Below are 114,728 nucleotides of genomic sequence, written 5' to 3'. Positions count from 1 at the left end.
AAACCGCACTGTAATCAATTGGACAACCCGCAGATATGCCTACAGGTATTTAAACTAACTTTTATTGGTATTAAGGAGTCCCATATTTAATTAATGCATTCAGCCAAAAAACTAATTTTTGGATAAATATATAATTTTCTAATTTATAATGTTTTATTTTCTGCTTATACATTTATGTACTACAGAAATATTTACAACTTAAGAAGTGACATATTTTGTCTGATCCATCTGGGCTTCATTACATTATCCCAAGTATTTTGTATGGAAAATGAAGCCCAATTAATTTAAGGGCCAATATAGTCTCAGGCAGGTAGTCAGTGGGCAAGTCAAATACTATAACAATTTTTTGTTCTGAAAACACTATTTTTCAGTTGTTACTAGCAAGCTAAAATGTTCAGGGAAGACATTCTAAATAAAGTTGCTATTTTTACTGTTAAGAACTCTACAGTGAGACATTTAGGTAAGCCTTTCCTTTGCCCCATCAGTTTTTCCTTTAGAGGCAAATTGTCCTTATTGGATTTTGATCTGCTATAAATAATCTTTTTGTAGCAATTTGAGTTAACTGGGAGATGATGAGTTCCAATTTAACACAAAGCCAACTGGGTGACCTTGGGCCAGTCACACACACAACCCTGGGAAGGCAGTAATGGCAAACCATTCTGAATAATCTTCTCAAGGAAAATTGGTGGCACTAGACCAAGCAGTAGCCAGGAGTAAATGCTGACTAATAAATAAACAATCCACTGGCAGAAGTGCTGGCTTTAGTTTTTAAAGGTTACCATTCCGTGCATCATTGGTAGAAAGTTAAATATCTCTGGATATATGGAAGGATTTAATACTAAATAGCTTGCACAGGTTTGCACAATCTCATGCATGTCTTGGAGTAGGCATGAAAACACTTCAACCATTAAAAAGAAAGAGCTGGCTCTTAGAGAATCAGAAGTGGTAAAATTGCACTTTTATCCAGGACTGCAGTTAATCATGCCCTTCCAAGTTATATGTTATTAATGTTCTTCCCTTTTCTCTTTCTTCCCTATTTCCAGTCAGCTAATTTTCAATACTGATTTGGAGATAGATCTCTTTTAAATGCATTGCTATTTATATTTCTACTAAATTTGGGGAACTCAAATTTACAGCTAATTTGCTATTGTGCAAGGATGTGGTATTTCATTTATGTTAGTGTTTACACAGAAATATTATACAAATGAAATCTGATGATATCATTTATCTAACTAAAATATCTCCTTATCTCCAGGGAGAAAATTTTCTTCTGGAATCAAGCTAGTTGCCTAGACCTGGAGGAAAGTAAAGAGAGGAAAAGAAAACAGTACCTCCTCCTTCACAGTTTGTCTATTCTTGTTTTGTTTTGTAAAACAGGAGAACCATAACCATAAGAAATGCTTATTTTGATAATAACAACAAACATTACAAAAGATATGCTTACTGTGCTTCCTCTACAACAGGAGTGTCAAACTCATCATGGCTGCATCATGTGACATATCGGGACTTCCCCCCCTTGCTAAACTAGGCGTGGGCGTGGCCAGAGCGTGATGCATCCGGCCTGTGGGCCGGGAGTTTGACAGCCCTGTTCTACAAGAACATCTCTAAGCTGTTTTACTGGATTTTTAAGCTGTGTATCTTTAAAAAAATCTGTACTTAACTTACTATATCCTATCTCAAGACTTAAAATGGACACCTAACATCAAAAACATCATCAAAAAAGCACAGCAAAGAATATTCTTTCTGTGCCAACTTAGAAAGCTCAAACTGCCCAAGGAGCTGCTGATCCAGTTCTACAAAGGAATTAATTATTGAGTCTGTTATCTGCACCTCTATAACTGTCTGGTTTGGCTCTGCAACCCAACAGAACAGACAGAGATTTCAGAGGATAATTAGGACTGCAGAAAAAAACAATTACTACCCACCTGCCTTCACTTGAGGACCTTATACTGCACGAGTCAAAAAGAGGGATGCAAAAATATTTATAGACCCCTCACATTCTGGACATAAACTGTTTCAACTCCTACCCTCAAAATGATGCTATAGAGCACTGCATACCAGAACAACTAGACACAAGGAGTTTTTTCCTAAACACCATCCCTCTGCTAAACAAATTCCCTCAACACTGTCCAACTATTTACAAAGTCTGCACTACTATTACTATTAATCTTTTCATCACTCCTTATCGCCCCTTTCCCTCCCACTTGTGACTGCATGACTGTAACTTTGTTGCTTGTATCCTTACAATTTATATTGCTTATTTGCTTATTTGTACCCTATGACTATCATTAAGTGTTGTACCTTTTGATTCTTGATGAATGTGTCTTTTCTTTTATGTACACTGAGAGCATATGCACTAAAGGCAAATTCCTTGTATATCCAGTCACATTTGGCCAATAAAGAATTCTGTTCTTCTGTTCTTCTATTCTATAGCACATCATTCATCTGATGAAGCTGAATGTCATACTGAAAACATGCCAAAATAAATTAGTCTAGACTTTAGACAATAAATGTTTATTAGGAGGATACCTATCAGTACTGACATCCACCCAAAGAAAAGAGTGTGTCCACTGGTTTCCTCAAATAGAAATAATTATATACTGGTACTTTATATGTCATTGGCTACAACACCCTATAACAAAATTTCAAAATTGCATTACCATTTCTTGGGAGAAAATATGAATAGATATATTTGTGAAAAATTAGGTGATCTTTGCTGAAGCTAGTCTTTGGTGGAAATATGGCAGTCAGTGTACATCATGGGATGATGCAAAATGTTCTAGGCAAATAGCATGATTTGCAGAAGGCCGTATTTTTCAGGGCAAACCAACAATTACCACATGCAAATTTGTCTTCTGGAAAAACAAAATCTACCAACTCCCTATTCTTGGAAACAAGGAATGGGGGGGGGGGACTGCTCTGAACTTCCCAATGTGAAGCTAACATATGAGCATGTGCTCCACACAAAGATGTGATAATTTAGGAAATTGAGGGGCAGAGAATAGACTCTGTGAAGTATTAATAAGGAGATAGAAAGTAACCCTGTGATAAAGTACAGTACAGAGCAGAGTACAGAGTACAGTATAGTACAGTACAGAGAAGAGCAACCAGGATGATTTGGGGACTGTAGGCTAAAACATACAACGAATGGTTGCAGGAACTGGGCTTGGCTGGTCTAGTGAAGTGAAGGACCAGGTGAGACATGATAGCGGTCTTCCAATATTTGAGGGGCTGCCACAGAGAGGAATTCCCTCAACACAAAGAATGGCCTTAGCTAAGAAAACAATGTTTTCCTGAAGTTAAAATTGGGCCTTGACACCTATATTAAAATGCTAATAATGAAGTCTAAATTTTCAGATAACAACACAGAACAAGAGGGGAAAAATAGAATTCAGTGTAAAAAAAACTCACAATATTAAGGTAACTGCAGCATCATGAAAGTTTGAATAAATCTTTTTAATTCAGTAGGACTTAAACCATAAGACTACGTATGTGAAACAGAACTGGAAATCAGGCTAGATTCTAGCCTCTACTTCTTGGTGCTTTAGTTAAACCACTCTTAGCACTTACAGATTCATGTATTGTGCTAAGCTATAATTTGCTTAAGCATGCTTAGCTGACCCAATTACTATTCCATCAATTACAAGTCATAATTGTGGGTTTACACAAGCCCATGCCATTATGGCTTAATATAATGAATGATAGAGGAACCCTGCCACTATGATGATTCTTACTTTAATTGCTGTCAGAAGGACTACAATTGGAAAATATGCATGAAAGGCTTTTATTTGATTTTTTAAAGTCTTAATTTAGGTAAGAGAGTCCCTTATGAGACCGGTAAGCCTGTGAGTCTGTACTCAGTTGTTGAAACGATTCCGAGGCAGAAATCTTAAATACAGCAAGAAAAGGAAACAAGACCTGTTTACACAGATTATCAATTAGGACTGAGCAAAACCTTTAGGGATTACACTGAAAACTCAGCAGCACCATTGCCCTTAGTGGCGTGGTATCGAAGATCCTCGCTTCTTGACTGAATTACAGAGAAACTGCAATGGGATGCAATGGAGAACCAGCCGTGCGCGGGAACAAACCGCGCCAAACGATTTGACAATGCTTAGCTGTAATTTGCGCTGACAAATTTCTTCCTGCTTTCTATCAGAAATACAGGAGTCTCCAACCTTGGTAACTTTAAGCCTTGTAGACTTCAACTCCCAGAGTTGAAGCCGGAGCAAAGCTGGCTGAGGAACTCTGGGAGTTGAAGTCCACAAGGCTTAAAGTTGCCAAGGTTGGAGACACCTGGCGGCGTAACTGACACAGAAAAAGGAGTGGCGGGGGGGGGGGGACGTCAACCAACGACCCGGTTGCCGCGGCGAGAGGTTCCGCCTCCTTGGAAGGGGGCGTATCCACCGGGAACGCCGTATCCATGGTGACACAGCTGGATGCAGTATGTCGGACCTTGGATCGGAAGAGATCGAAGAGGAGGCAGAAAATGATTTAGGGGTCAGTGGGGGTTGTGGGGATGGGATGGGGGGGGGGGGAGATAGATGAAGAGAAGGGACGGGGCTGTCTATAAATGACAAGGAGGTATGACTGAGTCAGAAGTTGCAAACGCGAGGCTCTTCCATGGAAACGGCTTCTTTGAACTGGACATCTTTTCAGCTGATAATTGTTCAGGATGGATTTTTTTCTACTAGGTTCGTGCTTATTTTTTTATGATAGGAACGTTTGGAAAAGGCAAATACAAGTCATCATAAATAATGAATGAAGCTTATTATAAACCAATGCAGAAACAATTAAAACTCAGAAATTGGGGTGGCAATAAGTTGCCAAAATATTATATTAAACCACAGAAGATTCAATGAAACAAATTCTTTTTTAAAAGGTGGTATTACAATAAAAGAAAGTTGATTATTTTTTCTTTTTTCTTTTTAAGATTCAAATAAGGAAGCCGATATGTATACTTCACATTGCTTTTAAATTGGAAAGAGAACTGTATTCTACCTGCAGAACACATTAACTGCATGCTTGAAGGTCTTGGATTAGAACAGAGAACAGAAGAGAGAATAGAGTAGAGAATAAATAGAGAATAGAATAGAAAATAGACTAGACAGTTGGACGGAGCTTTGGGGGTCTTCTAGCCCCACCCCCTATTCAGACAGGAAACCCTATACAATTACAGACAAACAGTTGTCTAATCTCTTCTTTAAAACTTCCAGGATTGGAACATTCACAACTTCTGGGGGCAAATTGTTCCACTGATTAATTATTCTGACTGTTCAGTTCCTGGCAATAGGAACGATATCTACTTGAAAACCCTGGAAATTTCCAGAGGAATAATATTGTTTTTGGTAGCAAAAGACAGTGTGATCTTGCAAGATCTTAAAAATGCCAACACTGTTTCAGTGTAATAATCGTGTCGTACTGAACATTGTAGTCTCATAACAATGTAGTATTGAGCCAATGGTCTGACTCACAGTAAAGCAACTTCGTGTATTCCTATGAAACATTTTAATTCTCTCAGCGTATTAATGTTTAGTATAGCTAAGCATTAGCTAAGTAATGATTTTGGTGATCCTATAGTAGCTAGAATATTGGACTATGATCAAGGAGATGGGAATTCAGCTCCCCATTTGTTAATGAAGCTCACTTTGCTCAAATCAGTATCTCTCTGCTTCTTCTGTCTGCAAGGTAGCTCTTAACTGATAACATGAAGAAGCCTTCATGGCTGAGCAATGGAATGTCATATAGTATGGTCATTATTGTTACTTACCTAGGAATATGAAGGTGGACGTAATGAGGCTGGTGAACGGCATGGACATGGGAAAGCCAGATTACCCAATGGAGATACCTATGAGGGAGAATATGCAAATGGTAAAAGAAATGGAAAGGTAAGATTTAGTTAGAAATAATTTGTTCATTATATACGCTAATGAAAAAATTTAACTGCATTTTCTTAGCCAAAATAGAACAGGAGATAAGGACCAATAGCTTCAGGAAAACTCACAGTTTGCTTGTTTATTTATTATTTACTTATTTATTTACTTACTAAATTTGTATACCCTTCTGACTCCCAATGATTATGTTTGCAGACAGGCAAAATACTTTTAGAAGGGGAGTCCCTTAATTGCAGAGCTGGGGGGAGCCAAAAAGTCTTGATGGTAGTCAAGGGTAGTCACATGATTGAAGCTCTGCCCTTTTGTGCACAAGATGTGAATAAAGCTTTGATCACTCTATCATCTTGGGGTTTTGTTTACTTCCCCTGTAGATAAAAGAAATACAGAGTTGGAAGTAACCTTGCAGGTCTTCTAGTTCAACCCCTCTACCCAAGCAAGAAACTCTGTAGCACTTCAGATAAAGGGTTGTCCAAGATCCTATAGACAGAAGAATCCCAAAATCAAATAAGATCTGAGCATGCTCAGTAAGCTTAGAATGCAACTGAAACACCCCCCCCCCCAAAAAAAAGAGATGGGATACAATGGCATGAATGGGGCGGTCTGTTGTATAATATTTTACTGTATGTCTCACTTATTTTGTGTTAGGCCATTTTTCAAGTATAAGCATTGCAATAAAGCATTTCTGCAATGTATATGTTTCAGGGGCTATACAGATTTAAAAATGGTGCAAGGTACATTGGAGAATACTTTGAAAATAAAAAACATGGCAATGGGACCTTTATTTATCCAGATGGATCTAAATATGAAGGTACTTATATTTTTGTCATTCAAATAGTGCCATATCATAGATAGAAAATTATTGAAGATGTAGCTAATAATGTTAAATCGAAGGAAATATGCCTAAGTATAATTAACATGCATGTGAAAATAGATTTCTTTATGATTTAGTTTGCACATTCCCTAAAGCCAGAATATATTTTGTTTGTCAATAATGTGATAAAGGGGTGGAGAAAAGGAACAGGGATGTTCTAGAACAGTGGTTGCCAACCAGTGGGCCGGGGACCACTGGTGGTCTGTGAGAAAATTTTGGCGGTCCGCAGAGAAATGTCACCCCCAAAGCACCCCCCAAAGAAATTAATCCAGACTGCACAGGAACATAAGGCTACGCTGCCCACATGGCCTGCAGGAACACAAAGCTTGCGTCACTTGCATTGCAAACAACACGAGGTAGTGAGAGGAGGGGGGAAAGGGTGGAGCGGGTGAACTTGCCCCATGTACCTCATGTGCCTTGCCTAGCTATTGGGCTGGTTCTTTCCGTTTCTTTCTTTTTTTGCCTTTGGCTGCACACAAGGAAAGCAGCAAAAGTCTTTCTTTCTCTCCCCCAAGCTCCACCAGAAATGAGTCTTTGGGACCCTGCAAAGCATCCTGCTCCAAGAGGCTGCACCATTCTGGCAGAGTTTGGGGAAGAGAAAGAAAGACTTCTGCTGCTTCTGCTGCTTTCCTTGCATGAAGCCGAAAGTCTCTCTTTCTCTTTCTTTCTTTCCTTCCGAGAATGGAGCTGGAAACGGTATCCAAATAAAGAATGATCGATCGGTATGAAAATGGTGTGAGGGAATTTTCCTGCAGACTTTTGGGGGGATTTTCCCAGGGTCTCTGCTGCTTCTGCTTTTTCTGCAGAGACCCTGGGAAAATCCCCCCAAAATTCCAGGATGACCAAAGGGCCAGGCCTGTGACTACTGCAGCTCTGGAATGTGGGACCGACTTTCCCACCATCAGCAAGCCACTGTCAGTCAAAATTCATATTAGTGGTCCGTGAGATTTAAACTTATGAGTTTGGTGGTCCCTGAGATCCAAAAGATTAGCGACCCCTGTTCTAGAAAGCTACACAATTTTCTTCTCTATATTACGACAATTTTGAAAGTTACAATAAATAACTACAATTTAAATAATTTGTGCTTATTTTTAATACATAAACATTTCTGTATGGACATTTGTTTATAAAGGGTTTTGGTTTTTTTTTACAATTTCTTAATTGTTTTACTCCCTGGCTCATATATGTGTTTCTTATGTCAATGTTGATATTCTGTTAGACAGTTTCAGTGTTTTCTCTTTTTGACTTGCTTTTAGACTAAAGAATAGAAAGTTGAGAAAACAACTTTTTTCTCAGTTTAGAATTAGGATTAAAACTCAATGAGATTTGCCCAATATTGGGCCACATCGACCACATTTTCTCTCACCAGCATGAGGTCTTCCCCTGTACATGTTGAAGGACATTGTATGCACCATAACATATATGAGGTGGATTGTTCTTTTCCACATTCACACAGAGTATCTTCTATAGGAAGACCCATTTTCTTAAACGGCTTATCAATCTCTTTATGTAATTCTCTGAGAGACAGCCACTGTACTAAAGTAAGAATCTAGAAATACTTTTGAATAAAAAAGAGCCAAATTACAGATGACAATCATCACCTGTTCTGCTCTTAAATGCAAGATATTTTAGAAACAGTTACCCTGGGTGTCCCAATCCATATTCTGATCTCAACAATGGGGTGAAGTTGCAGAGACAGGGCCTTAGTGGTTTATGAATATTATTTTTTGCTTTAGTGGTAAATGTACATTAGCTCTCAGCAGATTAGATCCACTCATCTATTATCATCTGCATGTCAAAATGATTTATTAATTAATTGTTTAGAAACTAAACATAGTGTTTTTAAATAAAAGATTTAACTAGCAGTTTGGGTATCCTGGGTGTCTCAGAAATCGAAAATGCTGCTGGTCAAAACAATGTTATTAAGAGATGTTGCAACTGTAAATATTGCCATATCTGATAGATGAAATTTGTATCTTGGTACAGTGTATGTTCAAAAGTCATCCATACCATCTATCAATTGATCCAAAGTCAATATCCCCACTTTCATCCATTTTTTCCATATTGCCTTCCTTCCCTCAATTTTTAATGTTAGATTTACCCATGAAGTCAATTTAGCATAGAAAAAGGATCACATCTTTTTTTTAAAGATACTACATTCCATGGCTTTCTAACTGATGTCATTGTAGCTAGGGGAACTAGAGTTCTATTGTATTTGGAGCCTAGAATGTAACCTTACATTAAGATAGAGTTTGCTCACCTGGTTGGCCGTCCTATCTGGTCTGCCTCACAAGAGTGACATTAATCTTGCAAGTCTGAAAGCACAGTTCTTCCCTGTCTCTTTTACAACCCAAGAAACTAGGGAGGATCCCTTTCTGAACCCCTGACCCCACTTATCCTGTTGCAGGCTAAGTTGTCTTTTATCCGACTGTTTCCTTAGCAGCATGCCTTTTTTTCTGTATCCCACATACCATTACAACTTCTGAGATTGATAAGAGACATTTTATGGGGGAGAGGGCCAGATAAAAAGTTTGATATACAAACTAATTAATACTCTGTCATTACTTTCTTATATCATTTCTATAGGATTTGTTTAGTTCAGTGTGACCTGGCTCTCTCAATCATGATAATACAATTTGGATTGTTTTTATTACTGCATAATTTCTGTGCACATTTCTTTAAAGGAATATAGATATTCAAATTAAAGACAACACTATGGTTTATAAAGCCTATTCATTGCAGGAGACTGGGTGGATGACCAAAGACATGGAAATGGAGTTTATTCTTATATAAATGGAGACACATACACTGGAGAGTGGTTCAATAATTATAGGTTTGCTTCTTCTAGTTTCACGTTTCTGTTTTACTTCTTATAAATAATAAGTGTAGCTCTGTGTTCTCCTCCACAAATGTTAAGTTAAAGTTTCTATCATCTTTTGAGATTTTGGCTGTATAATTAGTTTGTTTATTGTGAGACTAATAGATTGCAGTAGATTAAAATGTTCTCAGTGATTTCCTAGCTAGTATGGGTTGTGCATTTTCTACAGCCCCAATAATGTTAATAGAGGGACCATTGACCTATTCATTGTTTTTTTTTCCTGAGCAACTGATGACATAGAAATCTCATTTAACAACAACAAAAAGTCTTAATTCTAACCAAAATATTTTCATTATTAGTTATCTTCTTTTCTTTTACTATCTCCTAGTGTTGAAAATGATTAGATTTGATTATGATTATAGTTTTTACTATTTTACACCATTAGCCATCCAGAGAATAGTGTTATTGTACAGTCACATAAAGATAATAAAGGAAGAGTCTTTTTAGCTGAAAATCAATATACATTACCAGCTGTAGCAACCCAGTGATTTGCATTCTTTGTGAAAATATATCTGTATCTGTATAACACATACAGATTTCAATGCAGGTAATTTAATTTAAACCAATGATTTAAATCAGATTTTTTTCTAACACTTAATTACAGATAGTCCTCAACTTACAACCACAATTGAGCCCCAAATTCAAGTTGTTAAGTGAGAAATTTGTTAAGTGAATTTTGCCCCATTTTATGACTTTGCTTGGCACATTTGTTAATGGAATCACTGCTGTTGTTAAATTAGTAAGATGGTTGTTAAGTGGACCTGGCTACCTCATTGACTTTGCTTGTCCGAAGGTTGCAAAAAGTGATCACATGACCCAGGGACGCTGCAATGGTCATAAATGTGAGTTAGTTGCCAAGCGTCTGAAATTTGATCATGTGACCATGGGAACACTTCAACGGTCATAAGTGTGAAAAACGGTCATCAGTCACTTTTTTCAGTGCCATTATTACTTTGAATGGTCACTAAGTGAACTGTTGTAAATTGAGGACTACCTGTTTTTATTTTGCCTTGATTTAAATTAATTGATTCCTTGACAACGTGAGGAAGATTGTATGCAGGATTGAGGATAAGATTTCCTTCTGTCTTAATACGAAACACCTCTTTTCCCCCCTCTCCAATAGACATGGGCAAGGTACTTATTTCTATGCATTAACTGGTTCTAAATATATTGGCACCTGGGCAAACGGGCAACAAGAAGGAGCTGCTGAACTTGTTCACCTAAACCACAGGTTCCAGGGAAAGTTTGTGAATAAAAATGTATGTATGTATGAAATTATATTGACGTCTGAAAAAAATGTACATTAGGCATAGAAAATAAAAGATTTTCAGCTTCTTTTGTATCTCATCCCATTTCAGTAATGATAGGTCTAATATCTAGAAGCTCATTTTGTACAGAAAAGTCCAGTGTTTGTTTTCACAGTCGCTTAGATGAACAAGTATTTTTTAATCATTATTTTGAGGGAGCTTTAGGGAGATTTTGACTAGGAAGAACGTATTTGTTTTATTTGCACACAAATTTCATAATGGCTGCAGCAAAAGAAACTAAGAATCTGGACCATATTAAAAAGCACATTTAATGTTGCATAAAGTTTGGGGGCTTCAACTTGGTAGAGGCACGGTATATAAACGAACACATAAAAAAATGTAGAAATTAAGTTAAATGAAAATGAAAGTAGGTTTCATGAACAATAGGGTAGCAACAATCTTCAAGTCAGGAGCAAGAAACCTTGCAAGGTTGAAGTGTTTTCTTGCTGATTTCTGAATATAGTCCTTTCTGAAATTTTTTTTCTTTATAAACTAAGCTGTTTATTCTTATACCACCCTGAAGATGATAGATGCCATGTATGCTCAGCATAATTGTGGAAATATTTTGTGTTTTTAGAATACGAAACTGTCAAAATGCTACTAATATAAGTTCCTTTGTTTATACAGCCTTTAGGTCCTGGGAAGTATATATTTGATATTGGATGTGAGCAGCATGGTGAATATACTCAGGAGGTAAGTGCTACTGGATTATGTTAATCATATTAACAACCAGGAAGCTCAGGATTATGATTTTATTTTACTTTATTTAATTCTGTCATAGTTAAGTAATAAATTACTGTTACAATAAACTGTATATTTTAATTTACATGTACTTTTTCAAACCACAAGGCAAGGTTTTGAGAGATAACACTGCTAAAATGACTTCAACCATTTGCCTTGTTTTTTTCTAAAAGAGAAAGTGATTTTGGTTTTTTTCCCCTCCCCCACCTTTCTTTTGTAGCAAGACTTGCCTTGAATCCACACTGATTTTGGCCAAATAGGGTGGAAGACAGTTCTGTGCAATATTCACTTTTCCCTAACTTTGCAAGGTCAGTGGAATCACCTAGTGTAGGGATGTCATACTCGCTATGACACATTGTCATCACGTGGTGTATCGCAACCTCCCCCCCTTCACTAAACTGGAGATGGGCCTGGTCAGCGTGTGATGCATCTGGCCCGTGGGCCGTGAGTTTGACACCCCCGACCTAGTGATTGCATTAATTATCATTAATTAAAGGAAGATTTTAAGAACTTCCCTGTTGTCACCGTGATGTATCGATAGTTTGCCCAAATCAAAAGTAAGTTTTACAATTTTGTTCAGTTATTGAAAATGGATTGCCATGTATGCAAACAGGCCACCGTATCTTTCTTGAATTTAGGGCTCCTTTATGCACAAAGGAATTAACACCAGAGGTTTCATTCCTCCTCCCCCCCCTTTTTTTTGATGTCTTGATTCCATATAGAATTCACCTACCTATGATTTCTCAATTCGCTTATCTTCAATGCAAATCTGAACAAGTTATGGCATTCAATATTTGCTATAAAAATCCACACAAAAAGTTATTTTGTTAAACAGATGGCAAAGAACTGCCTTATGTTCAAAGCAATGAGATGCTACTAGCCACTGACACGACATATTACAAAATATGTGAGACCAGATGTCTTGGTTTGTACATACTCAAATTTGAAGTTTTAATGTTTTTATTGTTTACTGTTTTTATTGTTTTATTGTTATTAAGATTTTAATTATAATATGTTTTTGAATTGTGAGGCCCTAGAGTTGTTTGCTGAGATGGGCAGCTATAGAAATCAATCAATCAATCAATCAAATAAATAAATGTAAAGCAAGCATGCCTAGTTTTCAGACACACATGACTGTTAGACATTTTGAACTTTTGAACTTTTAAACTTTTGCATAATAAAAATAACATTTCACTTCATTCTTTTTGTAATTTGCTTAGCTCATACAGTATCGTACAAACCAAGGAAAAAGAAGGAGTATCAAAGGAAATGCCTTCTATTCAGAATTATGAGAAACAATTAGCTATTGAAACCTCTGCTTTTTCAAAAGAGGTGCCATTTGGCTTCGAAATAGAATGATTCTGTATGATGTTACTTAAGTTAGAAAGAAATGTGGGGTAAAAATTCTTTTGGTGTATTAATTGGCATTATAACCCCGACATATCCTAAACAGTTATTTTAACAATTTTTGCTTGCTTGCTTGTTTTTGTTTTAATATGATGGTTCACTTTTATTTATAGAAGATTATTTTTGCAGTTTATGTTGGCAGAGAAAATGCTTTACTTCCTAGGGTTTCCAGATGGTTGAGTGAACTGTATTGGATTAAGGTGAATTTTAGGGAAAGTGCAACAGAAATGGGACTTTGTTGTACAGAAAGACAAATCAATGGTAAATGGGACGACCTATAGTTTTCTTAAAATAAATTCCATGAAATACTGCATGGCAAATATATCTAGCAGCACTTATATATTTAAGGGATGGAGTTTATGTCATGGTACATGCTTTGTCATGTGATTCTCCTTTAATTCTCCATGCACCTATGGCAAAAATTCTTGAACCATCAAAAGTATAAGAAAACACCAGGATTCAGTCTTTACATTTTTGTTGTTGTTGTTGAAGTACCTAGTATAGGATTTCTTGGTAAATATTTCCAGAATGGAGACTGGATTCTTTCAGCATCATTTTAAGGATAATGAAATAATAGAAGCAATGCACAGATTAAAAAATGGAATCTGATTAATTAGACTTAACGTAGCAAAGTGAAAGAAATATTTCAAACCAATTAGTCAAAGCAAGAATTGTCATTTAATAGAAGTGATAAGGTCATAAATATAGATTTAGACAAAACTCTCCCAGCAAATAGTTCCAATGTTTAAATATAGAATATTTTTGAGAAAATAGTCTGTTTGAAGACCCCTAACAATGAAGCAGCAAGGAGGAGTGGACCTACAAGTACTTCTGGTAGGTCCAAAAACTGTTTTTGTTTGTATTTGTGTTATGATCAAAAATTGACCAGCAGATAGCTTACCTTTTGTAATATTGCTTCTTACCTTTGATCCTAACCAATAATTAGGCTGTAACATTCTGAAAACCTGTCTGAGGTTTTTTAAACAGCACCGATGAGGAACATGTTTTATTAATCCAGATTTGGCGAAATATCTGGCTCTGTGCATTGTTGAGATGCATGAGGTCTGTAATGCATGGGTCTTCATAAACTCTCAAGAAAAGCTTTTATCACAAATAAATTGGACATTTCCTTTTTCATTTCTATTATTGTATTATTATTATTCATCTTTTTTTAGGAGAAAACAGAAGAAGAGGAAGAGGAAGAGGTTTTGGTACCAGTGGCTCCCAAATGGAAAGCCACAAAAATTACTGACCTAACACTGTGGGTACCTGAAGAACCACCTCCTCCAGCAGCAACTCCAGCAGCTGCAGAAGGTCTATCAGCTGAGGAACCAGGAGCTCCTGCAGGTTTGCATTTTGACTTATCAGTAATCCTTTGTGCATCCATGAATCTTCATTTATTTCAGGGGATGCCAACTCGATAGATCAGTTTTGCACATTCCCAGAAAGATATATTGTTAGGGAAAATACAGAGTCCTCACTGTCATTGTTTGTATTGCCAAAAATCTGTATTATCTGTAAGGAGTAGTTCTTACCAGTTTTTGCTAACATAACAATTATATCTTTTTCTAGATAGGTACTGTTAAGCTATAGTTGTTCAGAGGCTGCTTACCTTATGTATGCTGTAAATTATTGTAACGTGATCTATGTGGAGTTAACCTTACATTTGATCTGGGAACTGCCATTGGTATAGAATGTGAAAGGAGAAACTTGGCTATGCGTATTTTATCCCTGTTGAAACTGGTGTACTTATATTCAACCACCAAAGAAATAGTTAACCACCAAACTATATTCAAGTTTTTAACTACGACATGTAAGACACTAGTTGAAGATCAAGATATTAAACTGACTCTTTGTAGAACTATTTGAGTGTTAAGAGAATCACAGGAGGCCCTGCAGTATGTTACTGGATCGATACATGTTATTTTATACTCGTGTATGGATCTTGTAATGATGCCTGAATTTTAGAATGTTTTCTCCTTGAAATCATATCTTTTGAAAATCTGCCCCTTCAATGAGATCTTTTTATGGATTTTGATGGCAGTGGGAGAAGAAAAAAGGAAGACTACTCTTTTTTCTTTAATGCTTTTTCATTGTTTTAATCAATTGGTTTTCTTTCTCTGTATTAGGAATTTCTATTGCCATCTTTGTCTTTCAAGGAAAAAGACTTTTGTCATCTGTTTAGAAGGAGAATTTCATGTCATACATTATTAATTAAAAGAAATAACATGGGATTAAGTAAGGCAGACATTACTTGCTTTTCTAATTTTTCCTTCCCTTCTCCATACCTTCATTTCAGTTGGTGAGGAAAGTGCTGCTGAAGGGCCCTCAGAAGGTGCTGAGGCTGCTGCAGAAGCAGGAGAGGCCACTGATATGACCTCTTCACCAAAAGATGTGGAGGAAGAAGAGGAGGCAGCTAAAGATGACCAAGCAGAACAGGGTGAGGGGAAAGGGAGAGGGAACACACAGTGAATAAGTAAGCTGGTTACTCAAAAGGGACTTCTGCTGCTTAAGTATTTTATATAATTTATCTCATGTTTTTTGATTAAATGATCTACAGCACAATGTCTACTCTAAGGTAGGATAGGCTTCCCTTTACTTGCCTGTCCAGGGTTGCTGACAATGGGAGTTAGTCTTTCTGTCAAGAAGACAAATCTCTTATTAGCATATTTTCATGTTGAAAGCAAAAAATTAGGGATGAAATCCACTGTGAGCTAGCAACACCTAACAGAGAGAAGAAAACCAAAGGCAAAATTAATCCAAAGGCCACGTCTGCATGATACATTGTCTTTGTGCAGTGATCTTTATACATTATAGACTTTGTGTGTGTGTGTGTGCACTTTTAAAAAGATTTTTTTCACCTTTATTATTTTCATAAATAACTCAAGGTGGCAAACATATTTAATACTACTTTCTCTTCCTATTTTCTCTACAATGACAACCCTGTGAGATGAGTTGGGCTGAGAAAGAGTGACTAGCTTAAAGTTACCCAGCTGGTGACTTAAAACGCCTGAATATGGTAGAGACAGCTAAGATTTTTTGTAGTTTTGTGGAAATGGCAGAACATTCTTACTGTCTTAGAATCTCGGGTCTCTAAGCCTGGGCACACAACCAAGTTTTCATGGCCTTATGAAAAGCCAATACAGATAGTCCTTGAATTACAAATGTAAGGGAGCCTGCCAATTACATTAGTAATTTGAGGATTTGTAGGAGTGAATCACATAACTTGACCGCAATCACTCCCTGCTTTTGCCCACACATTTGGTAATCTTAACTGCACATGGGGTATCTCAGGGTAGGGAAGGCCATGGGGTGGGGGGAGGGTTGTGCTGGAACAGGCCACCTGTTTAGGACCATTCAAGGCCTCCATGATCACTGAAATACCCCATGCTTTCCACGATTGCTTCCCCCCTCCATCCTACCATGCCAGATCACTTACCTTGCATAGATTTAGTGAGCTGTCTCCTCTCCAGTCTCTCTGCTGCATGAGATCATCTTGGGAAGCTTTTTGCTGTTTACAAAAAAAAGAAGGTGAAGAAACTGCAGTTTGGGCAAGGGCAAGATCATGTGGTTGTGCCTGCCATGTTGAGTTTTTTGCTTCTCCTTCCTGTTCCGCCCCCCCCCCCCTTTGACAACTCTGTTTATGTAATTCAGGACTGTATTGTTTTTGAATGGGATGAAGGAATTAGGCTTTCTGTTCCTGAATCATAGTTTTGGAATATAGCATTGTACAAAACTACAAAACCAAATATTTATTAATAATGGATGATACAAAAATCTTTTTAAAAAAACCTTACAAATCTATGATTGTACACAATTCTTTTTCCTTATAATCTGTATTTAATCTTCATATTCCTGCTTTCTCCAAGATTTTCTTAACATTTTTAAGCCTATTTTCCTCCATTCTTTCTTTCCCCTCTTGTAACATTGTCTATGTTTGCTTTTAGTTTAAGACACTCAAGGAACTGTTTTGGTTTGAACAACTACTGACAAAACAGAGAGTTACTATTTTTAATATTAGTTTGTTCTTCTTCCCTCCAAAACCATAGCTGAAGAAAAGGAAGAAGATGCAAGAGAATCTGAACTTCAAGAATAATGGATATAAATTACAAAAACATGGAAAGAAATTAATTTTAATTCAGTCACATTAAAGTTCAATAATTGAGAATTTGAACACATATTGAACTCTTTCACTGAAATCATTGGTTAATTTTGCTGAGTATATGACTTTTATTTCTTTAGTTTATTAGCTGGTTTGCTTGCTGAATGTTTGAAGCAGCAGACTTGTTTCTTTTCTATCTGAGGTAAGATTTCCATTTCTATCTTTACTCATTCCTGTCCCTTTTGTTCCCTCCCCATCCACTCCACCCAAAAAATTAAATGCTATATTTTCTGTATAATTTTCAACACTCTTATAGAGTTTGTTATGCATAATTTAAAGAATCAATAAAATGTACATTGACAAAATTTTATTAACTTGTTTTTCCTCCTAAATAATATTACGTTTTTTCATTTTCTGTCCTTTTTCTTCTAGTCCAATAAAATTTCAAGAAAATTATGTTCAATTTTCTGTATATCCCTCCAAAAGATTTTCCACAATTCCAAGCCAAACTCCTCTGCTAATTATGATTCTAAGGGAATTAAAATTAAACATAGCCAATTTCAACCAATGCTTTAAAATGGTTGGAAGATGATACACTGACTGGAGGGAAATAAGCATTGGAACAAAAACCAAGATATCTTCTTGCCTATATCAACATTCTACTTTACTCCAGTCATATATTGAAGCATATTCCACAGGCCTTACAGGCAACCCTTAATCCAAAACAGGTCCATTGCAACAAATGACTCTGGACAAAGTACATCCTAACAACACAAAACAATTGTAACAATTTAAAGAATACAAAATAAATATATATGGCTGCTAAGTAAACACAATACTCATAGTGTTTAAATTCATTATTCTAATTTTCATAATCAGAACATTTGAAGTAGCACTTTTGTAGTTGGGAATTAAAATATTTTGCTTACCCTATTTATTGGAATCAGCTATATGTTAAGTATGAAACTATAACTTCTAAAATTATATACAGTATATAAACATTTTTCAGTTAGATGCTTATGTGATTTATAATAGCCAATTTTGTAGCCGATTGTAGAGAAAAGAGCCAAAAAGTTAATTATATTTTAGTTATAGCCTGCTTCAGTAATATTTAAGAACAACATTATGAATTTTGAACGTCTTTCCTACCAAGTATAGTACCCAATATAGCTATTGTTTGAATTCTATAAAGACGATTGGATTTCATATATAGAGCAATATTGATGTCCTGGGAGAAGTAGGTTAAATACTGATTTTCAGAAACAAATATCAGAAGCATATAAATATAATAAAATAATATATAATAAAACTCTTCAAGCAGTTTGCATCTCAAAAGGAACTTTTACTGAGAGACAGTGATTGCAGAGAAGTCAGGCAGCTATGAAATTCACACATGAAGCATTAGGCTAACTTTCCTTCAACCCCGACTCTAATGTCCCATGTCCATTGGTAGCCAATAACATGCTGCACAGGTGTTTTGAAAATTCCGAGGTGGGATGGTGAGAAGATGTCTTCATTGGAGCACCTTGAATACCAGACTGGAATCAGCTGAGAGGCAGCCTGTGTAGATGGCAGGTTCTCTTCCCTCAAACTCCCAAGCAGTTACAACAAAAGCAAACCATGCAAAGCATTCAGCCCACAAAGCCCCCTCTCTGCCTCAAAATGGCAGCGTTCCAACAGGAACCTGACATGCTGCCCCACCCTTAAAAGCAGGAGATCTGCACCTGGAAGAGAAAAGGGGGAAGAGAAAGGAAAGCAAAGAAAGGTTACAGTCATGTTGGTTTGTCAGGATATTGACCATGAAAGTGTTTAAGTAACTTAGGGGCTTTGACATGACATTTATCCTGGGTATTTTAGCACTGGTTCAGCAGAGAAGACTGGTCTGAGCTTTCTAAATGCCACCTGGCACTCCATGGTCCATTTCAGTGGTTGGCTCGAATGGCAGCATTCTGACAGGGACCTGACACATACGTCCCATTCAATATTTAGCAATAAATAGGACAATTGTCTGTGCATTTGCAGGAAATATAAGTTTCTTGGTTGATTATACACCTGGTAGGCTAGCATAAAAAAACCTCTATGAAAAACAGCTCTTGAGTTTTGTGTGATTGCGAATGAATTTTCTTCTTTAAATCAGCAGATGCTATTTGTAATAAAACCTACTAGATGTCACACAAGAGTGTTGTTTTGCTATTACATTAAAACATTGGGAAAATAAAAATGGAAACATTTCAAATGTATGGTACCTGCATTTCTTAAACAAGGCTTTTATTCAACAATTACATTTATTAAAAACTGAATCTTGGGAGTGTATACATGTGATATTCCCTAATTTCATTTGTAACTCTCTTGTTCTCCATCTCACCCACTTCCTCCTCCTCCTCCTCCTCCTCCTCTTCTTTTTTAATCTGTTAAGGCAGGGGTGGGGAATATGGCCATGCTGGCTTGGGAATTCTTGGATTTGAAGTCCATAAGTCATAAAGGGACCATTGTTCTCCACCTCTGTGTTAAGGAGAAAAATGCATAAAATCTTTTTGTTAGTAGTCCTAGAAAGCTTCAGACTGGAAGGACTTGTTTCTTAAAGTGTTTCTTTACAGTCCTTCTTTTATACATATTCCTCCAATCATCCAAGGAGAAGAAATGTATATAAATTGCATTGTTATGATGGTCATACTCTATTTACCTTATTATCAAGGCTGACAACTGCTACTGCTCTTACAAATTTAACATAGGACAAATTAAGGAAAATAATATGTGTGTTCCCCTAGTTTTGTCCCTTCTTCAAAGAGTTGTCTCAAAGGTTCAAGAGTATCAGTAAATTGGTGTCACTCTCCTCCTCTGAGTCTAGGACTTTTCGTCTCCTACCCTTCGCTGCACCCCTTTCTCCACCAGTGTTCCTCCTCAGGTGATTCTCCTCTGACTTTTCTCCTCGGCTGACACCCCCCCACCCATTCGCCCTGGGCCAGGCCCCTCCGTCCCACATGTTTCAGCTTGGCCGATTTGCTGAAGCATGGTACGTCCTGGGTTTTTCATCACCCAGGACAGTTAGCCACCAATCAATCAGCTAGCTGCCAATGCCAGCAGCCACAAGCCACGGTGCAGTGGTGGTGGTGCTTGGGGGAGGGGCTGCAGCCCAATGGCTTTAGGAAAGCCAAAAGCTTTTTAGGAGAAGGAAGGGGAGGGGGTAAGTAGGTAAGGGTAAGGAAGAGCAAGGGTGGATAGACACACTGGCTTCATCCAAGGTGGGAAGGGGAGAGAAAGAAAAGAAGGAAGGAAGGAAAGAAAGAAAGAGAAAGGGAGGGAAGGGAAGGGAAAGTGAACGAGATATGAATGGATGGCGGGAGGGAGGGAAAAAGGAGAGGAAGGAAGGACCACAAACACCTTGCAGCTTCAGAAGATACTTTGAAACAGCACAGCAATCCAGGGCTGGAAGGGACCTCAGAGGTCATAGTCCAACCCCCTGTTCCAGCAGAAGACCTTATGTCATCTGGGTTATTTTGGTATCTCTAACACAGAGGAGAAATTTCCAGAAAAGAGAAGGAGTTTACTAGGCAAGGCTGCCATGCAGAGGAAGGCAGAGATAGTCCTCGATTTATGACAACTGAGCCCAAAATTTTGGTTGTTAAGCAAGAGCTTTCACCCACTTTATGACCGGTCTTGCCACTGTTGTTAAGTGAGTAGTTGCAGCTCTTAAGTGAGTAACACAGTCGCTAAGTAAATCTGGCATCCCCAAATCTCCGTTGTAAAGTGGGTGAAAACTCACTGAACAGCTGTCTCACTTTGCAAGGAAAATTCGGGGAAGCCAGTTTCACTTAGTGACTGTGTGACTCACTTAAGAGCTGCATCTACTCACTTAAACTGTGGTAAGACTGGTCGTAAGGTGGGTGGAAGCTCACTGAACAGTTTTCTCTCTTTGCAACGGAGATTTGGGCCAATCTGAGTCTTTATTTTTTCTTTCACAATGCAACTGTTGTGGCCAAAATCCAACTTGCTACAATTTGCTTTTTTACAAATTATTTCAGAAAATTAATTGATAAATCCACACAAAAGAAGAACAATTATTCTAGTACAAAAGAAGAACAATTGTTTACTATGTACGTTGTTGGTATTTTAAGAAAATGAATGAGTAACATTTTAGATAGAGATTTGAGAATACTGCTGCTGCCAAGGTTATGCCCAGAAAACAGTTTCAAATGTGTCAAGATACAAAACCTTGTCTGAACAGTATAAATAATAGACAAGAGAGTTGTGTACATTCATCAAAAGCATGTCCTGTACAGTGCATTTCCACTCATTTTTCTGTCAGTTGTCGCCTACAGCAATCATTCCACCAGAGGGCGCTATCCCTCTTCTTTTAGGCTTTTCAGAAAGTCCAACTCCATGTGGCTCTCCCTTCAGGGTTTCAATCCAGATGGACTGTATAATACCTATGACTTAACTTTCACAAATACTATACTGCCTGAATTTTCAATTATTCCTTTTCTGCACTGAGCAATGGATGGAAACTAATCAATGAAGAAAGCAACCTAGAACTAAGAAGAAATTTCCTGACAGAATCAATGTTGTGAATGCTCCAACACTGGAAGTTTTTAAGAAGAGATTGGACAACCATTTGTCTGAAATGGTATAGGGCAGAGGTAGGGAAACTTGGCTCTTCTATCACTTATGGACTTCAACTCCCAGAATTCCTAAGTGAGCCATAAAAGGTTCCCCATCCCTGGCCTGCTGGTTTTTCAGTTGTGGGGGAAATCAATTTTTTACTTGAATGGGACTGTTTAATATACAAATGTAGGACATATAAAGAATATGTTTAATATACAAGTGTAGGACATATAAAGAATATGTTTAATATACAAAGGTAGGACATATAAAGAATATGTTTAATATACAAAGGTAGGATATATAAAGAATATGTCCTACATTTGTAGATTAAACAGTCCCATTCAAGTCAAAAATTGGTTTCCCCCACAACTGAAAAACCAGTAGGCCAGGGATGGGGAAACTTTTATGGCTCACTCAGGAATTCTGGGAGTTGAAATCCATAAGTGATAGAAGAGCCAACCCTACCCCGGTATAGGGTTTCCTGCCTCAGCAGGGGGTTGGACTAGAAGTCCTCTAAGGTCCCTTCCAGCTCTGATTCTATTCTATTCTATTCTATTCTATTCTATTCTATTCTATTCTATTCTACTTCTATTCTATTCTACTTTTGATTATAAGACTGTATATAGAGATTTTCTTTTTTTTTTAGTTATGGTATGTAATGGTATGTAAATTAAATTATTTTAGGTGTCATATGAATTCCTATCATATCAGGAAATCTCCAGCAAATATTATATATCAGCTTAATTTTTATCAGCATCATGAATTTTAGAACAGCAAAACAGTGAACAGTCATTGTTCAATTGTACTGCAAAATACAAAACAATTCTAGCATCTTATCATTACTAAAATGATCTAGTGGAAACTAAAGCATAGCCAATTAAAAAATGACATAAGCATCATTCTTCATTAATTCCAGACATCTTTATTTTAGATTAATTATAGTTAAAATGTACATTCTAAACTTTAATTTAAAGTTCAAATATAGTTAAAAAGTAGACTTTGTCCTTGTCAAGGAATTATTTTAAAATGAAGGGGAAAAATCTTGTCAACCTGGAACTTGTCAACATTAGAACTTGATGTTCCAAACAAAAATCTTAGTGAGGCCTTTCTTTCTATTAAAGTCAGTTCCTGAGTTCAGAACAGATTTGGCTGTTAGCCCAAGAAAGCAGTCTTTTTGGCTATGAGTCTCCAGATATAAATTCAATTATTGTTTAATTGTCCAAAATGATGTGTTTCCAGTTAAATGCAATATTGGCTCCATGAGTTAACATTTCAATTGGTGGATTAACCATCTGCCATCTTTTCTCCTCTTTTGTCTCTCTGTAGGAACACATGGCCAGAGATGGTACCTAATAAAATAGAAAATTCAAGATGTGCATGAGAAGGGATACAATAATTTGAAGATGAGCAAAAAGAAGCTCTATATATGGCAACATGATAATACTATCAAGTAGTTTTCATTATCTTTCCATTTGAGTTAAGGATTAGGCACTTGAGACTTTTTAAGGATCCCTAGAAGGAAGAGAGAAACTATAACCTTGTTTCTTGCCCAATAGTTAAGAAGATTGAAAACAAGAAATCCAGAATCCTCTGAGGTCTAAATATGGATCATCAATGTGAAAAAGCACCATTTGAATGACTTTGATCTAATTACTCTCTCTCAGCACAACTCACCTTACAGGACTGTTGTTGTGGGAAAATAGGAAGAGGAAGAAATATTAGGTATGTTTTGCTATGTTGAGTTATTTATAAAAAATGAAGGATAAAAACAAGTAAATACATTTGAAAAACATGAATCAGGAACCTATGTCAGCAATATAAGGCAGTTCAGACCTTACACTGGTCTCCCTGGTTTATTTTCATGCGTAGTACTGTATTAAAGATACTGCTATCCAGCTTATGTTGTTTCTATCCCTTTAAGAAAAAGGGACTTTGCTTTACTTCAGAAATTGCCAAGGGTAATGCCTGGTATTTCCTAAAAGGTAAGATAAGAAATCATAAGAAAAGCTCTCCCTGAAATCTTTGAAATTTCTTGCAGGATGGTTAGGTACCTCAATCTAGCGCAGGGCTGTCAAACTCCCGGCTCATGGGCTGGATGCATCATGTGCTGGCCATGCCCACACTAGGTTTAGTGAAGGGGGAACAAGTCTGCTGTGACAACATGAGTTTGACACCCTGCTCTAATGCAAAGCAGTTGTTCATATTTTGAAAAATAAACATCGAAGTTCTCTTGGCCCTGGTTAAGGCACCAGGCTAGAAAGCAGGAGATCATGAATTCAAGTCCAGCCTTAGCCATAAAAGCCATCTGGGTGACCTTGAGCTAGTCATTCTCTCTCAGCCCAACCCATCTGACAGGGATGTTGTGGTGGAGAAAATAAAAGAAAGAAGGTGTGTTGGATATATTCCCCCCTTGAGTTATTTGTAAAAATAATAAAGTTGAGATAGAAATAAATATGAACCTCAAGACTCCATAGGTATCTAGACTAGGAATGATGCAAACTCTAATAATTCAAAACCTTTAAATGTTGCCTAGTTGGTGAAGTTTGAATAATAGATATAAAAAGATTGACTGACAATGTTAAATTATGAAGAACTAAGAAAAGGCAAAACTAAATATGACAGTTATAATGGCAGTGTACAATGTCTTACCCTTTGAACAAATTTAGCGAGTTCACTGCTTTCCCTGGTAGGCAGACCCAGTAGCGGCCGAGTGAGGGAATCCAGAGATGAGCAATGACCAATAATCAGAATGGTGCCTGCAGACAGAAATGGGATTTCTTGAGGTGTCATATTAAGGTATTGAATATGAACTCTTCTAGACCTGTTTTCTCCAATCTGTGGTGTAGAAAAATATTGGGTGTCCTGGCTAGGCATTTTTGAAATCCCAAATTCTAATCCATTTATACCTTTTTAGCAACTGTGGGTCATATTTACTTTTCAAAGTCTGGAGGTTTAAATAGTGCAGTATCAGCCCCACTCAGCAGACTGGACTAGGGAATCAACTCGAGGAAGGCTAAACTACTTTTATTCAGATTGGCTGTGAAAGCAGAATCTTGCAAATCTGATTGTGTTGCATCTCATCCCTTTCTTATACTTTAGTGATTCAGGGTGAATCCAGTCTGCCTGGGCTATCTTTGAATGTTATCTTATTATAGACTTTAAAAATGCTCCAGGCACCCTCTCCACAGGCAATGAGTTCATGGGGCTTGTGAAAACTTGGAGGATTTTAACTCCTTTCTTTCTTGTTTCTTTCTTGTTTTCTTTCCTCATAGTTCTAGATATGTCCAGCATTTCTTTCATTTTCTTCTGTTTCCTGACAAAAACTAGAAGGAAAACACCCTGCTATCGTTGATGTACAAATTTTAGTGGTGCCCAAATTTTAGGCACAGGAGGTCAGAGAAAGTTGCCTACCCCAATAGAGGAGAATTTTCTACAGCAAAGGTTTGTTTGCATTTTAATCACTGACTGAAGAATAATAAAGGTTTACCTTCTGATGAACAAGTATCAGTGATCTGTTTTATACTTGAAGAGCATCTGTTAATATAGTCCTCATAGCTTTCAGACGGCATCAAAGAAGAAGAAGGAAAGTGACATCTGTTAACAAAACAATCCACTTGGTTAAAATTTGATTTATAGCAGGAATGGATAATTGGAGTCCTTGGCCAGTAAACAGTTTTTTAAAGAGCTGCTGATAGAAAGAGAGAGAGAAACTGATTGTCCTACTGAGATCCTATAGGATTTGCTTCTGAAAATTAGCAGCACAACTGTTTGCCATTTCAGTTGTTTGCCTCACTATACGCTTAGAATATTTTTTATAATTTTTAAAAAAGTTTTATTCATTTTATTAATATAATATATAAAAATTCAATTTCAATCAAACAGTGTGTTGTCTGGGTACAATTGTTTTTAGGCGATCATAATCAATATGTTTACAATGGCATTTATCACAATAACATTAATACTGTGGTAACAATAATATTTTGTTTGTCCATTTTAACAAATTTCCATTTTAACATTTATCCTTTTTATGTCCCTTTCTTTCTAACTACTGTTTTTATTGTCTAGCCATCGATAAAATGAGTCCCATGTCGAAAAGTATTTAGTTTCTTCTTTATCCTTAATAGTAAGCATTAGTCTATCCATTTCTGCACATTCTAGTATTTTCTTAATTACATTCTCATCAGTCGGGATCTCATCAAACTTCCATTGTTGAGCGTATACTATTCTAGCTGTGGTTAGTACATGTAAAATCAAGTATATCGTCTCTTTATCATATTCTTCTGGTAGAATGCCCAATAAGAATATTTCTGGTTTCATGTTTATATGCTGCTTTATCATTTTTTCCAACCAGGTATGTCTTTTCGTCCAATATTTTTTAGCTTGTGGATATGTCCACAACATATGGTAATATGAACGAGGTGTTTGATTACATTTCCAACATTTAGTGGATCTATCTTTATTCATTTTCACCAATCTTGTTGGCGCAAAGTGCTATCTATAAAACATTTTATACAAATTTTCTTTATATGCAGTTGACATAGTCAGTTTTACATTTCTATACCACAGTTTTTGCCATTTGTCTAGTTCTATTGCATATCCAAAATTTTAGCCCAATCATTGTATCCTTTACCTGCTCACTTTCAAGTTTAATACCCAGTAAATAACAATATATTTATCAATTTTTCATCCGTTCCAGTTAATATCTGGTCCAATTCTGTTAAAACCACACATTTTAGCATCTTTCTTGTATTGAGATTGCATCTGCATTTGTAGCCACCATGCAATGTCTATCCCTTGACTACTAACTTCCTGCTTGGTTTTTAATTCCCCCCTTTCATTCAAAATATCTTTATATCTTACAATTTTTTCCATATTAATAACATTTGGATGTATCAATGCTTTCATTGTGGAAAGCCAGACTGGTGTTTTCAAATAGTGTTCTTTAATTTTAAGCCATACTGATAGCAGTGCATTTCTAACGTAAAGTCTTTGAAAATAACTATGTATCTTATTCTTCCTGTACCATAGGAAGGCATGATAACCTAGTTGAAGGTCATGCCCCTCTAAAGTTAATAATCTTTTATGCCTCAAATTAATCCATTAAGCCAAGTTAATATCGAGGCTTGGTAATACAATTCCCAATCTGGCAGCCCAAAGCCCCTCTTTTTTTAGAGTCTTGCAACATTTTCAAACCTATTCTTGCTTTTTTCCCTAGCCAAATATATCTTAATATTATCTTAATTGCTCAAAATATTTCCCCCCCACACTATTATTGGAATTGTTTGGAATAAATATAATAACATTTGTAAAATATTCATTTTAATAGTAGCTATTCTTCCTATTAATGACAATTGCAATCTTTCCATTTCTCCATATCTAATTTAATTTGCTGTATCAGTTTCATATAATTATTCTCTTTAATTGTTGCACATTTTGTTGTTTACTATAATCCTAAATACTTCACTTTTTTGACTATCTGCATATCAATTCTTTCCATCAACACTCTTTTTTGTGTATCTGTGAGATTTTTAACTAAGATCTTTGTCTTGTCTTTATTTATTTTCAGTCCAGCAACTTCCCCATACTTTTCTATCTTTTTAATTAACCTTGGTCCAGTTTCTAATGAGTCTTCTAATATAAAAACTAAGTCATCTGGGAGCAATGTGTCTTTAGTAGGTGTTAAATACCAGGATACTTTCACTGTGGGGGAAATACTTTTTATAAATTCTCCCTCTGAATCCCCATGCTATTCTCTTATACAATGTGGTTTTGAAATATTTTGGATCATCACTCATCCATTTTAGGTTAGGGGGCAAGACTTAAATCTTTGCACCCCACCCATAAAACAATGCATGTTTTTTGCTTGTAGCAACTATTACATTTGGATCATTTGAATATTGTTGCTGAGCTCTCATTATGGCTTGTAAAGTCATCCTAGTGGCCAAACTTAATTTTTACCTTAGGACCTTGCTTCAACCAGAAGAACAAAGAAGTGCCAGGGGTCAGGAAAAAAATATATAGTTTTGGTGTAATTTAATTTATATAGCATTTAATTAACATTCAGCTACATTTATTTTAAATACAGTTAATATTCTCTTATCTTTTTTATTACAGCATGTTAAAGATTGCCAATTTGGAAGGACTCTGGTGCTGTATCTGTGTCTTTTAAGGGTTGTGTGTGACTGATGCTGAGCTTCACATTTACATTTTGTGTCCTTCTTGATGTACAGTACATATGGAAATCTCATACAAGTGGGCTTCCATAAAGGAAGCAACAAATGAATTCCTGTATGTCTATGAATGAAGGATTCTCATCCACTGGATGATTGGATTGCTGCACTGGCATAAACTCCAGCTTTTGAAATTGGATTGGCTCTCCTGAAATCTAAGATGCATGGAAAATTATGATCCAATTTCTTTTTCTTTTTTGAAATATATTGAACTTCATAATGATGTGGTCATTTCCTCCCCAAGTTCTCGTTGCTATAACCTCTTCAAATAGCACTTCCCCATTGGTTAGGAGCAGATCAGTGAGAGCTGCTACTGATGAATCTCCTTTAGCCTTTTGGAAAATAAGGTAAGAAGAGCACTGAAGAATTGCTGGGATCTTCCAGTTTTGGCCTACCTGATTTTCTTGGAGATGCTTGTAATGTTAATTTAAATGTAGTTGAAGTCTCTCATTATTACTATGTTTTTTTCTTACTTGAAAGTTCTATAATCTGGTTCAGAAGGATATTCTCTAGGTCTTTTGGCTGGATTGTTTATACCCTACAAATATGCCTTTATTTCTTCTTTCCTTATATTCTAACTCAAATGCTCCAACTAGACCTTTTGTGCTCATAACCCTGAATCTCAAAAAATATGTGCACTTCCTTCATATATAATTCCTTTTATCCAATCTAGTTATACACTTCATTCCTTACTTTTCATTTATGGGCTTGATCCTATAACATTTCAACAATACCTGCTAAATCATGTGTACCTTGCTGCATTAAAACTCCCAGTTATTCCTGATATAATTTGACCTGTTTCTTATTATTCTTTACATACTCATTATTGGGTGCCACCCTTTGCATATGCCTCCCAGTTCCAGTATATGATGTCACACTTTTTCCAGAACTTTCTTATCCCAACCCCAAGAATTCAGTTTAAAATCCTCTGGATTGTTTTGCAAATCACCTTCCAAACACGTTTTTCCTCTTCACGTGAGGTGTAGTCCATCTCTTTTGTATCTCACCTCTTGCAGCAACTGCCATGTCAGAAATGTATTCTAGGATGAAAGGACCTAAACCATTCTAGTTGCATCTTCTGACAATCCATTTGTTCAGTTCTAATATTTTATCTCCTGCTTGATCATGTCTTTGGATAGAAAGGAGGAAAAAAAAAGCAATTGTATCACCTTTCACTCTTCTGCCCAGAGCTTCATAATCCCTTGTAATATCTTCAAATACCTTGTATTTGTTTCCACATGGATCAGTAAAAATGAATATTTGATGAGGTTTGGGAATCTTTTTGGTACAGTCCAAATTGTCTGCTCCAGGAAGGCATCAATTTCCTTGTGATGGATTATCTAGCCAAGATATTGTGGCTTCAACCCTTCTGAGCAGGGAGTCTCTGATTATTGCCATCCATTACTCCCTGTTTTGGGTTTAGGACAGGAATCCTTCCCTTTTTGAAGTTTATATTTCTCACTCACTGAGGTCTGTGGCAGCTGTTCTTCATCCATGCATCCATAAACATCATTAGCAGGGAGGTCCTTATTCTGAACCTCCAAGGTGTAAGAGCACTTCTTGACAGCTTTGAAGGTTTCTGTCGTATTCCTCAATTTCTTTCACGTCCTCTGTCTTCCTGTAGGTGTCTTGGTGTTCTTGTCTATATAGAAGTGCTTCCTGTCTAATCCAAGAATTCTCCATCTTCCTTGTTAAGCTAGGAGGTGAACACTGTTGCCTTTAGCTTCTTCACCCTATCTCCAGAGCAACAAGCAGCCAAAAGCACTTTCCTCCATCTCTATGTTCCTCTGATGAAGAACAAGAAAATCAATTCCGCTCCTTGATCTCCCTTGCCAACTAGTTATTGCACAAAAGCACAACCAGCATGTAAACAACTAACACACAGTTTTGCTCTACCCAACATTATTTTAATACTTAAAGATCATATATTTATAGATTTGTTTGGGGTATGGTGGATATGTGTTTGCTATGTGATTTAATATGTAGATATTTAAAAAAACAATGTGAAACCTTCCATTATTAGTTGCAACCATGAGGAATATTTATTCACTGAAATGTGCATATGCTTTGGAAAGAAATATCCAATTGGTACATTAAAAAAACTACAAAGGAAGTACAAATATAATTTTAATGTCATATGTAAATTTGGCACTGAATTTTCAATGCTAATGACAAATGTCAAGAGAAGGTAACAGCATTTTCAACTATATCCTGTTTATTTCACACTCCTTATATAGTTTCAGAAGATACAATAAATATTATTTCAGAAAACATTTCAGGTGGTATCATTGTTTAAAATGCCAGTATCATTTTGACTAAATAAAAGCAAAATGCTGCTGCTAACAACCTTGCAGAGGAACATAATTCATTGCTGAAGTTGTCTTTCCCTTTGCAATACGTGTTTAAACCAACAAAACCTCAATTCACTTCTGTCACTTAAGCAATTTTTATAATTTCAGCGTCGATATAAGAGATATTTCAAACTCTGAAGTGTACTTTGCTGCAATCAGTCAACAGCTAACATTACTTCCTGTTCTCTTTGTGGGTTTGCAAATGTTTGCAAAAACTGTACTGAACCACAGAACTAAGTTGCTGTGGAAAATAAGGAAACAGTATGGCTAGTTGTAGAAAGCAAATCATTTCTGGCTGGACTAAGTCCATATCAACATATATGATAATGAGTTATTATTTGTCTGAAAAGTGCCTTAAAAATAGAATCTAAGTTGTGTGCTTTTTAACTTAAAAAATCTTGTTGCATTGTTCAGTGTGGCTCTTGGTTTTACTCCCAAAGTTGCTTCTTAATTGGTTTTTAAAAAAATCCTCACAGAGGCTACCTAAAATAGCATAATAGCTTTGTATGCCCCAGTGAGAATTATTGGCACATGCTATTTTCAAACTGAACTTTGATTTATGAATAATGCCATTCATTCCCTTGCATAAAGCAATTGCCTGCTCACAGAAATCATTGGCATTGCTGCTTCATCAGGAAGGCATTGCATTGGCTATTAGAATAAAAACTGCGTGCATAGGAGTAGTGTATATAAGCTCCAGAATCTAAGATTTTGAAAGTTCAGATTGAATGCATTTTTCACATGACATCTTTTTCTAGCTATTACCAGTGCAGTGCATTGAAGAAATATGTACATAAGATATAAGGCCAACCGCCTTCTTGTTTAACAGTTTACCCCTAGTCCTCAGTTGCATAGAAACTAGGGATAATTATGTCATTAGTTTCTGTACTTAAACACGCAATCAGCAAAACTAGACTGGATTCAGCTTCTAATCGATGTTGTAACTCTGACTGGTCAGGGCATAAATCCAGGAAAATCCACTAAGGCGTCTTCCAGTTATTGACCACGAGTAGCAGCTGATTAGAAGATCAGAAGGGCATTATTGTGCTAGAGGGTGGTGAGGATAAGCCAAGAGATTGCATTTAAAGTTAAATGTAAGTTTTAGCTATCTGAATTTGTAACACACCACAAGTGACCCCACCCTGATTAGTTTTATTTGACAAGACTTCCAAAACTTTGGGTGGGTAATTTCCCTTTAGTTACTCCCCATTACACTGACATAGTCAGCATATGAGAAACATATTCTGAACAGCAACACCTACTTGTATGTGGTATCTATGCTGTAACCAAGCTCATTCAGTTCTTCTTCTGACATAAAAGATGGAACAGTTGTGCTTGCCTCCCATTTAGTCCATTCAAACAGTCCAGGTTCTATCCGAATTTTAGCTTTCTGTTCTATCCGAAGCCCTGTAATTGGAAAACATAAAAATAAAATGATCTGATTCTTCAGATCTGATTCCTTCATTCAATAAATATCTAGTTTATTTAGCTTATAAATTCAAATTAAAAACAAAGTAAACATTAAATCTAAGAAGGAAAGAAAATCATAGATGAGTATGATACTTAAAAGGTGTAGACTTGATCTAAAATGGATCTTCTCTGAAGCAACCGAAGATAAAGCAAGATGGTTTTGAAAGTTCCCATTTACTCAGAAGGGCAGAGAGAATTAGAAATAATTAGTTAAAAAGGATATACTTCTGTCCCCTTCCCCTATAAAAGAAAAAAGGGGAAGGGGGAAGGGGAAAGCATAGTTTAAAGGCAGAGCTTCAATTACAATGATTAGGAGGAGAAATGTTTAACAGATGTATCAAGAATGCTTTTTTATAAGCTGCTTTTATTGGCAGCCATATTAGTGGAAGAGTAATGTGAATTTCTTGTCCAAACCAGAGGAATAACTTCCTTGAATTCCAATCCTTTGCATACCAACATTAATGTATCATTGGAGATGGCTGGGATGAGGGTACATAAATTATGCTAGGTAGGAAAAAAGGAAATGATCTTGTAGTAACAGGAATGAAAATTGGTAGAGCAGCAAACCTGGACTATTCAATAAAACAACTGCTTATATTGAAAAGCCTTACCTTCTAATATATGATAAGCAGTTTGAATACAGTGTAATGCTGGAGAAGAGTATACACAGCCAACAATCACTTCTTTTTCTAACAAGGCTTCTCCTAGTAGTAGAAAATATTAATTTTTCTTTTCTTTTTTCACACAAAAAGGGGATGGGTGCAAATTAATACATTTTCAAGAATATCAGTTGGAATTGTTTCAAACAATCAAACTGCAAACATTTAATCAAGTTCTGTACAGGTTTAATGTGGTCCCTTAGTGGATTCCATCCTCTTCTTATATACAAACACTCTTATATACAAGCACCCACCCACAACCCATTTCAAAATGAAAAGAAGCTATTAGGTTTTAATAAGTAGATCATTAAAAATGTAAAATGTAAAAAATGAGTAATAATTCATAGTCTATGCAATATGAGTATGATCGAAAATCATGATTCCTTTACATTGTTTCTAAGGATGTCCTAATGCTGTTCAGGCATTATTCTTCCATAGGTAACTAAATGTAGAATTAAAATACATTTCCCCAAAATATACTGACTTTTATGACCAAGACTTTTCTCTAAGATTTAATGTCAGGTGCATCCAGTTTAAAGAGGCTTACAATTATGACATACGAATTTAAAAAATAAATTTGTATGTACATTTGTATGGGTGTTATATCAAGAAAAGCCAAATAATAATTTCTGAGATTTTAAAACTCCTCATTTTTCTTCCTCAGCTGCTGATTAATATACTAAAAAGCTTACCAGTCAGTCTAGATTGAAATGTGCCACAGCACGACAAAGGAGGATCATATTTATAGCGTTTAATATAACCATCTTGATTTGGTAAACTGGAGGGGAAATTGAGGTCTCGTCGATAATATTTTCCTGAAACAAGATGACATTAATCTTATTTTTATTTAATTTTGTTAATTATCCAGCTGATCTTAACATGCTGCTCTGCCTGGTAAGATTATTGCTTAGTTTTTCTTCAGAATTTTTGAAGGAGGAAAATGTTTCCAATACAACGTTCTTCCGTTTGGCCTACAGGGGGCCCCTGCAGAAATAATGCAAATGATAAACCAGATGTTGCATGAACATTTATACAAAGGGGTTTTGGTTTATCTTGATGATATTCTTATCTACACGGAGACTCGTTTTGAACATGTGAAACTAGTGCGGTCAGTTCTGGAAAAACTTTGATCTGCTGAACTGTATGCAAAGTTGTCCAAGTGTGAATTCCACCAGGAAAAAATTGATTATTTAGGCTGTTGCATATCACATGATGGCATAGAAATGGATCCGGGGAAGGTTCGTGCTGTTTTGGAATGGGCCCCTCCCAGCACCAGGAAACAACTTCAAAGTTTCTTGGGATTTGCTAATTTTTACTGTCAATTTATCCCTGCTTTTGCGAAGATTGCAATGCCTATCACAAATCTCCTAAAAAACAAAGGGGAGGTGAAACCGAAGCCTAGTAAACCACTGGAGTGGTCCATGGAGTGCCAAGCTTCTTTTGAGAAGCTGAAATGACTGTTTGCTGCTGAACCAGTCCTCAAACACCCGGATATGGACGCTCCTTTTGTAATCCAAGCCGATGCGAGTGATGTAGCAGTCAGGGTGGTGTTACTAAAAGCAAATGAGATGGGGACTCTGCAACCATGTGCATATACTTCCCATAAACTAACTAAAACCGAAAGAAGATGGGCCATATGGGAAAAAGAAGCTTTTGCAGTTCTCTGGGCTCTGTTAACCTGGAGGCATTTCCTAGAAGGTGAAAAACACCCATTTGAGGTGTGGACGGATCATAAAAATTTGGAGGCTTTGAAAATGCCTCGGAAGCTGCCTCCCAAGCATGTTTGCTGGGTGCAGTACTTTAAACGCTTTAATTTTTCATTGAAGTACATTCCAGGGTGGAAGAACTTCATGGCGGATGCTTTATCTAGATTACCTCAATCTAATAGTGCTTGCCAAGAAGTGGTACAGCCTATTGTCCCAACCAAACAGTTGGCGGTTCCAGTAGTTACCAGAGCCCAGAAAAAGAAGGAGGTTGATTTATCAAATGATTTAACTGCATTTTTAGTGATGATATTAGGTTATACAATTATTGATTGATAATATGAGCTATTATGTAATATAATTATACTAGTGACTAGGAAATGGATGCACAAAAAAAAAGTGGTAAACCAATCGATGCACTGTATGTAAATTCATGAAGAAGGATATTTTTATGTTTTTTGTGGTATGTTTATGTTTATCTTGTTATGTATGCTTATGTTTATCTTGTTATTAAAAAAAAATTTATATATAAAAAAAATGATTTAACTGCACAATTAAATGAAGCTCTAAAACTTGATGATTGGTTCCTTGCTCACTCAAATAACTGTATGGTTAGGGATGGATTGGCATGGGTGGGGGCCAAATTATATGTGCCAGCAAAGCTGAGAAACCAAATATTACAGCAAGCTCATGACTCTAAAGCTGCTGGACATTTTGGATTCGTGAAGACCTTACACTTGGTTAAAAGGCAATTTTGGTGGCCTACCTTGAAAAAGGACATTGAGACCTATGTGACTAGCTGTCCTATCTGTGCCTCAGCCAAACGACCTCCTGGTAAACCAGCAGGCTTACTACAAAATGTGGCTAGACCAACTGCTCCATGGAAGGAAATCTCTATGGATTTTATAGTGGAATTACCTGAAAGTGGGGGAAAGACAGTTATGTGGATAGAAACAGATTTGTTTTCCAAACAGGTACATTTCATATCTTGTGCAAGAATCCCATCTGCAAAAACATTGGCTAAACTGTTTATTTTACATATGTACAGGTTACATGGGGTTCCTGAACGCATAATCTCAGACAGGGGTGTCCAGTTTACCTTAAACTTTTGGAAGGAGTTCCTGAAGTTATCAGGCTCTGCCCAGGGCTTAAGCTCTACACACCACCCACAAACCAATGGGGCTTGTGAGAGAACTAACTTGGTATTGGAACAGTATCTTAGATGTTATATAAATTATCAGCAAGATGATTGGGTGGACCTACTGCCATTCGCTGAGGTGACATATAACAATTCGGTACATAGTAGTACTATGGTTTACTCCTTTTAAAGTGGCTTTGGGACAAGACTTTGTACCTATACCTGAGCTTCCACAGGAGAAACCTAACATTCAGTCATTATATGAATGGATAACACTGCTCCAGCTTACCTGGCCGGTTACCCGTAAAGCATTAGATGATGCTCATCAAGCCCATAAAAAAATTGCAGATAAAAAGAGAACTCCACAAAAACCATATCAAGTTGGTGACAAGGTCTTTTTATCCACCAGATATTTGCAGACCACACAAAGGTCAAAAAAGCTTGGACCTAAGTATGTTGGACCTTTCCCAATTGAACCAATTGTGAACCCTGTGGCAGTCCAACTGAAATTACCTAAAACCCTCTGACAGATCCACCCTATGTTAGTTTATGTTAGTTTATTAAAACCTGAACATACCTCCGACTTGAGGCTGACTCAAGTTGACCCCGCTGTGCCATTGCTAATTGAAGGTGAACAACATTTTGAAGTTAAAGAAATTGTGGATTCTCGAAAACAAAGGGGTCGACTCCAATATTTGGTTGTTTGGAAACGTTTTCCTCCTCAGTCCGAATGGGTGAATGAGAAGGATGTTAGAGCTCCTAAGCTTATCAAGGCATTTCGTACTAAATATCCTGATAAACCCTAAAATATAGTATTATATTGTTACATGTATATTTTCTGTTATCTTCTATTTTTATCTTTTATAGGACTAACGCCTCTGTTGCAGGAGGGCCGAATGTCAGCCTTCAAGATTTTCTTCTTTTACTTTGCATCTTTCGGCTGTCATAAGTAACGGGGGGAGGAGGGGGGACATGGCTATGGGAAGCGAGCTGGAGGTGTTACAAAACAAAACTGTTTAAGTTGGGGGGGGGGAAGGTTCTTGCTTAGGCTTCTATCCTATGCTATGCGCAGCCGCAACTCTTTATCAAAATATGTCAAGGTCAATGGACAGAGGCCTCATCACCACCTGGAGATGCCCACATGATGCTATACACAACTTTTAATTGGATGAGCCAATTGAACTATTGGGGGTGGGAACGTTGCCATCACTTTGTATATGTGATTTACGCACTCATTTTCTCAGATTCAGAATTCTTTTGTTGCTACCACTTGACTTCCAGTAAAATATATCTTTTCTCTAATTAATGGAGTCTAAGTATTTCTTTCTTGGATTTTGAATGGAGCACCGTCTGACATTTATAATCCCAATCCTTTCTCCAAATGTAAACTATCATCAAAATCTCCTGGTGAATGGATGTTTTATAAATTTACATGAAAACTGTTTTAAATCCCCGGTACATTTGGGAACTGATAGGAAGTTCAAAAAGTTCAAATACAAAATAGATGAGTCATTGTTGTTTTGTTCATTTCTGTTCACATAATCCACTGCTTTATATCACACTTGCAATATCAGATCTCTAAACCTTTACTTACCATCTGGTCCAAAACACTGCTGTATCCAAGATTTCCCAAACACCTGGTCTACCCTTTCTCCATGGCAAATCACCAACATGTCTCTCTGGTTTGTGGTTTGTGCTGACAACTGAAAGAAATTATTTTACAACTCTGCTTATTGAAATTATTGAAAGAATAGTAGTTCAGATGAACAAAAACAAATTCATATAGCAACTAAATTGATGAGATTTGATCAGCGTTTTTCAACCTTCACAACTTTATTGGTTGGGGAATTTGTGGAGTTGAAATTCCATGGTTGAAAAGTTACCAAGGTTGAAAAATACCGCATTTGATTGTACTTTCGGTTTTATATTTATGAAGCGAAGTTGTGACATTCAGAACAGTATGGATAATGTAGCATGTTTCATGAAGCAAAAAAAAATTGCTTGAATAAAATCTATCAATAATAGCTTTCTGTCTCAAGAAAAAAATGTCGTTATAAGAAGGTCATGAGTAGGATGTGATGTTTGGTTGTAGCCTCTGTGCTGGGGCATCTACAGCAAGCTACAAAGTGATGAAGTAAGCCTCATGGCTTTGCAATATTTGGTTGCAAAGGGCAACTATCCTTTGCTGCAGAACTTCTGTGGATACATTGAAGATTTAATTAATATGTCACATAGTTATTGAATATTTAAACATTCACTCACTATTATTAAACTGTTAAGAATACAGTCTAGGCTATCTTTTACAAAATGCCACCCCCCCCCCCCAAATATTAGATTAGATTACAGTATCCATCATTTTCAAACAAAGTGCTATGCTATGAAATGATGAGAATTAAAGGCAAATACCTCTGAAAAAGCACCAGATTGGAAAAGGTTGAACTTAGTCAATTAAGATACTTTCTCAAAAAAATTGCAGGAAGAATTTATTTATGTATATGCTATAGATTTACATAGAATGAAATCTTTAGGGTAACTTTTAAAAAAATTGATTGACTTTTGAAATTGCCCTTTGGCAATTTTGTTAATGTTACTCTTTCATCTAGAAATCCTGAAGTAAAATTTGAAAACTGGACAAATGTTTCCTGCATCTAAATGTTTAATACCTAAACTTGTCTTCCTCTTCATTCTCACACATATCCATAGATCAAGATCCCTGAATTTCAGTTTACCTGATGAGTAAGCAATTTGGCTAAATTCCTTGGCAATGGATTTGGAATCTTTGTTTTAAAGCAAGTTTTGATTTGGTTCTTAGGAAGTTGGCCTGCATCTGCAGATAAAATATATTCTCTGAAACATAAATAGCAAAGAACAAAACAGAAAACAGTGAGAAAATTTGGAATCACGTATATCTTTGAACTGAATGTAAGACAACACATCTCAGAAGAGTAATTTCCCTCATAAATGGAACACAGTGATCTTACCAAGAAATCTGAACCTATACAAGACTCTCTCCTGTGACTAAAGTGGGAAGTAGGAATTCTAGTACTCTCCAGATAATTACAATTTTCATAAACTCACTCAGTATAGTGAATGGTCTGTGATAATGGGAGTTGTATTTGAAAATAGCTTGGTGTTGACAATAGGGAATAAGTAGAAGGAGAATTATGGACTCAATGTGCTAATCAGTGAAACTGAACCATTTAGTGACAAAGGATAGAAAGTTCAGAAGCAATATAGTTCAGATAGCCAAGATGGCACCAACAACGGCTGCTTCGGTGGAATGCTCTCTAATGGTTTCTTTATTCTTTATTATTATATGCAATTCATTACAGATTTCATACTCACAAGACCATCTGCTAAGAATTAGGCAATGTTTCCTTAAGGAGCAGTTTTCTGATTCCTCACCACCACCCCTGTCTTTGCAAATGCGGAGGAGATTCTAACTAATTCCCCAGTGCTATGGATTACAACAAACAAAGGAGAAAAGCAGTAGTGTCGAAAAAGGAGATGAGGTAAACAAGCAGGAATTTTAAACAGACTAAGGAAAAGGGGAAAAAACCCTCTCTCCCTTCAATCTTTCTGACTAATTTACCCTCACTTGCTAACAAGATGGATGAAATACATCTCTTAAATAGATGAAATTCTGATTTCTACAATTCTGCAGTTCTTTGTTTTACTGAAACCAGGCTTAATCCACAAATTTATGGAGACAACACCATATACATCCCAAGATTTCAGACATTTAGATCAGACAGAATTGAAGAGACTTGAGGTAAAACAAAGGGTGGAGGATTATGTTTATATATCAACAACAGCTGGTCTCAGGATATAACTATAATATATAAATTCTGTGATGAAAACTTAGAGTCTTTACATATCAACTGCAAGCCATTTTATTCTCCATGTGAGTTCTCCTTATTTCTCCTAATAGCTGTGTATGTTCCTCCACAAGCTTGTGTAAACAAGGCATTACGAACTCTTGCTGATCAAATTATGGAGGCTGAAGCCAAACACGCAGATTCCCTTCCCAACATTTTGGGGGATTTCAATCAAGCAAATTTAAGGCAAGAGCTACCAAAATATTTCCAGCATGTAAATTGTCCCACCAGAGGCAAAAATACTTTAGACCACTGCTACAGAACAGTAAAAGATGCTTATAGGTCTTTACCACAAGCAGCTGTGCGACACTCTAACCACTGCATGATTCACCTTGTATCTGCCTACAGACAAAGACTTAAAACCATGAAACCAACAATTTAATCAGTGAGGACTTGGTCTAATGAGGCAAAGCTGAAGCTCCAAGCTTGCCTTGGTTGCACCGATTGGAATGTTTTTGAAGATACCTCTGCAGACCTAGATGAGCTCACAGATACTGTAACATCATATGTCAGCTTCTGCGAAGACTTATGTGTACCAACAAGGAACCTGCAAATATATAGTAACAATAAATCTTGGTTCACAGCTCAATTTAAGCAGCTATGTCATTCCAAAGAGGAAGCCTACAGAAAAGGTGACAGAATGCTATACAGTCAGGCCAGAAACATATTAACAAGAGAGATCAAAGCAGGAAAAAGAAGCTACTCTGAAAAGTTAAGGAATCAGTTCTCAACAAATGAACTAGCAAACATGGAAAACTCTTAAAAACATCACTGATTATAGCAAACCTTCCCAGGCAGAAGGAAATCAACAACTAGCAGATGACTTGAATGTGTTTTACTGCAGGTTTGAAAGGAAACTACAGCCACCTATCTTCACAACCCCCACCTCAAACACTCCAACAACAGCCAAGCTTTCTACAACTGGTCCCAACCCATTGGGTTCACAACCTCTGGTGATCACAGAAAAAGAAGTACAAGATCTATTACACAGACAAAAGCCAGGAAAAGCACCAGGGCCAGACAAAATAACTCCTTCTTGCTTACAAGTCTGTGCTGACCAATTGGCCCTCATCTTCACCTGAATCTTCAATAGACCACTAGAGATGTGCTATGTTCCTTCCTGCCTCAAACGCTCTACCATCATCCCAGTGCCAAAGAAGCCCTCCATCAAGGAACTGAATGACTACAGACCAGTTGCTCTAACATCTGTAGTTATGAAAATCTTTTAAAGGCTTGTGCTGTCCCACCTGAAACACATCCGCTGTTAGATCCCATGCAGTTTGCATACTGAGTAAATAGATTGACAGATGATGCTGTTAACATGGCTCTGCATTACATCCTACAACACCTTGAATCTCCAAATACCTATGCAAGGGTCCTCTTTGTAGACTTCAGTTCAGCATTCAATACCATCATTCCAGACATTATTCTAAGTAAATTAAACCAACTAGCGGTACCTGAACACACTTCTAAGTGGATAATAAGCTTCCTAACAGACAGGAAGCAGCAGGTGAAGCTAGGCAGAATGACATCTGATATCTGTACAATTAGCACAGCCCTCTCCCCAAGGCTGTGTGCTTTCTCCACTTCTCTTCTCCCTATGTACTAATGACTGTTCTGTCTCACCTGTAGCCACAAGGTGAAAGTCCAAATTTCCAAAGGAAAATACTCAAACAGACAGAAACAGAAACGACAGAGTTAACTTCCCTTGGCTGAATTTGTCCTTGGCAGTTTTCCCAGAAGCTGCCTACCAAGTCCGATAACGAGCAAAGCAATAAATCAGAAGTGACCATCACACAGAATAATTCATCCAAACTGCTAACTCCAAAAGACAATTTGACCCGAACAGGGATTCAGAGCTAACACGCCTCCTTATATTCCCTGAGGGGCATGTCAGTCTCTTTTCTTTTTACGTTGTATGTCACGTTTCTGCCTGCGTCTTAGCCTTGCATCAGACCAGCCTTTCTCGGCTTGATCTTCAGCTAATGACTCCGGCACGCTCTCCTGATTATCTGCCGACACCTGAGGCACAATCAGGGGGGAAGTTTCTGGAGAGGAAGACGACTCCGAAACTTCCAGCAAAGCAGGCTCAAATCTTAGAGCCAAGTCCTCCTCTTCCTTCTGACTCCCATTTATGTCACTCAACAAGGCAGTCTCAAACCTTAATGCCAGATCTTCCTCATCACTTGAGCCTATGTCTTCTGACAGAGCAGGTTCAAACCTCCGAGTCACAACAAATAACTGCATCTCAAATGATCCATCTGTTAAAATACTGAAGTTTGCTGATGACACAACAGTGATTGGTCTCATTCAAGACAATGATGAATCTGCATACAGACAGGAGGTTATACAATTTGCCTCATGATGTAACCGGAAGAATCTGCAACTGAACAAACTCAAAACCATAGAAATGATGGTACACTTTAGAAGAAACCCTCCCATACTACCACCTCTTACAATACTAAACAACACAGTATCAACAGTAGAGACCTTCAAATTTCTAGGTTCTGCTATATTACATGACCTAAAATGGACACCTAACATCAAAAAAGCACAACAAAGAATGTTCTTTCTGCGCCAACTCAGTAAGCTCAAACTGCCCAAGGAGCTGCTGATACAGTTCTACAGAGGAATTATTGAGTCTATCATCTGCACCTCTATAACTGTCTGGTTTGGTTCTGCAACCCAACAGGACAAACACAGACTTCAGAGGATAATTAGGACTGCAGAAAAAACAATTACTACCAACCTGCCTTCAATCAAGGACCTGTATAATGCACAAGTCAAAAAGAGGGCTGCGAAAATATTTACAAACCCATCACATCCCAGATATAAACTGTTTCAACTCCTTCCTTCAAAATGATGCCATAGAGCACTGCACACCAGAACAGCTAGACACAAGAAGAGTTTTTTCCCGAAAGCCATCACTCTGCTAAACAAATAATTTCCTCAACACTGTTCAACTGTTACAAACTCTGCAGTACTGTTACTGTTAATCTTCTCATCAGTCCTTATCATCCATCCCCTCCCACTTGTGGCTGTATGACTGTAACTTTGTCACTTGCATCCTTACAATTTATATTGACTGTTTCCTAGTATGATTTGATTGCTTATTGCACCCTATGACTATCATTAAATGTTGTACCTATGGTTCTTGATGAATGTATCTTTTCTTTTATGTATACAGAGAGTATTTGCACCAAGACAAATTCCTTTTGTGTCCAATCACACTTGGCCAATAAGGAATTCTATTCTATTCTATTCTATTCTATTCTATTCTATTCTATTCTATTCTATTCTATCAATATTCCATTTTCTTAATATTCCTTAGTGGTATAATTAAAACTGCATTTTATGCAGAGTAAACAACATATTTCCCCTTTAGAGCACATCTATCTATTTTGATGCTTTCTAGCATCTACAACCAAAAATGCCTCCATAGCTATTTTAAGCAAAAACCATTAAAAAACACACCCTTAGCTGTCAAAGACAAAGAAACAGTTGTACAAGGCAAGGATATCCCTTGTTTCCCCTATTATTCATACTGACACTGGAAGTATTAAATAGAAATGTCAGAAATACAGAGATAAAAGGTATGGAAATAAAAAATGGAAAAGTATAAATTACAATCATTTGCAGATGATTTAGTTTTTATTTTGGAGGATCCACAAGAAACAGGGCCCAGATTAATTTAAAAAAATAGAAGAGTATGACGAAGTGGCAGGATTAAAAATAAATAAAGAAAAATCTAAGATTTCAGTGAAAACCTTACAGATAAACAGAAAAAAATTAATGAAGAGAATAGATATTGAGTTTACTAAGAAAGTAAAATACTTAGAGATTCAACTGGCAGCAAGATGTGTAATGATTAAGGAAGATAACTATTATAAATTGATGCAATGAATTAAAACAGATCTGTAAAAATGGGAAAATCTGCAACTATCATTGATAGGAAGAATAGCTACAATTAAAATGAATATGTTGCCGAGACTATTATACTTATTTCAAACAATTCCGATAAGACTGGGAAAAATACTTTGAGGAACTTAATAAAATAACATTAAAATATATCTGGCAAGGGAAAAAAGCAAGAATTAGCTTTAAAATGCTTCAGGATTAAAGAAATAGGGGAGGTTTCAGATTACCAAATTGGGAATTGTATTATCAGGCAGCGGTATTAACATGGATGAAAGAGAGGATTGCATTGAGGCATACAAGATTATTGACTTTGGAAGGACATGACCTGCAACTAGGCAGGCATGCTTTCTTGTGGTTTGGGAAAAGTAAGATCAGAGGTGGTATTCAACCGGTTCACACCTACTCGGGCGAACCGGTAGCGGTTATTTGGCATAGGTCGCCAAACCGGTGGTGACCCCTGGCTGGCCACACCCCAACCCGGTCACCCGGTCTCTCACTTGCGATCACTCTCCTAGTTTTCCGTTCCCCACGTCCCCTTTCTTCCCGGGGGAAAGTAAGAATGGCATGGACACTGCAAGTATCACTTTCCCCATGTGAATTAAAGTGTCTGGAGTGAGAAAGTGTGGTCTGACAGAGGGGGTGGGGGTGAATTGAGCCTTGGAGCACTTTTGCAACATAAAAGAAATGAAAGTAGTAGGTCCTTTAAAAACTTCTCCAAGGATTCCCTATGGATGCTGCAAGTATCGCTTTCCGTGTAAGTTAAAGTGTCTGGAGTGAAAAAGAGTGTGGCTTGACAGAGGGGGTGGGGGAATGCACTCCAGCCTTGGAGAAATTTAAAGGAGCTGCTTCCAAAATGCTTGTCTGTTAAGTGCTCTGTGTGTGTGTGTGTGTGTGTGTGTGTGTGCGAGAGAGAGAGAGAATAGGAAGAGAGAGATAAAACTCTGTGCTATTATTTTTAATTGTTCCATTATTTATCATGTGTTAATATTTTACACTGTCCCTACACCTAGAGTGATTTTTCTGCCTTTCTTTTGCCCAGGGCTACCAGATATTTTTCAGGGTTTACATGCATTCAATGTCAATAGTCCAGAGCATAAAATACACATGTGTTTAACAAGAGTTGAAAAGGGACCTTGGAGGTCTTCTAGTCCAACCCCAGCTCAGGCAAGAAAACTGAGGATGCCAAACTCTGAGTAGAAATCCTGGGAAAGGTGTCAGAATAATACTTAGAAGGGACCTTGGGGTGAACCCTATACCATTTCAGAGAAATGGCTGTCCAGCCTTTTCTCAAAAACTTCCAGTGATTGAGCACCCAGAACTTCTGGCAGTTCCACTGGTTAATTGTTCTCACTGTCAGGAAGTTTCTCCTTAGTTTTAGGTTGCTTCTCTCGCTGTTCAGTTTCCATCCATCGCTTCTTGTTTGCCTTCTGCTTCTTTGGAAAATACATTGTCCCCCTTTCTTTGTGGCAGCCCCTTAAAAGCCTGTTGCCTATCACACTCTTGGGTAAAGCATGTGAGCCATTTTCCCTTTTCAATGGTCCATGAAAGTACATCTATAGTATGCAGATAATAAAGTCAAAAAAGGGTGAACAACATTTTTATAGAACTATAGATAAGTTGAGGCTGGGTGACAAGGAATGGCTGGGAGGGGAGGGGCAGGTGAGGCCCCCCTTGATATGAGTGACATTGAGTTGGCCACGCCCATCCAGTCACATGACCACCAAGCCATGCCCACCCAGTCACATGACCACCAAGCCACATCCATCCAGTCACATGACCACCAAGCCACGCCCACCAAATAAGCCATGCCCACAGAACCAGTAGTAAAAAATTTTGAATTCCACCACTGAATAAGATATATGGTTACTTTCAAAGACATTACATAAGGAATGCACTATTGTAAATATGGGAGAAAATTAGAGAGCAACACTATTTGAAGTTTGGCTTTCAACAATGGAAGCACTGATTCATCCAAATTTTATTAATATGGGAAATATTGTTAGATAGAAAGATGTTTTGAATGAAAAGGGAGAGCTCAAAACTAAACAAGAACTGAGTGATCAAGGGATCGATATGACATGGTATTAGCAAGTGCAGATACATTCTAGACATGAGAAAGATGCTAAATTATATGGTTTCTATAAAGAACTAACAGAATTAGATATTAACAGGGACAGAAGAAGGATTGATAAAGAAACTGTGCAGCTACTTATTGAGCATTAAACTGGAAGAGAAACAAGTGAAGGAGACAATGATAGCACAGGCAAAAAACTTTGGTTACACAATAGAATTAGATAAATGGCAGAAATTGTGGGACAGGAATTATATATTAACAATGTCAACTGCATATAAAGAAAATTTATATAAAATTTGTTTTATAGATGGCATTTTGCACCAGCAAGATTGGCAAAGATGTTTAAAGATAAGTCAGCTAAATGTTGGAAGTTCCACCAGATACCTGGGTCTTATTATATGTGGTGGACATGTGCAGAAGCAAAAAAAAAAATACTGGACAAAAATACACACTGGAAAAGATAATAAAGCAGTGTATTGACTTAAAGCCAGAAATATTTTTGTTGGGGATTTTACTGAAACTTATAGTAAAGGGAATGCATATTTAATTATCCATCTGTTAACGGCAAGTAGAATTGTTTTTGCACAAAATTGGAAAAGTGAAGAGATTCCTACTATTGAGAATGTGATTAGGAAAATATTAGAATGTGCAGAAATGAATAGATTACCACTTGCAATTAAGGAGAAAGAACAAACTGAATATTATATGACATGGGAATTATTTTATTGATGGTTGGAGAAGAAAAATGGAAGTTAGAAATAAAAGAAGATTAGTGAAATATAGAAAGTATGTTAAGATAGAGATGTACACAATGTGATGACTGTTATTGATATGACTATTAGATTTACTATGTTTAATGTTATTATTATATTCTTATTAGAAAATATGTTAAGAGAGAAATGAATAGGTTTACTACATACAATATTATTTTTGTAAGATTGCAAAATTAATACCAATACAATGTATACTGTTGTAAATTTTGATTGTTATTGCACAGAGATATTTATATCCAGATGACACATTGTTTAATGGAAGACGGAATGCTTATACTCACAACAACACCTGAAACAATTAGTATACAACGTTTCCAACAGAGAACTCACCAAAACAGAAACAGATGTCCTAACCAAAGGATTCAATTATGCTATAGTACCCAAAAAAATCCCCACAGAATCCATCATATGTGGAGTGGAATCCAGCCTAACTAAACTAAATACAAATGAAGCTGACAGAATAAGACACCAAGTCACTAACATCCTATGCACAAGCAAACCACCCAAAAGCAACTTGCACAAAGAGGAACTAAAAGCCTTGCAAGCCCTAAGGAACGACAGCAGCATACTTCCAGCAGATAAAGGTAATGCCACAGTAGTAATGGATAGAAAAGACTACAAAACAAAATTGACAGACCTACTCCAAGACTCCACATACAAACCCATAAACACAGACCCAACCACATATCTGGAAAAAATAACCAAGAAGAAAATTATAACCAGCCACATGAGCAAAGAGATCCAACAAACGATCATCCCAAGAGAAAAATCTTCCAGATGCCCCAAACTACATGCCTCCCCAAAATACACAAAGAAGGCATACCTCTCAGACCCATAGTCAGCTCCAGAGGAGCACCACTACAAAACCTAGCCAAATACCTAGCAAAGCAGCTACAGCCCCATGCTGAAGCAGCAGCTTCACATGTACAAAACTAATACCACCTCTTTGAAATGATCAAAGATCTACATGTGGAACAAGAAGATCTGCTTGTAAGTTTCGACGTGGTTTCACTATTCACTCAAGTCCCGATAAAAGAAACTCCCGAAATCATCAGAAATAAATACCAACCACCCAAACACCTCATGGAACTAACAGAACACTGCTTAACCAACACATATTTCATATACAAAGGACAAAGATACAAGCAAATTGAAGGAGCCCCTATGGGATCACCACTGTCACCCATCATTGCAAACTTGTTCATGGAAGAATTTGAATCTAGAACCCTAGCCAATGCCACCCACAAACCCAAACTATGGTTAAGATACATCGATGACACATTTGTTATTTGGCCCCATGAAAAAGAAAACCTAAACAATTTCCTAACACACCTAAACAGCACACACCCCAAAATGAAATTCACCATGGAAACAGAAACAAATGAACAACTACCATTCCTAGATGTACTAATCTAGAAAAAAACAGATGGCACTCTAGGGCACACCATATACCAGAAGAAAACACACACCAACTGCTACCTCAATGCCCAATCCCACCACCGCCCAGCACAGATAAACTCCGTGGCCAAAATACTAATTGCCAGAACCAAACGCCTGGCAGACAAGACACACATAAAGACTGAACTATGCACCCTGACTAAAGTACTGACAGCCAATGGCTTCCACAAAAGCAAAATCACTGGCTTGATCCACAAAAACACACTGAGATATAATGGAGACCTAGAAGATGAACAAACCTATGGAACAGCTGTCCTGCCCTACATAAGAGGTACTACAGACAAAATCAGTAAGATACTACACAGGCATCACATCAAGACTGCCTTCAAAACAGACAGAAAAATAGCAGCCATCCTAAGAAACCCCAAAGATAAAATTGAACCAAGGCGTATATGAAGTCCCCTGCACATCATGCCCTGCCACATACATCGGACAGACCAATAGAAGAATAAGTACGCACCTGGATGAACACAAAAGTGCAGTAAAAAAGCTGGAACACACTTCCTCACTAGTCCAACACATGAAAGCCATAGCATCGCCTTCAATGGCACCAAAAACCTAGCCACTATAGAAAACCCCAGCTACGGAATTATCAGAGAAGCCATAGAGATTGAAAAAAGTCCTGAAAGCATGAATAAAAGAGATGACTCCACCAGACTGTCAATTATCTGGAAACCTGCACTCAAAAAAAAAAAAATCTCCACACCACAAGCCAGACAAACACCTGGGTACAAACAAATCCCCCCTGATAACTCCAGATCAAACACACCCCAACCAGGCACCCAGATGAAATCTAGCTTCCTAATAAATGATAGCAGTCCGTTTACTCCGAGCCAAGCTGTACTAAAAGCCTCCAATACAGGAAACACAATGTTGCCAGCCAATCAAGACAAAAAAAGCTACAAAACAGACAGAAGATATTAGAAACACCAATCAAGCAGAACACAGCAAACTCCAAGACCAAGACTCCCAACCAATCAGGATGAAGAAAAAGCCATTCTGGCACAGCAGTAGGCTAGCACCAAATTTGAAACAGAAACGGCTGTGAAAGTCTGACTCACAGACGAACACTATACAGAAGCCTGATGATGGCAGATGAGATTCTGCCGAAACGTTGCTACAACTTTAAAAGCACAACTACAATGACGTGGGAAAATACCCCAACAAAGCTGAATACCATACATGTAAGTACCCGCGAAAACTTAAGAAAAACACACACACGCGCACACACACACACACACACACACACATACATACATACAGTATATATAAAAGAAACAGTTGTAAGATTATCTCTCAATTTAAAGGCCATGACAATATATTCATTTTCATTTTGATTTCATGAGTTTGTCTTGCAATGCTAAAATAATAGATACAAAGCTGAGACCCAATTCTATACATTGGCTGGGTTGCTCATATTCCTTGAAGTGCAATGATATAACTTTTGCCTGTTACATGTTTTTATGTTGATTTGCATTTAGATAGGGATAGCATTGGTAAAGGTCTCTCTTTCTCTCTCTCTCTCCCTCCCTCCCTCCCTCCCTCCCTCTCTCTCTCTCTCTCAAACACACACATATGCACACAAAGCTGGGATGGGGAAACCTTCAGCCTATGAGCTAATCACCAGACTGATCATCTTGTGATGCTGCAAGTGAGGTTTTGTCTCTAAAATGAAGAGTTAAGAAATTTTCAACCAACTAATACTAACCTGTGTTTTACCCAGGTATCTGATTCATTGGCTTTTTCTGTGTAATTTTCAGGAAGAAATCCGCGGCATCCAGTTTGGTGAGATATACCAATTGTCCATCCATCACATATTTCATGTTGCTGTGACCGATCAACATATATAAGATCCCCTGAATTCAACATTAATTCATCAATATTTTGAGGCTTGTATTGGAATAAGGCCCTCAAAACCTTAACAGAAGCCAGTGAAAAAGTCAGTGTTAAATTGAAAAATATTTTGTCAAATCCAAGAAAAGTTACATTTGCATATGTTTTATTTGATACATTAACCTGATTCATAATGTTGAAATGCAATTGTTACCATAGCCTTACATCATTAAGCATGTCCTTCACTTGATTAAGAATATTTCCAAAATTCACTTCAGAATTAAATCCCATTGATTTCAATATAATTTATTTAACAAGAAGGATATGGGATTTGACTGCTGGAAGATCAACCACATTATATTAATAGTAGGAGAAAACATGGGGTGGACAAGGTAATGCTCTTGAACTTTCAAGAATGTGATAATCTGATTGTGTGAAACGTTATCATGGAAGGAACACTTGTATTCTACAACACAATTATCAATGACAGCCAAAATAGTTGCTCAGTAATGTACAGTTATTATGGCTAAATCAAACTTTTTCAGATCTCTATGATTTTGCACCATGCTTATTTTTATGTGTATGATTCAAATTTTAATTCAATAAGAAATTCCTCAATAAATAAATTGAGAAGTATGTTTTTGATTCATTTGTTTAATTGGATTGTTTTTATCTACTTTTCACATTTGTGTGGTGAATGGTGATCATGTTTTATTTATGCAGAAATATTGAAAATTTAAAAGGTTTCACAAACTCTTAAGCACTGCTCAAACTTTCACAGATTTTAAGGTTAAGAGATTTAACAAACAGAGCATGCAAATATGATAGAAAAATTACTTTGGTTTACATTTTAGTGAAAACTTATCAAGTTTGTATTTCATGAAGTTAAACTCAGTTCTACTGTAAGTTCAACATTTTCAAAATTATATGATGCAGTATTCCCATCTAAACTATGTATGAGTTATAATGATTCGAGCAAAAAGTGTACAAGATTTGTGTATTAATGAAACAATAGAAAATGGCATTCAAGAATATTGCTTTGAATAATTCTTTAACAGATTCAGAGCAGATTCAATCCATCCATATATCAACAGATTCAATCCATCCATATATGAGTCTACTGTATGTATGGACATTAATATGTCTTTTTGAGTGCCATTTTAAAAATCTATAAAAAGATACAAAAAAGGGTGAACTTAGAAACAGAGCAAGCCTGAAGTGGATGGATTCCAGGTAATGCACCTACCTGATAATGGACGAAGCGCATATCCCTAGAATAGAGAGCCGCCACCCACTGACAACTTTGCATAGGGTTGATTGATTTGGCCAGTTGTTCCAATGTCTTTTGATGATGAGGATAAAATTTGTGGGCTAAAGTGAGGTGGAGTTGCTTTACTGAAGGCTTCACACAGCAATCTACGAACAAAACATAACCAAACTGTACCTAGGAGGCTGTATCAGGTATTACTGTATTATTCTCAGGCTTGCATTTGAAAAAGTATTGCAGCATTGAACTGATGCACAGAGAAATCATATGACTAATCCTTCAGAAAATAGCCCCCTTGCTTTCAGTGGTGTACGTAGATTCCTGTATTCTTAGAAATTAAATACATACAGGCAAGCATTAGAATATATTCCAATACCCACAAAGCTACACAGAAGGGGCTGTTATATAGAAGGGGAATGTAAAGGACAGTTTCCCTTCTCACAAACCTGCTTCTCTGCTTGTAGACATTATGACTTCTGGATTATTGTTACCTGCTAAGACTGTGGCCTCTGCAGCAAAAGCAGCAGCGAATAATTTGATGACATTTGCAGGGCCATCACTAAGAAAGAAGCCAATGTAGGTGCTGGATGAATGTAGTGATAGGGAAATCATCACAGGAAAACTTCTTGAAAATTGGCTACCGGCTTTTTCCAGAGCTTCATATAAACCATCAACTTTTTGGTCTTCACACTGGAAAAAACAAAGCTCTTGAGTTACCAACAGCTGTGTTGACCATTGAATGTAGTATAATACATAAAACTAAAACCTTTAAAGTAAAGATGAGAAGGATATGATCAATAGCAACTGAAATAAGTATAGGTCATTTTCATCCAACTATTTGCTTCACTTCTGAAATCCAAGACACTTTTCATACTGCCACAAGTCTCCTGACCATTTTCTTGACAGCAATTGCTCAGTTCTTCTCATGAACAAATTGGAACTCTTCCAGCGGAACACCAAGGTTGTACAAAAACCAACATCCAGTCAGCGTTCCACTCTATTCTACTGCATTCCACTTTCTCTGTTTCTCTTGCAGCATTTCTTCTTGCAGCAAGAGAAAAAAAGGAGTTGAAAAAGCACAAGAAAATACTGGCAACAGTGTCTTGCAGGGGCTGTGGAGAGTCACTCAGTAGAAAATGTTAAGGAGGCAAAAATGCTTGGCTATTAATTACCTGCCCAACATCTCGGGGGTTAACACTGAAAAATAAACTTCATAGTATTTTCTCCTGTACCACAGATGAGAATGAAGTTAATAAGCACAGCTATGGAAAAGCGCCACTGGTATAAGAATCGTAAGGTAATGTGACACAAATCCCAGACACATGCAGAGTGAAATTACCCCTGAGCTTAATCTTTAGCTTAACCCAAATAGTGCGCTAAGCTTTACATAGCAAGGGAAGATTGCAACAATAAGAGATACCAGAATGTTATTTGAGCCATTGTCACCTTATCTGAGCCATTGTCACCTCACACACAAAAGTAACTTACTGTGAAGAAGTCAGAAAGTGTAATGTGTGGGAAATTTTCATGGGCTTTGTTTTTTCCACACTGGCATTTGCTTTCTCTCCAAAACTCCAACAGACCGTCATTCAAGGGGCCTGTTGGACACAAATAGAGGGCATATTCCTGAGGAATGGGATCTTCTAAAGAAGGATCATTGCGGTGAGAATGCAACCTGCAATTAAAAATTAGAATGGATTAGTTGTTGTTTTTGCATTTTTCAGCCGCAAAGAAGATTTTCAGAATGCAAAGAAGCGTGATCTAGGACTAGGTAAGGTCTACTGGCTTCCCTTCTGAGAATGGAGAAGTCAAAAATTAGGTAACTATTTCTTGCATTTTAGAATACTTTTAAAGGAGAAAACAGCTCTCTTAAGCCTTGTAAATCCTTAAAGTACCCACTCCACTTCTTAAAAACTGGCTAATTCTGTCAGAATACATGCTACTCTCAACCTATTTTAAAGTATGGCCCTTCACATGTTTCATAAAGCCTAGTTAATCTCTCAACTTGTCAGAAATTGCACATAGAAATGTAGAATGGGAAAAGTAGTAGCACAATATTACTTTTTTTTATTCAGGTCAAGTTGTGCTAAAGCTTTTCGGACAGATGATTATCTGATGACCACCACTGAAGGGAAACAAATCACTAGTTGAAAATTTATCATCATGTTTATGGAGATTTTCTATCATCCAGGTCATGGTTTCCCCAAAGTTGCTTTTTCAAAGATGTTTTTTTATTGTCATGAAAATCCTCCTAGTACCTAATTTAAATCCATAATTGGTTTTGTTCCTGCCTTATGGAGCAACAGAGAAAAGCCAACTCACTCCTCTGTATGGCAACCATTTAGATTTCTGCTGTCATATTTTCTCCTCAGCAAAACCAGACATGCCCACCTCCTCCATTGTTCATCCAATGAATTGATTTCCAAGTCTTTTACTAACTGAGTAGCCCTTGCCTTTACTTGTGCCAATGGGTCAATGTTCCTTCAGACTATGATACCACTAACCTAGGATCATCCTTCTCAAGATTAAATATCTTTCTTTGAAACTGTGAAGAATGCATTCTGGATGAGAGGAATGAATAGGGAGAAATAGCCTATTTCATGCACTCAAAAATGAAATATGGTGGAGAGGAAGATCCATCAGCAGGACTCCTCCTCTCTCCTCAGTTAAAAAAAAAGTTCAGAAACAAAGATTTTTATTAACTGAAGGCAGTTACCGTCTACAATCAAGATTTGCATGCCTGTTTGAATATCACTATTCAATAATTTTAGAATGCTTATCAGTAAGGAGAGATCAGAAAGGTTTACATTCATCTCCCTTAATCAAGTTTTTTAATGCAGCTGGCATTAATAATAACTCTGTAATTTTAAAAAAAATTGTTGTTATTTAGCTCCTTTAAGTACTACGTTAAATATTTATGCTTCGTTTTAGCTTTAGCAGTCCAAAGCAGCTTAAGGTTTATACTGAAGCTTCATTTCTGAGACAGGAGTAGACAGCCTGGTTGACCTGAGGTGCACCTCCCAGTATCTCTAGAAGCCACGCCCTGAAACGTTAGAAAGGCTGAGTTGTGGTTCAGTAACAGCTAAGCCTACAATAAGATCTTTGGTATAGATTTTCTTAAATAAGCCCCAATTTCAGAAGCATATTTTGGTTGTATGCCAGTCACAGTCATTTGTCTGTGAGATGGGCAGCCATATAAATATTATGAAATAAATAAGAAATAAATATTTGTTCTCAGAACTGTAAATGTTACAACTTTTACACATTTAATAATCACAGTTTTAAAGAATCTGATCATGTCAGTTTCTGGTAGTTCTGATTACAAAGCAATCTTTCCTCACTGCCAAGTTAAACAGTTGTCCAGCCATCCATGTGTCACTAAAAAATAGTGCTAGCATGTGTGATTTTTCCTTGGCAGATTCTTATCCCACCTCTTTTGTTTCTATTCTGAATGGCCATATCCGTTTTTTGAGTGTGTTGCTGCCTTTTGTTTAATTTTCTGGGGGTGTTGCCCTCTGTTATTTATGAGGGATTCTAAGCTGGTGGGAAACAGTCACAAATCCCAATAATAATACTGGAGTGGGACAAGAGGGGGTTTGGGAAGGTGATAAATTTAGACAGGTAGCATGACCCTCCTTTCCTGCTTTACCCTGCAGAGCAAAGCCAGAGGAGATGAGATTACATCTTAAAATAGGAAGCCCACCTAAGAACTACTAGAAGGCTTGCTGAAACACCAGATTTTGAAAGAGTGTCAATTCAAAACCATAGAAGCTGACTTGCCAAAGACTGCAGTTTTGAAATATCACATTAGCTATGTCATGTTGGCTGCTTTTGAAAGAAATACATTTTTTTCTCCTTTTTCTCCACACACATTTTCAAGTAGGTACTGTTCTTTCAAATCCATGTACTTCCTCACCTTTTTTAAATGGGGAGGAGAAAAATGACAGCAGAGAAGATTGCCGAGGAAGTGGAAAGAAAAGTTATGTTCACAACATCTTGAAATGGCCAATGAGTTGATTCACCCTTTTTGGATCACTTGACTGAGCCGTATGAGCATGAGCATGAGCAGTGAAACATGTCATTTTGAAATTGTTAGTGGAGGGGAAACAATACAGGAACAACTAAGAATGACTGAAGATTACCTCAGTCTTGGGCCAAGGATGAGAAGACAATTCTCAAGGAGCAAAAGAGCAAAGAGATTATCAGGAGATTTCATACCTTGATTAGATATTAAGGTTCCAAGATAGGTAGGCCAGGTATTGAAAAAACACTGTACAGTACTCCTTGCATATAGTCATGACACCAACACATTCTGAGAACCTCTTTATCGGCCATATCTCCCTGAGGTAACTTTAATGAATATCCAGATCCAAAGCTCTTCTTCCAAATCATTTTTGAAGTGTATGCAGCTCTATTCCCTAGATCAGTGTTTCTCAGCCTTGGTCACTTTAAGATATGTGGACTTCAACACCCAGAATTCCCAAGCCAGCATAGCACAGTTGGCTGGGGAATCCTGGGAGTTGAAGTCCACAGGTCTTAAGTGACCAAGGCTGAGAAATACTGATCTAGATAACATAAATGAAAATCAGGGCTCTTCGCAATAGAATTATTGAATCGGAAAAAAACATTCAAAATTAATTTCTGAGCAGCAACATGCCATACTACTTTATTTAAGACATTTAAATAGTTATCCATTTTATATCAAATTCTGGGCAACTCCCAATCAGTAATTAATACCACATCAAAACTTACCATTGTATTGCTGCTTCTGCTGTCTTTTGTCCAGTAGCTGCCAATGCCTTTAATCTAAGGAAAGAACAATATATTCGTTTTGAGCAAAGAAAGTGATAGATAACATTTAAACAGTGTCACTAAAGTTTTGGCTTTGCCCTGTGTATAGCTATTGCTCTAGTGGTTAAGGCACCAGGCTAGTAATCAGAACATCAAGAGTTTTAATCCTTTCCTAGTTAGGTATGAAAGCTGGCTGGGGAACATTTTTTATTTATTTTATTTATTTTGTCAAAAGCTTACAGTACAATAGAAATAAGAATAAACATAAGTTTAAATATAAGAATAGGAACTAATAATTGGGGACAATAGGACAGTAGGCACAATTGTGCGCTTATGCATGCCCCTTACAGACCTCTTAGGAATGGGGTAAGGTCAATGGAGGTTAGTTTGAGGGTAAAGGAGTGGGGGTTTGAGCAGGTGACAACAGAATCAAATAGTGAGTTCCAGACATTTACCACTATGTTGCTGAAATCATACTTCCTGCAATCAAGTTTGGAGTGGTTTACATTAAGTTTATATCTGTTGTGTACTCTTGTGTTGTTGTGGTTAAAGCTGAAATATTCATTAACTGGTAAGATGTTGTAACATATGATTTATGTACTATGCTTAAGTCAAATCTTAGTCGGCGTAGTTCAAGGTTGTCTAAGCATAGAATCTCAAGTCTGGTGCTGTAGGGTATTCTGTTGCAAACAGAGAAATGTAGTACTCTTCTGGTAAAATACTTTTGGACTCGCTCAATTGTATTTACGTCTGATATACAGTGCAGATTCCAGACAGCAGAGCTGAATTCAAAAATTGGTCTAGCAAAGGTTTTGAATGCTCTAGTTTGCAAATCAGTATTACCAGCGGAGAAGCTTTGTAAAATTAAATTTACAACTCTTAAAGCCTTTTTGGCAATACTGTTGCAGTGAGCTTTGGTGCTCAGGTCATTCGATATGAGAACTTCAAGGTCCTTGACAGAATGAGGATCATCAACAAGGTCATATCCACCTAGCTTATATTTGGTATATAGATTGGTATATATATATACATTGGGCTAAAACCCTATACAGGTAGTTCCCCAACTTATAGCAGTTCACTTAGTGACTGTTCAAAGTAACAACAGCATGAAAAAAGTGACTTACGACCACTTTTCATGCTTATGACCATTGCAGCATTCCCATGGTCACATGATTTATATTCAGTTGCTTGACAACTGACATTTTGGGCTCAGTTGTGGTCATAAGTGAAGGACTACCCGAACTCTCAGCCCAGCTCACTTCATAGGGTTATTGTTGTGGGGAAAATAGGAGAAGGAAAATTAAGAAGATTGTTACTGCCTTGGATTATTTATAAAAACAAATAGATAAAAAAAATAGAAAAACAACTAAGTTCAAACCCTGGTGCTAAAAATATTGTTGTACATACAAGCATTTCAGTAAGACATTTCCTTTTTCCATCTTGTCAGCTGATCTGGTATAAGGATGGAAACTGTCTTGTTAGCTATAACAAGTTAATGTGCATACAATTGTCTGTGAATCAGCAGTAATTCTCCAGTTCAGGACCTCTAGGTTTAAAGATGGTTTTTACGCATGATAGGAACCACCAATTGGACATTTCCTCTTGTAATTATCAGCATGCAAGAATTACACGGTTTAGAAAACCGTGGTTAATTGGAGAATTAGATTACCTCTTCTTAAGAGAAAACTTAGTGCAAGTAGTCTTTGACTTACAACAGTTCATTTAATGACTCTTCAAATTACAATGGCACTGAAAAAAGGTGTCTTATGACAATTTTTTACATTTCACATTGCAGCATCTCCATAGCCACATGATCACAATTCAGATGCTTGGCAACTGATTCACATTTATGATGATTGCAAGGCCCTGGGGTCAAATGATCACCTTTTGCAACCTTCTGATGAGCAAACTCAATGGGGAACCCAGAGTCACTTAATAATGCTGTTAGTAACTTAATAATTGCTGTGAATCACTTAAGAACTATGATAAGAATGGTTGTAAAATCAGGCAAAATTCACTTAGCTACTATCTCACTTAGCAATAGAAATTTTGGGCTTAACTGTGGTTGTAAGTCGAGGACCACCCATACCTGCCAAAATTCTACAATAGCATCAAATTAGGCATTTAAAAAAAATATTTATTTCTTCCTTCCAGGTAAGTTTTTTTTTAAAAAAACTCTATTAATTAGGAGAAATAGGACAGTGCAATGGCTCAGTGGTTAAGAAGCTGGGCTTGTCAGCTGGAAAAGTTTGAAGCCCAAGTGACATCAGATGGGGTGACTAGCCCCAGCTCTTGCCAAGCTACCAGTCTGAAAGCATGCAAATGCGAGTAGATAAATAGGTATCACTATGGTGGACAGGTAACAGTGCTCCGTGACATCATGCTGATCACAAGACCATTGAAATGTCTTTGGACAGTGCTGGCTCAATGGCCTTGAATGGAGATGAGCGCTTGTCCGAGTATTCATGAACTGGCAGAGACATGGTAACAAGGTCCGCCAATGAGAGCTGAATTAGAAACTGAAAATGAAGGAGTCAGGGCATAGCCCTACAGCTCAAAGTGCTGTGCTGAGAACTGAAACTAATCTGCTCTGAGCTCTGAAGCTGCTGCTTGTGTTTTGCTTGTAACTACTTACCACGTTGGAAGAATCTACTATTGGTATTGTACATTTACTAGTATATTATTATGTATATAAAGAAGTTAATGAATCCTGCTGAATCAGTCATCTGTGTGTGCTTTCTGGATTTGATTTCTGCAATAAACTCTTAACAGCACTGCCCCCTATGATCGGCAATAACTAGCAGAGTAGTCCTCAGGGACTCCTTTACCTTTTACTTTTTAGCATAAATAAGCTATTGTTAGCTTAGATTCACCCCTTCGGTGATATAGATTAGCAGCTCATTTGTAGGTTTAACTGGGAGAGAGAAAGATGCAGTGGATCCATCAGTACTCTTAGTATGTCCTTTGATATGCCTCTTTTGCCCTTGTTTGATGTTGGGCCTAATGTCAGAATGAACCTGCTTTAGAGGTTTTCATGCTGCTGAGTTTGTCCCTCTGAAGTTGGAGCTGTCTTCCCACCTTCAGAAGAGAAAAACCAAAGAGGCTTTTTATTCAGGGATGGGATCCGACTGGTATAACTACCAGTTCTGTCGCTCTGTGTCGTGTGTGCATGTGCGTGCGTGAGTCATGCGAGTGCAATTTGCGGCCTGCTGAGTTGCCCGGACAGCTGAGCAGTGCTGTGTGCGAGTGTGCAATGGTTGAAAAAGCCCTTTTTTCCTGCTTTTTCAACCACAGCTGTGTTGCACAAATCAGCTGCAGTTGAAAATGCAGGAAATAAAGGTCAGGTAAGAGCCCAGGAGGGCAGGTGGGCCAAAACAGCAGCAGACATAGAACCAGTTCTATGTATGCTCTCTGTTTGCTGCTTTTCATAGCAACCAGTTCTACAGAAGTGGACAGAACCGATAGAATCCCACCACTGCTTCTATTCCTTAGATACCTTACCAGGAATATTACGGTTGTGGCCTACATCAATTGTCATCCAAATATTGCAGCCCTCTTGAATTGTATTTATTTAGAATCACACTGTATCCTGCTATTCTACTGCAAAAAGCTGAAGGTGGCTAGCAGCAACTGCATTAATAAGCAAACTGTTATATCCTATACAAAAATAATCATAGAAACCCAACAATTAAACACATATTGATTTTTAAAGATACAATGGACATGGCCAATGGACAAATAAAGGTTACAGGCTAATTTAAGTTGTAGTTAACTATAAGCTAACTAAACTAATTTGCATGCTAATTAAAATAATATCTCCCTGCCAAGGGAAATAAGCAGGAAATGTTTTTGTGGCCCCACTCAGAAAAGATATGAGTCCATGAAGACCTCAGTTTATTTAAGTGAATGAGAAATGTAAATGTTTTTTCCCCAAGTCTGCTCCTAAATCTTTGAATTGAAATTATTCCTAAAATGTTATTTGCTTGAAAGAGGTAATTCACCAGAACAAACTCATTTGAAAACAGCTGAAAAAAAATTATTCATATGTTGCATTCTTTGAATGCCTAGTATGCTATTATAGCAATGTAAAAGCTAGCACTTTTGGATTTAAATGATAGAAATTGGCTACTGAAAAACAAAATAAAATCATTCAAAGCACCCCTAGAATTCTAAAATCAGAATACCGGAAAAGACTTTGTATAGTAGCTCATTTAACTTAGTTAGTTGCCTGTTTGCTGTGGGAAATTCAAAGCACCCCAAACGAGTGGTTGCCTAGTTTTTACTGTGCCTCCTAAGAGTCCTCACAAAACGACATATTCAATAATTCATTTGCTTACTATCACAGAATTTTAAGAGCTTCCAGAATTTTGTCTCCTTTCAGAATTTAACTTCAATAAATCCCAAGCAATTTCCAGTTTTAATATTTTATTTGCTTTGCTTTGGTCCAGGATTACTTTATATTGTGATTGAATTTTACAACATTGCCAAATAATCTTCCCCAGCAGATTAACCTGAAAAATGCAGGCATATTCTTTGTCGTAATCCAAGAATTGAATTTGCTTTGTTCCCAAAGGAGATGCTGTGCTACAAATGAACCATTGATGACTCCATGTGACCTTTTAAATTGTTTATTTATTTATTAAATTTATGTACCGCATTTGAACTTGGGTGTTGCTGTAAATTATTGCATATACCATGGATCATCAGGGCAACCAACATAGAGGTGCTAAACTGTATAAAACCAGACAACTCACTAGAAGCCAAAATCACAAGACTACATCTGATTTACTTTGGCGATGACATATGTGCAAATTCATTGCAGAAACCAGTGATGCCTGGAAGCTAGGAGTAGACCAAGAAGAAGGGCAAGCAAAGAACTCTCTGTCCTGATACCATCAAAGCTGATACAAAGATGAACATCGAACAACTGAAAGAAGCTGTGCTGGGTGGCATGGAGAGCACTTGCATATAAAATTGACAAGAGTCAGACATGACTGAATGGTTAAAACAATAATACATCACCCATCTCACGACTGAGTAACTGGGTAGCTTATAACACAATAAAAACAAAAATATATAAACATTAAAACATTGAGAAACATTAACATGTTAAAATTAACAGGAATTGGTAAACTGGGAACCAATACATAAACAGGGTAGGGGTGAGATGTTTTTCTTATAAGCTCTTTTCATGAGCTCTTCTAAACATAAAAGGGTGGATTTCTGTGACAGTGTGACAATAACTGTACTTACGCTGTATGTACAGAGAAACCATTGGCCAAGAGAGGCTCCAGCAACGAATTGGTACTTCTGTTTTTTCTCTTGTTTAAGACCTTTGAATAGAGCTGAGTCTCAGCTGCCGCCATCTCTTCTTTTCCTTCTGTAAAAGTCTGTATAGAGAAAGAGAGGCAGAGCCTGCTGAGATAAAAATCAAACCCTCAAAAACTCCTTCGGTCTTTTTGACAAAAGATGATATCCTGTTTTTACAGAACGCTGTGGTTCTTACAATATTACAGTGGGCAGACTACAAAGAGGGGGAAAGGAAAGCAGAATTATTCGTGTGTGTGTGTGTGTGTGTGTGTGTGTGTGTAGACAGATTCAGTATGTCTTATATTGACTTTGAGTTAGTCTTGGGTCATGGAGACTACCTGGATTGGTATCTACAAGTTCCTTGGCAAGATTTTGGAATGGCTTGCTGAGAGAGAATGACAGGCCCAAAGTCACTCTCTCATGCCTAAGACTAAATTATAGGATGTGGTTGGTGGTATCTTTGCTGTCTGCACCTAACTGGCTCTCTTTCAGCAGGAATTACCAATGAATTTGTTCCGGACTAGCAGGCTCGAAAGCCTGCAAACCTGATTGGCCCGCTGATAGCCGATCGTGATTGGTCGCCATAGACTGATGCGATTGGCCAGTAAACGGGCTGCCGCGATTGGCCCTGCCAAGAGCGGCAAACTCAAATCACCTTCATTGGTTGCCTAGCCACAGCCAGCCCTATATAAGGGGCTGCTGCGGCTGGGATTAGTTGCTCAGATCTGAAGTCACTAATAAAGAGCTGTTGTTGCTATCTGAGTCTTGCCTCCGTTCTTGAACCATCCTCCCAGATCTAACACTGGCGACGAGGATGGGATGCGGAGGCAACGAAGCCTATTGATTTGAGCTAGCTGAAGGAGCACGTGGCTGACAGAGCGCAATGACGGCGACATGGCCAGCAGCGCTATACCACCCGCACCATTCGATCCAGCTAGCGAAGACTGGGACTCATATATGGACAGATTTCAAATGTTCCTGGAGTCCAACAACCTCAAAGATGCCACGCCCAGCAAGAAACGAGCCGTTTTTCTAACCCATTGTGGGCCAGCCGTTTTTAAGATGGCTAAAGCCTTAGCGAAGCCAGCTGAGGTTAAAACCATGGATTGGGACACCCTTGCTCCCATCCTGCGCAACCATTACGCCCCAGCCGTGCCAACTCTCATTCGCAGACACGAGTTCTACCAGAGGGACCAGCGTGAAGGTGAGAGCGTTGGGGATTTTGTGGCAGACCTGAGGAACCTGGGCGGTTTATGTGGCTTCGCCAACCTTGAAGAAGCCATGAGAGACCGCATCGTCCTTGGCCTCAGAGACCCAACCGTCCAGAGCAAGATCATGGCCGAGGGAGACATCTCGCTTGCAGATGCCATAGCAGATGCCACCGCAGCTGAAGCCACTCGTAAATCAGCAGCACGAATGCGTCGAACCAGTGGAACCAACCGCCAACCCACCAACGATGCTGGGAAACCTTCAGACAAGTACACATCGACCACCCATCATGAAGATGTCGAGTCATCCTCAGACAGCGAGGAAGAAGAAGTCCACAGGCTCCGGTCGGAACGTGAGCAACGGAACCAGCGGGGTCGTAAATCCAACTACCAATGCGCCGGATGCGGGGGAAACCATTCCCGATCCGAATGCAGATTCTTAGACGCCATGTGTCATTTTTGCGAGAAACGAGGGCACATCACGAAGGTATGCAGAAACAAGAGAAATTCCAGCCCCAGACGGAGAGGGAGCAGCCCAAAGAGAAATGATGGCAACTCCACCACACAGAGGGACTGCCCTAGCAACCAGTGGAACCAGTACAGCAGACCCCGAAGGTTTAACGACACACCCAGACGAGAAGAGGCTCATCAAACCATCACCATCATCCACGCTTCATCACTTGACGCTAAAAAAATCTGAGTAAAGGTCACCATTGAAAACAAACCGTGCATCATGGAAGTCGACTCTGGGTCATCACTATCCATGGTATCCTGGAGAACACTCAAGCAGCTAATTCCCAACATCCGACGCCAAGACCTCAGCAGTCAGAGACTCATACTGAAAGACTATCAAGGCAACCGGATTCCAGTCGCAGGTACCCGCCATGTCCAGGTCTCTTTCAAGGGACATAATGCAATTCTACCACTCACCATCCTAGACAGAGACCGGCCAAGTCTATTGGGCCTTCAGTGGTTCGCGCCATTAGGAATCGGAATGGCTGGCATCCATCATACTGAAGACGATGACTGGGAGGCAGCTCTCGTCCACGACTTCCGAGAAGTGTTCAACGAAAGCATAGGCAAGTACAAGGGGTCTCCTATTTCATTTAATCTTCGCCCCGACATTGCACCCATTCGCCTAAAGCCATGCCGAGTTCCCTTTGCTCTCAAATCTAAAATTGATGAGCAACTGGACAAATTAATTGCACAAGGCGTGTTAGAACCTATTGACCACGCCCGATGGGAGACACCAATTGTCACCCCCATAAAGCCTGACGGGTCCATAAGAATCTGCGGTGACTACAAGGCCACCCTCAATCACGCGCTACAGCAGAGCGCCTACCCAGTACCAGTTGTTCAACATCTCCTGCATTCACTTGGGGGTGGCAAAATATTCGCAAAATTAGGTCTGGCCCAAGCGTATCAACAGCTGCCAGTTGATCCCGAGACTGCAGAAGCCCAAACTATAGTCACACATCATGGTGCATTCAAATGCAACAGGCTCCAGTTTGGTGTAAGCGTAGCCCCAGGCATCTTTCAAAGCCTGATGGAGAGACTATTACAAGGGATAAAAGGGGTCGTGCCCTATTTTGATGACGTATTAATAGCAGCACCCACAAAAAACCAATTAGAGAAACACCTCAGAACAGTCCTACAGAGGTTCAAAGATGCTGGCCTCAAGGTTAAGAAGGAAAAGTGCCAGCTTTGCACAGAAAGGGTGGAGTTTCTTGGCTACCTCCTTGACAAGCAAGGAATCCACCCCACAGAAAAGAAATTGGCAGCTATCAAAAATGCCCCAAGACCCAAAAACAAAACTGACCTCCAAGCCTTCCTGGGACTTATTAACTTTTATAACATCTTCCTGCCCCAGAAGGCGACTGTTGCTGAGCCCCTTCATAGACTACTCAATAAAAGGGCATCCTGGATTTGGGGAAGTCAGGAGGAACACGCCTTCCAGCAAGTAAAAGACCTCCTTACCTCTAATGCAGTACTAATTCAGTATAACGAGACACTACCTTTGACTGTCACTTGTGATGCCTCACCATTTGGGGTGGGGGCCATCCTGAGCCACGTCCTACCAAACGGCTCAGAAGCACCAATTGCATTTTTTTTCAAGAACTCTATCAAAAACAGAAAGAAACTATAGCCATTTAGATAAGGAAGCCCTTGCTATTGTCTCTGCAATTAAAAGGTTTCATGAATATGTTTATGGGAGACCATTTTCTATTATCATGGATCATAAGCCACTACTTGGCATTCTGGCGGGCGACAAACCTACTCCACACATTCTCTCCCCCAGAATGACGCGATGGTCGGAATTTCTAGCTGCCTACGACTATCAATTAAAGTATCGTCTGGGGAAATCTATTACTCACGCAGATGCCTTGAGCCGCTCGCCACTACCCGAGCCACAGGAAGACCCAGCTCCCACGCTCCCAGTACTGCAAATAGAGACAATGCCCTCACCCCCACTAACGGCCCAAGACATCGCCTTTGAAACCAAAAGAGACTCTTGTTTGGCACGAGTTCTTGGCTGGGTGGAGAGGGGATGGCCAGATTACGACCCTAAGGAAATATTTAAGCCATTTAAAAACAGACAAACAGAACATTTTTCACAAAGAGGGTGCATCTTGTGGGGAGACCGAGTTGTTGTACCAACTAGGTTACAAAAAAGGGTCTTGCAAATGCTACACGATGGACACCCGGGCATCGTGCGTATGAAAGCGCTGGCAAGAAGTTACGCCTGGTGGCCAGGTATGGACAAACAAATCGAAACCTGGGTCGCCTCTTGTAACAGATGCCAGGAAAACCACTCAGCCCCACCAAAAGCTCCACCAGCAGAATGGGAAACACCCAGGGGTCCCTGGTCTTGCATTCATATTGACTTTGCGGGACCTACGAGAGGCCACACTTTCTTAATAACTGTAGATGCGTATTCTAACTGGCTTGAGGTCAATAAAATGAAAGCAACCACTACTGAGGCAGTCATCAAAAAACTGAACAGACTCTTCGCCACACACGGTTTACCAGATGTCCTGGTCTCTGACAATGGTCCCCAATTTACTGCCTTAGCCTTTGAACAGTATTTAGCGGAACGGGGCATCCGACACGCACTCACATCGCCGGCTCATCCTGCAGCGAATGGTAGGGCTGAACGAATGGTTCAGTTTACAAAGAAAACCCTGCAGAAAATGGAACAAGGTAACATCCACGACAAAGTCACTAGAATGCTGCTCCTGCAACACATCACACCAAACAGCATGACCAACAAGAGCCCAGCTGAACTCCTGATAGCCAGGAAACTCAGATCGCCTCTAGACCGTTTGCACCCTGCCTACACCCCAGAAAAGCCCTTGGGTTCCAGCAGCAAGCACCGTGCCTTCAAGGTAGGAGACCTTGTATTCGCAAAAAAATTTTCTGGAGATCCCCTCTGGATTCCTGCCCAAGTAACTCAAGTTACGGGTCCCCGCTCCTACTGTCTACTCACCACTGATGGCAGAGCGTGGAAACGCCATATTGACCAGCTGCGCTCCAGACTAACCACATCTTCCAACCCTGACCCTAACTTTGACACCAGGGGGAGAGGGGAAGCCGTGAACTCAGAATTAGAATCAACACCTGTTTATTCTGAACTAACACCGAGATCACCACACCATAGTTTGCAACACTCACCAGCTGCAGCTGAGCCTGGACAGACGAACGCTTCGCCAAGAAACAGCAGCCAGGCAGGTTCAGCGAGCCCGGGGAGCCATGGCAGTAGCAACGAAGCTGAGGACTCTATCACCCCGGGGGCACCAGAGGAGAGCCCTGACCATGGCACCGGCTCACCGTTCCTGTTTGATCCAGCAAGCAGTCCATCTGAACCCAAATTTGAACATGGACAATTGGAATTGCATAAGTCAGTAGACAGGTGTGAAGACCTGCCTACCTGCGAGACTATATTACTCCACCCCTTAAACGGAACCGAGAGGGGAGGGGTGTTCCGGACTAGCAGGCTCGAAAGCCTGCAAACCTGATTGGCCCGCTGATAGCCGATCGTGATTGGTCGCCATAGACTGATGCGATTGGCCAGTAAACGGGCTGCCGCGATTGGCCCTGCCAAGAGCGGCAAACTCAAATCGCCTTCATTGGCTGCCTAGCCGCAGCCAGCCCTATATAAGGGGCTGCTGCGGCTGGGATTAGTTGCTCAGATCTGAAGTCACTAATAAAGAGCTGTTGTTGCTATCTGAGTCTTGCCTCCGTTCTTGAACCATCCTCCCAGATCTAACAGAATTAGCCACATCCCATATTACCGCATGTCAGTGTTTCCTGATTTGTAATTTTTTTTAATTGAACTCTATGGCAGTCCAGTTTCAATTCCCCAAAGATGTTCAGGAACACAAATTCAATATATTGTCTGTCTGCAAGGATTTAAAATACCTGCCCCTTTCCTGAAGCCATGTGGCATTTGCAGAGCACAGCCAGATTATCCTCGGAAAAGACATTGTTGCTTTAAAGAGTTGTGATCAGGTATTACATTTTATCCCTGTATGTTCTGAATCATATTTTTCAAATCAAATCCAAATTACTGTGGAGTCCTATTCATTTATTCAAAAGCAGGTTTAAGCCAGCAGGAATTATATATTGTTTGTTTCTATTAAGCAATATAATGAGAGATGGACCATTTATTTTGATTTTTTACTACTGTAGTATACTCTCTTCTTTAAAAAAATGAAGACAAAGTACATAACTTATATTAAAGTGAAATAAAATATTGGCAATTTAAATGAAACAAAAACCCAGTGAACAAGGGAACCCTGCAAAAAAAATCAGTTTACAGAAAACAAGGAATGTGTGACTGCAGTCGTACAGATAGGAAGCTCATAATGAGTCTTACTAAAATCAGTAGAGCTTTTTTCTGAAATAATACATTGAAGGATAATGCTATAAGATCCTTATGGGCTAGCTCCCACTTAGAGTTCCTAAATGACTTAAAGTAGAATAGAATACTTGGAAGGTATGTACTGCTATCTTCCAAATATTCTTGCTGAATGTTTCGTAGTGACACTATAATTAAGAACCACTGTTGTTCTGAGATTATTTAAGGCATAAAACACCCTTCTGACAATTCTTGGAAAATAGACAATGGGTGTACTCATCAAAGCTAATGCAAGGTTTCCTAGTAAAATTAGAATTAAGTCAATAATCTTTCAGCAAAAATGTAACTTCATCCAAAACATGATGTGCCCTTAGAGTAGATAAGTAGATAAGTGTTGCATTCCTTGTATCATAATCTTATTTAGATTGTTTGTTTTTTGTTCTCTTCCCACTTTGTCACACCATACATTCTATGTTCAATCATCATTTGTAATTAAACTCAGGAAGTTGATTTATGGTAGATTGGAATCTGCATGTAGAATCTCCAGATGTTCTGGATTCCTCATAATCTCCATCCATTAATTTTGCTAACTGCCACTAATGGAAGTTGTTGGCCAAGACATATGGATAAACCCAGGCTGGAAAAGTTTAATATTCCCTGATATGTCCAGGATTTTAAAAAGGAGCATTCTATTGCTGAGCAAAAGTTCTTCTGAAAATACTGGGTCAAAATCCCACTTATGAATTTCAGGAAAAATACTATTTCATCCCTGCTGATGTGCTATTGGTAATAACTTTTAATTGGCATATGAGAATTCAATTGTGCTCTTTCCTGGACCAGAAGGCCTTGCTCACAGTCATTCATTCCTTGGTCACTTCCTGTTTGGATTACTGCAATGTGTTCTACCTGAGCTGTCCTTGAAGACCACCCAGACACTTCAACTGCAGCATGCACAATAGTGTGTGTGTGTGTGTGTGTGTGTTACATTTGTCATGTAACACCTCTGTTGTATGAGGTGCACTTGGGGCTTTTGTGGGGGGGAGGGGTGCTGGTCATCACCTTGAAATCCCTATATGGTAAGTGCCAGACTATCTGCGGGACTGCCTTTTCCTAAGGATACCTACCCAATTTATCAGGTCAGATAGGGTGGGCATGCTCCTGGTCCTTTCCCCCAAATATTGCCTTCTGATCAGAGCTCGGAAATGTGTTTTTTCCATAGCAGCCCTTGCCCTGTGGAACGCTCTGCCTCCTGAAATTCAGCAGGCCTCTACCTTCCTAGCTTTTGGTAAAGCTTTGAAGTCCTGGCTTTTCCCCAAAATGCTGGGATAAGATTGGATGACAGTATATACACAGAAGTCTGATTTGGTGCAATATTTTTGTTGTTTTTTATGTTTTAATGTGTTTAGTTTTATAGTTTTACTGTGATTTTATTTGTCTTTTGGTCTTTTATTGGGAGCCACCCCAGAGAAGGCTGAAAGATGGGTGACTACATAAATGTTTTAGATAGTTGATAGATGACAGACAGACAGACAGACAGACAGATAGATAATGACAGACAGACAGACAAGAGACAGACAGATGATAAACAAACTACATCTTTGGTTGCCAGAATCTCTTTATTCATGTCTGTCATACTTGTGGGGTAATGTAATAATCATCCTATCAAATAGAACAGTTATTCAGTTTGGTTCTGCAGCTTTTGTTGATGTAGTACAAACAGAAACCTTATCACTCTTGATTGCCCAGTTTAGTCAATGAACATTTCTGCTGGCACCCACTGAGGTAAATAATAAACGTCCTTCTCTACAAGACAAAAACCCATTGTCTCAAAGGATTTCAAAAAAAAAACAACCAACCCATACAGTCTCTAGCAGTAATTGTCCATTTATCTAAATACAGTATTTTGGTGTGAAGCTTTTCATGCACACTTCATAATTCTCTAATTTCCAACTCAGACTCAGGATTTACATGCATTGCAAAAGATCATGAAAGATCCTGGATCTGGTTATAGGTTTAGGATAGGCAGTTGTAGTTGTTTTTTAACTGACCACTGCTATCTTTTCAGTATCTCTGAAACTACATGTCCTCTCTGTTGTTTGAGAGGCTATTTTTACCAACAAATAATGCATTAGGTGTTATTAGCTGTCATCTCAGCAGAATTTCTAGTAACAACAATCTGACCAACCAAATCATCAGTTTCAACTGTTTTGCCTGAAAAGTAAAGGCTGCAGTTTCCAAGATCCTTGAACATATTTGCATCTATCTCAAATGCTCCCTTCCCTTGTTACAATTAATTAATAGGACTGGTGCCTTTTTACCTTCCTGGCCTTTGCAACAAAGCCATTCTAGGCCACCTGATATCTTTGGTCTGATTGAATTACATTAACACCAGTCATTGGATCATCTGTGCAAAGAGTCCACTACCAATTCCTGAAGGGTAGGTGAACATATTTGCAAAGAATACCATGGGAGTTTTGGCTAGATAATCTTTATAATGAAAAGAGGGAACATTCAGACTTTTCAGGATGAGTTCAGTGGAACAGGTAAGTGAAATCCAGGAAAGAAGAAAGGGGGTTAAAATGTTTTTCTTCTATTTTCCATTGCATGCCAAATTTTGGAAACTTGTTTCTTCGACTATTGCTGGTTCTCTTAACAAAGTCCCCCTAGAGAGAACTAGACAGGAGCCAGATGAGGGCAAGTCTTTTTGAACTCACATGTGATAAGCATCGGTCTAGCATACAATAGACTGTGTAGCTGGTTATTTCTGATTGTAGACAACTCTTTGAAATCCTAAATGAGAGGGATATAAGAGCACATTCATTCATTTCCTAAGTACCAGACTGTTGCAGGAAAATTATCACCTATTAAACCTGCTGTATATTCAGCTCTCCACTGAATTTCTTCAACCACAAGTTGAATAGATTCTAACACTGGGCAATGCCTGTTCAAATCAGTGAGGATTGTGGGTAGAGTATGGATTTATTTAGGAACAGGTTCACTTCTAGCACAACACTAATTGTCAAGTGTATTACATGGCACCCACATGTGCAGAGGTGGATACATGTACACGAAGATGGTGCATCTAGGTGCACAGTGGAAGAATTCTCCCCAAGAAAATGTCATGTACACACCAAAATGTAAGAACTAGTTCAGAGTCATGGAAATCATGTTAGTGCTAAGGACTTGTTTTATTTAACATATTATCTTGCAAAGTTGTAATTGTGTTATGTGCAGAATATATTTTTCCTTCATCAATATGTTTCCAGAGAAAATATAATTACTGGGGGACATTTGGTAAATTCCGTCTGCCCACAGAAGGCATTCATCAATGTAATGAGGAGGGCACTAATTTTCAACAGTTATTTCTTCACCCTGCATTCTTACTTCCTCCAAATCTGGTCCAAAAGTAGGGACCAGGTTTGAAGGAAGTCATCTTCTTCAGGAGTAAGAGAAGTTACAGGGAAAATGAATAAGAGATCCTTTGTCTTCCCATTTCAAATATACCTTTGCGTCAGCTATTTCCATTATTTCTATTATAGTTTCTACAGACAACATTAAACTAAAATGTTATTGTTCAAGAAGCACTTTGAAAAGAAATGGTATGCATTTAAGTAGGCCATATTTAAAACATTTGCACATAATTAATCTATATCGGGGTGAGATTTGGTTTATCATATACATATATTTTATGCTTATGCTCGGTTTTCATATGCATTATGTAGCCAGAATCCTTCCAACAACCCTGAAATATAAAATAGACTCACTGTGCCACAGTTGATTATGGGACTCACAAGACATATGTACCTATCCTGATCTAGGCCCCAAGAACAGATTCCAGTCTTGAAATTGCCTCTGATGCAAAAGATAAACTGCCAGATTCTAATATTTGTTTCTGCTATGAAAGGATATTCTGTATACAGCAAGCAAAAGTAGATCATAGTGAAAATGAAAATGGTAAGAAGCATAGAATTCTTTGATGTAATAGTTTGTTTGTTGTTGCCTCTCCCAATCTTCTTTAAGCCCTGAACTCTTCCTTTTTATACTGTTTGTTTGTTTTTCTTTCTTTTAGAAAACATGTCTGACATATTTTAGCTTGTCTGATTTTAGAAGAAGAGTAGATACCAGGAAAACTGAATAGAGTTAAAAAGAGAATGGTATCAGTGAACACATTCATTACTATTCAGGACCCTTCTTCCTGAATTTGAATGAAAGAATACGAATAGTAATACAATTCTGAAATTATTGACAGCTCTGCCTTCAATATCTGTACCTTGAGCTCTGTCTATGAACTGTATACATATAGTTTTCAAACCTTTCAGAATAAAAACAGATAGTAGCATCTTTGTTGGGATAAGTGTTTTACAAAACAAGCATAACATTTTTTTTGAGGGCACAACCATGATGTGGATTTGGGGTTCTCTCTCCATCCTTGTTTTACACTTAAGCACTTAGTTGTTTTAAGATTTATTTGATTTTTTTTCTTTTCTCTTGTTTTCTTTTAATAAATGAATATTTTGAAATGTGCGATAGCCATTTTATGAATATTCAAAAGTCCCATCATATGCAAATTATTTTAATACTGTAGAAAGAAACCCATGTCAGTGTATAGTATCCAAAAGTCAGAGGGTGCCTGTGAAGATGTTAATCCTGCAACATTATACCTTGCAACAAAACCAAACATCTACTTTCCCCACACATTTATACCAATAGCATCATCATGAGCTCCAACAACTTTACACACTAGCTTCACATACTCTTTCTCTAATGGGATATATGCCAGTATCTACCAGCAATGCCATTCTGATTCTACAATAGACAGATCTTGAGTCAAAGAACTAATGGACACAAATTTGATATTAGGATACAAATAAGGACAAAAGTAATCCCAGGACACTAGATGAAAGATCTCAGGATAACTGTTTTGGAAGTAAGAAGCCATACCACAGAGTGAGAGGCTGTGGAGCTCACATATATCAAAAGTCTATTTTGAAAGGCCTTAAGAAATAAAGAAGATTTTTCAACATATTACAATTGCTATTGGAAGAGGTCCTTGTAATCTGAATAATTCTTATTCCAGCTTTAAATCCTATACCAATTTAACTACTCCATGTATGCCTTTTAATAAAATTTACTATTAAAGATGCTATCAGGCTCCTTCTCAACATCAAAAAATTTTTTTCCTTATATGTTTCAAGCCTTTGTATGTAAATTCATATGAAGGAATCTGGCATCTTTTAAAATGTTATATTTTGGTATAAAATCTTATAATTGCATGCCTTTTTATTTCTCACTTTCTGTTTGATTCCCAGAAGAGATCGCAGCGCCTCGGTGCCATTTTTTAATCCCACTAAGGCTGCTTCCCTTTATCCTTGCTTTATTTCTCACTTTAATCATAGCAACAGCTATTGCCTTGAGTGGTGAGTACAAATTATTTATTAGGTTCTCAGTTAATCATTGAACAGTTTGAATTTTTCATGAATCTCCCGCCAGGAATAATATTAATTGGATACTAAAAGTTGCATCTTGAATTATTGCCATTGAAATAATGCTATTAAAAAAAAACTCATGAGCTTTGTAAAGTAAGACAGTCATTAATAGGTGTAGTCTGGTCTTCCTCCAATTTGATGCACTCCAGAGATGTTGGATTTCAGTCCTCAATGATTCCCAGGAAACCTGGCCAAAGTACAAATTGCCTGGGAGATCATGGAAACTGAAGTTCAGCTACTCTGAAGGCAACCCTCAGCCCTGGGAAACAGGTTATTGCAGAGAGTCAAATCCTTCTTGAGACCCATTGTATCATTTCAATTTTGTTGTACTCCCACTTTTTCCTAAGTATTTCAGGTATCTGTTGGCTTTCTTTCACAAGGTCTAGGAGCTGAAAGTTTGCCAAACTTTCAACCATTTCTATTGCTATGCAAAAGTCAACATACATAATCTTTCTTGGGGCATGCAGTCACATTGACCACACATAATACCACCTTTATTTATCTAAGTATCAGCAAAGTTGAAGTGGCACTGGATTTTCCCCAGTCTCTATTTTATTATGGAAGTAGTGTCTCATTTTAAGAGCCACCATAAACTAAGGAAAACCAGGGGAAAATAATTAACCAAGCTTTATGGTTCACACAAAACTTTCAGTATAGATGGATTAGGTTATAAAACATATGGGAAACAATAGATAGGTTCACAAATGTCTATGTAAACATTTTTTATTGACAATGAATGAGTGTTAGCCATTCACATTGTATAGCTGATTTTTGTTGCCGTATGAGGGAGTGGAGGAAAAGCAAATAGGAAGGAAGGAGAATCTGGATGGAGAAAGTTAGAGAAAGGAATGGGTTTCTATTTTAGCTTCCATCACAAAACATTTAAACATTTCCTTCTTTCCAATGTTCACTGAAAGAGAGGAACATTATATACATAATTCCCGTTCCAATTTGTGAGGGCCAATCAAATATCAAAAAATTGCTGTTTCATTGTAGATAGTGTTTTGAATGAACAGCATAATATTTGTAACCACAGATGATTCTTCAATGTTCCCTTTTTCATTTCTTCCTTATGCATCACTTTTCTTAACATGTACATTTTTTAACAAATCTGCGCTTGGATTGATTTAATACAATATGCTTTTTTCAGTTTATTTCAATTGCAATGGGAGGTTTCAGTGCAGATCTTCCTTTAAATGTATTGATCAAACAGCAAGATGTGATGGCGTCTTCAATTGCAAAGATGGAGAAGATGAGTACAGATGTGGTAACATTCAGTTTTATTATGGATGTTATGTGCTATTTCCCCTCAAGGCTTGTTTTGAAGTGAAAAATAATGACCAATCCAATATTACCCTGGCAATTTCCATGTTGAGTTCTGCACTGAAAATAATATACCACACTACTAAAAAGAGAAAAAATATTTGCTCCCTTTATGGAGGAAATAATAAAACACATACAATTTTTCCATCTCAGTGGAGACTTTTTTAATTTTGAGAATTTAAAATTCCTGCCAATATGAATACATTTCTTTATTGTGCACTCACCAGGAACTACAATTTTTACTAAACCTGTGCAGAAAAGCTGCCATTTTATGCAATGGTGAAAAGAACTATAGCGTTGTCCTTGCAGAAACTATGTGAAGGCAAGGTGATTTAAGTCCAAGACAGGAAGAAAACATGATAAAGAACTAAGTCCAGCTCTGTCTTTACTCTCTTGAGTATTAAAGGAAGGGAGGAATAAAGCAATTATATTTTCAAGTTTCTGTTATTTATTAATAAAGTAGTGTTCCAGTATTAGTTGTAGAGCCTGTTTCCTCGATCCAGCTTGTCACAAAGGGGTGACAATTGTTAAGAGGGTTCATTTATTCCAGAAGCAGCATTGATTGCAAAAACTTCTTTAAAAAAAATAACATAATAAAGTTATACACAATATTATATTTGTACCACACAGCAATGTACTGATCCTGAAGTACTATAAAAATATCCCTTTGCATCTGTGTTTATATGTATTACCATAAATAACCATATATGTACCATGGTGGTGCAGTGGTTAGAATGCAGTACTGCAGGCTACTTCTGCTGACTGCCAGCTGCCTCCAATTCAGCAGTTCGATTCTCATGGGCTCAAGGTTGACTCAGCCTTCCATCCTTCCGAGGTTGGTAAAATGAGGACCCAGATTGCTGGGGGCAATATGCTGGCTCTGCAAACCATTTAGAGAGGACTGTAAAGCACTGTGAAGTGGTATATAAGTCTAAGTGCTATTGCTATTTCTATGTATGAGTAAGACAGCTTTGAAACAACACAAATATATTATTTGAAAGTTGACCCTAACCTATAAAATTGCAAGTTCTGCTTTTAACTATAGGCATTTTTTTAATTATGGGGAGTCAAGGGCAATAAAATACAGCATTATCAGCATAGTCTTAAACACACTGAATCAGGGATGTCTACAGGGATAGATTAAAAAAAGTAACAATGATTGATGCAAATTAAAAAGGATTCCCCTCTTATTTTACATATTGTTGCACTTGGGACATATGTAAAAAAACAGGGGAGAGCTTCAGGGGTGGGATTCAACTTTTTAAACAACCAGTTCTGTGGGCGTGGCTTAGGTGGTGGGCCTGGCTTAGTGGTCATGTGACTGGGTGGACATGGCTTGGTGGTCATGTTATTGGCTGTGCGTGGCCAACTCAATATCACTCACATCAAGGCATGCATCTCCTCGCCTGGCCTCTCATGACTGTGGGGATGCTGCAATAGTCGTAAGTGTGAAAAATGGTCATGTCACTTTTCAGTGCCATTGTAACTTTAAATGGTCCCTCCACACAAGCAAAGTACCAGCAAAGGAGGGGGAAAAAAACTCCAGAGAAGTTCCAGAGACAGGAAGTCTAGTCCTGCCAAGAATGTAAGAAGGGTTAACGGAGAGGCAGTTTCTGTAAGCAACACCAGAATGTTTCCTTCCTGCCTTCCTTACAAGATTAGGCCAGTAATTTCTTCTAACAACTGGTTCTCACGAATAGGTGCAAACTGGTAGAATCCCACCCCTGGAGAGCTTCCATTGCATGCTCAATGGAAGCCACCACAGCCTTTTTTGACTCCCCACAGACTTTTTGCATTTGAGTATACCATATATTAGCTCCATCCCAAATGAATTGTTAAAGATTTTTTTTAAGGGGGTGAAATAAAATTGGAGTCAATCACAGGTTTAATTTCATTCAGTTTTGGATATATTACCACTGCTTTACTTCCTGAGCTAGTCCACTGGAGGTTTTACCCAAGTAGCGTAAAGAGAGAAAAGCAAGAAGCACTTAGCTGCTGCAATTGTCCTGTCCTTACAATAATCACTATTAAATACCTGCTGACTTTTTTTTTTGTGCCTCCCTAGTCAGGCTGAGTGGCAAAAGGGCTGTGCTGCAGGTGTTCAGTTTTGGAACCTGGCGGACTGTGTGTTCCAATGGCTGGAAAGAAAACTATGGGAATGTTACATGTAAATACCTAGGATTTTCAAGGTATTGGCAATTTTGTTAAGTGAACATGGAAACAAAATGAGTCAAAATATAGTTTGAGGGTTTTTGATATACAGTGAACATCTTGTTGAATTAGCTTTTGCATCTGTGTTTCTTTCTTAATTACCAATTTTGGTAAGCAACAACAGTTTCTGAAGATATTCAAAATCAGGGTGGGATTCAAATTTCTTAACAACCAGTCCTGTGGGCATGGCTTAATTTGTGGGTGTGGCTTGGTCATGTGACTGGGTGGTGTGGCTTGCTGGCTGGGCGTGGCTTTGTGGTCATGTGACTGGTTGGGCACGACCAACTCAATGTCACTCACGTCAAGGGGTGCCTCACCTGGCCTCTCCCCTCCCAGCCATTCCTTGTCACCCAGCCTCAATGTATCTATAGTTCTGTAAAAATGTTCACCTTTTTTTGACTTTCTTATCTACATACTATAGATATACTTTCATGGACCACTGAAAGAAAGAAATAGCTCACATGATTTGCCCAAGAGGGTGATAGGCAACAGGCTTTTAAGGGGCTGCCAGAAACCGGGGGAGGGGGGGGCGGCAATGTATTTTCCAAAGAAGCAGAAGGCAAAACAAGAAGCAATGGATGGAAACTGAACGAGAGAAGCAACCTAAAACTAAGGAGAAATTTTTTGACAGTGAGAACAATTAACCAGTGGACCTGCTTGTCTCCAGAAGTTCTGGGTGCTCCAACACTGGAGGATTTTAAGAAAAGACTGGACAGCCATTTCTCTGAAATGGTATAGGGTCCCCCCACCAAAGTCCCTTCTAAGTGTTATTCTGTTATTCTGACACCTTTCCGAAGACCTCTACTCAGAGTTTGGCATCCTCGGCTTTCCTGCCTGAGCAGGGGGTTGGACTAGAAGACCTCCAAAGTCCCTTTCAACTCTGTTAAACACACATGTATTTATGCTCTGGACTATAGGCATGTAAATCCTGAAAAATACCTGGGCAAAAGAAAGACAGTAAAATAAATCTACGTATAGGGACAATGCAAAATATTAATATCTGATAAATAATGGAACAATTAAAAATAATAGCACAGAGTTTTCTCTCTCCCCCCTTTCCTTCTTATTTCTTTTCTTTTCTTTTCTTTTCTTTTCTTTTCTCTTTCTTTCTTTCTTTCTTCCTATTTCTTTTTCTTTCTTTCTCTTTCTTCTCTCCCTTCCTTTCTTTCTTGCTCTTTCTTTCTTTTCTAGTCTCTCTCTCTCTCACACACATACACACACCACACAGTCTCTCTCTCTCTCTCTCTCCCTTCCTTTCTATTTCTTTTTATTTATTTCTTCCTCTTTCTTTCTTTCTTTCTTTCTTTCTTTCTTTCTTTCTTTCTTTCTTTCTTTCTTTCTTTCTTTCTTTCTTTCTTTCTTTCTTCCTTCCTTCCTTCCTTCCTTCCTTCCTTCCTTCCTTTTCTTTTTTCTTCTCTCTCTGTCTCTCTCTCTCCGTCACACACACACACCTGGTCTGGGACAAACTGAATGATCTGGTGAGCTCCAGTCAGCAGTGGGTGGCGGGAAAAGGAAGAAAGTGGGGACGACATGTGGTGGCAGCGGGGCCTTGAGCACCTCCCCGGCCCTCCTAAAGTACCTCCATGTGCGATGGTGGTGGCAGCAGCAGTGGGACCTTGAGCACCCCCCAACCCTCCCAAAGTACCTCCATGGGTAGTGGGGATGGTGCTCCAACCAGGAGGGCAGGGACCTGGCTGCCTCCCATAAGCAGAGCCTTCACTGCAGCACCTCCGCCACCTCTGCCTGCTTCTTTTCATTTTGCCCCCAGGAGAAGTGGGCAGAGGTGGCAGAGGTGCTGTGGTTATGGCCCTGCTTAAGGGAGGCAGCTGGGTCCGCCTCCCTACTGGTCAGAGCACTGCCGCCGCAGCTCACTGCGCCGCAACTGCCAAGTGGTAGGGAGAGCACCGTGTGGCAGCTTAGCCAGCCAGCTGAGCTTGGGGATGGGGAGGGCAGGTAGGTAGGCCCCAGCCAGTGCCACCAGAAGGATGGGGCCATGCCGCTGGGGAAGCCAGCCAGCTGAGTCCCGGGATGGTGGGGGGGCAGGTACATAGGCCCGAGCCAGCATCGCTGGTGGGATGGCGCTGCATGATGTTGCACATATGTGATAGAGACTGACTGGGCAGGGAGTAGAGAAGCGGGTGGAGAGAGGTGGGGCCAGCCACAGGCCTGATTTACTGGTTCTCCAAACTACGGCGAATAATAACTGTTAGGAATATAAGTCACCTAACAGGTATTTGGGTTGGAAATATATAAACCAGGATAGATATTTTAAAACTGTATCTTTAAGAAAATGCAAAAAGTGTAATTAGGCGTGGTTTCTCAAACGGCCATAAGATGAAGCCAGAAACCTGGGTTGTCTTAGTCTTAGTCTCAGAAGTCTCAGTGAGTCTCTTTTTCCTTCTGTTGGAGAGTATTGCCATGCCTCCATTTTTCCTCCTAATTGACTGATATTCCTGGATTTGATGTAAGTCTGATACTGAACTGTTTTTGACACTGGACTTTGTTATTGGATTATCCCTGGACTAAAAACTGACTGATCTTACCTGTGAATGACTTTGGACTGCTTGTTTTGAACTTTGCTTAAACCTTCATGGGAAGTAAAAAAACTACATTTACTGTACAGTGTATCTGTGTGCTATGTGTGTATTATTCAAACACTTCTCTCACTACATCTCCCTGTATGCGCTCATTCTCCTAACGGGGAATTACCTCAACAATAACAACTGGTGCTACTGAACCAGTCAGAACTGGTAGAATCCCACCCCTGTTCAAAATGTTAGAAAAACTTTGCCAAAATGCAACAGGCTTGGTGTTGCTGATAATTATGTTAAATCTGCAGGGATTTTTGACACAGTGCAGTACTGGAGACATCGGTCTTCTCTTTGCAATGTTTACAACTGTGCAGAACAGGGCTTAGTAGCCTTTCTGCTGCAAAAGGAAGAATGAGATGTTGGTGCTCTAATATATGGGGAGGCTGATGAAAATGAAACCCCAGCATTCTGAGAAGGTTGCAGATTTGCTATCCTGCATTAGATTTGTTTTATTATTATACCCTATCATCCCAGATTTCAAAAACCAGGTAATATAAGAAGTCTTAAATATAAGAATTAAACAAAAGATTGTACTGGAACTTATTGGTTAATTCTTACCTTCTACAGTTTTGTAAGCTCATCTGGCTTTCCAGTAGCTGCCATTGAGAATGAGTTCCAGAAATATTTTGTTACTGCAAATCGGTGGTTATCAGCTGATCAGCTAACATCACCACAGAATGCTACTGATTTACGGTATGTTTCAGATGCTTAGCTTCAGAAAGACATGCAAATGGCTCCATGGACTTCCATGGAACTGCAGAATCTAAACCTATATTATCTGCATGCATGAACCATCATATAATGCTGTTAGATAAGATGTCCTGTGTGACTGGGCCTTTCCCATTTCTCAATTGGCAAATTGGTAATATGCATTGATTCCTATTCTAAAGGAAATGTTCATTGATTTGAATATTTTCCCATCTTCAGTTGAATAGAACAACTAAAATAAATGTCATTATTCATTTCAATTCTCATTCCTAAGCCTTTGCAGGGGAAAGGTAGCAATGAGCTTATTAAAATGCCCATCTCTTCCTGGAGTTAATTGTAACATGTGTCCATGCCAAGGCTTTGTGTAAGTAATGTGACCTCTCTCATATCCAAAATCATGTATATATAGTTGATCCATGGTCTGGACATTCTTGGGATCAGAACACCAAAGAATTTACATCTGGGAGATTCCATTTTACCCTTGTTAGGATTTTGATATGGAAAGGAAGCACTCATACATTAAATTAAGTATCTCTTTCCATATATCTATGTGGAAGTATGGATGGAAATTCAGACTTCCAGTGATGGACCCATATTGCTGTTGGTGAAGACTATGCTGACAAAATACAGGATTGAGCCAATAATCTTTTTTTGTTTAAACCAATCATTGTCAATCTAGTCCCAATGTATTTTGAATGTATCTCCAAGGGAGATGGGCAAGTAAGAAATATGAAAAGGAAGGAAGGAAGGAAGGAAGGAAGGAAGGAAGGAAGGAAGGAAGGAAGGAAGGAAGGAAGGAAAGAAAGAAAGAAAGAAAGAAAGAAAGAAAGAAAGAAAGAAAGAAAGAAAGAAAGAAAGAAAGAAAGAAAGAAAGAAAGAAAGAAAGAAAGAAAGAAAAAAGGATACTAACTTTTAGACTTTCTAGGCAACATAATGAAAGCTATCTGGGAATTCCGAGAATTGTAGTCCTAACATATTTGGAAGGGATGAATTTAGGAAGGCTCGTTTAAATTTACAGACTGAACAAATGGTATTTTGATGCATAAAGCTGACAAGTAACAGACTACTTTTTTCTGTTTCAGAGAAGAATGTATTTCAGGCAATGTAATTGTCTTAAAATGTTTAGGTAAGTGATTTGGAAAATGGTATAGAATGTTAACCCAATTTCCTCACACCAACTAGGGAAGAATGAAAATGCTCAAATATAAAGACTGGAAAAAAACATTGTGTGCAACTTTAGTTTTAATGAAGGGCAGCTATACAAAACAAAGTTATCAGTCTCAATTAATTTCTGCGAATCTTATGGAGGAGAACTTTCTGGTGGGGATGCCTCAGTTAATAACATGTTTGGTATAATTGCAGTTCTCCTAAAATTTATCATTTATCACAAAATAAAGATAATAGCAACAACAACCATTTAGATCAGTGGTGGGATTCAAATAATTTAACAACTGGTTCTCTGCCCTAATGACCGGCTGGGCGTGGCTGGGTGGGCATGGCCAGGGGGTGCATGGCCAGGGGGTGGGACAGCACTCAGCCTCCTGCAGCACTCTGCCAGCCAAAACGGGGTGTGGGGGTTAATTACAAAATATGAGCTTTGCTTTGTGACATCCAGATCCAGCAAGCAAGGGGTGTCAACTGCACAGAAAATGCACTTTTGTTTGGTTATGAAGAAATATCCCCGAAGTCAGATTGTAGACTGACTTTTAGCTACACACCTTCCCAGCAAACAGCAAATTTTGAAGTCCCAGGTAAAAAGGATTCACTTTAGGATGAGTAACCACAGTTTGCATGTTGGAGGTTCCTAAAGGAATGCTGGAAAACTGTATTTTAAAGAACATTTGAGGGACGGGTGCAGAATAGCCCTTCTCTGCCTGAGGCTGTAGAGACCTGGCACCAAGCAAAACACTTTTTGTGAAGCAACTGATCAACACTGACAGAGTAAGCCACTAGTATATGAAAATAAGAGCAAACTCCACTTCCTTCTAATACTGGTGATGTTACCTAGTTTGGTAACAAAACTTCTGCAAGAAAACCACCAAACTCAGAGAGCATCAAGGAACCACAGATCAACCCTGAGCTACAAATATTCTCTTCTTTCAATGAAGACTTTTTGGTTAGAGGGACTCAGAGCCTGCCTTATATGAGATGGCTCCCAGTGGATTTCATTCTAAATTTTGGTATGATTTCTGTAAATAAGGAATGTAGAATTATGATGGCTGAGTCTTTGATCCTTTCGTGCATCCAAAAAATACAAAGCTAAGGGATAAACAAATAAATTGAGATTTGAAAAAAGAAATTAAGAACGGGCATTTTATAGTGACCTGTATATGCCAGTGTTTTTATTTTTTCATTCTGCCAGCATGTGGTACCAGGACCTGGTACTCCCCACGTATTGTTGGTGGAAATGTGTCCCTGCCCCAGCAATGGCCATGGCAAGCCAGCCTTCAGTTTCAAGGATATCACTTGTGTGGGGGGTCAGTCATCACCCGTCGGTGGATTGTTACAGCAGCCCACTGTGTTTATGAGTAAGCATCCCATCTAGAATACTATTTTCTACACACTTTGTGATGTCATCTCCGGTTTCATATTCCGATTTCCTTGTTCCAAAATGCATCCATTTGCACTCTCTCACTGGATATTATTTGAGTTTTATCTTTCTGGTCTTCATGAGTTCAGTCTATGTACATGTTTGCCATCTTCCAAAAAGGGGGTCTTTTTGTTGTTGTTTTTTAACCTTACCATGCTGCTTCACATATAGCTTCACAACAGCAGTACAGCAATAACATTTATCATCTGTATATTTTAGTTATAGGTACTTTTCATTACAGCAATGACATGGAAATCAACTTTCCTTGATTGTTTTCCAGGATGCTGGTGTGATATAGAGAGGCAACTAATGGTTGTCATGTTACCCTGGCTGGCCTTGAATGGCTGGATGTGGGCTATAAGAAATTTTTAAAAAGTGAATAGATGTGATACAAAGACATCTTCACTTAACCACATTTGGTTTTGTGTGCATGCTGTAAACTTCTGCAACAGTGCCAATGGAAACCTTATATTTTCTATCTTTCTTACAGAATCATTCTGAGTTATATTTCAATGGCTATCTTCAAGCATGATGTCTATGGAGATTCTCAGTCATCCAGGACGTGGTTTCCCCAGAGGTGCTTTTTCAAGAGGCAACTGGACTTTCTTTGTTTTTCCTTGAAGATATTTTGCTTCTCATCCAAGAAGCTTCTTCAGTTCTGTCTTCTTCAGAAATGAAATGTCTTCAAGGGAAAACAAAGTCCAATCGCCTCTTGAAAAAGCACCTTTGGGATAACCTTCAAGCATGGTTTTAATGTTTTAATTTGAATTCTGGAACTGATCAGGAGGATGGAAGTATTGCCTAAATTTCCTTGAATGTTGCTGTGAAAAGGTAGTGATGGTGGGAAATACAGTATAAGTATTCTACTGACACCACTTGCAGAAGTTTACACAAGCAGTCCTCAACTTACAATTGTAACTGAATTTGGAATTATGGTCAGAAATCATTGCAGTTGTAAGTTGAGGGAACCACATGACCAGACCCTATTTTTCAACTTTTTGTGTGTGTGGTATTGCTTAAGTAGATGCCACGGTGATTAAGTGAATGCTGCAGTGGTACAATATGATATAAAATATATGATTCCTATGATTCTATATTTTTGGAAATGAAATCTTATACATCAAAACTTATTGAACATAAAGTTCAAAACTCTACACACAGCCAATTTTAAATGTTGAAAGATATTAATTTCTTTTTATTTGTAATGTTTTTGCTGAAACAGTTTGTACCTACCAGGAGCATGGAGTGTTCATGTGGGTTTAGTAATCCTGGAAGAAAGTCCTGTTAACCCACACTTAGTGGACAAAATTATATACCATAAAAATTATAAGCCTAAAACAATGAAGAATGATATAGCATTGATTAAGCTGGCTACTCCACTTGCACTAAATGGTAATTTTGACTCTCTTGATTTTCTTTCTCTCTTGTTTTGTATTTAAAGTTATATTGAGAAGGGTGGCCTAAATTTATCACATATTTGCCACAGTGTTAATATTCACTTTTGGAAAGTAGTCACTTATGGAAAGAATATTGTATGACCGTGAGAATGTGAGACCTGTATAAAGTTGGAATATTCTTTTTGTGCTTTTTGTTTCTTTTGAATACTGTGTATTTGGCACAGAAAGGAATTTGTGCAGGTGTCTGGTGATGTGTGATAATCTGATGCTCATTTTACAGAAGCAGTTATGATGAAGAGGAAGGAAGGAAAGGTGTGGGTTATGATTCTTATCTCCATACAGCTGTCCTGTGGGAGAGACTACCAAAACCCGACTTGCAGAGAGAGAGAGAGAGAGAGACTGTATTCATAATCTGCAGAATTTTAAAAGTAGTTGAACAGAAGCCAAGAAGACCAATAAAAATGCCTTTTGTTTTTCCTTTTCTTTTTGGTGAATGAGAATTTGTTATATCTTCAAAATAAAATCCACTTTTAGAACTTATGCAAAGTATGCAGACTCATTTTCCCCAATAATAGTATCATTTTATATTTTATTCTTTCATCATTTTCAGTTGAAATGGTTTTATTTTATTAAGTTATGCTGTTCTATCATTGTTGTATGTTATTATGGCACAATAAGCCAGATGTTTAGACTGGATTTGGCATTTTTATTCTACCTATTAAGTGCTTGCCAAGGACCTGAGCGATGCAGATGTAGTCATTTAATGGTGTTAAATATATTATTGTTGTTATTATTTTAGGACTTCGTGGATTTGCGTAAATTCAGAATTGATTTTTAATTCAAATAATTTAAAAACTGGATGTTCAGTTCAGGAATGGGAAGTCTCTTGTCACTTTCCCAACCCTCTATAATCTCCCAGTGCTGTAGTTCTAAACAAGAAGTATTCAAAAATTGTATTTAAATTTTTAAAAGTTCTGAATCTTTAGAAAAAAGATGAGGGATGTGATCTCACAGTGAATGTTGTTTGCTTAAACAGGTCTTATAGAGCCAATTTGCCTTCCTAATTTTGGAGAACATTTTCCAGAAGGAAAAATGTGTTGGATATCAGGATGGGGAGCGACAGAAGAAGGAGGTGTTCATTTATTTTCTCAACCAAACTGCCACGTGTGAAAAATTAATTCAAGGCTTTCCCATAAATATCTTTTTATAAACTTCTCAATAAACCCCAACCCTTTATTTTTATAACAGAAAATAAATTTATAAACACAAAATAGAAATAAAATTACTATGAGCTGTTAATTATTGATTTATGTACAGGTAGTCCTCAACTTGCAATCATAATGGAACTCAAAATTTATGTTGCTAAGTGAGAAATCTGTTAAGTGAGTTTTGCCCCATTTTATGACTTTTTTGCCACTTTTGTTAAGTGAATCACTTCATTCTTAAATTAGTAACATGGTTGTAAAGTGAATCTTATTTCCCTATTGATTTTGCTTGTCAGAAGGCCGCAAAAGGGGATCGTAAGACTCTGGGACATTGCAACCGTCATAAATGTGAGTCAGTTGTCAAGCATCCAAATGTAAATCACGTGACCATGGGAATGCTGCAGTGGCCATAATGTGAAAAATGGTCATGCCACTTTTTTCAGTGCTGTTGTAACTTTAAGTAGTCACTAAATGAATTGCTGTAAATTGAGGACTACCTGTACCAGCAAAATAAATAAATGATTCCTTTTTAAAAACATGAAGATCATCTCCTCTCTCCCTGCTTTATCTGAGGTAAAAAGACTGCAGGAGATGTTCCAAACATCTGACAATGCCAAATTATCTACTTCCCAAAGTATAAATACCACACATTAATTTTCCAATGTATGGAATTTTGATTAGTCTATAGGTTGATCTGAATACAATTAATTTTTGACTTTGCACTCCTCTGAATTTTACATTGCAATTCCTGCTTAAAAATTACATATTATATTTTCATCCCGCCATTTTATGTTGCCAAAGTGGCAAATATCAATCCTCTTTCCTCCTCCCCTTTTCCCCACAACAGCCCTATGAGGTGAATTGGGTTAAGGGAGATGTATTCTGGAAAATACTTAAGGCAGGACTGGAACTCACAATTTCCTGGATCCTAGGCCAACACCTTAACTGCTAAACCAAACTAGCTCAAAATTGCATTATATTAGGGCAAGTCACAAAATGTGCATAGTAGAAAATTCTGTGCACAAAAAAATGCATATCATGAAAAAACATACAATAAACATGAAAATAAATTGAATCTTTTTTGTTTTCAATTGCAAAACTTAATGACTATAGTTGACCATATGTAAAATAAGTCAGATTTGGGAAGACTGTTCCATTCCTGGTCCTAATTTACATCCATTGGAAGGTAGTGGGGATTAATTTCACCTCTCTAGTTGAGATTTATAATTTAATGTTTTGCTCATTGAGTGCCTGATTGAATATGAAACATTTCAATGCATTAGCCTATAAATAGTTTTGAATTAGTTCTTTTTGGATATCAAAATTCCTTCTAAAGAAACAAATAAGCAAAAATAGTTGATACATATATATCCCAGTATCTTATAAAACAGCAATAAATATGCATATTAATGAATAAATATATTTACACTTATTTATGAATATAAGACTAATGAAATATATTAAATTATAGGAATCTTCTTAGGATATACTGTATATTTCATCACTGGTTATAGCTTTTTTTACAAAGTCATCTTATCACAGAAATGGAAAACTAATTATTATTGTCTTGGGATATCAGGTGATACTTCTGAAACCATGAAATATGCCAGTGTCCCTCTAATTTCTAACAAAGTATGCAATCGTGGAGAAGTCTATGGAGGAACTGTAGCATCGTCAATGCTCTGTGCAGGTTTTTTAAAAGGAGGCATAGACACCTGTCAGGTAAGAACATTTCTTATTGGTACATGTCTAAAGGTTATTGTTGATTAAATGTTCATTAAAAGTAAGTCCCCTAGAGACAGTCATATGCAAACCTACTACCTTTTAAAGAAAACCTCTACAGAATTTCTACATGGCATTTGATGACAAGTTTTCTTCATCTCAGCCATAGGAAAAAGCCCATGTGTCATATCAGCCTGTGGTCAAATTATAAATGCATGCAAATAGAAATGAAATAGGAGAAGTGAGGATATATCACTAGGAATATTGCAAATTAAGAAATTCTCCCACCATGTTTTGCCTAGGAGAATATAAGAAAAGGTAGGATAGTAAGAATCCAAAGCTTAGCTTAAGAATCCAAAGCTTAGCAGAAGATGCAGAAGATCTGTTTCAGTTTTTGGCAAAAATCTGCTCCTGCTTCTTACAGAAATATCCCTCTTCAGATGTGTTGCCTCTGGGTATGGTGGTTTGGGATTCTGGCCATCACTTCCTACTCTTTCATGGAGAAGCACAAGTTGAGGGAGGCAGTAGAAGAAAGCCACAATCAACTTGATAGGTTATAGTAAGCTGTATCAGTGTTTCTCAATCTTGTCCACCTCCTCAACTCGCAGAATTCCCCAGCCATCTTCAAGCAGCCAAGGTTGAGAAACCGTGAACTATATGACAATAACAAAAGGAAGTTTCTTTTTTCATGAGATCCTTGTCAGCCTCCCAGAAAAGGCATGCTGTGGGCTCACCACAGAGTTCTTCTGCAGTTCTTCATTTGCAGTTGCTAAGCAGCTTGAATAAAAGCTTACACTTAATTAATTGCCCTACAGATGTCTAAGATAGCAGTGCTTAAAGCATGGTGTAGTTAAAAGATAGCAAATGTTCTCAAGACTATATGTGTCAGGTGGTGATTAGCAATATATCTCAGGCATGGCCGCACCACATTATGTTTTTCTGTCTCTTTCAGGGAGACAGTGGGGGGCCACTGGCATGCAAAGATATGCATACCTGGAAGTTGGTGGGAACAACCAGCTTTGGGGTGGGCTGTGCAGAAGAAAATAAACCTGGAGTCTACAGTCGCATCACCTCATTTCTGGATTGGATACATGAACAAATGGAGGTTTACTCTCTCATGGTTTCTTTTCCAGGCCTAAGCGCATTGTATCCAGTGGGAGCAGGCAGGCAATTATGTTTCCTGTTGCTCAGTTGCAACCTCTCCCCGCCCCCCCCCCAGCACATCAGTACTGTGTGCTCAGATCCCAAGCCCTTTTGGCATCTATCAATGTAAAAGGAAATGGAGTTCAATCAGGGGTGGGATTCAATTTTTTTAACAACCAGTTCTGTGAGCCTGGCTTAGTTGGTGGATGTGGCTTGGTGGTCATGTGACTGGGTGGACATGGCTTGGTGGTCATGTTATTGGCTGGGCGTGGCCAACTCAATATCACTCACATCAAGGCACACATCTCCTCGCCTGGCCTCTCATGACTGTGGGGATGCTGCAACAGTCGTAAGCGTGAAAAATGGTTGTAAGTCACTTTTTCTGTGCCATTGTAACTTTGAATGGTCACTCCACACAAGCAAAGTACCAAAGGGGAAAAAAAACTCCAGAGACGTTTCTGAGACAGGAAGTCTAGTCCTGCCACGAATGTAGTAAGGGTTAACGGAGAGGCAGTTTCTGTAAGCAACACCAGAATGTTTCCTTCTTGCCTTCTTTACAGGATTAGGCCAGTAATTTCTTCTAACAACTGGTTCTCCGAACTGCTTAGAATATTAACAACTGGTTCTGGCATATGGGTGTGAACTGGTAGAATCCCACCCCTGACTTCAATGATGTGGTTGCGTTTGCCCTCTTAATTCCTATTTGCCTGCAGATGTCTGTGTTTCTCTCTGTTGCAAGTATGTGAATGGCACAACAGAAAGGGATTTTGCTTCATCTGCAGCTGATTTTATACTACAGTATATTAAATTGGCAATTGTAGGAGCAATTGTTGAAATCCAATGTTTATTATGTGGGTGGGAAGAAACCAAATATAAGTCTTCATTTCCAGTGGTCAGGAAAAAAAGGCAAAGATTTATGCCGCAAGGTTGAGTGCCAATTGAACTTTGATAGTATGATAGTCTTGCCGCACCCTAGCATGCTTCTATTTATCCAGGGATAAAATAGGAGAAAGATTAGATTTGCAGAACTATACTTAATCATATCCTGCTTGGTTTTGCATTGCCAATCAGAGGCAATTATTTCAGGAACATGAGTACATATTCTTAAGAGAATAGCAGGCTTCATGCGGGGCACCTCCCAATGTAATATTTTGCTTATCTGCAGAATGGCAAATAGCTTAAGAGTAATCTAGTCATCAGATGGATGTTATCACTCTTTCTCAGCAGTCCTTGCTCAATCCTTAGACTATGCAATGGGTGCATATTTAAATGAAACAGAATCAAAAATTATATTGAAGTGTAATAAAACAATGTAAAGACCAAATGTGGGTATCATGATTAATGTGCCCTTGGAAACTGTGATCCTTGAGTTACAGGTGAAACTCAAAAAATTAGAATATCATGCAAAAGTTCATTTATCTCAGCAATGTAACTTAAAAGGTGAACCTAATATATGAGATAGACTCATTACATGCAAAGCAAGATAGTTCAAGCCATGATGTGTCATAAGTGAGATTATTATGGCTTACAGCTCATGAAAACCCCAAATCCACAATCTCAGAAAATAAGAATATTGTGAAAAGGTTCAATATTCTAGGCTCAAAGTGTCCCACTCTAATCAGCTAATTAAGCCATAACACCTGCAAAGGGTTCCTGAGCCTTTAAATGGTCTCTCAGTCTAGTTCAGTAGGAATCACAATCATGGGAAAGACTGCTGATCTGACAGTTGTGCAGAAAACCATCATTGACACCCTCCATAAGGAGGGAAAGGCTCAAAAGGTAATTGCAAAAGAAGTTGGATGTTCCCAAAGTGCTGTATCAAAGCACATTAATAGAAAGTTATGTGGAAGGGAAAAGTGTGGAAGAAAAAGGTGCACAAGCAGCAGGGATGACCGCAGCCTGGAGAGGATTGTCAGGAAAAGACCATTCAAAAGTGTCGGGGACTTTCACAAGGAGTGGATTGAGGCTGGAGTCAGTGGATCAAGAGCCACCACACACAGACGGATCCTGGACATGGGCTTCAAATGTTGTCAAGCCACTCCTGAACAACAAACAACGTCAGAAGCATCTTACCTGGGCTAAAGAAAAACAGAATTGGTCTGTTGCTCAGTGGTCCAAAGTCCTCTTTTCTGATGAGAGCAACTTTTGCTTCTCATTTGGAAACCAAGGACCCAGAGTCTGGAAGAAGAATGGAGAGGCACACACTGCAAGATGCTTGAAGCCCAGTGTGAAGTTTCCACAGTCTGTGTTGATTTGGGGAGCCATGACATCTGCTGGTGTTGGTCCACTGTGCTTCATTAAGTCCAGGGTCAACGCAGCCGTCTGCCAGGAGATTTTGGAGCACTTCATGCTTCCTTCTGCAGACGAACTTTATGGGGATGCTGACTTCATTTTCCAGCAGGACTTGGCACTTGTGCACACTGCCAACAGCACCAAAACCTGGTTCAATGACCATGGGATTACTGTGCTTGATTGGCCAGCAAAATTGCCTTACCTGAACCCCATAGAGAATTCTGTGGGGCATAGCCAAGAGAAAGATAAGAGACATGAGACCGAACAATGCAGAAGAGCTGAAGGCCACTATTGAAGCATCCTGGTCTTCCATAACACCTCAGCAGTGCCACAGGCTGATAGCTTCCATGCCACGACGCACTGAGGCAGTAATTGCTGCAAAAGGGGCCCAAAACAAGTACTGAGTACATAAGCATGCTTATACTTTTCAGAGGTCCGATATTGTTCTATGTACAATCCTTGTTTTTGCATGTAATATTCTAATTTTCTGAGATTGTGGATTTGGGGTTTTCATGAGCTGTAAGCCATAATCATCACAATGACAAATCGCGGCTTGAACTATCTTGCTTTGCATGTAATGAGACTATCTCATATATTAGTTCCACCTTTTAAGTTGCATTACTGAAATAAATGAACTTTTGCACGATATTCTAATTTTTCGAGTTTCACCTGTACATAACAGTTGTTAGGTTCTTTTCAGTGACTTATAGATCAACAAATAGCCACAATTTTAACAAGGTCATTGAAAGAGGTTTAGAGTAGGCACAAGTAGTCAATTGATTCCCATGGATTAGAGTTAGTGAGATATTTTAAATACTTGGACAAAGTATTTCAAGCCTCTAGGAAATTAACAGGCCAAGTAAATTCTGCCACTTCTGCTGTCCAAAAGAGCATACTAGAAAACTAAATTTTATGGGCAACAGGGGGCAAATTACATTCCAGCATCAACCAAATTGCCTATGAGTTGCACAAATTTCATATGGGATGCAGTTTGACCCATATACAAACCTAAGGGCTTATGAAAGCACTTAATTTCCTTAGGACTTTGTTCAATATGCACTCCTAATGCAATCTTGATTTTTATCCATAGAGAGAAGAATGGAAGGGAGACGGTTAGCATCATCATCATCACCATGCATTCGTCAAAATGCTCTACAGTTAATTTTCAGCTTTGATAATTTTTGTACTTTTTAACAAAGGTGCTGCTTTTCCTTTTCCCCAAAACTACACAAGATACTTTTACAATGGAGAATTTTTACCTCTTTGGATGACTTTGTGCAGTCTGGAAATGAAAGCTGATTTGTAAACCATTGGTCCTTTTTTTAAAAAAAATCCCATCCATAATCTCATTGCTTTAACCAGAATGTAAGATCTGGCCAAACAACCAGAACAAATTAAAGACATGTTTAAAGAATGAACTAAGATCTTACACCAAGCATGGAAGAAATGTATATAAAAGGGGAGAGGAGACTATTGTATGTTTTATATATGGAATTCTTATAGAAATACTGTTAGATGCCAGCTGAATGTTTAAATATATAAGGTCACTTATTTACTGATTTGAACATAGCTTGATTTAGTGCTTGCTAGCCAGGACAGAGACACATAAAATCTGTGTTCTAATTACAGCTGGTCATGCAGTTATGTTCAGTTGAGTTCAGCATTATTATCTGCCTATAGAGTCAAATTTATGTTTTACTGACAAAAAAATATAGGAAGAAAATGGAAACAGTATGCTCCATCCCATAATTGGGTAGACAAGGTTGCCTGATAGACTGGTTGCACCCGAGAAAAACACATGTACAGAGTCCTTCCCAAGGGCCTGGTTTAACACCATCAACATCTGCCCATCCCAGGTCCTTTGGAAGGACTTGCTAAGTGGATAAAAATGCCAAACCCAATCAAAAGATCTGGGTGACTGTGTGACCAACCTTAATTAGAAAACACAGATTATGTGATCCCTGCTAACAAACACCAAAGTTGAACTGTGTTCAGATCAGTTGTTTATTGCACAGCCAGCCAGATGTCCAGATTGGATTTGGCATTTTTATCTACCTTTCCAAGGACCAGGGATAGACAGGTGTGGCTGTCTGATTGTGTTTAAAGGATGTAGGATGTAAGCTGCCTTTTGCAATTGACTGATGGTGAATTTATCAATGTCAAAGTGGTGCTCCAGTTGTTTTGGGATTGCACCTAAGGTACCTATGACCATGGGTACTACCTTTGCTTTCTTTTGCCACAGTCATTCTATTTCTATTTGCAGATCTTCACGTTTTGTTATCTTGTCCAGTTCTTTCTCTTCTAGTCTACTTCTCCAGGTATTGCCATATCCACTATCCAGACTTTTTTTGTTTTTCTTATCAACAATTGTTAAGTCTGAGGTGTTATATGTAAGATGCCTGTCTGTTTAAATTCTAAAGTCCCAAAGTACTTTAACTTTTTCATTTTTATTAGTTTCTGTATTTTATAGTCCCACCGGTTCTTGCTTGCAGGCAAATGGTATTTCTTGCAGATCATTCAATACACCATTATTGCTACTTTGTTGTGCCTTTGTCATCAGTTAGTGCGATGTTTCTGCAGCGGCTAATTAGGTGAGCAACTGTTTCTTCAACTTCTTTACAGAGGTGCCACTTGTTGCTATCTTCTCAATTCTTTGTTCTTAAGGCTTGGTGTTGTAAAGCCAGAATTAGCCCCTTTGTCTCTTCAATTTTCCAGCTCTTAACCATTGCCAGGTCTGCTTTGCCTTCTATTTTTTAAAATGCACTGGCCATGTAATAATTTGTCTTCCAATTTTTCCAAATTTTTCATTTGTTCTTTCTTGTATGCCAGCTTGGCCTTCCTGGTACATTAGCTTCAGTGCATCTTATTCTCTGTGTTTCAGATATTCCCCCAATGGTGTTTTTTCTTCTTCAACTGTCTGATTTACTTGCAACATTCCATGCCCACCTATTTTCCTTGATAAATACAGTCCATCAACATAGCTGTAAGGATGAAGATCATGATTCATTGTCATTATTCCTTCTGGTCTTCCTATCTAGGGCCTTTGCTTTTTCTTGAGTCCAGTCTACACTTCTAGCTGTGTATCTAATGATTGGAATTGCTCATGTTTTAATTGCCTTGATGGTGTTTCCTCCACTGAGTTTGAACTTTAAGATCTTCTTCACTCTCTTGATGCATTCACTTCTAATCTTTTTCTTGACTTCAGTATGTTTAATGTTGTCAGCTTGAAAGATACTCAGTTATTTGCAGTGATCATCTCCATCCAGACTCTTGGGGTCTTGATTCTTTCAGTTTTAACTACTTTTCCTTGTTTGATGATGAGTTTTGTCCAGTGCAAACTCCATTGTTATATCTGGGCTACATATACAGACTATATTGACCAGTGATTCTATTTCAGATGGTGTTTTTCCATACAGTTGCAGATCATCCATGAAAAGGAGATGGGAGAGCCGGGTAGATGTTTTTGATGTGTAATAGCCAGGGCTAGGGTTATTCAGTATTGTTGTCAGTGGAATCAGTGCAATGACAAACAATGGTGAAAGTGAATCTCCTTGAAAGATTCCCCTCTTGATATTAGCTTCTTCCAGTCTACCACCATTGACCAGCAACTGCATCTTCCATTGTACCATTGATTTTTGCACAAAACGTATCCAATCATATAGAAGAGAGCCAAATGCCTTCTTGTAATCACTACACACTACATACAAGTTGGTCTTGCTTCTTTGGCAGTTTTTCAGAATCATTTAGTGCAGGGGTGTCCAACCTTGGCAACTTTAAGACTTGTGGACTTCACTCCCAGAATTCCTCAGCCAGCTTTGCTGGCTGAGGAATTCTGGAAGTTGAAGTCCACAAGTCTTAAAGTTGCCAAGGTTGGACACCCCTGATCTAGTCAATTAGTTGTTGATCTTTTGTTTTTCTCCTGTTTAAGTGGTTTCCTTTCTGCTCAGGTGGAGAAAGCTTGTTTTCCACTAGATGCTGTTGGATTGCATCAGCAACCACACCAGTTAGCAATTTAAAAGTTGTTTGTAAGCAAGTAATTGGCCTGTAGTTGCCTGGTGCTGCCCCTTTTATTGGATCTTTCATTGTCAGGTACATTTTGCCAGATGTTAGCCACTCTTCAATTTCACCTCTTTGAGTATGTTTTTAAACTGCTTGGCAATGAGTAAGTACAAAGCAGTCAAATGTAAACTATTACATCACAGTGGAATGCATTTAATTAATTAAGAACTGCATTCAAGGCAAAGTAGAGAAAGCTGTAAAGTGAAATGTTGCTGGGGGAAAGCAAACAATCCTTTTAAAAGCAGCTTATAAAGAGAAAGTCTGTTCTATCCTACAATGGGGAACATAAATAATCCTCTCCTGGAAAAGGGAATATCAATCTCTGGGATGATCTCACCTTCTGGTCCTCAATATTCACTAGCTCCTCAGTAGTCTGGTCTCTAGTTGTTGTTACTAAATGCTAGTTTGGTGTATAGTAAGGCTGCTCTCATCCATGATTTGATAGTGGATGAGGCAGCTAATCAGGTATGGGTCCAGTGGAGGATGTTTCCATCTCTGAAATATACCTACCTGAGGTTTGAGTCTGACATGAATTGTAGTCTTGGGCCAGGAAGGTGGGACTATCTTCTGAGAAGGCCTAATGACTGTTAGAGACACTATGCCATATATTGATATTTGTCCATCATTTTTCCTTGACATCTAACAGGCTGTGGGCTGTCCACGGTGTGTCCACAAGTAGCCGGTAAGCAAGAGTGGGATTCAAAAATCCCAACAACTGGTTGGCTGTCCAGTTGCTGGGTGGGCATGGCCGTGGTGGAGTGGCCTACCAGAACTTCTGGGAGGGCCTTTTTTGCCTTCCCAAGGTTCCAGAGGCTTCCCTTGGGCCTTTGGGAGGGCAAAACAGCCTCCCCCAGGCTCTGGAGGCCCTCTGGAAGCCGGAAATAGGCCCATTTCTGGACTACTAGTACTTCACGGAGGGGTGTTTTTCACCTTTCCAAGAGTCTGGAGGCTTCCCTCGGGCCTCTGGGAGGGCAAAAATGGCCTCCCCGGGCTCTGGAGGCCCTCCGGAAGCCAGAAACAGGCCCATTTCCAGACTTCCAGTACTTCCAGAAGGCCCATCCCCCCCCACCCCTCATAGAGCCTCTGTGCAGACCCTGCACTTATCTGTATCAAAAATGGGCCGCGTGGAGACTCCTGGGAGGGGCAGTGTGGGGTGGGTGGGGCCAGCCGGTCAGTTCAAATACTGGTTCGGTGAACCAGATGCAAATTTAACATCCGATTTGCCTGAACCAGTCCAAAACAATAGAATACCATCCCTGTTGGTAAGACCTATACAGGCATGGAATGTTCTGCCACACATCAAGTAGATGTGTGACCACCACAATTGCAGCATTTGCAGCTCGGGCTTAGTGGAGTGCTCACTTCTCTTGAGTTGTGGTTATCCTTCTGTCTTCAAATGTCTGGCAGCCTTGATGGATCAATGTGTGGCAGAGGTGGTATTCAGCAGGTTCTGACCAGTTCTGGAGAACCGGTAGTGGAAATGTTGAGTAGTTCAGAGAACCAGAAAATCCCACCTCTGACTGGAGATTTTACAGTATCCTTCCCCTGCCACATCCACCACCCACACCCACAGAATTGGTAGTAAAAATTTTTGAATCCCACTACTGATGTGCGCTATGTCAATCAATCTTGTGCCAGGGTTTCCCAGGAGGTGATGTCGATATTCAGGGCTTGAGAGAGACTTTCAGCATGTGATCGCTTTCCTTGAGACAGCTCACCATAGAGGAGATGTTTGGGGATGCAGTGGTCTGGCATCCTTGCAACATAGCCTGCCAAAGTGCATCTGGGCTTTCATCAGCAGGGTGTAAACTAATGGCAGGCCTGCTCTGGAGAGGACTTCTGTGTCTGGCACCTTGTCCTGCTACCGGAACCTCAGAGGTCTGAGGAGGCAGGTCATGTGGAAGTGGTTCAATTGCCTAGCCTGCCTCCTGTATACCGTCCAAGTCTCACTGGCATATATTAGGGTGGTTTGCACTACTGCTGGTAGACTTGGAGCTATGTAGCAAGGCTTATTCCACGGCAGTCCCACATGCAGAGCTTGCCTTGGTGATTCTGCAGTTGACCTCAATATATTAGCCAAATATAAAGTATCATGATCGAAGTTGGGCCCTAAGAAGCAGTTGGATTTGTTGCTGCTATACCAGCCTTCTTACTTGAGCTGTCTTACTTTGTTGTGGAGTTGATAGTGGAATCTCCTAGACCAGGAGTTCTCAACCTTTTCTTTATCATGAACCCCTTTAAATACCTTTTGTGGCTATGGACTATGACCATGGATCCCCAAGATTTAACTCAAGATTTAAATCATAACATTTCTTCAAGCCTTTGTGGACCCCCTGTGACAACATCCTGGCCTCCCAGGTGTTTGCAGACCTCAGGTTGAGAACCACTGTCCTAGACTGTTGGGTCTGTGAGACTTCAATCTGCTGTTCTGGGGCACTGAACTGGAGGTGGCTTGAGAGTTCACAGCCAACAAGGCAATGCAGACCCAAACATAATTTACACAGCTATCACACATAAAGTGTCACTCACCCCTTGAAATAGTCTCAATGAGATTTGAAAACAGAGAATGTTTCAGTTAGTCCTTTGTCATGGTGTGGTCACACTGGAGTTTGCATGCATTCCCTGTTGAGAAATGGATAACACAACAATTTATGAACTTCCAACCGAGTAAAGCACCTGTACTCCCACAGATTGCATTACAACCACAAGACGTACAGTATTTAGAAATAGGAAACTTGCTTTTATCTAGTATTTAAGAGAACTAGATTTCACAAGAAGTAATGTGTTCCTTTTAAAGGACCCTAGTACAAAGAAAAGGACAGTAACTATTTCATACCATGGTTGGACATTGGGAACATGAAGTAATACTTGCTTAAGACTAAACCCTACTCAATATACTAATGATATTTAGGAATGTGCAATACTACTACTACTAATAATAAAATAATTCCGTGGCCTGTCTATAAAAAGTCAGAGGAGAATATGCAATATAAACATTTCATCATTGGTGAAGTTCCATAAGAAAAGCGCTTTAAATAATAATTAACATAATATTTTGTGGCTTCTAGAAAAAGTATCTCAAGCTTAGCAAATCTTAGTGCTTCGAGAAGAACAGTTCATGAAAGCAAAAGTTCCACCTTTGTCTTATACTGGGTGACATTCTCTCTCACCCCTAGGAAGAAGAAAACAATGGCAGCTGACAGGTGGCAATGGGGAGCTGGTCCTTGCGTCCCCTGCCACTGTTGCTGCCGCTCCATTGCCACCTTCGTTGCTATTGCCACTGAGCTGCTGCCTCGCCCGCTGCATCCCTCCACCCCCAGATGCAGTGAGCCCTGAGCCAGGGCTCAACGTTTAAAATGAACAGCCCATTATGGTAGCTTTGCAAGGACAAAAGGCTGACTCAGTCTTGATGGCCCATTAAAGGTTGGGGGGGGGGGGGACTTAGCTCTGCTTCTAACATGTAGTCAGAGCTGAGTTTCCTCCCACCTTTAATGGGCCATCATCAAGGACTGAGCCAGTCTTTTGTTCTTGCAAAGCTACCATAATGGGCTTTTAGCTTTAAATGCTTTTGCGAAATAATGGTAGGGAGCAACTTTATCTGTTTTTGTCAGATTTAACAGATTAACAGAGTTGGAAGGGACCTTGGAGGTCATTTAGTCCAACCCCCACCCTAGCAGGAGACCCGACACCATTTCTGACATATGGCATTCCAGTCTCTTCTTCAAAGCTTCCAGTGATGAAGCTCCCACAACTTCTGAAGAAAAGCTGATTCGTTGGTTGATTGTTCTCAGTGTCAGAAAATTTCTCCTTATTTCCAGGTTGAATCTCTCCTTGTTCAGTTTCCATTCATTATTCCTTGTCTGGCCTTCAGGTGCCTTGGAAAATAGCTTGACCCCTTCCTCTCTGTGGCAGCCCCTCAAATATTGAAACACTACTATCATGTCTCCCCTGGTCCTTCTCTTCACTTGTTTTAGTCTCCAGTATCCTGATTGCTCTCCTCTGTACTTTTTCTAGAATCCCAGCATCTTTTTTTTAATGTGGTGGCCAAAACTGGATGCAGTACTCTAGGTGTACTCTTGCTAAGGCTTTAGTTTATAGAGTGGTATTAGTATCTCACTTGATCTTGATTGTATCCCTCTGTTAATGTAACTTAGGATTTCGTTGGCTTTTTGGCTGCCTCTGCACACTGCAGGCTCATATTTAGCTGGTTGTCCACTCCAAGATCCCTCTCACAGTCACTGCTATTAAGCCTGGTTTCATGTAATATTTTATTGAAGTATTAAATGCACAAAATAATAAACAACTTTTTGGTATATATTTTTTTAGGTAATTAGGACAAAGACGCGACATCGAGTTGGTCACATCCACCCAGTCACATGACCACCTAGTGACATCCACACGATCACATGACCACCTAGCCACGCCCACCCAGCCACATGACCACCTAGCCACGGCCACCCAGCAAGTCATTAGGGCAGAGAGCCCCTTGCTAAAAAATTTGAAGCCCACCCCTGATATGCAGTATTTCCTCATGATAATTTCAGTTACCTTAAAATATGCTTCAGGATGGAATATTTATAATTGACTCTATATTGTTTAATTCTGCCTGCTTTAACTTTTGAAAAGTATTGCAAGAATTGTATAACAATGGCTTATACTGTAGAACAAAATAAACAAAAGCAAAATAGAAGAGAAGAAATTACATGGATAATTAAGAGGGATTCTGCAATAAACTATGGACAAGTCTCCAGGGTCAGCCCAATTAGATCTCTGAATTTAACAGATTTAACAGAGTTGGAAGGGACCTTCTAGTCCAACCCTACCACCCAAGCTGGAGACCTTACACCATTTCTGACAGAAGGCAGTTCAGCTCCTTCTTGAAAGCTTCCAATGATGAAGCTCCCACAACTTCTGAAGGCAAGCTGTTCCATTGTTCTCACTGTCAGAAAATTTCTCCTTATTTCTAGGTTGAATCTCTCCTTGATCCATCCACTATTCCTTGTCTGGTTTTCAGGTGCTTTGGAAAATAGCTTGACCCCTTCCTCTCTGTGGCAGCCCATCAAATATTGGAACACTGCTATTATGTCTCTCCTGGTCCTTCTCTTCCCTAGACTAGCCGTGCCCAGTTCCTGTTAATAGTTCTTCATATGTTTTAGCCTCCAGTCCCCTAATCATCTTGGTTGCTCTTCTCTGCACTCTTTCTAGAGTCCCAACATCTTTTTTCTAGTGTAGTGACCAAAACTGGATGTAGTATTCTAGGTATGGTCTTCTTACTAAAGCTTTATAGAATGGTATTAGCACCTCACTTGATCTTGATGGAATCCCTCTGTTAATGCAACTTAGAATTGCATTGGGTTTTTTTTTTGGATGCTGCTGCACATTGTTGGTTCATATTTAATTGGTTGTCCACTAAGACTCCAAGGTCCCTTTCACAGTTACTGCTATTAAGCCTGGTTTCACCCACTCTATATGTGTACTTTTGGTTTTTCTTGCCTAAGTGTAAGACTTTACTTTTTTCTACACTGAATTTCAAATGAGCTTGCAGATGTCATTATAAAGTCCCTTTTCTCTATTCCTTGTGGAATCACAAAGAATGGCTACATGGTGCTAGAAAATTGGAGAAGGTGAAATGCTTTTATCTTCAAAGAGAATTCCAAGGTAATTAAGACCCATCAGTTTAACTGACCATGAGAATGTGATGGATATAGCATATCCTGTAGAATACCTTATCGAAGGCACAGCAAATAGTCTTGAAGGACATGAGGAAGAGCTTCTACTAAAGCAATGATCCTATTAAAGCATAGCTTGAGTACTTTCCAAGAAACTAATCTGAGAAAACATTCTCAGACAGATCCCTCTGTCATTCATATGAAAATACAATGAGGGAGAGGGAAGCACTATCAGAAGATTCTGTTATTATATATCAGGCCCAAACAACAGACCAACATGTGAAGAGTTCAAGTTGACTATTGAAATTCTGCTAAAATACAGGGATTTCTCCAGAATGCTTGCCTTCCCTTGGGAACAAATAGATAAGATTCCACGGAGCTGGGGAAGAGGGGTGGTATCAGTCCTGGATCTCTTGACAATTCAAGGTTGATTCCCCACTTGATTCTTCCTCTCTACATGGCTGGACATTTCCCAACAGCACAGCTGTTCCAATAAAGTAATTTTAGCCCTATAATGGTATTGGTTTCTTAGTCTGTCTACCCTACAGGACTGTCATACTTTGACTTCAGCAAAACATTCAATAAAACATTGAAAGCTTTGGGCTGGAGTTTCATTAGATCATTAGATGCATACAGAATTAGTTGAATTATTTGTTTGTTTGTAAAATTTATTGGCCGCCCATCTTACCACAGAATAACTCTGGGCAGCTTACAATCATAAAACATATGTCTATACATGTACAATTAAAACATAAATAATTAAAATCAACATTAAAACCTGGGGAGGATGGGGGCAGAGTGGAGGGAGGTGGAATCTGTTATTACTCAATCAACCACCTCCATTGGACCGTCCCCCACTGAGGCACCAAGCCTACTGGCAGAGCCACATCTTTATGTTATGCTGGTTCTGAGGTATGGCTTGGTAAAATATAGACAAAAAAAACCCCAGAAGTTGCCTTTAAGTTTATGTGTTTATTCAACTGAACAAAGATGGGCCCCTTTAAAAGAAAGGAAGCACCAAGTATCAAGAAATGCTTGCATTTGTATTCTTTTAGTACAGATTAATCCAGCCAGCAAAGCTGCCATACAAGAGATACCGAAGTCACCCAGCAAGGCTGGCACATGATAGATAAGGAAAGAAGAAGATAAATAGTCATCTGCCCACCCTTGGAAGTCTTCCAAGGACATCAGGTGTTAGTCACCCTAGGGGCATTGGGTGTTTTCCAAGGAGCTTTCCATGGTCTTGAAGAAGGTATGCAGAGATAATGGAGCCATCTGCACATACAGGCCTTCTATGCTTTCTCCAAATTCCTGGTCAACATTTAGGCCTTTACGAAAAGATAGGAAGGTTGGGGTCAGCCTCACACAGAGGGGGAAAGACATTCCAGAGGGCAAGAGCAACAGCAGAGAAACCCTCCTCCTGGATCCTGACAGCCAGAATAATTGGGCTGATGGGACCTGCAGCATACCTCCTCTGATGGCACAAGTGGTACGGATCAATGCTGGTGGGGTGAAACAGTCCCTCAAGCAACCCGGGACCACACACACACACACACACACACACACACACATGGCATGTGCAGTTTTGTACATAGGGGGAGCAAAACAAATGTGCAGATTTTATATTGGGGAAATAAAACAACCACATGACACAACAAAGGACAAATAACTCATCAGGACAGGATTCAACAGTCCATCTGCATCTGAAAGACAAGGTTTATGTTCTGAACAGAGAGGACTACTGGTTGGAAGAGGAATTCGACATTACTTATTTCCTGTTTACAATGCAATATTTTCAGCAGACCCTAGACAGTTCCACGGCAGTTTGTACTCTTTCAGGTGATTTTGGGGATACATATTAGCTCCCAGGTGGTTTCAATGATTCTCAAAATGTTAATGACTGGCTCCCAACTAAATACTGAAGCAGTTTCTTAGATGAGAAGTGAAGGATCTTCAAGAAAAATTAAGGAAGTCAAGTTGCTTTGTGTCTTTGTCCTGAGCAGCTTTCTCCAAGAAGAATCGCCATCTTATTTCTGGGAGAGAGAACATAGAAACTTCAACAGAAATTAAAATGTTCTGGGTTTTGACCATTTGCCTAACCATAGGGTTCAGCAATGCCAATTCTTGAAAGTGTATACATTTTCATTACTTCTCTATGGTATGTATAGTATGAGAGATCAAACAGTGAGAGATTAAATATGAATAGTAAAAGCATAGGCAAAATTGCTCAGTAGTAAGCCAACAGGAGGTAATGAGAATTTGGAAAATGAAAATAGAACAAGGGAAGAAATATTAGAATATGTAAGAAATAGTTCACTGGACAGCAATTCTTTTAGGGTTTTTTTGGTATTGCAGCTAATATTATAATTAATGGAATTATTGCCACAATGCTAAATAATTATTCTATTATTTGTAGAAACAATAACATATGATAAATAAATCAGCCTGTTAATATTGTGCTCTCTTTCAAATAGCTATGGAGCAATGCAATGTTCCAGCAACAACAAGAATAAATTGTGGCCCTGGCCCCATTACTGAAGCTCAGTGCAGAGGTAAACATTACTGTTTTGATTCAAATGTACTTAATGTCCCCTGGTGTTTCAAGCCTGCTTCAAGTACAAGGTTTGTATCTTTCCCTCTAAGTCACTGCTGGGCTACAAGTTTCTTTCCATTTAATTGACTTTATCTGTATGATGTAAGTGTGAAAATGAATAATTTCAGGATCTTGCTTAATTGAAGCCTAAATCATTTATATATTCTGTGAGTTTGCTTGAGGTGCTATGAACTTTTCATGTTATGCTATGGAAAGTACCAAACAGTATGAATATGAAACTCAACACTCATATCACTCATATTATTGAAATACAGATTTTTTTTTTGCAGTTTGTATCATAGTTATCAGTGCAGAAAAAATAGGGAAATATTATCTTCCAATTTATCTGCCTTTTCGGTGTTTCTTATTAAAAAGTAGATGTACAATGTACAATGTAGTTTGTATTACTTTCAGGAAAACAAGGGTTGTCACAAAACAGTGCATTCTAAAGATAAAGATTTCCAAGCAAATCTGTCTGAATTCCAGGGCAGATCCTTGATGTCAACATATCCAGGGGTTATGGCATATCCAAATATGGAAAACATCCACCATAATTGCCTATATATTGCAGCAACAGTTCAGGGAAACTAATGCCAAGACAGTGAAGTAGCTGAACATCTTACAAATAATTTGGGAAGTGTAGCCTGCTGCCCAAGTCCTAAACTATTATGTATGAACAAGCCCTTTGTTCTTTGCTCTTTTAAAAATAAAGCACTGCAGACTCTGTTAATGCATGATGTAACTTCACAGTCATTAAAATATGATTTCACAGACTAAGAGGCATTATACAAAATTGATGCTTGGGCCCCAAGTAGGCAGGAAATGCAGCATTATTCCAGGATTCATATCTGTAGCACAAGTCAAATATTTCTAGCTTCTCAACAGTTCAGGTAAGATTAAAATCTTTATGTGTTTCTTTGACTTTTTCTATGCTTTCTTTTTGTAAGTGCTTTTGAAAGCCAAATGATATTTAAAATAATTAAGCTTTTAAATATATTTTTAAATTGTGGGATAGGGTAGGGTCAGATGAATTTGTTTTTGAAAGTATGGGGGCAGGTGCAGTGAATTTATATGGAAATATGGAAATATTAACATTTTCCCACAGGTATTAACTCTCAAGATGGAAATCTGTAGTGATACAATTTCATAAGCTACTTGCTACAGAAACAATAGTTTCACTTTATGCTGTACTAGTCAGATCATTAGATAAGATTGATTAGGATGATAAAAAGCAGAAACATTTCCAATTCAAGAAAAATATAGACAAAATTGAATGATTCCAGAGGACAATAAAGATACTAAGAGGTTTGGCAAAGGACCCCTGGGCAAAGGTTAAAACAGCTGGCTACATTTAGGCTGGAGAAGGAAACATGGGGGAGAGACATGAAAGCACTCCTTAAATACTCAATAGCTTGTCATACAGAAGATAATTAATTTTTTATATTTTCTTCTGTTTTTGAAGACAGAATTAAATTTAAAGGCCTAAATTACAGATGGTGGGGATAAATTTCCCCTGAAAGAACTTTAGAATGATAGGAATTGAACTGTGGAAATATCCGGGATGGCATTTTGGTGAAAGTCTGCAAGAGATGTTGGATAACCAAATGTGACACTTCAGTGTTGGCCTTAACTAAATTATCTGCCTCTTACTTTATGTAATATTTAGCAATGGTATGTATTATATACTAGCAAACTCATTTCTAGTTTGTTGAATTTCATGTTGCCAATCATACAAAAGCTATTTGTGTTCAAGACAGCAGCTCTCTTCAGCAAAGCCAGTGATTAGAAGTATTGGGATACTCATACACCATAGGCAGAGCAAGGAACTGTGATAATTCCTCTATCTTATATAGCTTGGTCTGCATCCTTGCAAAACAAAGCCCAAAAGGACTATTTTGTCACAACAAAGAGTTAAAAAAAACTTATGAGGTACATTGTAGAATACATTGTAGATACATTGTACAAATACTTTTAAAAGATAATAATTCCTTATTATCTCCACATTAAGTAGAAGGAAGATAAAAATCAGAAGTAGTGCTATATTATTTGATTTATTTTTAAGAGTCAGGCTTGTAGTCTATAAAATACAAGATTTTGTCCTGAAAACAGCTTTAATGTGAACTAAATATAATCCAAACCTCTCTGAAGCTCACCCCCAAAATTGAAACTGTCAGAAGAGCCCAGAGTCTTCAATGGGAATAATATCACAACCACACTCTCCAGGGTTGAGAAAGGGCAAAAAATACTGGCAGGAGAAGTGAAACTCTTGGCTGTGAAATGTTTTCCTGTTATTGTTATGAATCTAGTGAAAGTTATTTTGCCATGTGATTAAAAACGCTTACAGTATTTAAGGACTGAAGTATTTTATGGTTGGGTAATTCAGTTGGGTAATTGTTATAGAATCACAACCACAAGTAAGTGTTTTGAATTAATCTTAACTGTGCTGCAACATTTTTGAAGAGAGAGAGACTTGCAATTAGAAATTATGATCATGTGTATTTATATATTTAAGGAACACTGAAGAGCACAGATAGAAGATAAAGGAATGGAATATAAGACCTGTTTAGTACTAGCTACTGCCTTGTGTTTTGGATTTGTTTGCCCTCAAAAGGATAATCGTCCACCATGTAAGTATATAATATTTATTAATAACTTAAGCAAGGTGAATGGATGATAAAGTCATGGGTTAACTATTAATGGATTAATAGGCAAGCAAAAATGGACAAGAGACTTATTTTTATTTGCTATATTATAATTTATTCATATGAATATATATGACTCTATATTCATATGAATACATTATAATTATATGAATATATATGACGGGGGTTGGGGGGAATGTCTCAGCAGTTAAAGACACTGAGCTTGTCAGCTGGAAAGTTGGACAGCCCAGGTCTGAGGCTCGAGTGCCATGCAATGGGGTGAGCTCCCATTACTTGTCCCAGCTCCTGCCAACCTACAGCATTCTATGTGCCTTGGCATATAGTCATGCTGGCTACATGACCACAGAAATATCTGCATAATGTTGATTCCCTTGGCTAAGAAACTAGTGAGATGAGCACCTCCCCTTAGAGTCAAAGATACCTGGAAAGGGCAAAGTTTTTATCTTTACTCATATGGCTGTATGTCAATGTGATATAGTTCATAACCCAAATATATGTTTGTCCCAACTAAAGGATGTGGGAATTCTAAAGTCAAGGGCCTCATTAGTACACATTTTGAATAGACATATACATGATTGTTCTTCAGAACACTATTTTCACTTTTGGGTCTATGTCTGGCTCTCTTATTATATCTCTTCAGGCATCATAGAACCACCCAAAAGCATTGGAGTAGTGGGTACATTACCAGATACATGAATAGATAAGAAAGACATGGAAATTGGGGAAAAGATCAAATGGGAGAAAAAGGAAGACATGCTAGCATACTTTTTTTTTTAGTTCCACAATAAAAATTACAGTGAAAAATTGCAAAAAATACCAACAACCCATGTCTAGACCTACATTTATATGAGATTATTTTTTCCAGCATCAGAAAGACTAGCTTTCCAGTCACAGGAATGTACTAGAGCAAGTGAGGAGGCAATAGCCTGCATCAACTAAGTGATTAAGGTCATATCAGTTTCAGGCAGAAGGCAGTCTGGAGGGTACCAGTCAACCTAAGTCAGCGGTCCGCAACCTTTGAGGCTTGGGGGCCCAGCACAGAGGGAGTAGGGAACCGGGCAGCACAGCTCAACTTGCACAAGTGGCAAGACAGTGTGCATGTGCACACATGCACAGCACATGTGCATGGAGGCTGGCCCATTGCTCATGCAAGCCAAGCTGCGCACATGTGCTTGCACACTGGCTCGGTTCTTGCGCAGCCCAGTTGCGAATAGGTCATGGCCTGGCAGTAGGCCACAGCCTGGGGCTTGGGGACCCCTGACCTAAGTCAAAAAGGTTGAGCTTTTTGGCTGGTAAAATGAGGACCTAGATGATGCTGACTCTGTAAACCACTTAGAGAGGGCTGTAAAGCATTATGATGCGATATATAAATCTAAGTGCTATTGCTATTGAAGATACTTAGGCATCCAGATAATATTTGATTTTTAAGACTATGTCTGATGGACAGAGGACATGATGACAAAGCAGAAGATGTGTCTCCTTTTGACGGACATCTGGTAACCACATCCAAAGTATTTGAACCAGAAAACATTTGATTTCTGAGCTGAATTAGCTAGGCAAATAGCATAAAGGATTTGTCCCAGTGGTACTCAGGGGAAATTACAAGCAGGGATGTTTGCAAGGGAGAGGAGGAGAGAGGTGGCAAATGGTGACATATGTGTAGTCACCCAAGTGTTGGGATTAAGAATTTTTGTTAGGATATCTATTTGTGTGAATACTTCATTGAGTGCATGTTATTTTCTCCACACGACACTATTGCAGATTAGAATGCTGAGATTTAGTATGTGCTATCCCAGAAAATAGGCCATCAGAATTCTAGACCATAAAGAAACTTAATCCTTGTGTATTTCCTACAACCAGAAAACGTTTTGGAGAATCTTGAATCTAGATTTAATACGTTCTGTTAAAAGTCTACAGGAATCAATGAGGGATTTGGGTGTTCAGACACTGTAAATCTATGTAGGGAACCTGCCAACATATTTTGAAATTATGGCTATATGATAGAGTTTTTTATTTCTTAGTATATTAAACAATCTGTGTCTGTGTGGTGTGGTTAATAGACTGGATTTATTTATAGTCTCACTGAAAGCACCAGTAGTTAATATAAAAGAGAATATTTATATCAATCTTCTATATATGTTAAGAAATTGTAAAACCATACAGAGAAGAAGCTGTTATTAATAATCATGGGATGATCTGAACACAACTCATAATTAAGATTCTACGATCCACCCAATCTGCAGAGAAATAACAACTGTGATTGTTCCAAATGTATTATTAATAAATATTAGTACAGAATGATTCTTATCTCTAAATAATTGGTTATTATCTGCAGTATTATGATTCTTGTATTTTCCATTTTGAAAAAAATGAAATGAGCATATCAGAAAAAGAGCCCTGGTAAATATATCTAGTCAGAAATACTGATTACTGAATTAGAGAAAAATGTATTCACAAAGAAGAAAAGATTGCAGGCAACTGCCCAATTCCTTTCTTCCAAACAGATGCCTGCCAATGTCTAATGGAAACCAGTGAAAGAGAGGAATGTGGATTTTTTTCAGAAAACATTACTGCAGAGCAGTGCACAGAAAATGGATGCTGCTTTGATGCATCAGTGCCCGATGTCCCCTGGTGCTTCAAACCATCAGGTGAAAGAGGTAATGACAATGGAGATTCTCAGACATCCAGGTCATGGTGATCCCAAAAATGGGATATCAGTCTTTTAGATGCTGCTAATCTACAGCTTCTAGAGCTCCTGACCACTAGACTTGCTTCCTGGAATGGCTGGAAATTATATTGTTATATAGTCTTTTTAGTAATTCCACAAAATTTCCACACCCATCTGCATTCTTCAGGTGACCCCGAGAGCACAGATAAACCTCCAAGTGGCCTCAATAACTTTCAGAAAGAGTGCTAATGATCAGATGACTGCAAGGAATATAAACCCTTCTGTTCTCCACCATCCAGTCAGAACAGAAGAAGCTTCTTGGATGAGAAACAAAATGTCTTCAAAGAAAAACAAAGTCCAGTTGCCTTTTGAAAAAGCACCTTTGGGAAAACCATGACCTGGATGACTGAGAGTCTTCACAGTGATTAAATAAATATTTTGTAGCTTTAAAGAATCCCAGTCAAAGATATTTCTAATGCATATAGTTGGTGGAAAATCTCCATCCATAGACCAACATCCTGTAAGAAACTGTTAGTATGGGAAATTTTTACCATGAAATGCATTGATTCAAGTAATTATGGGAATATTGAGAGGTGGTTGTTTTTATACTCCAAAACTACACTACTTCCAGGTAGTGTAGGTGCTGGTTGTCAGTTCTACACAACTTAGGCCTGGATATTTACAGAACTTCCCTTTTCGGGGGCCATGCAGTCAAAAGCCTTCTTAATTATAACTGCATCTTTGAAAAGCATCCTACAAAACCAAATTAAGTTTTAGCACCCTGTTAAGTTTTAACAGAGCCATTAAAACATGTGTGTATATTTGTATAAAAGCTTTGTAAGTGGAATTGCTAGTAGTGAGCTCACCAACACTGGCACCAAGAGCCGTGGTGGCACAGTGGTTAGAATACAGTATTGCAGACTAACTTTAATCACTGCCAGGAAATGGATTCTCACTGGCTCAAGGTTGACTTAGCCTTCTATCCTTCAGAGGTTGGTAAAATGAGGACTCCGATTGTTGGGGGCAATATGCTGACTCTGTAAACTGCTTAGAGAGGGCTGTAAAGCATTGTGAAGGGGTATTTAAGTCTAAGTGCTATTGCTGTTGCTATCATGACTTTTGTATGTTTATTTTACAATTGTTCCTTGTTTGCTGGGTGTTTTGCAATTGTAATTTGAGTTTACTGTTTCTTTAGTATTCATCTATTCTGATCCTTATGCTAAGAGAGAAATAAGAGGCACTCAAAGTTCTTTGGATCATATTGGAACAACTTATATAAGGACTAAAAAATGAATGAATAATTAAATAAAATCTGTGCGATCAGCTTTTCTGGCGTTAAACTATTATGAGGATGGAGCCATGCTGTCAGGTTTACTAATAAAACAAACCTAAAACCCTTAGACCAGACATTAGTCAAATTCAAGCCATTCGTAATAAATATTAATTCAGGCAGCATGCAACTTTATTTTTTATGCCACAGCCAAGCTTGTTATCTGGAAAATACAGTGACCTAAATATTATTTACAATAACAGCTTCAGTAACCTATGCAAGGAAAACAGTTCCATCTCAAGAAAGAAAGGAGTGTGGCTATCAAGGGATCACACGCAAAAGGTGCAAACGAATTGGATGCTGCTTTGATCTAAAGGCACCTGGTGCACCAACTTGTTTTCATCCCCCGGTAAATGAAGGTAGGTATTTTTTTGAATTCAGAAAGAAAGAAAGAAAGAAAGAAAGAAAGAAAGAAAGAAAGAAAGAAAGAAAGAAAGAAAGAAAGAAAGAAAGAAAGGCAATAAAATGTATATCCACTTTTCCCCATTTTCTTTAAAATCCATTTTTTCCCTCTTATTTAAGACTTGCAGACTTCAACTCCTAGAATTCCCCAGCCATGATGGCTGGCTAGGGAATTCTGGGAGTTGAAGTCCATGGTTCTTAAAGTTGCCAAGGCTGGAACCTCCCCTTCTCTAAAGTATCTAAATAAATAACATTAATAATGTTAGCATATTATGTAAATATTGCACTGAAATGAAATAATGTGTCAATATTTATATTAACATAATAAAAAGCAGAAAAAGGGGGAAAAAAGCAAAACCAGCTCACAAGTCAATTTCTGGTAAAAGTATGCTGACACCCTCAAAGAAGTAACATGTATGTAAGAGCCTTAGAATAGAATAGAATAGAATAGAATAGAATAGAATAGAATAGAATAGAATAGAATAGAATAGAATAGAATAGAATAGAATAGAATAGAATAGAATAGAATAGAATAGGATAGAATAGAATTCTTTATTGGCCAAGTGTGGTTGGACACACAAGGAATTTGTCTTGGTGCAAATGCTCTCAGTGTACATAAAAGAAAAGATACATTCATCAAGAATCATAAGGAACAACATTTAATCATAGTCATAGGGTACAATAAGCAATCAAATCATACCAGGAAACAGTCCATATCAAAAGCCAAAGCAGCCATCTCTTTAGTTTGTTATGTTGGCTGCAGAAAAACCAGAATTTACAGTCCACCCAGAAGAAGATTTCTGTTACTTGAATGCTTGTGTTTGGGTTTTTTAAGCTTAAGTTTTCTTAAGTATTCTCACTAAGCATTTATTCATATCATGTTTTCAAAGATCATCCACTCTACACTTCTCCCAGATTTTTTAAAATGAAAAATATAAAGAAGGATGATTTTATGTATGTAATGTGATTCATTTTTCTGAATAGCTTCTCAAAACTGTGTAATGGAAGGAAGTGCAAGGCTAGAATGTGGTTACCCAGGCATCACCGCTGAGGAATGCCAAGCAAAGGGATGTTGCTTCAATTCATATGACATTAATACCCGGTGGTGCTTTCATCCTCTGTCAAACACAGGTAAGTATCCATCCATGGGAGCCATATTTATCTGAAACGGAAAGACAGAAAATCAATCTGAAGTCAGAATAGGATATGAGATAGACGTAGATGTGGGGGAGGGGAGGAGGAAAGAGATTTTAAAAAGTTTTTTAGGCTGTTCAGTAGTGGATTTTTGTTGTGCTAGCATCAGTCATATTTGAAATAAAACATCTTATCTAATCAAACTGAGTCTTGACTTTCATGGAAATGTGCTGAGTTCCGTGAAGAAGAAGTATTGTTGTAGTGGCTTGCCAGGCAGCCCTGATAAGTTTAATAATTTTAATTGTTATCTTATCAGCATTGCTTGCCTATTATTATAGTATGACTCTATAATAGAATGGTTTTATCTCTGAAAGCTGCCATAGCAGACTTTTGTCTTAAAGGGAGCAAAGAAATATTATAAATAATTATATAAATTAATTCATAATATAATACTTTATTAGTCCAAGCATGATTAGACACACAAGGAATTTGTTTCTTGTGCCGAAGCTCTCAGTGTACGTGCAAAGCCACAGAGTAATGATAATTATAATAATCATAATACCAATAAGAAGTAAGTTTTTGTTTGAGATGGGGGAATCTTTCCACTAAGATGAATCGTATCATTTTTCTACATCCATTGTTCTGATATTGCTTTATCACCAAAAGAAAATATTCCAAGACAGCAAGACTATACTTCCTTTCTGTAATTTTGTTTTAAGTACCTGCAAGGCTATGTGGAATGGCACCCAAGAAACGAGTGTCATGTGGAGCGTCTGACATCTCTGCTGATGAATGCATGGCCAGAGGATGTTGTTATGAACATTACCAGTATGCCAAAACAGTCCCCTGGTGTTTCCATCCGCATGAAAAACAAGGAAATTATTCTCTCTGAAGAACAACATTGAAAGAAATATGGTTTGTTTGAAGAAATGCTTGCAGAGTGAAGGCCAATTGACATAACATTAGTATGGAGATTTGCTCATATTCTTTGTATTGTTGTAATAAAGGTTTAGTGTTCAATATTTTGAGAGTATTTCTGTTTCTCTTCTCACTTTTTCAGGAGAAAGAACTGTAGCATCATTACTAGAATTATCAAAGAATTAATCAACAGCAATTTCATATTTTTGCACAATTTGAATTATAAATAATAGCCAATTCACCACATGTGGTACATATTTGGACTAAATATTCAAAATAAACAATTTGAAAGTACATTAAGGTTTGTATTCAATGCACAGATTTAAAGGCATTCTTTCAGCTTTGGTTGTTGGATTAAATAGGGCCATTTCTATAACACACTGATGATAGACTCTTGCCACTTCTTGGATAGATAACTGTAAAGGCATGTACACAAAAAGATATCCTTGGATATCTTAGCCATACAGGTGGTCCAAAATATGGGAACTAGGTCTTTAAATAAGAACAGAGCAAATACAACCATGCTTACTCCATTTGAAGATCTTTCCAATTCTAGGTGCAATTCTCTATACTTTAAAGCTATATGGGTAGCCCTCATTTAGCCTCGTACTATGACTGTTTCCAGTTATGACAGTGATGAAAAAATAACTTTGTGACCTATCCTCACATTTATGACACTTCTAAACTTCTGAAGCAAAAGAAAGATGAATTAAGATCATAAGCACAGTCATGTTTTCACGTAGCAATCATTTTGTTTAACAACCAAGTTACTGATCCCAATTGTGGTCACTAAATGAGGACTACCTGTAATTAACTTGAATTCTAAGTATTTTTTAAAAGTCATCCATGCCTGAATGCTTAGCCTTTAAGAAAATCAAAGCTGGTTTTCTTCCAGATTAGTATCAACATAAAAGCAAGTCTTCATGGGAACTTCATACCATCTGAAGCTTGTCATGTCCCAATTCTTTCAGTATCCAGACTTAAAGAAGACAGATTTTTCCCATGGCTTTGTTGCTTTATTTAGTTCAATTTTAATTGGTTCTGATATTGGTATTAGCATTTAATGATATATATTTTGCCACTTAAATTTAAATTCACTGTTAAAGAAATGTTCCCTAAGTTTCATGAGTGCATTTGAGGAGGAAAATGAAAAAAAATGGCACGTTACTCAATCTACATACATACCTGAGCGGTCAATTTCCATATTGCTCAACAATAGGGAGAAGTTTGTATTACACAGCAGAAAGGATCAGAAAGAACAGAGTAGAAAGTTTTGTAAAGAAGTATCTGGATTGAAATACAAATGGAGCAAAAGCTTTTTTTTTTTTTTAGTAAATATGTATTGGCATGAAGCAGAGGGATTTTTTTTAAAAAAAGGCATGCCTTTTAGTTTTCTAAAATTTATTTCATTTGAAACTGTTCAATATTTGACAGTTGGCTAATATAAACACCTGGCTGACATTTATTATTTTCCCTTTGTAAATATTATCCAGATACCTCCACCACATATCTAATAAAAATCTAAATTACATTTTCTAATTTACTGGAGGTGGAGTTTAACAGGAAATTTGTTATCTGAATGAAGTATACAAACATAATGATATAAAATAAGCTCCATTTATGCCACATAAATAATACTCTCTTTGAACCAAATTCGAGGATTGTAGAATATGAAGAATCAGAAAAGGCTCTGGTTATGTCTAGTTATTTTAATTCTAGGTTGCAGCATACTGCTTGAAGGGGTAACAGCTCCACGTAAGTACTTTGCTTTAGAACGAGCATTTTGCATCAATGTTTCAATGTGGAAGACACTAAATATGATATTTAACTCATCTAATATTTAGAAAGTTTTAACTAATTGCCGGTGTTTTGAATCTTTTAAATAATTTTATTTCTGCGATTGCGAAACCTTGTAGGTTAGACATTAATCAGACATTAACCATTAATCAGCTAGGAAGGGATTTCCAGCTCTGGGTTGAGAACTGCTACCAGTCCATGGCTTGTTGGGAACCAGGCTGGAGCAAGTGACAGGCAAGAGTGCAAAGCTTCATGTGTACAGGCACAGGAGCTAATTTGCACATATGAAACCATCCCCTTCTGTCACTGCCTCTGCTGCTGCAGTCCGTTGAGCCAAAAAGGTTGGGAGTTAAGGATTAAACTATGCATGCATGCTTTACAGTATAAAATTTTTAAACAGAAAAAGGGCTGTCCAGCTGTTCTTAGTCCAGAAATTCATATTGAAGCATCCTCAACTGATGAGTCTCTAGCCTGTCATTCAACATATCCAGTGAAAAGGACATTATTTCTGCAGGTGATAACATTATTCCAGTATAAAATTGTTCTTATTGTTATAATGATTATTCCATGTCCTGCTTCTATGCTTGTTGGGTAACCGCTATATAGAAGAAAACTACATTTTCTGGGTAAAGAGCAAAAACATGTTTATTTAGTTCTAGCATTACAAGTAGATAAAGAAAAATATAGTGCTGGGAATGTGAATTGTAGACATTTGGAAAGAGATGATAGCTTCTTAATGAAATCCATAAGTCCCGTGAAGAATTCCAATAGAATCTAGAAATATTTTCTCTACAGAAATTATAAAACATAAGATTAGGGAAACACAACAACCCCAACATCTCTTTCTTACTCTTTCTTCAACATCTCTTTGATGCAGAGAGATACCAGCACTTGATCCTTTGAGCTGTTGCTTCCTCCACAGAGAACTTCTTATGATCCAGCACCTCTTCTAATTTGGACTCATAGGTTTGGTCACATAGGTTGGTCTCAAAGACCATGCTGGTTCGACAGCATGAAGGCTCAATACGTGCATTAAAACTTAACAGCCATGTGGTTTGGTATAATATTGCTTTTGGTTTAAGAGCTTTCCAGCATGACTGAATCCACAAAGATGAAGCTGAAGAGGCAACATCAATGTTCTTAAAACTTACATCTCTGGATAAGTATGTTAATAGCAAAACATTCAAAACAACACCCAACTAATGAACTATTTCAGCAACAAGGAATTAGCTCGGTAACAAGATTCCTTGGTTTGAATTGATTCTGCTAACAGTCTGGAGCAATGTGCCATTCACAAGGTGTCTTTTAACAGAAACTAACCATGATGTAGACAATTATTATATTAATATTTCACAGCAGCATCTAAAAATGGGAACCCGCTTACTTGTCAAAAGTTTAAGTGAGGTGACACTTTTTCTGCATTTCTGAAGTTCTGCATAAATCATTTGCCATACATTGGCAATATGGGATAACTGGAGTTTTGTCTTTTGACAGCAAAATGCCGATGTGACGTTGATCCCCACAAACGAACCAACTGTGGAGCTCCTGGGATCACGCCCCAGGAATGTGAAAATTCAGGATGTTGCTTCAGTTCAACAGTGCCAGGAGTCCCTTGGTGCTTCAAACCAACCCCTCCAAAATGTAATTGTGATACAAAAAAGACTTTTCCAGTTCTTAAATAATATACACATTAGTGGAATAGACAAGGCCTCTCATCAGGAAGAATTTTCTAACAGATATCTTGCTGGTGGTAGAAGTGAGACAATGCCACAGGTTCTTTATTTTTTTAATTGTACCCAATTAGAGTAACCCAGACTCAAGAGAAACAGAGAAGTACTGGTCCCTGGATAGATGGTTTCTTTATATCTTATAATTATCTTATAACTATGAGAGTTGGAGAGATGTTTCATTTAATCAAAACAAATACAGAAAGTTTCTCTCGATATGGCCCAAACCCCCAAATTCATATTTTATATATAGAAATATATTATCTAAAAATAGTATCTATCTTCAATGACAGTAGAAGCAAATTTAAAAGCTAGTTGGAGTACTGATTATTTATTCAAAATATACAGTATATTTAACTCCATTTTCCAATCTACTCTT

At 38.2% G+C, this 114,728-nt stretch overlaps 4 protein-coding genes and 1 long non-coding RNA gene across 5 annotated transcripts in view; 4 read left to right on the top strand and 1 right to left on the bottom strand.

Moving 5' to 3' along the window:
• Positions 1 to 4,405: 4,405 nt before the first annotated feature.
• On the top strand, positions 4,406 to 17,565 carry RSPH1 (radial spoke head component 1). The gene is made up of 9 exons (XM_026713668.2): positions 4,406 to 4,500; positions 5,775 to 5,888; positions 6,597 to 6,702; positions 9,508 to 9,598; positions 10,767 to 10,902; positions 11,578 to 11,643; positions 14,274 to 14,445; positions 15,398 to 15,538; positions 17,148 to 17,565. Exons 1-9 carry the CDS (start codon positions 4,447 to 4,449, stop codon positions 17,192 to 17,194), a joined length of 927 nt encoding a protein of 308 aa, XP_026569453.1. The 5' UTR covers positions 4,406 to 4,446; the 3' UTR covers positions 17,195 to 17,565.
• A 5,141-nt stretch (positions 17,566 to 22,706) lies between these two features.
• On the bottom strand, positions 22,707 to 60,822 carry UBASH3A (ubiquitin associated and SH3 domain containing A). Its single transcript, XM_026713624.2, has 14 exons — positions 60,599 to 60,822; positions 55,307 to 55,360; positions 52,043 to 52,229; positions 51,046 to 51,244; positions 50,534 to 50,703; positions 49,163 to 49,371; positions 38,083 to 38,200; positions 36,948 to 37,056; positions 33,205 to 33,327; positions 32,465 to 32,557; positions 31,646 to 31,790; positions 25,290 to 25,396; positions 24,452 to 24,558; positions 22,707 to 23,151 (listed from the first exon to the last, which is right to left on the bottom strand). The coding sequence occupies exons 1-14, from the start codon at positions 60,709 to 60,711 to the stop codon at positions 23,014 to 23,016; spliced, it is 1,872 nt and encodes a 623-aa protein (XP_026569409.1). The 5' UTR covers positions 60,712 to 60,822; the 3' UTR covers positions 22,707 to 23,013.
• LOC148125339 (uncharacterized) lies at positions 28,111 to 36,655 on the top strand. The gene is made up of 2 exons (XR_015744358.1): positions 28,111 to 28,379; positions 36,221 to 36,655. It is a non-coding gene; the product is annotated as an uncharacterized LOC148125339 (long non-coding RNA).
• Positions 60,823 to 69,246: 8,424 nt separating the features above from the next.
• Positions 69,247 to 90,608, top strand: TMPRSS3 (transmembrane serine protease 3). Its single transcript, XM_087937900.1, has 13 exons — positions 69,247 to 69,264; positions 70,540 to 70,675; positions 72,031 to 72,138; positions 73,358 to 73,474; positions 75,596 to 75,719; positions 78,900 to 79,025; positions 80,123 to 80,166; positions 81,403 to 81,568; positions 82,853 to 83,022; positions 84,064 to 84,159; positions 85,812 to 85,954; positions 86,907 to 87,059; positions 90,480 to 90,608. The coding sequence occupies exons 1-13, from the start codon at positions 69,247 to 69,249 to the stop codon at positions 90,504 to 90,506; spliced, it is 1,428 nt and encodes a 475-aa protein (XP_087794026.1). The 3' UTR covers positions 90,507 to 90,608.
• A 13,389-nt stretch (positions 90,609 to 103,997) lies between these two features.
• The window catches only part of LOC113444757 (uncharacterized), a 15,361-nt gene continuing 4,630 nt past the window's right edge, over positions 103,998 to 114,728 (top strand). The window contains exons 1-8 of the mRNA XM_087937865.1: positions 103,998 to 104,124; positions 104,223 to 104,337; positions 106,878 to 107,030; positions 108,575 to 108,730; positions 109,758 to 109,904; positions 110,627 to 110,796; positions 112,493 to 112,580; positions 114,117 to 114,263. Coding sequence (XP_087793991.1) covers positions 104,256 to 104,337; positions 106,878 to 107,030; positions 108,575 to 108,730; positions 109,758 to 109,904; positions 110,627 to 110,796; positions 112,493 to 112,580; positions 114,117 to 114,263 — 943 coding nt within the window. The 5' untranslated portion in view covers positions 103,998 to 104,124; positions 104,223 to 104,255. The remainder of the gene's footprint in view (positions 104,125 to 104,222; positions 104,338 to 106,877; positions 107,031 to 108,574; positions 108,731 to 109,757; positions 109,905 to 110,626; positions 110,797 to 112,492; positions 112,581 to 114,116; positions 114,264 to 114,728) is intronic.

This window comes from Pseudonaja textilis, chromosome 7 (genome assembly GCF_049901715.1).
Source record: "Pseudonaja textilis isolate UNSWEBS1 chromosome 7, rPseTex1.2, whole genome shotgun sequence".
In the NCBI taxonomy this organism is placed as follows: Eukaryota; Metazoa; Chordata; class Lepidosauria; order Squamata; family Elapidae; genus Pseudonaja; species Pseudonaja textilis.
Note: the sequence above shows the minus strand (reverse complement) of the source record. Positions and strands in the feature narration are given on the sequence as shown.

Coding starts and splice junctions, on each gene's coding strand:
- UBASH3A (XM_026713624.2), bottom strand. CDS start 60,711: ATGGCGGCAGCTGAGACTCAGCTCTATTCAAAGGTCTTAAACAAGAGA. Junction 52,230..55,306: donor GCAGAAGCAGCAATACAATG/GTAAGTTTTGAT, acceptor TTTTAATTGCAG/GTTGCATTCTCACCGCAATG. Junction 25,397..31,645: donor AGCATAGATACCACATACAA/GTAGGTGTTGCT, acceptor TTTTGTTAACAG/ATGTCACTTTCCTTCTTCTT.
- TMPRSS3 (XM_087937900.1), top strand. Junction 72,139..73,357: donor AACAGCTATTGCCTTGAGTG/GTGAGTACAAAT, acceptor TGCTTTTTTCAG/TTTATTTCAATTGCAATGGG. Junction 85,955..86,906: donor GAGGCATAGACACCTGTCAG/GTAAGAACATTT, acceptor TGTCTCTTTCAG/GGAGACAGTGGGGGGCCACT.
- RSPH1 (XM_026713668.2), top strand. CDS start 4,447: ATGTCGGACCTTGGATCGGAAGAGATCGAAGAGGAGGCAGAAAATGAT. Junction 10,903..11,577: donor GAAAGTTTGTGAATAAAAAT/GTATGTATGTAT, acceptor TTGTTTATACAG/CCTTTAGGTCCTGGGAAGTA. Junction 11,644..14,273: donor ATGGTGAATATACTCAGGAG/GTAAGTGCTACT, acceptor ATCTTTTTTTAG/GAGAAAACAGAAGAAGAGGA.